Here is a 120,744-nt window from a genome sequence, read left to right as displayed (position 1 = left end):
TTTTATTGCTCACAAGAAAGAAAAGAAAGAAAGAAAGAAAGAAAGAAAGAAAGAAAGAAAGAAAGAAAGAAAGAAAGAGAAAGAAAGAAAAGAAAAGAAAAAAGCTGATTCACAGACATTCTAGATTCTGTGACATTCTTAAGAAAACTATTGGGGTTTTGATTGATTATTTTTTTTAAAGATTTACTTGTTTATTTGAGAGAGAGAGAGAGAGAATGAGCAGGAGGGGCAGAGAGGGGGGGAGAGGGAGAGAGAGTCTCCAGCAAACTCCACACTGAGCACAGAGTCTAACCCAGGGCTCCATCTCATGACCCTGAGATCAGGACCTGAGCTGAAACCAAGAGTCAGTCACTTAACTGACTATGCCACCCAGGCGCCCCAGGGGATTTTTATCTAGAAAAAAGCGAATTTTCTTGGACTCAAACCCTGCAGAGGACAGCAGCTTATATTTCTGTTCAATTCATTTAGACAATGGTTTGGCCAGCATTTGGCTCAGTTTGTGGGGTTCACCTCCTTAGCAATTCCCTTGATTATCAGTTTTCTGTTCTAAATTTCAAGCTGCTCTGCCAGCCCAACTTCCGTTCTATTCCATCTTGAACCCACAGGGCTTCAGCTTTTTCCTACCCAGGGTGCACATCTGGTGGGGAAAATATGCATCAAAGGGCAGCAAGCACGCCGCTCACCCAGTGCAGGTGTTTTTAAGGACTCTTGATTGTGATTTCAGCAGGCGCTGTGCAGGTAGTTTGGTGGTTAATCAGGGATCTGGGCAATGTTTACACTTAGATTTTGAATCTCATCCCCTCTGTGGGTCCCTGGTTTCAGGATGCTCCCCCAAATTTCCAGTTTCTCTTTCAACAATCCTGAACTTAGTTTGCTGCCACTTTGAGCCAGTATGACAGCGTTTCATTTCTTGACTTGAAGGGGTGAGGGACACTGTCAGGCAGAAAACCACAAACTCATAATTCTTACCAATGAAGTCTGAGTACATTCAGAATTCTGAGTCATTTTCCTGTGCTTTTCTGTCTGATTTTATTATCTTTCAGATCTTTTAAAGTTATTACTATACTTTGTCTACTCTTCTTAGTTTTTAACTGCAAGTAGGTTTACTTGACTACTTTATGGCTGTCCATTTCTAAATGTGTTCTTATCAATTACTTTAACATGCTAATTATAAGATTTTTCTAAGGTATGCTTTTTTTTCAAAAGATTTTATTTATTTATTTATCAGAGAGAGAAAGCACAAGCAGGGGGAGCAGCAGGCAGAGGGAGAAGCAGACTCCTTGCTCAGCAAGGAGCCCGATGTGGGCCTCAATCCCAGGACCCTGGGATCATGACCTGAGCTGAAGGCAGATGCTTAACCAACTGAGCCACCCACGCATCCGCTAAGGTATGCTTTTTAAATTATTATCTACTTTGTAGATCATCACTTACATAGAAATATATACATACAATATTTTATTAAATTATTTTTTTATACTTATAGATTCTTTAACAATGCCATCCACTGAAGAACTAAGAGGAAATAATTGTCCTGTAAAATGAATATTTATTACAGAGTGATGGAAAAAATGACAATTATTAGTTTATTCTTTTAACAAATATATACTTATCATCTATGTACCAAGCACTGTACTTAGCATTGAACTTTATCAAAGAGACACAGTTTGGATGTTCATAGAGCTTATAGTCTAGCAGGAGAAATAGGCTTTAAACAAGTAAACTCCAAATAATTAAATGATAAAAAATTTTGATAAGAGCTACAAAGGAAAGATATATATATATATATATATATATATATCTATATATCTATATCTATATCTATATCTATATATATCTATATCTATATCTATCTATCTATCTATATATATATATATTAGAGAGAGAGAGAGAGAGAATACAAAAGATACCTACTTGGGACCGTGTAGTCAGGAATGTCTTCACTAAGGAAGTGACATTTAATCTGAGATATGAAAGATAAGTGGTAGTTAGCCAATGGGGGTGGAACTTTCCAGGCAAAAAGTGGGCACAGTATGTGTGAAGTACTTCATGTGGAAAAGAGCTTGGTTTGTTGGAGGAACTAAAAGACCAATATGATTCGATCATAATAAGCAAAAAAGAAAGAGGCTGAAGACGATGAAGGCTTTTTCCATAGATGCTATTTTTATTGTAAGCACAGTTGTAAGCCACTGACAGTATTTTAAACAAGGGAGTGGCAATATTGTCAAAATTCAGTTCAGACATTAACTTTTACATCAGAAACTAATGGCTTTCCATGATACATTTTTCCTTTCTCCCTCTAATAAAAACCTTCTTTTGGAGAGGGAAAGGAAGAGAGAGAATGCCCAGCATGGAGTCCATCGTGGGGCTCTATCTCACTACCCTCTAAGATCACGACCCTAACTGAAAACAAGAGTCAGACACTCAACCAACTGAGCCACCAAGGCACTCCTAAAAACCATTTTTTAATTAGATGCATGGCCACCCAACTCAAAGACTGCCTTTCCCAGGCTCACCTGCAGGTGGTGGTGGTGGTGGGGGGCAGCTCATTAAGTTCTGACCAATGTGATGGAGTAGAAATTTGGAACAATGAGGTGGGGGGAAAAAAAAAAGTAAAGCAGGGATCAGGAGTGATAGTAAAGATAATAGCAGCACTTATCTTGCATTTACAACGTGCCAGGAAGCATTTTAAGTCCTTTACATATACTAGAAGCAGCAGGACCTGTTTGAGAAACTGCAAATGGTTTGGCATTCCAGCAGAAAAAAGTAGGTGTAGAAAAGGGAATAGAAGAGGCAGAAAATTTAGAGAATAATCAAAAGGCAGATTAAAAGAAGCCTTGCATTCCATCTTATGAAGTGAAAACTTCAGACCAAGGGCAATGGATTTAAAGTGGTGCATAACCGGATCAGATAGGTTTTGAGAACTGCACTTGGAGGACAGTGTGGACAATGGAAAGAGAAGATCTGTCACAGGACTACAGTAATTGTCCAGGTGAGGGATTCTTTCGTAAAGAAATATATGAATTGGGGCACCTGGGTGGCTCAGTCGGTTAAGCGTCTGCCTTCAGCTGGGGTTGCAGTCCCCAGGTCCTGGGATCAAGCCCCATGTTGTCAGGTTCTCTGCTCCCTGGGGAGCCTGCTTCTCCCTTTCCCTCTGCCTGAAGCTCCCCCTGCTCGCTCCCCCTGCTCATGTGTACTCTCTGTCAAATAAATAAATAAAATCTTAGAAAAAGGGAAATACATGAATTCACACATTCGCAATCTTTTTGACAGGTCACATAGGACTCTGTGATGAATTATTAAGTGAAATGTCTTTAGTGAGTTATTACCATAGACTTCCTATTGTTGGAAACATATTTTGAATGTATATTAAGAAACAAGTTCACCAAGACCTTAGCTCTATAATATATAAAAAGTGTTCTGGTATGGAATAAACTGGTACTCGAGTTGCGAGTTTAAGCGTTAAAGGCAAGGACTCCTGCAAGAACCTTCTATGGGCAGCTGTTCTAAAGTTTTTGGAGGTTCTCAAAATAGTACAATGTTATCTATATAAAAATTTTCCCCTTCTATTTCCAAGCCAACCTTTCAGACAGTCCTGTTAAGAATGAGGAACAGTAGAAAGGATATTTAATTCCTCAAAATGATTATTTGCCTTCTGTAGACTAGGCCTGAAAAATATAGGACATCTGCTGTAATAAATAACTTTCAGAGAACCCATTTCAGTTTATAGTGAATATACTTTATATTTCACATCTAACTTGTAATTCTCTAATAAAATTTGAAATTCTAGGCCCTGGAATTTGATTTAAAAGTATGTAAGATCAAGACAGGCAATTCCTAAGATTTGTTTAAAAAATAAAGTTACAATGATTCAAATAGCAAACACATATTGTATGCGGTTGGCATTATTCTATCCCTCTTACACGCATAAACTAAATTAGTCCTCATAATAATCCCATGATGTCTTTACTATTATCATTCCCATTTTAAAACTGAGGAAATCAAGGCAGAGGTTGAATTACTTGGCCCCAAATCACATGGCTAGTAAGTGATAGAGCTATGATTTGGACTTAGACAATTTGGCTGTAGAAACTGTGATTATAGCGTGACACTCGTCACTGATTTATTAACTTTAATAGATTAATGCATTTGCATATTCAAATTTCTCTGACCTGTAATTTCAATGTATCACAGTGGGAGATTAATTGTAATTGGGAGATTAATTACAGTGATGAATACAAATGTGAAGAGTACAGCAAGTTGAACTCACAATCATATAGAAAGTAAAGGGAAAAAGGTTGTCAGCCAGAAGGCACTGATGTTACTGTTATTTTCGAGTTCATTTTTTCCCTCTCTACAATGCCCACTAAGACTGCAAGCATCACTCGGGTGGGGTCCACCTTTTTTGTCCGTTTGTGTTTTACTGGTTTTTTTTCCCCATAATAATCTCTATGTCTAGCATGGTGCCTGGTATCTAGTGGGCACTCAAATATTTGACCTACTGCAGATCCACAGGTCTCAGGAAACGCTCTTCTAGAGACCTTTTACCTGCTTTGATTTTGTTATTTTTGGTCCTTTTTAAGATCACAGAAATAAGACTTTAATAAGATCTCATTGTTAAAGATTAAAAAAATACATAGAGACATAAAAAAACCCTTGAAAATCCACTTTTTAATTGCCATCACATACTCTTTCCCAGTTGACCACTGTTCTGTTTAGTGCGATTTCCCTTTCTATGCATTTACACGCCCATATGCACAAACACGTTTACATGAATATAAATGTAATCACAAATACACATTATTCTGCAACTACTTTGTCAGTTTCCCCGTCTCTACAGATGTATTCCATGATTAAAAACAGCTATCTAGTATTCATAATATGGGTGTATTAAACTTTACGTAATTATTCCCTATTGATGGACATTAAGATCATTTCCTGTTAGTATGCATTAAAACCATGCAGCAATGAACGCTACTGTGCAAATATCTGTATACACAGAGAATTACTGGGTAACACAGATCCCCACTCGCGGAAAAGCCAGTTAGCAGGTAGGAGCATTTTAGAACACATTTAAATAGCGCTTCTTCTTCTCTCCCTGACTTTTTTAAGAGGAGGGGGCGGAGGATCGGCGAGCGCAAGGTAAGCATAGTAGTAAAATTCCTCTCTAGGAAAAGTAACGTTCGTAAAGTAACTCCGCCTCTCACACACCGTTTTAGTCTCAAGAACAATCAACATAGGACTTGCAAGAGGAGAGACGCCTGAACTCCAATGATGGTGACAGGGAGGGTGTTTTCAACTCCTGCCTCTTCTAAGAAGCGCCTGGATAGCGACACACTCGAGGACCACGCCTTCCTGTGAAGCCACTACCCCGTCAATTTTACCCTTCTTAGGCAGACTGATGGAACAACTCCCCGGGTATTAAAAATGCCCTGGAGACAGCAGGGCGAAGTCAAAGGCATCGATGTGCCTTGAGATGAGCAGTGAACCGTGATGAGGCCCAAGTCGCCACGGGAGGATGCCGCGAGCGCCGCCGCAGAGGTAGCGGCCGCCTCCGGCCACCACGGCCGACTCGCTTTCCCAGCAATCCCCGCGGCCCGCTGGGGCCTTGAGCCCAGCCTGCCCTCGCGAGCGGGGGCGGGGCCGGGGCCGGAAGTCACGTGCCGTGACAGGCGCCGGGGTGAGGCGTCCGTGGTCGCCCAGGCTGGTTGGTACTGTGACGGGGGGAGGCGCCGGGGTGATGGCGGTGGAGACTCTGTCCCCGGACTGGGAGTTCGACCGCGTTGACGACGGTTCACAGAGTAAGGGAGCTGCAGGGCAAGGGCTGCGGGTGGATGCTCCCCGGCCCGCCTCAGCTCCGGCAGCGCTTCTGCGGGAGGGCTCTGCGTCGCGGTCGCTGCTCAGCCGTCCGGTTCGGGACACTTGCTGCCCCTTGGGGTGCGAGAGGCACGCGCTCTCGAACGTTACTTTCGGGGTTGGGGTCCCGGTGGCGGTGGGTCAGGCCAGCCGAGGCAGGGCTTGGCGTCTGGGGCGGCGGCTCTCCGTTGGAGCCCGCGGTGCCCGGAGCAGCGGCGTCCGCTGTCCGCAGCCCGGGGCGGGGCGGGGCGCGCCCGGGGAGGCCCAGCAGCCCGGGGGAGCCGAAGCCGGCCTGGCCTCTGGCCTCGCGGGGGCTTTCGCCACCTGTGCGGAGCGTTCCGTTCTAGAACGGGCAGAGGTCCGGGTTCCTGTTTTCGCTTTCCTGTTTTTCTACTTTGCCTCCAATCAACTTTTGGAAGTTTGAGTATTTTTTCTGCATATTCATACAACGTGCAGGATAGGAAAAAGCGCTCTTCACATGGTAAAAATAAACAAGCGAATGTCAACTTATCTCCTTCCATGCCTTTTATTTACTATAAGTGGTGTTTTTCAGGGATGTCATAGAGCTTCCATTGCACCTAGAAAGGTTTCAAAAATTAAGCAACTTTTACTTCATAAAATAGAATTGTTTCATATTGAACTTAGAAGTCAAAAAAAAATACCAGATTAAGTTCCATGCAGCAAAAGTTAGAGGCCAAGTATTTTAGTGAAACTATACTTAAGGTTAATGTAAATTGATAATCTGTTTCTTATCTCTAGTGATTCATCTATTTAAGTGACATAAGAGAGATTGGGACCTGCTGGTTGTGAATTTGTTTTTTTAATGCAGTTTTCCCAAAAGGTGAATGTAATTTTTAAAAATTACACGTGAATTTTGCTTAACTTTACAAAGAATCATGTGTAGAAACTTACATGTAATTAGGTTTTAGTAGCCTCTCAGAGAACCAGAGCTTGATTCATCATGATGGTTTGCAGTTTTTCATAAAACATTCCGTAAATTATAACATTCCGAATGCTCTTATGCAGCATTAAAAAAAAATCTTGGTGGTAATGACAAAGTCCTTTAACTTTTTTGTGGAGAGGATTCTGTATTTACTGTTATGAGATGAACTGCACCTTGTCATGTATGAAGTTTTATTGTCAGAGGTCCTCTACTCTAGTATCTTCAAAAAACTGTAATGAAAATATGTTGCTAGTTTTGAAAATGGTTCAGCTGAGAGTAGCATGATCTGATTCAGTCAACAGACCATACCAGGAACTGTACTAGGTATTAGGGATACGAAGGTAACGAAGAATGTAGAGATGAGCCTGTAAATCGGTTTTTGGAATTTTACTCTTGAGGAATCACCATGCATTTCTTATTTCAAATCTTTTTATTGTAACTTTTACAACTATTCATTATTTTATCAGCAAGGAACTTTAATGTTATTGCAGGTTTTCTCTTGCCTACTACTCTGTGACTTCCCAAACAGACTGAATGCCAGCATTCTTTTCTCGCATTGTCATTAAGAACTCATTTGCTGATTAAATGCTGCTTTGGTTATTTCCCATCTAATTAAAAATTAGGCATGTATTTGGGATTTCAAGAATCTTGCACAGTTTTTTAATTTAAGCTCTAGGGAAGAGAAGAATTCCCATCCGTTCTGTGTGCCTGGTTTTCATTAATTTTTGTGCTGTGAATCCTATCTAGACCATCTTCCAAAATTTCTTAGGTTAAGGCTATAACGAGATAGCAGCCTTAATGAACTGAATTGACCCACCCGATTCAGAGCATTAGTTGCAAAATAAGGGAGACTGGGGAGCCAGGTCTTTATCCTTAGAACATACTTTATCTTAGAATTGCTTTGCATTGCTGATTTGAGGAGAGAAAAATTTTAGTTTTTTTAGACAACAACGATTGAATAGTTATTCACATCAATAAAAGAAACTGAATTGGATTTGCTGCCTTTGGAATAGTGAATTCTTACGTGTATGGTAGAATATTTCCTTTCATTATTAACTTTGATGACTAGACGTACTTTTCTTGTCCAGTTTATTCCAATGACTCCTTACAGTTATCTATTTAATGTGTATATTTGTAAATATTAGCACACTATTCTTTTTTTTAATTTAAATTCAGTTAATTAACATACAGTGTATTATTTGTCAGGGGTACAGATGTGTGATTCATCAGTCTTACATAACACCCAGTGCACATTATAACACTACCCTCCCAATGTCCATCACACATTTACTTCATCCCTCTACCCCTCTCCCCTCTAGCAGCCCTCAGTTTGTTTCCTATGATTAAGAGTCTCTTGTGGTTTGTCTCCCTCTTTGGTTTCATCTTGTTTCATTTTTTCCTCTCTTCTATGATCCTCTGCCTTGTTTCTTAAATTCCACATATCAGTGAGATCATATGATAATTGTCTTTCTCTGATTGACTTATTTTGCTTAGCATGGTACCCTCTAGTTCTATCCATGTCGTTACCAGTGGCAAGATTTCAATTTTTTGATGGCTGCATAATATTCCACTGTATATTTATACCACATCTTCGTTATCCATTCATCTGTTGATGGACATCTGGGCTCTTTGCATAAGCACAGCATTCTGTACTCAGTGTTGTTTACTGGCTTTTCCAACTCTGTTATGATAGTTAAATAATTAAAATATCTTGGTAAATTTTGGGCATTACAGAAACAACATTCACTATGATAAAGCTGGTCTAAAACCGTTTTAAAAACAATATTTAGGTGTACTTTTAGACAGTTTACAGAGACTTAAGAATTATATTTTTAAATTTTGCTTCTATGACAACACAGATTTTTAGACTTGATTCAGGTCTCTTTTTTTTGGGCCAATAAAGTTATTTATGACTAAAACATAGAATCAAGATGTTGAGTTGTCTAAGGCATTATTCAGATTGTTTAAAAGCCCTAGCTTATGGGGTAGTTGGGATAGTAATTTTTTCATAGTACTTTAAAGTTATAGTTTAAATGTGATAATGTTGTATATGATTAACATCTATAGCTTTTAAAATTATTTTATTATTTGGAAAAGATTAAAAGCTGAATTATTGTTTAACTTTGAAACTTTATTTTCAAGAAGTCCAGACATTCCAAAGTAATACATCTAAAAATGCTTAGTAACTACTTTGAGTTTTGAGATTATTTAAAGTAAATGTCCTCTAATTTATTACTCCTTACATACTGTTTTAAAATTTAAATTTAGAAATTCATGCTGAAGTCCAACTTAAGAATTATGGGAAATTTCTTGAGGAGTATACATCTCAATTGAGAAGAATTGAGGATGCACTGGATGATTCAATTGGTGATGTTTGGGATTTCAATCTTGATCCAATAGCATTAAAGGTTTGATTTTGTTTTATTTTTAATTTATGTATGCATTTTAAGGACATACTGTATCTTGAAAATATAATTTTAAAAAGTGGAATATACATTTGGCCTTTGAATAATGTGAAGGTTAGGGAGTGCTGACTTCCCATGCAGTTGAAAATCTGCATAGAACTTTAGACTTCCCAAACTTAGCTAATAGCTTACGGTTGACCAGAGCATTGCTAATAATATAAACAGTTGATTAACATATTTTGTATATGTATTATATACTATATTCTTACAATAACCTAGAGAAAAGGAAATGATATAAGAAAATCACAAAGAAAATACATTTTTAGTACTGTACTGTATTTATAAAAAGATAAACCTGCATGTAAATGGACCCATGCCATTCAAACCTGTGTTGTTCAAAGGTCAACTGTATATTTTTATTATTTGGAATCTAGAGAACTAAAAGAAACTTGGAGAAAAATTGTTAATTTCCTTACCTTGAAGTCAGGCAGATGTATGTTTTTTTATTTTTTTTTAATGAATGACACAAACTTCTGAGGTAGCCTTTGTTTTTCATCAAGGAAATGAAGAGGGTTGGAATAGAATATTCAAGCTTTATTTGTTCCTTATTGAGATTATTTTACATACAGTGAAATGCATAGATTTACAATATACTGTTCAGTGAATTTTTGTCATACATATATATCCATGTCACTCATATTCTAATGAAGACATGGAAGATTTCCATCATTTCCCCTTATACCATTTAGGGTATCTTAATGTGGGAGTAATTTTTTTTTCATTTTTTTTTTTTTAAGTTTTTATTTAAGTTCCAGTTAACATGTAGTATAATATTAGTTTTAGTAGTAGAATTTTATCTGGGAGTAATTTTTTTTTAAGATTTTTATTTTATTTATCAGAGAGAGCGAGCGCACAAGCAGGGGCAACAGCAGGCAGAGGGAGAAGCAGGGTCCCTGCTGAGCAAGGAGCCCGATGCAGTACTTGATCCAGGACCCTGGGATCATGACCTGAGCTGAAGGCAGACACTTAACCTAATGAGCCACCCAGGTGTCCTGGGAGTAATTTTTTAATGTATAAAATAAGTCACTCCTGGGGTGCCTGGGTGGCTCAGTCAGGTAAGTGCCTGCCTTCGTTCGGCTCAGGTCATGGTCCCAGGGTCCTGGGATTGAGCCTTGTGTAGGGCTCCCTGCTCACAGGGGGCCTGCTTCTTCCTCTCTTCACCCACTTGTGCTCTCTCACTCTCTCTGTCTCAAATAAATGAATAAAATAAAAAAAAATAAGTCACTCCTGCTCTGTTTCATTTTGAAATCATTCTATCTTGTTTTATCTTTGAAACTATAGCCTCTTAACCACTTAAATAATAATTAACATTTACTGAACATTTATTATGTATTAGACACTGTCCTAAGTTACATATTGACTTTTTCAGTTACGGTTTTCTTGAAATTCACGTATCATATAATTCTTTGGGTTTGGGTGCATTCACATAATTGTGCGGCCATCACCAGACTCAAGAGCATTTTTACCACCCCCAAAAGAAATCCTATACCCATTAACAGTCAGTCCCCATCTGGTGCTAAGTACAGGGTCCAACACAAGTTTAAATAGAATAGAGCTAGACTCAATTTGTATATTTAAAATTTCAATGATTTTCTTCAAATTAAAAAGATTCTTTCCCTTTGTTTCTATAGCTTTTGCCTTATGAACAGTCTTCCCTTTTGGAACTCATAAAGACTGAAAACAAGGTACAGATTTCTAAACCTAAAAATCTATTTTTTAAATGCTTAACTTATCTGCTATAACTTATCTTTTTATTTTATGTTTTTACTCATGAAACTAGGTCTTGAACAAAGTCATCACTGTTTATGCTGCACTTTGTTGTGAAATCAAGAAATTAAAGTATGAGGTAATTGTACTCTTGAGTTATTAAAAACATGATTTAAAAGCAAATATGGTGGGGCGCCTGGGTGGCACAGCGGTTGAGCATCTGCCTTCGGCTCAGGGTGTGATCCTGGCATTGTGGGATTGAGCCCCACGTCGGGCTCTTCCGCTGTGAGCCTGCTTCTTCCTCTCCCACTCCCCCTGCTTGTGTTCCCTCTCTCGCTGGCTGTCTCGATCTCTGTCGAATAAATAAATAAAATCTTTAAAAAAAATAAAAATAAAAAAATAAAAGCAAATATGGGCTTATATGTATAGTGTACATAAAGATTTATTGCATGTTGAATGAATTGTTTAATACTAATAATAGCGATTACCATTCACTGAATGTACTTACTGTGTGCCAGACACCATACTAACCCTGTTCATACTTAGAATGAGAGGCAGATAACGTGAGGAATAGATGAGGAAACAGGCTTAAAGAGTTACTTGCCTAACATTTTACTGGTAGTAACTGTTAGAGTCTGGGTCTCTATACTTTCAGAGTCTGTGTTATCTGCCATATATACTGGCTTTCTAGATATAATTGATTTTTTACCTTTTTTTTTTTTTTTTAAGTAGGCTCCACACCCAACATGGGGGTTGAACTCACGATCAAGAGTCACATGCTCTTCCAACCGAGCCAGCCAGGTGTCCCTAGATAGAATAAATATAACTGATTTTTTTTTAAAAAGCTTTGAATTTTTAATATGCTTTGCATTTTCTTAGCCATGGGTCATTAAAACTCTGGTAGAAGTTGGTAAACTTCCTCTTTTTTTTCTGTACCTTTTTGATGCTATGTGGTTGCTTTCTATCTCCCATGAACTAGTGGGAGGATATAGGACAATTAGAGTGGTCAGAAAAGACAAAGGCAGGGGTAAAGAAATTAAATAACTTTGAGTATCAGTGATATCTTTGGTACTTTAAAGATAAATTGAATTTACCTGTTTTGTAAGCAGTTTTTGAATTTAAATGATTTGTATATGAGATATAGTCCTCAGATTATTATTAAATATGGATAACTAAGAGAGCCTAGGAATTTAAAAACAGGACAGCAACCTTTAAAATCATTTTAATTTTTTTTAAACAGGCTGAAACTAAATTTTATAATGGTCTCTTGTTTTATGGAGAAGGAGGTAAGTTTTAAAATTTTACATTGTAGTGTCATGATGCCTTTTTTGAGATTGAAATGAATGAAAAGTTGACAGTTCTAGGACTACCGTGATTATATAATGTATTACTGTGAGGAAATAAGCATTCAAATTTTTTGTTGGTTTACTTGTTTGATAAGCAGGGGAATAAACTTGAGTGATGGAGCAGCAGCCAATTCTCTAAAATCTATTTGTGATATTTTTATACGTTAGCACTGTGGTTAGATAAGGATTTTCCTTGAATTCATTGAATAGTGAAAAAGATGGTTACTTTTAATTGAATGATTAATGATTGTCTCATGTTTCTTTTCAGTGTAAAAATTCTGTTTTCAATACATGCAGATTAGGAGATATACTAAAAAATAAAAATTATATTTATTTTTCTTTTTGGGTCTTGACTAAGTTTAAATTAAAAAATTGAAATCGATTCTTCATGTTGCCTTTTAAAGCTACAGATTCCAGCATGGTGGAAGGTGATTGCCAAATTCAAATGGGAAGATTTATTTCATTCTTACAGGTAACTGTTTTTTACTTTTTACTTATTTTTTTAAAGTTTGGGTTACATGAAATTCAGAAATTAAAGATTTCTGAAACCTTCAAATGCTAAAAATATGTACTTTGAAGGGTAGGACACTTAGTTGGCATTGGATTATAGTTAAATAGGTCATAATTCCTGAAAGGTTTTCATAGCATTTTACAGAAATAAGATCTCAAAATAAGTTTGTTTTTTTGATAATTTCATTTGTGGACATTTTATCACCATGCCTTTTAAAATAATTTAAATTTTGTACCAGGTAGGAAAAGATAATTTATGTCAGTAAAAGTTGTTAGTGCAGATGATTAAGCTAGTACATGAGCAGTGATAAGGTTTAAAAGTAGCACTTGATGCAGATGTTTCAATCAGCTCAAACCAGATGTTTTCATTACTGCAGTTTTAGTTATTCTAGGTCTTTGGTTTAGTTTTACCAAAACTAAAAAAAATGAAAGAACTTCCTATGTCTTCTCTTTCCGTTATAAAAGCAATGCTAGTACCGTATGACAAAAGCAAAAATTGGAGATAAGGAAAAAAATACTCCTAATTCCACCTACTTCCTGATTGTTAGGTTCAAGATTTGATGTATTTCATTGAGTCAAGCATACTAATATATTGTTCAGTTCATTTATATCTTTACTAGTGGTTTTGGTCTCCTTGTTGTAATTGAAAGCATTTTGTTGAGTTTGACCTCCGTTATGGTATGTGTCAGGATCCAGTCCAGAAAACAAATCACAGTATTTTTAAAGAGGAGATTTGATATAAAGGGTTGGTTATATAAGAGTTGTAGGGCTGAAAGAAAAGAAGATAGTGCGGTCATCCAGAGGAAGCAGATAAAAAAGGGGAAAGCGTTGGAATTGCCAGAATCTGGGAGCTTGGAGCAGGAGCCTTGTGCATTACTGCTCATACCTATGAAGGAGGCAGTGCTGCCTGGCTGGCTGGTACCTCTGAGAGGGCAATGCGAGGTTGGTTCTGGAGTCCTGAAAGAAGCTGGAGGTGGAGCAAACTGCCATTGCTGGGGTGAACTGCTCTTATTATGTTGATAAAAACACAAAGTAGTAGAAAGGATGTCCTTTTCCTGCCTTTAGTGTCCTTTTAGTGCCACCTGTTGGCAGAACCTAACAGGAGGCCTACTGGCAGGAGTCTAAGAAATGTAATTTGCAGGTCCCAGTGAATGTGTCAGTTTCTCCCTCTAGTTTTATCAAGTTTCGCATTTTGTATTTTCAGGATATTCTGTTCGGTGCATACAGGTTTAGAATTGTTAATCATTATTAACTGAATATTTTATTATGTGGTGATGCTGTTAAACTATAATTATGTATATAATGTCCAGTTACACAAATGTATATCATATGTAATAGCTATGATAATGCTAACAAATTATTTTGTCTGATATTCTCACTGCCCCAGCTCTGTTTTAGTTAACATTTTCTTGATTTATCTTTTTATATGGTTTCAGCCTTTTAGTATCATCTTTTAGTTGTCCTTTTTAAAACCACATGTGTCTGGGCTTTGCTTTATTCAGTCTGAAAATCTGAAAACCTCTGTATTTTAATTGGCTTATTCATTCTATTTCTATCTTATGTAAATAGTCTGTTATATATCTGGACTTGTTTCTGCCTCTTTTACTTTGTGCTTTCTGTTTGTCTGCATTTTCTGTTCTTTGCTTTTATTGAACCTGTGGAAGTTTAATAAAGGTAAAACTAGAGTTATTTGAGTAAAATTGAAATGCATTGTTTTCATTTTAAAACATTTTAAATTGTTTTTGGATCTCATTGACAGCTGCATAGAATTCCATTTTTAAGCTGTCAACAAATGTTTTATAAGCCTAGCATATGTTAGGAACTGTTCTTCGTGCTGGGGATACAGCAGTGCACAAAACCAACAGAAATTCCTGCCCCCGTAGAACTTAAAATTTAGAATAGCCACAGGTTTAATCAGGTTTTGAATACTTTAGGATACAAACTGTTTTTTTAGTTTTAAACATTGAGAGCTTCTGAAAAGAAACTTTCGGAAGGTGTGGGACATGGTAGATGCGAATTAATTATTTAATGACATACATATTCCTGCAATAATTAATATTTCCCTTTCTTTGTGCCAGGCTTGTTTATAGATGAAGTTAAAGGTAATAAACATTTGAAGTTATTTCGGAGTGACTTCTGGAGAGCCTTTTTTCCTCATTATCCTACTTTCTAAATTGGCAGCTTTTGAGCTTTTTCATTCAGATGTTCATTTATTTATTCATTTAATAGGACAGAAATGTATTGAGAAGCAGTTGAGGGCTAGCCATCATGCTGGGCAGTGGATATTTAAAGAAGGAATAAGATGGTCTCTGTTATTTAAGAATTACATGAGTAACTAAAATATAAGATTTAAAATAGAAGTATGAACGAAATGCCGTGGGGACAAAGCAGTAGAAATGACCTTGGGATGCAGGAGAGGAGTTAAGAATTGATTGCTTGAAGGATGCTTGAAGTTGTCTGGCTGCAGGTTAATTGGAAACTGTTTTGCTTGTGTTTAATATTGTTACCATAAAATTGAGAAATGGCGACATTTAAAAAGCAACTACGTTAACATATACTCAACTTGTCATTTCAGGAACTGTCTTGTTTTGTTACGAGGTGCTATGAAGTGGTCATGAATGTAGTCCACCAGTTGGCTGCCCTCTATATCAGTAACAAGTAATGGATTTTATAAGTATTTTTGCATTTATAATAGAGATGCAAGGAATGTTTTCTAAAACTAGCCAATTACCTGAAATAGTTTTTTTGTTGGTTTGCTCATTTGTTTACTCATTCTTTCATTTTTTTCACCATCCTTTGAACACTCATGATGTTTCAAACACTACTTGTTGTGTAATACATAGGTTAAGACAGTTTCTGCCATGGTGAGTGATTTATTTGTCTGAATAAGAATGTTGACAGAATATAGTAAAATTTGATTTATAGGAAAAAGCTAATATGGAATTAGAACAGGTACCAAATTCTCTCTCCTTATTTCTCCTTTACTGTGACTGTTCCCTGGCTTATTAGAATCACATGAGACTTTTAAACTACGGAATCTGGGGGAGTGGGACCAGGTAACCTACATTAAAAAAAATTTTGGGGGCGCCTGGGTAGTGCAGTCGTTAAGCGTCTGCCTTCGGCTCGGGGTGTGATCCTGGCGTTCCAGGATCAAGTCCCACATCGGGCTCCTCGGCTGGGAGCCTGCTTCTTCCTCTCCCTCTCCCCTGCTGTGTTCCCTCTCTCGCTGGCTGTCTCTCTGTCACATAAATAAATAAAATCTTTAAAAAAAAAAAAAAGTTTTTGGTTTTGTTCAAATGATCTTCCAAATTTGGGAACCACTGTTCTTAATCAGGAAAAATGATCAAATTTTGATAGCCCTTACTGTTCTTATGACCGCAAAGTAATATCTCACATTTGATTAATACTTTATACTTAAAATTTTTCCCATTTACTATTTATAATCTTACAGTAACTTTGTTTAGGTATATGACAATGGGTTCTCAATTATGAGAAGAAGTAATTGAGGCCCAGAGGAATTGTATAAGATTCCATAACAATTTAGATGCTGTTCTTTGATCACCAGTCCATTCATTGTTGTTCTTACTATACCAGGCTGCATTTTAACTCTCTTTATAAACTGGAATACTGTGTTAACTGCTTCTCATTCTCATGTTTTTCTCCTCAGTCAGGTGTTTATTTTGTGTTCTGTTCTTTCACTGAAGCTGTTCTCATGGCAGGAGGGAATGAGAGCATAGTTCCCCTAACCCCTGCAGTACCTGATGTGTAATCAAAGAGGGTTCCCCACCACCACACCCTGCCCAAGAAAGATGCAATTTATTTGTATTTTGTATTTTTTAAAATATTCTATCTTGTGGAATATCTATATGTGCTTTGATATACAAGTGCTGTTTTAAATTATTTAGTGTTGAGTAGAAGATGTCTAGGAAGTAAAATTGAATTATCCGGGCTTTTGACTTTAGTACAATGTTGGTTATATACACTGTTTTTCAGTAGGAATAGGAACTCAGAAATAAACCTGACTAGTTTCCAAATGCCAGTTTGGGTAGGATAACAAAGATTCTGGTTGGAAACTGAGAAATTCTCTCTGTTTAGAAAGAAATGCATATCAGTATTTTTCCACCTCCATCCCAAACTCAGTCCTTTAGATTTAAATGACTAGGGTTATTCATGGGTCACATATTGTCATTTCCTTACCCATTGAGTTAGATGTAGGCAAGGATAGCCCTGACTCTGTATATACAAGTTAGTTCTCTTCTTAGGAAAGTGGAGTAAGGTCTCATAAATTCTAGTGAGGTTGGCCTAAATAAAGATACATAGGTGTTAAAATCCCAAGACCTGCTGCTGCTATATGTTTTCCTTAAAATAAAAATGAGCTGTGGTAAAAAAAAAAAAAAAGGAGTTTTTTAAATTGGATGTTATTTTATTACAGGATTGCACCCAAAATTATAGAGACAACTGGAGTTCACTTTCAGGTAAAAGTAATTTAAGTTGATCTGTAAAACTGTAATTTTTACGATAGTTTGCTGTGGAGTTTATATGATTGGGGAGTACAAGAATTATAGCAAAACTCTTAAAGGATTTTTTTCTTTTTTTTTTTTTTTTTTGGGCCTTTATTCTCTTTTATCTGTGAAGTTGATGAGGCATTACTGACCCACTGTCAGTATAACTCTTAATTTTTCCCAGTAGTGGCCTAGTGCACATTCTCTAAGTGGTCTCTTTGGAGAGTGAAACAATTCTGTAAAATCACAATTAAGGATGAAATAGTGGGCAAAGCGTTTCTCTACTTAAGGCTTGTTATTCCATCTGAGGATTAATAGTTTCATCTGTATGTTAATAAACTGATTTATCCATTGCTTTAATTCAGTAATTATTAGCCCAGTGTGTTTAACTTTAAAAATCCACAGGAAGCTTAACTTGTAACTAGTGATTAAATGATAATCATTAAAGGTTTTTTGACAGACTATGTATGAGCACTTGGCAGAGCTGCTAACAGTTTTGCTTACCCTGGATGAAATTATTGATAATCATGTCACATTGAAAGAGCACTGGACTATGTACAAAAGGTGAGCCAATTAAAATGGTTAAAATAGTCTCTTTGTATAGTTAATGCATTGGTAAAAAGGAAGTAAATGTAAATAGTGCAGATCTTTTAAAAGACCTGGAGATCTATATTTAGAAGGATCTCGTGTGAAATGTTCTTATGAATACAGTAACCATTTTTAAATTTCAGATGAGCTTGTTTGAGAGTATGGTATACTTGTACAAAGTCTCTTTAATTCTTTAAGTATGGTAGGATGTTAATTTGAGTACCTTAGAACTCAAATTTATTTTTTTCTAGGGTTCTATTCAAGTGACAGTTATTTTTCCTGAACTTGGTTTTCACTGTATATTCTTAAGACTTTCTTAAGTCAAGGCATCTTGTGTTGTTCATGGTATCTAGAGAGTACCAGATATCTGAATTTAGGATGATCTAAAAAGGTATGACTAGAAAATTAAATATATTAGCATCGTTTTTATACAGATTTTCAAATGTGTAAAACCAAACAAGAAATATAAATATAAAATTTTGATTTCTGGGAAATTTTCAATTGAAGAATTTATTAGGAAAATTGAAGGTCTTTCTCCTAATCTTCCATAAGGTTACTGAAATCTGTCCATCACAATCCTTCAAAATTTGGAATTCAGGAAGAAAAACTAAAGCCATTTGAAAAGTTCTTGCTGAAGCTAGAAGGGCAGTTACTTGACGGAGTGATATTTCAGGTATGAGAGCTGTATCGGGCTACACTAAATGGGCTCACCTTAGTTGATGCAGCTCAGAACTACCGTAGGACACTTTCATAGCATACTGTTGAAATATGTTTTTTTTAAAAGTGCTTTGGCTTAAAACATTGTTAGTGTACTAAAATATAAGTATTTTAGTACCTAGTGGCAAACAAAATTAATAGTACTAGTTGTATTTGGGTTGAAGGTTTCTTTTTTAAATTATGTAAAAGGATAAAACTATTCAAGGTTTAAGATCTAAGCAGTTGTGTTAATGTTTGTTGTTAACCTCTAGATTTGGGTTTGTTATACTGTAACCTTTTAAAAGTCCGTTTAATTCTTCCTATGCTCAAGGAATATAATTTGGGTTTGTGCAGTCCAGGTAGCTTCCTACCATTTAGTAGCTTTTTAAAAGCTTAAATTAATTAAAATGAAAGAAAATAAAATTCCACTTTCCCCACTTTCAAGTGCTTACTAGCTGTATCTAATCTACTCATTGCACCATATACCTCAAACTTATATATGTTATATATCAATCATATCTTAATAAAGCTGGGGAAAAAATAGCCACAGTTTGTGGCTGGCTATCATATCAGACAGCACAAATGTAGAACATTTCTATGATCACAGAAAGTTCTATTGGCTAGCCCTGCTTTGGGTAGTATTTGTCGGAAATTGCAATATATTTCTATTTAAAATCCTCTTCAGGGTTATTTTTAACATTTTTACATAATCACAGTTTTTTTTTTAGATTGATGTATAGTTGACACGTAGTGTTATGTTAGCTTCAGCTGTACAACATAGTGATTTGACAAGTCTATATATTATGCTCAGGATCACAATTTTTACAGATCGATCCAACTCTTATATCAATTTAATGGCTAGTGTATTAGATTCAGAAGGTCATTTTTTGTCATTGATTCTTTTTCCAGGAGACTTTTTTTTTAAAGATTTTATTTATTTATTATACTGCGAGAGCACGAGTCAGGAGGGGCAGAGGGAGAGGGACAAGCAGACTCCCCACTGAGTGTGCAGTCTGACATGGGGGCTCTATCCCAGGACCCTGAGATCATGACCTGAGCCCAAGTCAGATGCTTAACTGACTGAGCCACCCAGGTGCCCCTCCAGGAGACATTTCTTTTTTCTTTTTTTTTTTTTTTAAAGATTTTATTTATTTATTTGACAGAGATAGAGACAGCCAGCGAGAGAGGGAACACAAGCAGGGGGAGTGGGAGAGGAAGAAGCAGGCTCATAGCGGAGGAGCCTGATGTGGGGCTCGATCCCATAACGCTGGGATCACGCCCTGAGCCGAAGGCAGACGCTTAACCCACCCAGGCGCCCCAGGAGACATTTCTATACATGCTGTAATAAAGTGCTAGGAAAGTAATTGTAATCAGAAAAAATTTGCCCTTAAAAGTGCAAAGTAAAATAATAAAACATGTTTTCCACTGCTTCATTGGATATGTCTTACATTGTTGAATATCCCTGTCTGTATCTCTTCATGTAGAATTATGGATTTGTGGGGTGCCTGGGTGACTCAGATAGTTAAGCCGCTTGCCTTTGGCTCAGGTCATGGTCTCCGGGTCCTGGGATTGAGTCCCGAGTCGGGCTCTCTGCTCAACAGAGAGTCTGCTTCTCCCTCTCCCCCCACCCCACCCTGCTCATGTGCTCTCTCTCTCTCTCAAATGAATAAATAAATACAATCTTTAAAAAAAAAGAATTATGGATTTGTGGTTCAGTTTTCTTGCACTGACTGGTACTTAAATACGTATGTACATACATATTTTCCATTCAAAAGGATTTAGATATTAGATGACATTAAGGTAAAAACTTGAGCCTCATTGTTAGTAAAATTAAAATGATGAATGTAGAAGTTTATCACACACACTATATTTAAATCTGTTTAATGGTTTATTATTCAGAGTCTAAATTTCTCTTTAAATGTTTCCTGTTTAGGCCTGTATAGAACAGCAGTTTGATTCTCTCAATGGAGGAGTATCTGTGTCAAAAAATAGCACTTTTGCAGAAGAATTTGCACATAGTATTCGCTCAATTTTTGCAAACGTAGAAGCCAAACTTGGTAACGTAAAATGCATTTTTAAATTTTGTTGCTGAAGTTTGCATTTCCTTGAACATAGAACTTAAGTGTATTTGTTCCAATTTTCTCTCATGTTATTGTTTTATAAGGAGAACCTTCTGAAATTGACCAGAGAGACAAGTATGTTGGAATTTGTGGACTTTTTGTACTGCATTTTCAAATTTTTCGAACTATTGATAAAAAGTTTTATAAGTCTTTATTGGACATTTGTAAGAAGGTAAGAACTTGGAACTTTTTATTTTTTTCATTTGAATAGATGAAAAAGATTTTGGATAAAATTGGATATTCTAAAATGTGTTTCATTCCTGCTTACAAAAGTAGTAATTTTTTAATATTTTGTAGTGATTATAAAAGTAATATCGTAGTATTCATTTTTAAAAACCAAGCATTCAGGGGCGCCTGGGTGGCACAGTCGTTAAGCGTCTGCCTTCGGCTCAGGGCGTGATCCCAGCGTTCTGGGATCAAGCCCCACATCAGGCTCCTCCGCTAGGAGCCTGCTTCTTCCTCTCCCACTCCCCCTGCTTGTGTTCCCTCTCTCGCTGGCTGTCTCTGTCAAATAAATAAATAAAATCTTAAAAAAATTAAATTAAAAAAAATAAAAACAAAAATTAAAAACCAGGCATTCCAGAAATAAGTGATATAGGAAATGGAAGTACTGCATAATTCCATATCATATAAATACCTGTTTGTGGAGGTTTTTCCAGATTTTTTCCTGTAAATTAACTTCCTCTTATTGTTACTACTTTTTTCTGTTCTTTTTCTTCTGTTCTCCTCTTCTTGCCATTCCTTCTCATTATTGAAGTAGAAAAAAATTGAAATTGATTTTACATCTTTGCTATTTCCGTGATGTGACCTCTGATTTCAAAATTGAAAGTTTAGTTTGTGTGTAGAAGCAAGTGATACGTGACTGTGAGTACCCAGCTCTCTTGGGTCTTTTATTTTTTCACTAATGTAGAATAAAAGTAAAAGTCCTGAAGATTCAAGTTTCTGCTTGCTTTTTGCATATTTTTATCTGAAAATCTGTAAGAGTATGTGTGTGTGTATTTAATATTTAGGCAGAATAAAATTATTCTCATGCTTCACATCGGATATTGGAATGCCTTCATTGTGCCACAGTAATATAATTTGTTTCATAATCTGATTATAAGTTGTCTTCCATTGCATATTGTAGAACTATTAAATAGCTTATTGTTTAGGTTGCGTTTATTAATTTCCCTTCCTTACGTTTACTATTTCAGGTACCAGCCATCACTCTAACTGCTAATATTATTTGGTTTCCTGATAATTTTTTGATCCAGAAAATACCAGCAGCTGCCAAACTTCTAGACAAAAAAAGTCTTCAAGCCATTAAAATACACAGAGATACTTTCCTACAGCAGAAAGCTCAATCACTTACCAAGTAGGTTTTATAAGTACTCATAATGAAAATACTTAATTTATATTCTTGGATCTTATATTGACTCCAAATATGTGGAGGACATTTGATTATAAGAACAAACATATTTATTACCAGAAAAAAAGTTGGACAGTCTCTAGGAGACTTATTTTTTAGGAGTTGTTTTGTTTTGTTTTACATGATTTAGGTTTAAAATCTGTTAAAGATGTAGGAAAATTATACTTTATGGATATGTATGTGTGTGTACATATGTACCCGTATATACATGTATTTGCACACATATGTGCATACACACATAACTTTTTATTAGATACATTAAATATTTTTTGTGTAAAGTGAAGTTCCTGCAGTAGATGTCATTTGATGACATTAAAAATATTGTGTGTCCAAGATTCAGTGATGGTTTTTAGAGGAGTTGATTTTAATTTGATGCACTCCTTTTTTTTAAATTTTTATTTTTATAAAAATAATATATGTACATATTTAAAAAGTACTAAAGTTTAAAGGGAAAAATAATTGTCCCCAGCCCGCTTTCCCCCTGTACCTGAGTCCTGTTCCCTAAAAGAACACTTTTAACTTTAGTTTCTTCTGATATTTACATCCTTATATTTTAAGTCTTACTATGCAAACTTTCAAATATACACAAAATAGAGAAAATAGTATAATGGCCCCCCATGTTCTCATCACCTAGATTCAACATTTAAATTTACTGCACATTCTTGAGTATACCACCAAAATCACATGTTGAGCTGGATGAAGATTTTAGGTGAAGTGACACAGGACTGTGCCACTGGCCCTGTGCCGGACACAGTTTTTATCTGTGATGTGGTTAAAAGATAATAGGGGAATTTATCCACTTCCTTTTGATCTTGACCATCAAGGGGAAATTGGGCCACTACTGCAGAGTAGGGGAAGAAGGAGTATGTCTGGAATAGAGGAGGTCCCCTGAAACATCTTTTAGTACTCCCAAGTCCTGTGATTAAATCAGTGAAAGATGACAGTTACGCAGTTCAGGCAGGATTAGTCACAGCAGAGATTTCAGAGCTCTCTCATACATTTAAAAACAGAACTGAGAAGGGAAAAAGACATAGTTTGGATTTAAGGAAATTCAATAAGGTGGAGAGACAGGGATCAGGTTTAGTACCAGTAATTAAAAGATGGATATTTTGATGATCAGAAGCTTAATATTCTTTAACAGCGTGATGTAGTTGCTAAAAATGCCAATACAGACTTGGATTACATTAATAACTATACCTGGGTTATGGAAATTGGTAGTTATAGTATCTACACCATGTGAGTTGGTGGTTTTGTTGAATTTTTATTGGTCAGATCATAGTCGGTATTTGGTGGTGTCACATTTTAAGAGGGACACAAAGTGCAGCAGCTGATCAGGATATGTCAGAAGACCTGACAACCATGCCCTTTGAAGAATCTCTGTATAGTTTGGCCTTTAAAAGAGAAATCTGAGGAATGATATGGTGAGCTCCTTAAATATTTGAGGGGCATTCAGGTAGGAGAGGGAACAGATTTGATCTCTTGGCTCCAGAAGATTGATCTAGAACCAAAAGATGAAAATAAGAGATAATAATAATCACCAACATTACTGAGCTCTTTGTAGCAGGCATTATGCTAAAGGCTTTAAACACTTTATCTTACACAAAGCCTGTAACAGTCTTCTCATGTGGAAAATAATAAAGGTCACAACTAATATTAACCTGGTCCTTTCTGTAAGCCAATAACTAAACTATTCCGGAAACTTCACATGTATCATCTCTATTAATCATCAGAGAATCCTATGAGGTAGATGCTGTTGTTATGGCCATTTTATAGGTGAGAAAAGTGAAGTAGATTAAACTTGCCCAAATTTAAGCAACTAGTAGGTGGCAGAGCTGGATGGTCCTAACTCTAGAGCATGAGCTGTTAACCGCTACTCTGTAGTACTATTTTTATCCCATTTTTAGATAAGGAAAGTGAGGCTTAGAGAAATGTACTTTGCCAGGTCACACAGTTAAGCCTGTGTCAGAGAAGACATGCAGACCTGTCCCCGTCCTACTGTGGAGCACCTGCAGCAGGGGCCTGTAGGCTGCTCTGAGAGCTAATGTGCTCTTTCCCCAGAGCTGTGTAGGTAGACTGCAGATGACTAGTAGTCCAGGATGCTGTAGGAAGGGAGGCTTATCAGGTGGAAGACTGAATAAGTCGACTTTCAATTCCTCCCCCCCACGATAACATTTTATGTTCCTAAATTATTTGATTGCAGAGATACATAGTCACCATAGAGCCCCAAGGTGCTGAAAGTGTCCTTTTCATTCTCCTTGCAGTTCTCCCAAAGAAACCTAAAATTCACTCTACTGAAATGAAACCCAGAAGAGGGGAAACAGTGTGATCAGCATGAGTTTTGTCTAATTATTTTAGGAAAAGTTGAGGAAGTTACTAATAGCTGTCCTAGTCAGGTTCCAGAGTTCATTATATAAGTAAGAAGGAAGCACTGGGGGACAGTTTCTCTGCCCCCACACTAGGCACTAGACTCTAGCTGGCCAAGTGCCCCAGCTGTGTTCTTGACTGGGGTCCAAGGTTTGTAGGTTGCTTCATTTTGCTTTTCATTCACAACCTTTTCAACACTGGGAATACTGACTTTAGAGGATAGAGGTATGAACCTTCATTTCAAACCTCTGTTGTCATACAAGTTTTGACCCTGTTTCGTGTTTTATGTTGGGACAGGATATTTTTTCTCATTAGTGTTTTTCCTGTTTGTACTTTGAAATAAATCTGACCATATGACAGATCTTTGGCTATTTTGGACTCCCTTTGTCAATTAACTTGCTTTTTAAGGCTTGAAGCAGTTTCATTTTTACATACTTGCAAGACATGAAGATCATCTGGTGTCTGGATGTAGGAGTGATGGGTGGAGTAACAGGCAAGCCTCTGGCATAGTCTGATCTAAAACTGAGTGACTGCCTTTGACTGTGTTATTAGCCTTCTTCATAATGTTATTGATTACTGTCACGGAGCACTCCATAATCTAGGCCTCTTCCTTCTGTCCTTGCTTATGACTTTTCTCTTCCCTCCTGTATATTTTATCCCTGCTGAATACTGATCACAGCCTTCTCAAAAGTGAAGGCATTGCCCTCTGACCTTACTCTTTATCTGTGTTCCACACTTTTAAGTTGAATAATCCACAAGTCAAATAATGTTAGCACCATTCGAGGCAACACCAAAAAGTACAACTGTTGGTGTTATTTGTTGAATGGAATTCTGGCTCAGCAGAAATTTTTCTGAGATTTGATGCTAGGGTTTCACTTCTTTATAACACAGTCATTAAAAATTTTGGTGTAATCCCTCTTCAGGCTGAGTTCTTGAGATTGTCAGACTGCTTGGCAGTAAGTCTGGCAGTACCTCAGTGTGGGATTCTGATCTCAATCAAATGAGTCTCTTCAGTCCCTTGCCCTGAGAGCTATTCTCTGGCTCATTCTGACTGGCAATAATGGGATGTTTCTCTGACTGAAGGAGGTTTTTTGTTTGTTTGTTTAAGATTTATTTAGAGAGAGAGAGTGAGCTTGAGGGGTGGGTAGGGGCAGGGGGAGCGGGAGAGAGAATCCTTAAGACTCCCCACTGAGTATGGAGCCCGATGCAGGGCTCCATCCCAGGACTCTGAGATCATGACCTGAGCTGAAATCGAGAGTCGGTGACTTAGCCAGCTAAGCCACCCAGGCGCCCCTAAAGTAGGTTTTTAGAAAGAGCTGGTAATGTCAGATCCCACGAAGGGGAATTGTTCCATTTTTTTCACACTAAATCTTTAAAATAAAAAAGTATATATTGAACAGCTTCTGGGCTAAAAGTTACCATCTTGAGCAATTTCAGATGCATTGGTAGAGTGATTCAGTGTTTGTAATTGGCCTGCATAGGAAAATTATGTTACCGATTTAGCCTTTCCTGGATGGGAAAGCTTTCTAGGTTTGGGCTTATATCTTGGCTCAGCTGTGTACTAGTTGTATGATCGTGGGCATGTTGTTTAACTTCTCTGTGTATCAGTTTCCTCTTCTGTAAAATGGAGATCATAATACCTACCTCATAAGGTTAATATAAGGATTGAATGAGTTACTTTGTGTAAAGTTCTTAGAACAGTGGCTGGCATATAGTAAGCTTTCAGTAAATGCAGCTTTTATATCCAGATTCTGACCACTTCCAGTCTCCCATTCTGGTTCAAGTTTTTTTGTTTTTTTTTTTAAAGATTTTATTTTATTTATTTGACAGAGACAGCCAGCGAGAGAGGGAACACAAGCAGGGGGAGTGGGAGAGGAAAAAGCAGGCTCCTAGCGGAGGAGCCTGATGTGGGGCTCGATCCCAGAACGCCGGGATCACGCCCTGAGCCGAAGGCAGACGCTTAACGACTGCGCCACCCAGGCGCCCCCTGGTTCAAGTTTTTATCCCCTTTCTTCTGCATTATCACAGTAGCTCCCTAAGTGGTTTTCCTGCTATTACCTTGTCCCCTTCATAGTTTATTTTCAACATATCCGCCAAGATGATATTGATCCTCTTCAAGTTAGATCAAGTCACTCTGCTCAAATCCTTTGGTGGCTTTCCATTGAAATCCTCCTATAAGGTCTTACACAAATCCTGTTCTACTCCCCACGTTTCCCACACTGCACCCCCCCCAACCCCTTTACTTCTCTGATTTCCTTTTGTTTTCTCATCCCTGCTCTCTGACCTCCAGCCGAACTGACTTCTTTATTACTTGAACATGCCAGACATGCTTTCTGTTTTAGAGCGTTTGCATTTGTTATTTACTTTCCTAGAATTCTCTTCTCCCATATTTACATGGATTACTCATTCATCTTCAGATCTTGGCTCAAAGTCATCTTTTTCAATGAGCCTGCTTTGATCACTGTATTTAAAATCTTATCTGCCACTCAAGTCCCTGGCTCTTTTCCCTGCTGCATTTTTTCCATAGCACATATCATCTAACATCTTACAGATTTTAATTACTGATTTCTTTATTATGCACCTCTCCTTTGTAGAATGTAAGCTTCATTGTGGCAGGGATTTTTATCCATTTTGTTTACTGCTAATTTTTGTTTTTAGTACTGAGAGACAGTGCCTAGCCTGTATGGGCATTCTGTGAACATTTGTTGAATGAGTAAATTATATATGTATGTAGGATGTCTACAGTTTGAAAACCAGAAAGGTTGCTGCTGCAGGGAAATATTTTATCCCAACCAGTTCAAAGAAATGGAAGTAAATTTTCTTTCCTGTGCTGAGTAACTGCAATATTTTCCTTTGTTAGAGATGTACAGTCTTACTACGTCTTTGTGAGCTCATGGATGATGAAAATGGAATCTATTTTATCTAAAGAGCAGAGAATGGATAAATTTGCTGAAGACCTCACCAATAGATGTAATGTTTTTATACAGGTAGTTGCATCTTCTTACTTAGAATATTTTGGGGGTCATTTCTTTGTTAATCCAATGTATAGAAGTTACACTTTGAAAAAACTGGAAAGGATAGGATATGTTTTTGTTTTTAAAAACTGAAATTGATTTGATTGTTTGGATCTGTGTGATTTATTAATTTAGATATTCTAATATATGAAATTATATTCCCTTCAAGGCATGACTTTTTTTGTTGTATCCATAAGTTTTGACATGTTGCATTTCCATTATCCTTTAGTTCAAATTATTTAAGAAATTTTATTGTGATTTCTTTTTCAGTCTGTGGGTTATTTTGAAAGATTTTTTTAATTTCTAAAGATATGAGGATTTACTAGTTATTTTTTTTATTATTGCTATCTAGAAATACTAAGATAATTTTGGTATTTTGAAATTTGTTGAGATTGGCATTATGGCCCAGCCTACGGTCAACTTTGGTAAACATTTTATGTACACTTGAAAAGAATATGTAATTTGCATTTGTTGGTTGTAGTGTTCTGTATATGTCAAGTAGGTCATGTTTGTTAATGATTTTCTCTGCATGTTGTATCAGTCACTGAGGGAATTGGGTTAGAATCCACTGGCATTGTGGATTTGTATGTCAGTTGGGTTTTTTTTTTTTTTTAATATATTTTGAGACCAAATGAGTGCATAACATTCAGAATTGTTGTATCTTCCTGGTGAATTGAACCTTTTATCATTATGAAATGTCCCTCTTATCTCTAGTAATGCTCTTTGTCATAGGTCTTGTGTGTGTGATAGTAACATAACTATATATCAGTTTTCTTTTAGTTAAGGTCTGCATGGTATGTCTTTTTTGATCCTTTTACTTGCAGCCTGTTTGGCTCCTTATATTTAATGTCTGTCTCCTGAAGCAGCATAAATTTTTTCTCCAGTCTGACAATCTTTGTTTTTTTCATTACTTCTTAAGATTTTATGTATTTATTTAGAAATAGCGTGCATGAGTAGGGGGAGGAGCAGAGGGAGAGGAACAAGCAGGCTGTGCTGACTGCGGAGCCCAGTGTGGGGCTCAGCCTCATAACCCTGAGATCATGACCTGAGCTGAAGCCGAGGGAGTTGGAACTTTAACCAACAGAGTCACCCAGGCACCCCTTTTCATTATTTTTTCTATCATTGCTGATGTATTTGGATTTAAAGTAGCACCTGACTAATTGCTTTCTGTTTGTCTCACTTTTTCTATGTCCCTTTTCTTTTCCTTTCTTCCTCTCTTTTGAGTTAGTTTCATTTTATTTCTGTCACTCTTAGATTTTTAATTCTATATTCTTTCATTTTTTTAATAGTTACTTTAGAGATTTTAAGATGCATCATTTAACCTTCAACTCCAGAATAAATGAGTAGTTTTATCTCTTTCTAGACAGTGTAAGGATCTTAAGCCACTTAATTCTATTTATCCCCTTCTTAGCTCTGCTGCTATTGTTTATTTTTATTCTATAAAATGTCACAAGGTGGTATTACTGCTGTTGTTTTAATAGTCAGTGTCCCTTTAGATTTACCCACATTTTATCTGTTCTGTCCTTCCTGCATCTCTCCATCCTTCTATTTGTGGAATACCTGTTAGTATTCCATTTAAAATGTCTTTCTGATGAATTATCACCATTTTATTTGTCTGAATATGTCTTATTTCAACTTCATTTTTGAAGGCAGTTTTGCTACATGTAGAATTCTGGGTTGGCAGGATCCCTTACCTTCCTCCCCCCTTTATTGTCCTCTGGCTTCTTTTATTTTTGTTGCGAAGTCAGCTGTCAGTTTTGTTGCTTTCTCAATGTGAGTCTTTCTCTAATTGCTTGTAAGATTTACTTTTTGGTTTTTAGCAATATCACTTTGAGGGGTGTAGGTGTAGTTTTCTTTGTGTCAGTGCTGCTTGGGATTTGTAGAGCTTCTGGAATTCGTGGAAAATTCTCAGCCATTAACTCTGCAAGTGCTGTTTGTTTTATTATCTCTGTCTCTAATTTTCTTTTTAGCTATGTCTAATCTGTTAAACGTATCTACTGAATTCTTAATTTTTCTTTTTAGCTTTTTTTAAAAATAGTTTCCAGTTCTTCTTCTGAATAAATCTGTTTCATTTCCTTCAACATATTCAGCATCATTATTTTGAAACCCTTGTCTAATAATTTCATTATCTGGATATTTCTGTTATCGTTTTTCTGGTTTTTGGGTATGTCTTATTGCTTTGTATGCCTGGTCATTTTTTATAATGTATGGCAGATTGTATATGAAAAACTGTGGATATAATGGAAAGATATGGATATTGTTTTTTTCCTCCAGAGAGGATTTAATAATCTTTGTTTCTGATGTACAGCTAGTCTAGGACAACTAGCAACCTAGATCACCTCAACTCAGTCATGGATGGAGATAATTTGAAGTGGGACCTAATCCTATGATGGCTGTTTTTTTGAGTTCACCGTTACTTTTTAGGTAGTTTTTCAGGATCCCAATCCAGAGCCTACGTTTACAGGACCTCCATCCCTCTTTGATGGGCCATGAATTCCTATTTTTATCCCCCTTTCCTTTCTGTGAGATGTTGAAAGATAATGTTTGGCTTCTGTCTTTATTTGCTTTTAGAATGGGCAGTTGCCTCTTAAGGGAAAGCAGCCACATATGCCAGGCTCACTTCTCTGGGTTTCCGTCTTCTAGATTTTGGTCTTATGTTTCCTTACATTTGTGGTAGTTCTTTGATGCCTTCTAAGAGATTTTAAAAAATGTTTTGCCCAGATTTGCTAGTGGTTTTTGTAGGAAGACTGGTCCAAATTATTTATTCTGCCATTAACAGAAACAGACCCTAGACTTCTCCCCTCGCCATTTAGGTTTTTAAAAGACATCCTTCATATATATCTTTCACAAATTAATGACCATCTGGGAATGGTGTGGTATCAACCCATGAGTTCTTTCTCCTCTATTACCTCTCCAAAAAGAATCTCCCTTTTTCTCCCTGCCTTAGAGTTACACTTTTGCTGTTCCTTGTTTCTGCTTTTTAACTTTTTGAAGTGCTGTGCTAGGGCAGAGTCTGGTGTAATAGTCCTGTAGCTGACAAGGTAAGACTTGGGGCTCTTTGCTGTGTGTATGCCCCAAGCTTTAGTCTTATTGTCTGTCACCTTTCTTAGGATGCTACCTTCTCTCTCATTTCTTATTCTTTAATTTAGCACATCTGTTTATCCCAGAGCTATAATGTTGGTTCAGAGAAACTCCTCCTTCCCACCCACATTGACTGTCATTCCTTTACTGAATTACTGTTACACTAATGGGAGAGTACTTTGTCTCTCACATATGGTAGAGGAAAAGAAAGAAAGTTGAGAATCACTGCCTTACGGTTTCTGCCCAGCTCCTCGGATATAGCCACAAGAGTGTAGTTCAGGTTCATCTCTAAGCTATACGTGTATCTTTTTTTGGTCCTTTATAAACTCAAGGAATCTTTATTATTATGTGTCTGTGTGGTTTTTTAGATCTAAATGAGAATATATCTGAGAGATAAGATCCTTTTTCCTGTTTTCTTATTCCATCCCATTTTCCTGGGTTTGCTAGCGCTCAAAATATTTTTTAAACCTCACAAGACCTGTGTTCCTCCTTTGCTAATAGAAGGGTAGAGAAATCTATTCTTATTGGGCCAGAAGGAGAAAAAGTCTGATTAGCATCAACATAGGCAGGGGACATGGTAGCAGATGGGTAGTGGTGATTGGCCTTGGTGAAAAGGAAAGGGGGTATTGGCTTGGAAGTAAGAAATACCTTTCGATATGTGTATTTGCCAGAGAGTAGCTTTCCTTCTCCTTCTCATTTTTCAATTCCTAGTTCCTTGGAGTCCTTAGCTTTTGTCTGCAACAGATAGGAGTCTTTATACTCTTGTCTGGCAGGTAAGATAGGATGAATAGATATCTTCCTGACATTCAGATCATTTCTCTGAAGGGTTTGATTTTTTAATGGGAAGATTCTTTAACTGTGATTATATACCATAGTTTCAACAGTACTAAACTTATGGTATGTAATAGGTTAAATACACTTTTAAGGTTTGCTTTGAAACTTCACCATCATGTGTATATTGTATGAGGAAAAGTATTTAAAAATCTCAAGAGCTGACTGTAAAATGAAGTTTACAAACAATAGTTATTGGGAAGTTGAGTAATAATTGTTACATAGAGAATGAAATGTTGAAGAAATGAAACTTTTTCTTGTGATTATAATCAATGTTTTATTTTTTTATAGGGCTTCTTATATGCATACAGTATTAGTACCATTATAAAAACCACAATGAATCTCTACATGTCGATGCAAAAGCCAATGACCAAAACCTCAGTTAAGGCATTATGCAGGCTTGTTGAACTTCTCAAGGTAGGTTTAAAATTATTTTACTTGCCATTATAATTGAGAATTGACCTGTGCTTAAATTAAGGTGGTCTTGTAATATTTGACTTCTTGGTTATGAGAATAAAAAATTGTGGGGAAGTGTACTTGTTTCTCTTTTGGCCAAAGAAACTAGCCATTGAAAGAAATTTCTGAGTAACTTTATGAATGGCCCATATATTTAAACTTTATTAATAATTAGCATGTAGTGAGAGAGAGAATAAGGAAAATGAAAAGGTTAGCTTAAGTATTAGTAAAGTTTTACTCGTGGAAGTTTTAAGCATGTTGTCTGAATTATAAAAGAGTATGACCTGGCACAAAAATTGACACATAGATCAGTGGAACCAAATGGGGACTCCAGAAATAAACCCCCAATTATATGGTCAGTTATGATGAAAGAGGCAAGAATATACAGTGGGGAAACAGTCTCTTTAATAAATGGTGCTGGGAAAACTGGACAGCTACATGTAAAGAATGAAACTGGACCACTTTCTGATGCCATACACAAAAATAAAGTCAAACTGGATTAAAGACCTAAATATGAGACCTGAAACCATAAAAATCCTAGAAGAGAGCACAGACAGTAATTTCTCTGACATTAGCCATAACATTTTTCTAGATATGTCTCCCATATTTATGAATTATAAATACAGAAATGTGTATATATATGTATTTATGCATATATATTTAATACACATAATTTTAAAAAATCATAGACACTTAAAAACACACCATCCCGTTTAAGAGATATCAGTATTTTCTCAAACCCCCTGTGCTATCCCATTCTGATTACATTTCATCCCTCTCCCTTAGAGGAAACCATTGTCTTGAATTTTATTCTTACCATTTCCTCGTTTTCTTTTTAGTTTACCAGATATGGATGAATCTATAAACCATTCATTGTTTAGTTATATATGTTCTTGAAGTTTACATTAATGAAGTAATACTTCATATATTTTGACTTGCTTTTTTTTTAAACTCAGAATTTTGTATTTGAACATGTTGGGATGAGTAGCTGTCCTTCATTCATTTTCATTGCTGTGTAGCTTTCCTGTGTAGTTTTCCTTAGACCTTTGGGTGGTTTTCCAGTTGTTGCTATTATAAATAAAGTTGCCGTTCTTGCATATGTTTCTTGGTGTAGTTGCGCAAGAGTTTTTCTGAGACATGACGTGTCTACTGGTGGATTGCTGGGTTGTGTGTTGTGTACGTGTTCAGCTTTTCAAGAGGATGCCAGATTATTTCCTATAGTTGTTCTGTCAGTCAGTTTACATACCTCCCCGATGGACTAGACTTCCCGTGGTTCCCTAACTGGCCAACATTGATATTATCTGGCTTTTTTTCTTTTGGTGGGAGGCAAATTTTTGGTAGGAGGTGAATGATTTTATTCGTAGTGTTTATTTCCCTGATTATTGACGATGGGGTCTTTTTCAAGTGTTTTAACTGTTTTCTTTTGTGAAAAATCAGTTCTTTTGTTCAGTTTTCTATTAAATTATTTGCCATTAAAAATATTCCATTCAGTCATTTATTCTGAGGACTAAACCCTTGTGTGTGGCAAGTATTTTCTCATACTTTGGCTTGCCTTTTTATTTTTTTAATAGTGGCTTTCGATGAACAGAAATTCTTAAATTTTAATGTAGTTGAATTTGCCAATCTTACTCTATATCACAGTGCTTTTGGATCTCATTTACAAATTCCTTACCTAACCCAAGGTCTTCAAGATATTCTATAATTTGCCTAAAAGTTTTAAGTTGATTTTCACAACATTACTTGTGGTTCTTTTTAGGCAATAGAGCATATGTTCTACAGAAGAAGCATGGTTGTGGCTGATTCGGTCTCACATATAACACAGCACCTTCAACATCAGGCTCTTAATTCTATTTCTGTGGCCAAGGTATGAAGTTTATTATGTATTCAGAATCATTTTTATCTTTTTAGTTTGCTCTTCTGTTGTTTTATATGTGTTTTTTTTGTTTAGTCTGTTTACTCCATACCTTCAAACATAATAATTCTTGGCCCTTTTTCTCCATGGTATTTTATGATTGTTACTTAAAGCGATCAGGGTTGTCTTAACTCTGAACTTGCAGCATGGACTACATTAACAGTCCTCTATTAAAAAATGAGATTGTGGGGGCACCTGGGTGGCTCAGTCTGTTAAGTGTCTGCCTTTGGCTCAGTCATGATCCTAGGGTCCTGGGACTGAGCCCTGCATCAGGCTTCAGTGGGGAGTCTGCTTCTCCCTCTCCCTCTGCTACTCACCCTGTTTGTGTTCTCTTATTCTCTCTCTCAAACAAATAAATAAAATCTTTTTTAAAAAATGACAGTGTGTGTAGTTTTAAAATACGCCTCTTCTTTAAAGAAATAATTTCCTTATTAAATTAATATAGAAATTTTAGAATGTGTGCTCCGCTGTTATCTTGAACTGCCTCTCAAAAAGCCTAATATGGAAATTTAAGAAGATGCTTAAAACGTTTGCTGTCCCTGACAACATTAAATGGTAATGTTCTAGAAGTAAAGCACATAACATCAGAAAAAGCTGAACAGGGAAAGCATTTGTCTAAGCTCTCTTCAACTGAATCACGGCAAAGATTACCCTGAAGTTTTTCTTCTGGTCTTTTGTTATTGATTCAAAAATAAAGCTGTTATTTCTTGTTCTCTCCTTTTATCTTTTAGAAAAGAGTAATTTCTGACAAAAAATACAGCGAACAGCGTCTTGATGTGCTCTCTGCCTTAGTTTTGGCTGAAAACACTCTAAATGGACCAAGCACAAGGCAACGACGACTTATTGTTTCTTTGGCGCTAAGTGTCGGCACACAAATGGTAAGTGTATTGCTATTAAGTACGGAGGGAAAATGAGATCAGAAATTTCACAGTTCCCTTGTGATTGACCTAAGAAATCTGTCCTTATTTTGCAACTTCTCTGTCATTCTTTCCCCTTTCTGAAAGAAAACATTTAAAGATGAAGAACTCTTTCCACTGCAAGTAGTCATGAAGAAGCTGGATCTTATCAGTGAGCTTAGAGAAAGGTAAGTAGGGATATGTAATGCTACTCAAAAGATAAGGCTAATAGAAACATTGGTTTTTTATTTAGCATAGCAAGGGAAGAAATATAACCTAGATAGACCATTAGTTCCTCCTTGTCACTCCTTTAGCCTGACCAAAATGAGACTGTGACTAGGGATCGTATTTCTTTAGTTTTGCAGTAAGGAAGTGGCTTCTGGAAGAACGCCCATGAGAACATGTCCTGCTACCCCTAGAGCATCTGCTAGACCCTGATACATATTGTGATTTCTGTGATTGTCCACTAGCCTAGTGGACTTTTAAAATTGCTGCTTTATAACAAGGTTTCATCTGTTTGTGAGAGACTTAGAGATTCATGTCACGTGTCACATTCTGTAATTTTATTTTGATACGTGAGTTGGAATTCACTCAAATGAATTAGTTTTTGGAAGCCCCTCATGACTTTATTATTTTCTTTTTATTGAGGAAGCAATACGTTTTTTGAAGGGAAAATGGGTCTTCTGAATTTTGATTCCCAGGTGAATTAAGGTTACAGCACAGTTTTTGTTTAATGCGTAATGTTTGAAACTTAATGTTTTATTTTTTTTAAGATTTTATTTATTTATTTGACAGAGAGACAGCCAGCGAGAGAGGGAACACAAGCAGGGGGAGTGGGAGAGGAAGAAGCAGGCTCATAGCGGAGGAGCCTGATGTGGGGCTCGATCCCAGAACGCCGGGATCACGCCCTGAGCCGAAGGCAGACACTTAACCGCTGTGCCACCCAGGCGCCCCTGAAACTTAATGTTTTAACTCATTTAAAACTTATTGTTTTTGTTCTGAGAAGCTGAGACTTTTGTAGTTCGTAGCATTTAGCTTTCTATCTTTGGAAGAAATAGCCTTCTTCACTATAAGATAATCATTTTATTGCTACAGAATGGTGTGAAATAGTCACTTGGCCGAGATTATAGACAGGTTAAGTGTAACTGGGTTTTTGGTTTTGTTTTGGGGTTTTGTGTGTGTGTGTGTGTGTTGTTTGTTTTTTTTTTTTGGTCACAATTTTTAAAAAGGTTCTGCTTTTCAACTTTGAGTCCGGTAAAATGGTGCATATGGTACAAATACTGTAAGTTCACTCATACCAAATAATATTGAAAATTGTAACTATTTAAAAGTTATATATATCGTTTTTCAAGTATGTTTTAGAACTAAAGCATATAATTCTGACATAATTGGAGTGTTTTGTTATCCTTGTTCAATCTGAAAAATATTTATTTTGTGGCTTTTCTGTACTAATTTTGGGTGATGTGATATAGGGAATAAAAAATGGGTAAGACTGAACTCTTACCATTATGGTATAGAATGTTGTTCTTTTCGTTATTTTTGGGGTGGGGGGGTACTTCAGTTTTGCTACCACTAACTACTACTTTACATTGTAGAGTCCAAACACAATGTGACTGTTGTTTTTTATACTGGCATCGAGCTGTCTTCCCAATTTATTTAGATGATGTATATGAAAATGCCGTTGATGCAGCCAGATTACACGTAAGTGAAGAATAATGTAAAAAATAATCCATCATTTTTAGTTGCCATACAAACCATTCTAATTAGTTTTATATACATTCATTTGACTTAATAAATCATTTAAAAATTGCTAATGTTTTTACAATGCTGTGCATATTTAATAAGCATTTAGTCTAGTTAAATTTGATATTAATGTTAATGAATTAACTTTTTTACTCATACTCCTGATCATTCTCATTTCACTTGCTTTTAGTTTATGTCACAATAGTCTGACATTTACTCTTCAGCAAGGTATATGTTATTCAGATCTGTTTCCCTATGGAAATAAGTATTTGAATGCTCAAGACAAGAAAGCATAAGTGAATGTGAATTTTTTTTTGATTTAAAGTATTTGCTTTAGAGAATAAAATCTGGCTCTTATTTAGGAAAGTAAGACAGACGTGTAAAAAAACCCTTCAGATTGAGATTTTGTCTTTAAAGATAGATAATTAACCTTTGTGATACTCCTTTTTTTTTTTTTTTTTCCCTTTGTGATATTTCTTAATTATAACTCTGGTTTTTCTAAATTCATGAACATTCTAATTTTCTTCTTAGTACATGTTCAGTGCTTTACGGGACTGTGTACCTGCCATGATGCATGCAAGGCATTTAGAGTCTTATGAGATACTTCTGGATTGCTATGACAAAGAAGTTATGGAAATTTTGAATGAGGTAACATCATATTCGAGATTGCATTCCAAATACATGTTTTAAGTTTTTCAATGTTTGGAAAAACTTTATGGATTGAAGCAGGCTTTCATTTATATTATATATTCATTTTATATATAAGTCATGACATAAATTATTATTTATGGATCACTGTCTAGAACAAAGGATTTCTTTTTAGTTATAGTATCACTATTTTGCTAAATTGGCCTTTTAATTCCTAATTTTTAAAAAAGGATTTTTTATGTATTTATTTGAGAGAGAGAGCACAAGCAGGGGGATGGAGAGGGACAAGCAGACTCTGCGCTGAGTGCAGAGCCCAAGGCGGGGTTCAATCTCAAGACCCTGAGATCGCCACCAGAGCCAAAATCAAGAGTCGATACTCACCTGACCGAGCCACCTAGGCACCCCTAATTCCCAATTTTTATGTAGAAATTCAGACTAGAAATTTGGAAAATTTTTTCACTTTAGTAAACAGATTCGAATTTAAAGTTCTGTTTATTAGAAGAATGCAAATGCAAAATTGGTTTGAAAATTGAGTGCTGCTAATGCAGTTATTGCAACTTAACTACTTATATTTTACTGAATTATTTGGAGCATCACTGACTAAAATTTTGTTTATTTAAATTTTCTAAATTTAAAAAATTTGTGTAACAATTCAAATGCAGTGTAGTATATACCTTCTGTTTTAATGGAATGCATATTATAAACAGTGATATCTTTAAATTTTCATGTTATATGGAGGGAGAGATTACAAATGATAAGCTTCACAATATAAATGATATTCAGGTTTGATAAAATTGTGAAAAATTTTATATAATTTCTTTTATTAACTATTTTTACTTAAAAATAACGTACGTGTCTGACCAGTATTTAGAACTTTATGGTAGACCAGAAAAAATGATAAATTTCATTAGCTTTAGTGCTGTGAATTTTGTGATTTTTTAAAAAAATGGTTATTGTAATAAGGAGGCTTTTTTTTTTTTTTAAAGATTTTATTTATTTATTAGAGAATGAGGCGGGAGGGGCAGATGGAAAGTGAGAGAAAGGATCCCAGGCAGACTCCCTGCTGAGCATGGAGCCCAACATGGCACTTGATCCCACAACCCCAAGATCACGACCCAAGCCAAAATCAAGAGTCAGATGCCCAACTGACTGAGTCACTCAGGCACCCCTATAAGGAGGCCTTTAAAAAATTTCTTCTCTTTCTAATTCTCAGGACCTTTCCTTCTTAGTTACTGGTCTCCATAAATGTTATACTTTATATTATATATTCATGTTCCTTATAAGGAAGTGATCAGACATTAGCTTTTGAAGTTCTTTTCAAGGGTTTTAAGTATTAATGAAAATAAAAACTTAGAATTTATCTAACTGCTCCCTGGTCAAAAAATCATCTTGTTTTTTTTTAATTTATTTTTTTAAAAGATTTTTTTTCATTTGTCAGAGAGAGAGAGCACAAGCAGGGGGAGCTGTAGGCGGATAGAGAAGCAGACTCCCCACTGAGCAAGGAACCTGATGTAGGACTTCATCCCAGGACCCAGGGATCATGACAGCCAAAAGCAGACGCTTTCGACTAAGCCATCCAGGAGTCCTAAAAAAATCATTGGTTTAAAATGGGGAGCAGGAGTGCCTGCCTGGCTCAGTCCGTGGAGTGTGTGAAGCTTGATCTCGGGGTTGTGGGTTCAAGCCCCACATTTGGAGTAGAGATTACTTAAAAATAAAAATCTTAAGAAAAAATAAAACGGAAAACAAAGTAATTTTCACTTTGCCAGTAAAAATAATATTTTACCATAGCTTATTTAGACTTTTAAACCAGTTTGACAAATTTCTTCATCATTGCACTGATTATAAAACTCTTAATGGTCAGAACATAGGCGCCTTAGAGGAACAATGCAATTGGAATATCATTTTGAAAAATTAAGATATCAATTATTTTGTGAATAGCATTTACTGGACAAATTATGCAAGGAAATAGAGAAGGATCTGCGACTTTCTGTGCACACTCATTTAAAGCTGGATGACCGAAACCCTTTCAAAGTTGGCATGAAAGACCTGGCCCTTTTTTTCTCTTTGAATCCAATTCGATTTTTCAATCGTTTCATTGACATTCGAGGTGAGTGTTTTGCTTTCCTTCTTAAAGTCATATTTATATCTGTTGGCCCTTAACTATTAAAGAATAACAAAAACAATACTTTGAGGGTATTTTTGTGTTATCCATTTATTCTTATTCTTTAATTCCTTTTTGTCTCTTCATTTTGATTTTCCTAGTTACTTTATTTTAAAGGAAGGGATTTAATGTTCAAAGACAAGTTTCCCAAAGTTTCATTTCTCTTTTCTACTTTTCATGAATCAAAAAGTTTTTTATTTGTTTTTTGTTTTTTTGGCAGCTTATGTAACTCACTACCTAGACAAGACCTTCTACAATCTAACAACAGTAGCTCTTCATGACTGGGCCACTTACAGCGAAATGAGAAATTTAGCTACCCAGCGTTATGGATTGGTTATGACAGAGGCTCATCTTCCTAGTCAGACTTTGGAACAGGTATAGTGTTAAGTGTTTTTAGCATAGTGTGTTTGTAGCATGACAGTTAGTGTTTCTCTAAGCAGTCTTTTTTTTTTCTTTTTACTTTATTTAGCATGTGTTGTTTTTTTTTTTTATTTTTTACTATGTTATGTTAGACACCATACAGTACATCCTTAGTTTTTGATGTGTTCCATGTTAGCATGTGTTTATATCTCAAGAAAATATTTGCTATAAAAACTATACTTGACAAGAATAAAAAATTAGATGGTGCTAATTTGCTTTATGAATAATTTACGACAGGCTTCCTGTTTACACTCTGCCTTTTGTTGAACATCTGAAATCTGAATAGATTTAGATACAGTGTTTCAGAAACATTGGGATTGTGAGGTGACTTGTGCAGAATTGTAAAAAGTTTAGTCAAGATCATAGCTAAGGATTTTAAACCTAGATATAACATATAAGCTTTAATGTCTTAGGAAAAAATGGTGAAATGTATGTGATTATAAATATATTCTTAAAATGATGGTGCCTAGAAGCATTTAGCTTTTCTAATTCAGTGAGCTAATTTACAATATGCTATTATCTCATGAGTACGAAAGTTTATTTTTTCTGTTAATTTGCATGTATTTTTTCTAAGAAAAACCAGAAATAATATTTATCCAAAAACATTTATTCAGTTCTAAAATTTGAGGATCATCATTTTTCCTCCATCCTACTGCATTTCCAGAATCAATTTGTATATCCTTTCATTCATTTATACATCTAGTTTTTACTGAAAAGATATTAGGCACTGAACTATGTGTTGGGATATAAAAATAAATAGAAAAAATTTCAGCTCATGTACTTATATCATAGTAGGAGAAAAAGTGAGTAAACAGATTTTTAGGTTGAAATGTGAGAAAAACGATAATAAAAACGTTAATGGGTATTGTGATGGTCCTTTGAGCCCCAGTTAGAAAAACTATGGGACAATTTATATGATACCATTAGGCATTAGAGTAATAACTGAAAAATGAGGGATTCTTCATAGGTAACTTATATGTTAAAGGTGGTCTAGTATAATTAAAAGAAGCATAAGGATTTGGAATTAGATTTTCTAAAAATTCCTGGGGTCTGCCTCTTCCTAGCTGTTTGACCTTGGAGAACTCCTTTAGCTTCATTTTCCTCAGTTGTGAAATTTAGAAGACTAATACCTCATTTTTTTTTTTGAGACTTACATATAAAGAACCTTGCACAGTGCCTGAAAAATATATGTATTTTATATATATCACCACATATCCTGACTACCTTTTAGAATCTGGCCATTAGTTTATTTAGCAAAACATATACAGAAGATCTTTAGGAAGACAAACAGAAATATTCTCAAGAATGGTGGGGAAATGATTGAGTCATGAAATTTTAAACATAACTGTTCTTGTCTTTACGAAAGGGATACGATAACAAACAGCCAGGTTTCCCCAAGGAGATAGTCCTAATTGTAGCAGTTAGAAGGCTCCTTAGCCTTTGGTCATTCCTTTTGTATAGTTGTTTTTTAAAGTAATTTAAAAACTTCGGTAGTAAGTCACTATATTGATACAATTCTGTTTTCAATAATAATAGAACTGTGTGGATTGTTTTGTAGGGCTTGGATGTTTTGGAAATTATGAGAAATATTCATATATTTGTGTCTCGATACCTCTATAATCTCAACAATCAGGTGAGTAGGTTTTAGAATTCTTTTTAAATGTGGGTGGATGTATAGTAGGAGGGCTGAGGGGCAAAGAATTGATTCTCATTTGTGAAAACTAGTGAAGTAAAGCAGAAGATAGTTGTTTAGAGATCATCTTTTCATTCCTTTGATTTGATTATATTATCTCTTGAATGACTTTCCAATTAAATTATCTCTAATGAAATAGATTGTAAAATTTTCTTTGTATAACTGACCAGTGTTTGCTATGGATTGTGTTGTTACTTAGCATAAGTTTGTTTCTTTGCAGATTTTTATTGAACGAACAAGCAATAACAAACATTTGAACACTATTAACATTCGACATATTGCTAATTCGATTAGAACACATGGCACGGGAATCATGAATACAACAGTAAGAACCTTTTTTGGGGTTTGGGTTGATAATAGACTCCTGTTTAATTTGGTAGTTTGGCAGATAGTTTTCTCATAGAATATTCTGGTAAACATACACTACTGCTTGTTTGTATTATACCTGAATTTCCATTCTTCTGGTTGCTGTAATTAAAATGTCTGGGGGGCACCTGGCTGGATTAGTTGGTGGAGCATGCGACTCTTGATCTTGGGCTTGTGAGTTTGAGCCCCATGTTGGCTAGAGATTACTTAAAAATAACTTAAAAAAAAATGTCTGGCACTAAAACTGTGTTGGATGTGATGGAAGCCCTGTGATACAAAAAGGCATTTTTGAATATCTTACCATCTCAGGATCATCGTTATAAACAGCATTGGAGATTTGAGCACATTTGTATAAATATATGTATCTGTGTGGATTGTCTGATATTCTTTGAAAGTTGCTTTTGCAAGCAAATCATCGATAGCATTGTATTTAACATCAGTCGTGCTCTTTTTTTGGGGGGACCTAGTAATTATTTGATATCCATAAAAGAAATTTACCAAAAATATTTTGAATCTTAGAAGTGGGCATTCCATCACTTGACGGAATCACTTGAATTTGTATGCTATTTTTTCTTCTGTGGACAAGAGCAGTCTTTGAATTTACATGGTTTTCAGGGTACACTTAATTTCTCCTTAATGAAGAATATGAATGCTTAAATAGTAAAATATTATTAAGCATGTTTGAAAGTGAGGGAATAGGGAGGAGTTATGTAATTGGAAATCAAATAGGGATCATTTTACTATTTGGTGAAGGAGCCAGTAAAGTATTTGACCTGATGGGAGATGTGATTGGAGTTCTGTTTTAGTGGTACCAATGTAGAAATGAGACAGAGTGTATAATTTAAAATGAGTCATCCAGGTAGAGGTCATGTCTGAACTTTTCAGGATAAATAAACTCTTCTTTGACCTCATCTGTCAGATACTCATTCATGTAGTAGATAAAATTATGTGTGTATTTTACCTGTCTGATGCACTGTGCTGGGCACTATGGTGAGAAAAACAGTTCCTGCTCTCGATTAGACTCTAGCACGGAATATAGTCATTAATCAGTTGATCACACTAGTGAATGTACATTCTTGATGTCTGGTGATGACTGAGTGAATATAGAAGAGACAAGATCAGAGGCTGGCAGTTACCGGTTATTAAGAGTGGGAGGGATATAAGTCAAGCAGAGAAAGACAACTATCATATGATTTCTCTCATCTATGGAACATAAGAACTAGGATGATCAGTAGGGGAAGAAAGGGATAAAGAAAGGGGGGGTAATCAGAAGGGGGAATGAAACATGAGAGACTATGGACTATGAGAAACAAACTGAGGACTTCAGAGGGGAGGGGGGCGGGGGAATGGGATAGACCGGTGATGGGTAGTAAAGAGGGCACGTATTGCATGGTGCACTGGGTGTTATACAGAACTAATGAATCATTGAGCCTTACATCGGAAACCGGGGATGTACTGTACTGTGACTAACATAATATAATAAAAAATCATTAAAAAAAAAAAAAAAAAGAGTGGGAGGGATAAAGAAGAGACTGTTTCTACTGACACGACTACTAGTACGGAGATCAAGAAAAAGCAGTGTTTGAGGATCATAGGGGAAGGGAGGGAAAAATGAAACAAGATGAATTCAGAGAGGGAGACAAGCCATAAGAGACTCTTAATCACAGGAAATAAACAGGGCTGCTGGAGGGGAGGAAGGTAGGGGGATGGGGTAACTGGGTGACGGACATTAAGAAGGGCACGTGATGTAATGAGCACTGGGTGTTATATAAGACTGATGAATCACGGAACTCTACCTCTAAAACTAATATACGCTAATGTTAATTGAATTTAAATAAAAAATAAAACTAAATAAAAAGAGCAGTGTTTAAGCCACAGGAAAAGTTACAAGAAAGCACCCATTTCTAAAACTGGGTAAAGAAGACTGTTAAAAATGGCATATATTTGCCAAAACAGTGGTTTTTGAAGGTGGGGGAGATGAAAATTAGGGCAGGGCTTCCATCTCTAGGTCAGAAGTAATCTTACATTATTATGGGTTTAATCTCAGCTCACATTCAACTTTTTCAGGGTTTTCTGAGTCTAGGTCAGGGCCTTTTATTATTCTCAAAGCACTGGCACTTCTCATTGTATGAATTATAGCAGTTGAGATTTAATAATTTATTTAACATATACTTGTTTAAAATGTCTGTCACTCCTGCTAGAATATAGACTTCATGATGACAACCACCAGGTCTAACATGAGAGCAGGTAGACCATGCCTTGCACATAAGAGGTGCTCAGAATATTCCTGGGTAAATAATTGAATGTCTTCCTTCAGGAAAGTTCAAAGGGCACCACGTTTCTTATATCCTGCCATATACAGAACTATTTTAATTACCCTTAAGCATTACCTAATAGTAGTAGTAGATTAGTAATAAGTAGTTCTTGCAAATGGAGGAACAGAAACTTCTGATTGTGGTTTATGACTTAAAAACTAGAGTGTTGAGTCTGGTTTTTTGGATTCTCACTACAGCTCTTCTATTAGAATATTTTTCTTTTTTTTGTTTCCCTTTTGTGTAGTTAAAATATTTAAGGGGAGCTTATAGAAAGTTCTGTAAACTTGGGCAATAAAAAAACTTCATTTATTATTTCCAGTGTGAATTAGACTTTGTAAATATTAGACTTTATGGAAACTCATATTAGAGTTTGTAGATAACTGTTATTCAGTCACATGGATTGGAGATTAATTTTTATATTAACTTTGCCCAATTTTTTGTATTTTAATTTTATAGGTTAATTTCACCTACCAATTTTTGAAAAAGAAGTTCTATATATTCAGCCAATTTATGTATGATGAACATATCAAATCTCGATTGATTAAAGATATTCGGTTTTTCAGGGAAGTCAAAGACCAAAATGATCATAAGGTATTTTCACGTATTCTTTTTAAAGTAGTTTGATTCAGCCATTGAGCGTATAGCAGATGTTTATGCTAAAGTTCATTATGAGACTCTGTAGTGGGTTTTTCATTTTTTTCATTATTTTTCACAATAATGTCTCCTAGATCTGGCCTCCAAGTTTCTTCTATTTCCCCTTATAATTTCTTACTCTTTGCATTCTCTGTAGGCTCTGTAGTATAAGGATCAGTGTAGCCAGGTGTTACTTTTTCTTTATTTATTTTAAATAACGCAGAAACAAATCATGCTTACTTTGAAACGTTTAAACAATATAGAGTGCATAAACGAAACGATTTCCCTTACTTCTCTTCCTCCCAGTTCCATTCTTTGGAGGCAGTTGCTGTTAACATTTCAATGTGATGCTTCTGGGTGTCTGTGTGATAAACATACCTATTTACACCTACATATACTGCTTTTTTTCCTAACAAAAATGGGGTAATACTACACAGGTTATTTTACAGTATGCTTATCACAGCTCTCTACATATAGGTCTGCCTCATTCTTGTCACAGTTGATAGTAGAGATGTACACCATAACTTATATCTCATACATTTAGGTTTTTCTGATTTTTTGGTGTTATCAACAGTGCTGCAGGTAACATTCTTACATATTTATCTCTGTGTATTTGGAGACCATTAAAATTCTGAAAAGTGAATTGCTGGAAGAGAAATTTCTAGGGCACATAATATGAATATTTAAAATTGTGATACATGTTGCTACACACTCTAAAAACACTGCACCAATTGATGTTTCCATCCATAATTTATAAGAATGCTGTTTCCTTCACCCTCTGGGCCGAGTTTTCCAATAATAAAGAGAAATCTAAGTGGTACTAGTATAGAGGCTTGTAGCCATGCAGATAGAGAACCAACATGCTTATTAGATGGGTTTTATATTTGATTTGCCACATACGGAACTATTTTAATTACCCTTAAGCATTACCTAATTGCAACCCTCTAGTAAACTAGTTGGTAGTTCTCATCAGTGTCACAGCAGTAAAATATTACATTCTAGTAAAATAACTAATAAAATTACAGATTATAGTTATCAGTAGAGAATTTATCTCTTTTTTATTAGAACAAATTACTAGTATTCAGAGAAATTATCATTGTTTATAAGAATTGTGTTCATTTGTTATTAATATAAAATGAGTAATTTCCTAATTCTTTTAATCAGCTAAGACTTGAAAAGTCATTTTGTATTGGTGATGGCAACTAGAAATTTTAGCCCAGCTCATGTGTGTTGTTTGGGAAGAAGTGTGTTTATATATGTAATACCTGTTCCACCCACAAGAGCGTGGTCGGACGTCTCTGGAGAAATGTCTGTAGAACGGATTGGTTTCTTTGTCTGTCTAATAGAGTAGTTGGATGTTGGGAGACTAATAATGGTGGTAGGAAACTTAAATTTGATGACTTTAATAATTATTTTCCTTAGCTAGTGGCAAAAAGAAATTTATATTAACTGTGAACATTGGTAGTTTTTGTGCTATACATTTTTTGTCGTTAGATTTGAGTGATTTTTTTTTAAGCACAATGGAAATACAAAATTAGAAAGGCAAGTGGTATTAGCATGGTTGATTTTATAGGCATTTTATAGGCATTAGGGATCTTTTAATAAAGGTAATCTTTAAATTATCTCTTTAGTATCCTTTTGAAAGAGCAGAAAAATTCAATCGAGGCATCAGAAAACTTGGAATTACCCCAGAGGGACAAAGCTACCTTGATCAGTTCAGGCAACTCATCAGCCAGATTGGTAAGTTATTATAAAAGAGTTGGGAAATAAAATACAAATTCCAAGAATCTTTTTCCTTAAATATCTCATACAAATAAATAACTTAATATGTGAGTGTCTGAGATCAATTTTATTCCACTAGAGTAATGTTCTTACCAGAAGTTTTTCAAGTATGATTAGACTGTTGGTACAGAAATAATTGTTAGACTGTGGACCAATATATACCGAATAAAACTTCTTCAATTAAATTAAAAATATATTTAACTCATCTCAAATATCATGCTCATAGTAGTGAGCTGGTAACTATTTATTAGGTACTTACCCTATTCATGGCATTGCTTTGGGCTTTAAAAACTAGTTCCCTGGGGCTCCTTGGTGGCTCAGGTAGTTAAGCGTCTCCCTTCAGCTCAGGTCATGATCCCAGGGTCCTGGGATTGAGCCCTGAATGGGGCTCCTTGCTCAGCGGGGAGCCTGCTTCTCCCTGTCCCTCTGCATGCTGCTCCCCCTGCTTGTGTTCTCTCTCTCTCTCTCCTGTCAAATAAATAAAATCTTAAAAAAAAAAAAAGCGGTTCCCTGAAGTTACAGTCTAAGTGCGTGCAAAGGTATAAAATAATTTATGTGAAAAGTTAATTAATATAAGTAAATAAGTTACATCACTTACAAATAAGTTTAACTAAAGATGAAATATTGACTATTATAAGTTTCTGTGATATATCCTTTCATATTTGTATATAATTTCTTGAGTTGTCCTGCCTCACAGGTAGAACTTGTCTTCTGAAACGTGTTACATTATATTTAAAAGTAAGAACTACATTTAATAATCAGAGATTAACAAAACTATACTTATTTGAGCTTTACACACACATTATCTCTGGTAATGTCCTCACAAAAACCCTGTGTAAGAGACATGTAATCATCATCTTAAAGATGAAAAAAGAGAGAGAAATAATGGTGCTTGGACTGAAATTGGGCTTTTTATCTTAAGTCCAAAGGTGTTTTATATTCTTCACAGTTGTCGACTCCAAGCAGTTAGTAAATTCTTACTGACTACAGTTTGGTAAAATTATGCTTCCTGAGATTCATTCATTTATCAAACATTTACCAGGAATCTGTTATACCAGATACTCTCCTAGATGCTGAGAATAGAGATACCCTTCATTCTCAAGGGGCTTTAAATTTATTAGTGGGGAAGACATTGGAAAGATTTAGTTCTGGAATGAAGTCACTGAACACTAGCTTAAGTTTTATAAATTAGTTGGTTTACATATTAGACATTTCTATTATGTATTAGTACAAGAACTTTGAGAATTTTACATTTATAGTTTTTTTATTTTAAAAAATTTAATAATGAGGTATTGTCCCAGAAGTACAGTTTTCTTCATAGAGACATTTGCTATCATAATAGATTGTAAACTTCTAGAGCAATAGATCTTAATTAACCCTTTTTGAGAATCGGATAAAAACTCTGGATTGGTTTCCCCCAGAACCATATACTACACGTAGTTTTCCATGTTGTTATACCAGAGTTCAGGTGCTTCAAGTTAGAGTCCGTGGACCTCAGATGAAGAGCTGTTTTTCTAAAGCATTGTTACTTAAAACTTCATTTATTTACATACTGATGTCAGAGGTTTTTTTCCACATGTGAGTACTGCTTACACTGTTACTTATTTAATGTTTTTATACTTTTTAAGGTATAATTTTGTCTTATGAAATAATCCTTAAATTATGAGCTTGTTGTGCTAGTCATTTTCCCCAGGATACATCAAAAGACACATACATAATGTATGTGTAATACATAAAAATAATGTTACCTCAGTTGCCACCAGGATGCATTCAACATTTGGTGAATATTATCCTTTTCACTTCGTTCCAGGATTTTATTCTTTATTCTCTTCTTAGAAAATATAAATTCTCTATCTCCTTGTAAAGCATAGTAATGTGTTTTTGAGTCTTTTAAATATATTGAGAAAAAGAGTAAGAAATCTCAGAGTTGGGAGCAAAAGAAAGAGTCCTTTTGTCTAATAACCTGCCTGCTGACATAATCACCACCACCACTAACATTGATTGAGCATTTACTATGTGCCAAGGCTGTTCTGAGTGCTTTATATGTTCTAACGTGTATAAAACTGCCATGTAATGCCATGAGCATTACTACTCATTCATTGTACAAGTATTTATTGAGGACAACAAACGTTTCTAGGTGCTGGTGATATATATGGCACTAAACAAAATCTCTGCCTTGTAGAGCTTAATTAAACAGATGAAGAGCCTGAGATACAAAGTTTATAACCTGACCTAGATCTTCTTGCTAAAATGTGGCAGAGTCCATTGAATCCAAGAAGTCTGGCTTCAGAGGGTTCCTCTTAACTGTGCTTCTCACTACCACATTTCGATCTGCCAGATATTGGCCTGCCAGTTGTAGGAAAGCAATGAAACCAGATATTTTATTTTTCTAAGATGCATATTAGGGAAACATTTTAACATCATCTCTCATATTGGGATAAGCCTAAAATAGATACAGTAGTACTTTGAGAGTTGTTAAAAACAGTAGGTGAGATAGTGTATCTAAAGCATGTATTACTGTAATGATTGTGAAATATTAACTGCTTCTTGCTTTTTTGTCTGTTCTTTCTCTCAACTAATTTCACTTCATTTGAGCTGTACAGTTGACTCTTGAACAACATGTGTTTGAATTGTGCAAGTCCATTTATATGCAGATTTTTTGGGATGAATACAGTACAGTACTGTAAATGTGTTTTCTCTTATGATTTTCTTAATAACATTTTCTTTTCTCTGGCTTTGTGGTAAGAGCACAGTATATAATACACATAGCATACAAAAATGTTAATTGACTATGTCATTAATTAAAGCTTCCAGTTAATAGTAGGCTATTAGTAGTTAAGTTTTGGGGGAATCAAAAGTTATATGCAGATTTTCAACTATGTGGGTATTGGGGACTTCAGCGCCCCTAACTCGTATATTGTTCAAGGGTCAACTGTATTATTGAATTCCTACTACGTGCCAGCATATGTTGGCTCTAGGGATGGAGCAATGAGAATAGAAGCTGTGTCATGGGTTTTGCGTGCCAGTTAGGGGAGAGACAAAAAGATACAGAATACGTCAGTGTTAGGTGCTGAGTAAGATGTAATGGTTCTGGGCAGTGCTGTTCGGTGATGTTCAGGGAAAGCTCTAAGGAGGTGACATTTGAACAGGGACCTAAATAACATCAGGGAATAAGCCGTGTGCGTATTCAGGGAAAGAGCGTATCAGAGAGAGGCGACAGTAAGTGCCAAAGTCCAGAGTCTGTTTAGCATTTTTGGGAAATAGTGGCCGGAATGGAGGAGTTAGTAAAGTCCTGAGTATCAGAATATCAGAAGAGCAGCAAGGGACAAGATCACACAGGGCTTTGTTGACCATATAAGAGATTTGGATTTTACTGAGATGGAAAGCCACTGTAGAGATTTCAGAAGAGGAAGGATATGTCCCAACTTAGTTTGAAAAGAACCACCAGCACTGCTGCTATGTAGATAAAAGATTGGGAAGCAGGATGCTGAAGGTGGAAGGAGGGAGATCAGGAGGTCTTTGCATATCGCAGAGGTGTGGGCTAGCGATGTGGTGGTTGGACTAAGGTCATAGCTGTGAATGTGAAAAGTGGTGGGATTCTGGCTACATTCTGAAGGTAGAGCCATTATAATTTACCCATTGATTAGATACGCAGTATGAAAGAAAGAAAGGAGTCAGAGATGACCTCAAGACATTTTGCCTGAGCAGTTGAAAGGATGGACATGTCTGTTTCTGAGATAGGAAATATAGTCATGTAGGCATATGCATTGGATTAAAACACCTGGAGGAGTAGTCCAGGCTGGAGATATAACTTGGAGGTGTCAAGTAAAGATTTCTTGATATCATTTCCAGTTGCGTGTATGGGGGTGGTGAGGGGAGGAAAGAGAGAGGGAGGCACTCAGTGTGATAAGAAATTACTGACACAGTAATTTTAAAATGTTTGTTTTTTAAAAATGTAGTCCGCATTTAATGAATTCATTTCTCAAATGTCAGTCACATTTATTTTTTGATATAGCTGTGTATAATATATTTATATTTTAGGCACACAAATATGTAAGTTTTACTTTTATGGAGCAAGAACTAAAGTAAAACAGAAAAGAATCCTTTGGTGCTTAAGAGTGGTGAAATTTGTAATTTGCTATATATGACCATATTCCTGATTGTTAGAGTTTAGAATTATTTGTATAAATATCTGATTTGTGTGTGTGCCTGTGTGTCATTTTTAAGGTAATGCTATGGGCTATATACGGATGATAAGATCTGGTGGACTTCACTGTAGCAGCAATGCCATTAGGTATGAATGCAAACATCATTTTTACCTTGCTTATGCCATTTAAAAATTTATGTCATTTAAATTTATCTTTATCGTACATGATATTGTAGAGAAGTTTTTTCTTATTGATATATTTTGAGATAAAATATGGAAGAAAACCATTAATTCTGGTTTGGTTTTTTTTTCTTGACTTTTAAGACCTACAGCAGATCTTTGAAAATCTGTATTTCTCTTAACGTTGTAGTTAACTTATCAGTACAGTTTGTGAATGGTTCTAAAGATTACATGACTTTAAGTATTAAAATTTGATTATTCATATCTAAAAGTCAATTTTGGAATTAAATTGGTTATATTAATAATATAACTGAAATGCAAAGTTATTTCCAAATATATAGTTGAAAAATTTAGAGTCTTGCAATATCACTTTCATATCTATGTCAGTTGTGCTTATTTAACTTAATAAAATTATTTCCCAAATTCTTAGATTTGTGCCTGATCTTGAAGATATTGTAAATTTTGAAGAACTAGTAAAAGAAGAAGGTCTTGCAGAAGAAACATTAAAGGCAGCAAGGTAATCTAATTTTGGAGATTTAAAAAGTGTATGTTTCTAAGAAAAACATTTTAAAGGGAAGATTAGGGGCGCCTGAGTGGCTCAGTCATTAAGCGTCTGCCTTCGGCTCAGGGCGTGATCCCGGCGTTCTGGGATCGAGCCCCATATCAGGCTCCTCCGCTAGGAGCCTGCTTCTTCCTCTCCCGCTCCCCCTGCTTGTGTTCCCTCTCTCGCTGGCTGTCTCTCTCTCTGTCAAAATAAATAAATAAAATCTTTAAAAATAAATAAATAAAGGGAAGACTAGAAGGTAATGTTTACACTTACGTTTTTATGTTTTTATTATACAAGTTACAATCTCAGTTTATGAGCTATAATTTTTTTAAGACTACAGTATTCTGAGATTTTTTCCAACTTCACTAAAAAGGAACTTCTGGAACATGCTAATGTAGTATTCCCTAGCCACTGTGGCTGTTGAGCACCTGAAATGTGACTAGTCCACACTGAAATGTGCTAAAGCATAAAGTATATAACTAATTTTGAGGATTTAGTATAAAAAGAATGCCAAATATGTCATTAATAAAATTCATTTCACCTGTTTAACTTTTTTATATTTGTTTGCCAACACAGTTCTAGAATACCAGTCCTTCATTTCATGTAATCTAGAGTCACATTGTCCGGTCCAGTAGCCACGGCCACATACAACTGTTGAACACTTGAAGTAGGGCTAATGGGATGAGGGAACTGAGTTTAAAATTTTATTTCATTTAAATTTAAATAACTGATGGCTATCTTATTGGACAGTGTACACCTACAGACTAAGTGGCGAATTTGGAACACAATTTAAAACTTGAGAGAGGCATGTAGAATTGTTAAATTATTTAGAAAACTGTACATTTTGTTATTAATAATTGTAACAGTTTTTTGACTCAGGCATGAAGGGGTACCTCTGGGCAAAGTGGAGACAATTTGAATCTCAAAAAGAATAATGGTAGGGGTGCCTGGGTGGCTTAGTCAGTTGAGTGTCTCACTCTTGATTTTGGCTCAGGTTATGATCTTAGGGTTGTGGGATCAAGCCCCGTGTCAGGCTCCGAGCTCAGTGGGGAGCCTGCTCAAGATTCTCTCTCCTCCTTTCCCCCTCCCCCACTTGTGTGCTTGCATGCTCTCTCGCTCTCAAAAAATAAATTAATTAATAAAAAGAATGGTAGAAATTGATTATAATACATCGAATAAAAAAAAAAATCATGAGCCCTAGTGATGATAAGAAAGGTGAGGGCAGAGGGAAAGTTCCAGAAGAATGCCAGCTAATAGATACAGAGGAGATGAGAAGATCTACGGAGAAATCACTGTTTTGCAACCACCACTATAATGCTTGAAACCAGGCAGAAATCATCAATAAAACAGTTTTGGAGAACAGAGCATTCACTCACTATCAGAAGATTATCCCACAGATTGCTTAATAATCACAAAAGGGAAAACTATCTTTAGAGAGATTGATGTATTCTGCCAAGTTATCAAACATAGCATCACCAGTTGACACACTGATATTACGGGGCCTCCTGATGCAATGTAATGGCAAGTACCCATGTTGTGTTCTTGCCAGAAAGGTGTACTCTGAATTTATTATGAGGAAACCATCTGAGACATTCAGAGTTCTATGAAACAGCTGGCCTAGACTCAAAAAGTGTCACATGTCATAAAAGATAAAAAAGGCAAAGAGACTCTTCTAGATTAGGAAACTAAAGAGACCTGACAACCAAATGCAGTGGGTAATCCTTAATCATATCTTAGATAAGGGGAAAAAAGAACATTTGGGGGATAATGGGGGAAATGGAGTTTATATATATCAGATAATACTGTATTTTATCTTGGGGTGTAATGATATATTGTAGCTTTGTAAGAAGATGTTTTGGTTCGGTTTTTTTTTTTCTTTTTAAAGATTTTATTTATTTATTTGACAGAGAGAGGGACAGCCAGTGAGAGAGGGAACAGAGGCAGGGGGAGTGGGAGAGGAAGAAGCAGGCTCCAAGCGGAGGAGCCTGATGTGGGGCTCAATCCCAGAACACCGGGTTCACGCCCTGAGCTGAAGGCAGACGCTTAACAACTAAGCCACCCAGGCGCCCCTAGATGTCTTGGTTCTTAACAGATGCATATTAAAGCATTTGTGGGCTTAGTGACATGAGATCTGCCAACTTGAAATGTTTTGGGAAAAAGAAAAGAAACGTGGCAGATGTTAAATGGTGAATCTAGGTGAGGGGTAAACAGGTGTCCAGTATACTATATTTTAACTTTTCAGTAGGCCTAAAATTTTTTTTAAACGAAAAAGAAATGGAAAATGTGTGTGCATATTTATGAGAATAAGGCCCCAACACAAGATTTGCTTTCAGTAGTCTTTTAGATAGCTTAGTTGTTGCCAAATTAAAGAAGCCACCTACAGTTAATAATATATTTAAAGTCCTGTGCCCTGCAGTGATTAGTTTGTGGCTTGTATGTCAAAGGAGAAAATCAGACTGTTACCTCTTATTAAATGATGTCATTCATTTAAAAATTGATGACTTTTTCTTTTTTAAGATTTTATTTGTGAGAGAGAGAGAGCATGCACAGCTGGGGGAGAGGAAGAGGGGGAAAAGCAGACTCCCCACTGAGCAAGGAGCCCATTGTGGGGCTCGATACCAGGACCCTGAGGTCATGACCTAAGCCGAAGGCAACCGCTTAACCAACTAAGCCACCCAGGCACCCCAATTGATGACCTTTTAAAAATATCTTTGAAGCAGTTCCAGGAGGTCAGGGAGGTGGAATATTATTGTCTTTTAAGAGCTGTAGGGTAGAGTTGTGTGCTAATAGCAAGGTCCAGATTCAGAAAGGAGTGGATGACTGACATCAAGTGAAGGAAAATTCATGGCGGGTGAAGTAAAAAAGTTGTGGGATTATGATAATCGATTATCTAAATGGGCAATGAAGTCTTCCAGAATGATGGAGAACGAAAATACATATCGTAGTCTGAAATAAATAAACGTGGGGCAGTGGTTTAAAAGGTTAGTAGATGCCTGCTTTCAGGAAGGAGTAGTTAGGTAGTGAATATAGTGGGATCACATGAGTCTCAAAGGAGAGATTCCTGCCTTTTTTAGTGGTGGGGGAATAATAATTTGAGAGTGGTGGTAGGTATAAATGATGTGTGAAGGAGAAATAGCAGCTAATGTTTCTGAACACTAAGTGGGAAGCTAAGTTCTTGAAAAGGAGCCAGGTTGCAGCTGAGGTAGGGAGGTACAGGAGAAGCATTAGTGAAGACAGTTAAAACGAAGAGGAATTTATTTACAGTGAAATGGAATTCTATAGGACTTACTGTGGGAAGAAGAAATACAAAACTATTTAAGTTCTAAGATGCCTGGCATATTTTATTTTAGGCACTAAGTTAATTAAGCAATAGTGATCAGCTGTTTTTTTCATACGAAAAGGAGTTCATTCTGAACTCCAAGGAAATTGACTTAGAAATGTCTTATAATGGGGGCGCCTGGGTGGCACAGCGGTTAAGCGTCTGCCTTCGGCTCAGGGCATGATCCCGGCATTATGGGATTGAGCCCCACATCAGGCTCCTCCACTATGAGCCTGCTTCTTCCTCTCCCACTCCCCCTGCTTGTGTTCCCTCTCTCGCTGGCTGTCTCTATCTCTGTCGAATAAATAAATAAAATCTTAAAAAAAAAAAGTCTTATAATGTTTTATACTTTTGAGTACTCTCATCTAAGGTGATAAAAGATTTAAAAAGCCATACCTCCTTGGGGTGCCTGGGTCACTCAGTTAAATGTCTCTCTCTCTCTCTTTTTTTTTAAGATTTATTTATTTGAGAGAGAAAGAGAAAGCGTGCACACGCATGTGCGTGCGCGTAGGCGGGGGAAGAGCAGAGGGAGAGGAAGAGAATCTCAAGCAGACTCCCTGCTGAGCATGGAGCCTGAGGTGGTGGCTCAGTCTCACAGCCCTGAGATATCATGACCTGAGCCGAAATCAAGAATCAGGAGGCTTCGGGCGTCTGGGTGGCACAGTTGGTCTGACTCTTGATTTCGGCTCAGGTCATGATCTCAGGGTTATGAGATCGAGCCGTACGTCAAGCTCCATGCTGGGCTTGGAGCCTGCTTAAGATTCTCTCTATCCCTCTGTCCCACTTCCCACCTCCCCACCCTCACACACATGTGCACGTGCTCTCTCTTTGTCTCTCTCAAATAGAGAGACAGATAGATAGGTAGACAGTCAGCCGTACCTTCTTTTGAGAAAAGAACCGGGTAAATAATGTTTTTTATTTTAGGCATTTGGATTCAGTCCTCAGTGATCACACACGAAATTCTGCTGAAGGCACAGAGTATTTCAAAATGCTTGTAGATGTTTTTGCTCCAGAATTTCGAAGGCCAAAGAATATACATCTTCGAAATTTTTATATCATTGTTCCCCCTCTGGTGAGTATTTTTAGTACCCAAAGTGAATGTTTTTAAAAAAGTAAATAGATCCAGTTTCTTTGTAGCAGGAAGTGCACATAGACTATATTACTTTCTGGTTGTAGATAAAAAAGCTAAATGTGATCTCAGTGAATGTGGCCTAGGAGTTTTACTTACCTAGCAATGCAGAATGAAACTTACTTTACAGTTGAGATGGATTTTTATTTGTTAGTAACTGCTAGAAGAATCTAGTGTTATGTAAATGGAGTGTACTCCATTATATATATATGCCATGTAATCTTTGGGCTGATTATACCATATAATCATTTTAAGTGATTAATGTAGACTAACTTCTAACTTAAAATATGAAGTTATTTCTCACACCATATCTCTTTAAAGTATTACTGTTAAAGGACAAGTTCTCTCTGTACAGTAATAAATACTAACATCTAGATTTAATTTTAAGTGCTCCCTCGTGGTATCATAGTGTGTACTGCTCTAATTCTATATAGTTGCCATCAAAATATAGCTCGAGTTACTCAAAATCACATCATACAACAGTTGTTGCAGTGGGGAAAATGGAGTTTAGAGTTCAGAACGGCATACTAGCAGTAAGAGTTATGTTTCCCTAAAGATTTCTATAATAAAACTTTTTTTAAAAATTTGTGAATGGGTAGCTCTAAAGTCTAAATATCACTAGACAAATGGAGCTTTTGATTACGTCTAACTTCGGTCAAGAGTAATAAATTTTCATATTGCTGCCTGACTTAACGTATCTTCTTACACATTATTACCATTATTATCCTTTGAAAGTAGTGGATGGTCTATGGACAGCTTTTTTCTTTGTATATGTTCTTTTCTACTGTTTTTAAATATGTGTATTGTTAATGCTCTATCATAATTGTTAATGCTTTATCATTACTATATGTTGTAACTGTGATGTAGGAAACATTTTTTCATCCCAAAATAGTGTCAAACTGGAGGCAAAGCTGCCTTAGTTATACTTGGATAACAGTGTAGTTAACTTAGGGTGACGTCTCATCATATTTCTTAAATTTGAAGGACAGTATACTGAAGCCATAGTAAACAGCAAATTATGAGTTTACAGAAGAGTAGAGTTCTGCGGGGCAGCTGTCCGAATTCAGTTAGTGATGGGTGGATGGATAGCACTACAGGGAAGTACAGGACACTGTTCTTGTGCTTGAGTTTATCATCTAATTCCAGAAAAAAAGACAAACATAAATAAGCTATCTAAAAAAAAGATTTAAATAATAGTTGGTAGAGATTTCACAAATCTGTGATCAATTGCCCAGTGAGTTTTACAGGCAAAAAAGTGAAACTCGGTATTTTGTTTCCAGCATAGGATATTATAGTACCTTTCACAGTGTATCACTATTATTCTTAAACATGTCTCTCCTTACCCCTCTAGAGCTGTGCTAGCCCTATATAGCCATAAGTGGCTACTTAAATTTAAATTAATTCAAATTTTATAAAATAAATCTAGTTCCGCCGTTTTGCTAGCCACATTTCTAGTGCTCAGTGGCCGTATATGGCTGGTGGCTTACTGTATTGGACAGTGCGGATACACAGTATTTCTGTCATTGCTGGGAGTGCGGCTCTAGAGTGTGGACTGTATTCCTTTTTTTTTTTTTTTTATCATAATTAATGCCTGGTATAAGGTAATCTTTAGTAAATCTTTGTCGAATAAATGATAAGGTATTTTATAGGAGTTGAATTTTTAGGGAAGCATTTTTTGGGGGAATTCACTTATCCAAATGACTACTAATTCTTTTTAACCATAAAGAATGATAAGAATAGTATTTTAGAGTAAAGTAGCTGGGCAGAAGCAAGGACTACCACACATAAGAGCACTTACGCTTTGAAGTAAATAAAGCAGACCTACTTTTCTGACTCGAGCTTTCACTTAGAGTATGACTTTGGGCAAGTTACTCAGCTTCTCAAGCCTCAGTGTCGTCATCTGTAAAATGTACATAATATTTTAGAAGGAACCATATATGAGGCGCTGTGCTTGGGGTAAGTGGTGATCGGCGATCAAGGGAGTGCTCACTGTTAAAGGACTCTGAAGGAAGAGCCATTAAAAGATACTGGTACAGCTTGTGATCTCACCAGGAGGCTATTAATATGAGGAAGATGTCTCAAATCAAAAGGACAGGAGTCTAGAAGAGATCCTGTTTATAATTTTTGAAATGTCTGTTTTAGGAACTAAATTCTGAAGATATTTTAGCACAGTTGTTTCTCTAATATGTTATATCTTTTTAGACCCTCAACTTTGTAGAGCATTCCATTAGCTGCAAGGAGAAATTGAATAAAAAAAATAAAATTGGAGCTGCTTTTACTGATGATGGCTTTGCCATGGGTAAGCTTAATGGTACTGTTTTTCCATTAATTTTACGTTCACCTATTATAATGGATTTTTAGAAACATTTGCTTAATAGGTCTGTGTGCTCTTTGTTGATTTGTTTTTCCTGAGCAGTGTTGACTCTTTATTTTTTAACTGGGTCATCTGATTAGTAGTACTTGTTTCCATCATTTTATAACATTCATGCCGCCTCGGTATTGCTGATCGCTTCGTCTCGTTGGACCTACTATTTAGACTTTGTTGTGACGGTTTTAGAGTTTTAGCATCTTGTGTTGAGTTTCCCTGTAGCTTCCTCAGTTGCTGGCTGTTTAGCAGTGGAAGTTTTTCCCCAACCTTCCATCCGTGTTGTTCTCTCTAAGTGATTTTCATAGCCTTGTCGTTTCTTTTCTTGATTGGCTTATTTTTAATTCTTCACACTTTCATATCTTTTTTTTTTTTTTAAAGGAATAGAATATAACTTCTGTACTGTTTGTAATTTAGCTTTGGTTTTGCTAATGACTGCAGGTGTGGCTTACATTTTGAAGCTTTTGGATCAGTACCAGGAATTTGACTCACTTCACTGGTTCCAGTCTGTTAGAGAGAAGTACCTGAAGGAGATAAGAGCAGTTGCTAAGCAACAGAATGTGCAGTCAGCTAGTCAAGATGAAAAGCTACTGCAAACCATGAATCTCACTCAGAAGCGCCTGGATGTCTGTCTACAGGTAGAGGAGAGTAATAGTCAAACCTGCTTGACATCTGAAAAAACAAATCCTATGGAAACGCCCTTTTAAACAAGCGAGATGAATAGTGGTATTAAGTGTGTTTTAAAAAGAATGGCATTTGGAAGCCATTTGATTCCATATTAAAAATGGATGAGATTACTTAGTTCAGTTTCTTTTTTCGTTTTTTAAAAAATTTTATTTATTTGAGAGAGAGCACAGGCAGAGGGAGGGGTGGAGGGAGAAGCAGAAACATACTTCCCGCTGAGCAAGGAGCCCAACCCAGGGCTCCATCCCAGACCTGGAGACCATGACCCAAGCTGAACACAGTTACTTAACCGACCGAGTTACCCAGGTGCCCCTAGTTCAGTTTCTGTTTTATGATTTACACTAGAGCTTTTTAGAAATTAGAGATCTATAATAATTTTAATATTTTGCTATAATATTTTCAACTTTTATTTTACTTTTTTTTTACTTAGGAATTTGAATTGCTCTATTTCTCACTGAGCAGTGCAAGAATTTTCTTCAGAGCAGACAAGACTGCAGCTGAAGAAAACCAAGAGAAGAAAGAGAAAGGTCAGTGAGTGGCTTAAATTTGGAAAGACTAATAAATCTTTAATAGTGGCCACTAATACCCTATTTTATCTAGTCAGAATTCCAGCTTCCTTTTCCTTTTGGGAAATAATTTAGAACTAGAAATGCCTTTAAAAAAAAAAAAAGTACAGCCTACATAGATCATTTGTGAAACCAAAAAGGAATTTACATAATTTTTACATTTCATTCTGGGGAAACTTTTTATTCAGTTTCATCTTACTTTAAATAAAATTTAACAAGTTTAGTTTTTCTTACACCTTCAACTTGTGTCTGACAAGAAGGAACAGATTAGGAGGAATACTAAATGTTTTCTGAAGGCAGAGCTGCTGATAACTAGACACAGACTGAATGAGATGGGTCAGGTGGCTGAAGTGGTAGTAGAACAGTAGGGGCTGCATGTAGTGTCGTGGTAAACGGCCTCCTGCCCTCCACCATAGCTAGTGTCAGAGCGCAGTGTAGCCCGGATAACTGATCGTCGTATCGTGAACTTGAGTCATTATGGGAAGGATTCTGTCCATTGTATTCTTTGTAGGATGGTGTAAACTGCTTATTTCATACTTGACTCACATGATACATTTCTCTCAGATTTAAAGTTTAGGAACAGTTGTCTTCCCTGAAGAATGGATGTTTCCTCTTTTCTGTTATAGAAATTATGTAACTTAGGTTTTCCTCTTTGCTTGGAAGCTCAAAACTAGGTACAGCAACTGAGTTGAGTTTTCATGTTTGCCCTTTTTCCTGTTTTCCTACTTGTATTTCACAAATCAAGGTATAAAACTTATATTTCATAAAATGATTTTTATTAATCTTGTTAGTTAAATTTTAAAATATATGTATTTTTACATTGAATAGAGGTGATTCTTTTGGGTAGACCACTTATGTCAAGTACCTATTCCCTGATAATGTTGCATAAATTAAATATTATGTTAATAACTAGGATATGCAGGCATTATTGGAATCTAGACTAAGTATTATGTGCTTGAAAGTATTTCAGGCTGTTACTTGGAAGATGTCCGGTATTTATTACATGAAAATATGTATATATTCTGTTTGGGTCCTTTTCCAATGCTAAGGTAAATTGGAAGAATTTGAGTGAGGTTCGTCTAAATTATGAGGAAATTCAGTTACTGTTTAGGTTCTGCTCAGGCGTTTCCTGCCAGAAGCTTATCTGCAGCGGAGCTTACTGGGAAGACTCTGGGTGGTTAGATATTTACTTTAAGGCCTAAAGCATTCAGGCAAAACAGAGACCTTCCCGTCTCGGTGGCACTCCTTGCTTTGGACTGTTCTTCATGAACTCTGGGATTCTGGTTGGTGCGTAGCACCCACATGCCCAGGTTCCTCTGTTTGAGGACTCTGTCGTAGCTAAAGGTTCTCAAGTGTGTAGTCAGAGTTGGAGGAGACATGAGATAGTTTTCCTCTGTTAATCAAATAGGTGCAAGTGACATTTTGCACGAAAAAACAGGAGTTCATTTATCACAATTATAATAAAAAGCTGCTTTAAAAAAATAAACACAAATGGAAAGTTATCGATTCTGGACAGTTTTATATGTGACTTTGCAGCAGCGTCTCTGTCGTAACGGCAGTGCGCTGTAATAGGGATTTGTTGGCCTGGCTGGGGGAACGAGCCGAGAGGCAGCGCGCCTTCAAACGTGCGTGAGACTCCAGCCCAGACGCAGGTCTGATTTCTCACAGTTCTGTGCCCCTAGTAAGTACCAGTCGGAACATTGCATTTGCAATATTTAGCTTGGATTTCTAAAAAGTAAGGCAAACACACTTGATATACTTCAGGGACCTACTAGGAGGGAAGTATGGGGTAGGTGCACATTTTCTTCATTTGAAATTTAGCAATGTAGTCCTTCTCCGTTTTTACTTAATTCATTTTTAAAAAGTGAACATAAATCCGTCCGTTGTTATTTTCATTGGTGCTGCCAGAAGAGGCAAAAACAAGCAATGGAGACCTGTCGGATGGCACCGTGTCTGCGGATCCGGTTGTCAAATGATGCTGATGGTATGTGTTGCCCCTCTGAGATCGTCAGGATTGTGTCAGTACTGTCGCCAGTGAACTGATGTTAATGAGCTAAGGAGGTGTTTCCTGGGCCACGTCTCTGGTAATCGTGGATGCTGCAGCTCTAAAGCAGTGCCCTAGACTGAAGTCTGTTCTTCTTCCAAAGGCTCTACTTTTCAGAGATTGAGAATGAGGTTTTAAATTGGATTTCTGCCTGGACTTTAGGCTAGCGGATGTGCCTGCAGAGAGTTATCTGAAGTGACGCTGTCGAAGGGCCACTCCAGATTCCTAAACTGCCGCCTCAGAGCTCTTCTCATCTGCGTGAGGGTTTGTAATTTGTATTTGCAAAGGTCTTGGATCCATTTTTGTCTGTCATTGGAAATTCAGTGCATATACTATGTACAGCCAGCAAATACATGTTTAAACAAAATGAATGAAGCCTGAAATTTATGAAGCATACATATCAATATTCTTATAACAGGAATATTTAAAGATGGTTTTGATAGTAGAGGTGAGGCACAAACATGTTATGTACCTTTAATGTACAGTGTAAAACTGATTCATTGTTAATTTCATGTGACTCACAAGAGCTGTTAATGTCTTTGATAAGACATTTTATAACTAGTTTACATTGCTTTGAGAACATGTAACCTCCAACGACTGCTTTAAATTTAAGATTTACTTAATACTCAAGACGAAAGAAAATTCAGAGAAAGCCATAGGGTCCTGCTTGAAGCTTCACTTTGGGTTGAAGGCACTACGTATGATATCAGAGAAAATTATATGGATTTTTATTTCTACATCCAAACTCAGGTTTCTTCTACATTAGTTTGAATTGAAATCTTGGTAATGGTTTAGGCAGACTTTTTCTTTAAACCAAGTATAATCTAAGATACCAGATTAAGCACTGTGCAGGCTTTTTAAAAATTACCACTGTGACAATAAAGTTCTAATAAATTAAATCATTTACTGATTTTAAAAAGTACAGTAAGATTTTGAGTAAATTTAGTTCCTGGCAGGCTACTAGCTTTATTTTTGTAAAGATTATATCAGTTAATAATAAATAAATGGTTAATCATGGCCTATAATCTTTTAATATGATACAGTGATACTTTTACAATGAAAACAAAGTTTAAAACTATACACGTAATACTAACATCATTTGGGAAATAATTGATTTTTCCATCGCACTTGCCTAATTAAGCATTTCTTTGGGTATATCCTGCAAGGAATTCTAACGTTTGATTTCCAGCCTTTGGAACAGGTGTACAGTGCTCTATCTGTATTCATTGGTTACTGGCAGGGTAACTTTCCCAGCCCAAGATAAACACTTTCACTGTTCAGAGTCAGAAGAAACAGAATAGGTAGGAAATCATTTTTGTTTATTATGTAAACATGACTTACAGAGTTCTGTACAATGGATGGATTAAAGGCATTTAATATTTGTAATTCATACTAACTGTAGAAATGGCCCTAAAGCATGCTGCATAAATAGTAATTTATATTCTCATTATTATAAATGTTTATATTAATGATCTTGCTTTGATTGCATCAAATTCGTCACCATTTCATAGCAACAATATTGTTCTTTCTGGTTTTTTTTCTGACTTCCCTAAAATAGCCTCCTTTAATACGGATAGAAATTGTAATTGGAAGAGAATCCAGTGTCTCTGTTCATTATCCCCACATACCAATTATTGTCCATTTTATGAATACTATTTAGAGTTCATATGCCAACTCCATGGGTACGTATAATTGAGAAGAAAGTGATAGATTACTATTTTGCCATTAGTTCAAAATAATGTCACTGCAGTCTGGATAAGTTACACATATTTGAAATAAAATCTCTGAAAAGATAAAGCATACTTAAATGCTATTAAAGTGCAGGGCAATAGGGCTTGAGTATTTCACACCTAAGTTAATACACACATTTAGATGATGGTTTTCTTTGCTAACATATTGTTAAAGATTGTTTTCAGACATACTGTAATTTAAAAGTAGAGCATTTGTTGTAAATTCACAAAAAAATTCAATAATGTTCAAATTCTCAGGAATCAGGACTAACCATAACTTTGTCAGGTCTAATTAAGTTTTGTAAAGGATGGCAAGTTGTTACCTCACTTGAGTGGGGCCTTCCCCTCCCCTAATTCTAAGAAAATATATGTATAATAAAACATTAATAAATATAATTTCAAAAATTTACTTCCCCTGGATGTTTATGTTCAAAATTGAATGTCTTAAACCAGGACTTCTTAACATTAACCTTTTTGGAGTTCCCTTTAATAAAATATAGGGGATCTATCCTTAAAAAAAAATCCTTGCAATCAATAGGCAGAAATTTCAAGTATAGGGGCGCCTGGGTGGCACAGCGGTTGAGCGTCTGCCTTCGGCTCAGGGCGTGATCCCGGCGTTCTGGGATCGAGCCCCACATCAGGCTCCTCCGCTATGAGCCTGCTTCTTCCTCTCCCACTCCCCCTGCTTGTGTTCCCTCTCTCGCTGGCTGTCTCTCTCTCTGTCGAATAAATAAATAAAATCTTTAAAAAAAAAAAAAAATTTCAAGTATAAAATTGGTATTGGTTCCTCTCTGTGTATCCCAGGTGAAGAACTCATACTTTCCTTGGTACATTCTTGATCTTTCTATTGCTTGCTATTTTCAAATAAAAACCCACATGAATGTTTAATTTTAAATCCTAATCCCGGGAAGGGATCCTTGGTTTACAGTGTTTAATGTTAGAAATAACTAGTGCCATTTGCAAACATGAGTTGAACTGAAATGGTAATAATAAATGAGAGCCTGTTAAATATGACACTGGGGATAGGAGACACAAGCCTTTTAAATACAGATGACCCTTGAACAGTCTGGATTTAAACTGTGTGGGTCCACTTACATGCAGTTTTCAAAAATAAATACAATATAGTACGATAAATGTGTATTCCCTTACTTATGATTTTAATAGCATTTTCTCTAGCTTATATTATTACAAGAACATAGTATATATAATACAAGTAACATATACAATAGGTGTTCACTGTAGGGCTTCGGTCAACAGTAGGCCCTTAGTTAAGTTTTTGGGGAGTCAGAAGTTACATGCGGGTATTTGATTGCATGAGGGACTGGTGCCCCTCACCTCCGTGTTGTTCAAGGATCAGCTGTAGTACACTGGGGAAACTGTTCTCAGTAAAGTCTGATGGCTGCTCCTTTGCTCTTCTGAGGCAATTTGTTAAGATTAGGGGAAAGATGGGGTACCATCACATACGTCCTCATGTTACTCTTTGATGGCTAAATGTAAAAAGATTTTAACTAATTTTAATAATTTTTTTTTTTCCAACTAAAGTTTGACGTTTCATACTGATGGTATTCCTTTCAAGAAAGTTTTAACACTACAATTGCAAGTTTTTAGACGTTAGGAAGACTTTAACAGGTTATTAGGGATTTCAGATTTAAAACAAGGGAATCTGGAATAAGTGGGCATCTTTAGAGATTAAATGAACGTCATGCAGTGAACTCAAGACGGTGGTGGCGGTATCAGTGCTTAGTTTATACAAAACGTTCTTAGGTGTAGTGTATACGAAGTCAGTTTGGGCAAATATATGGATACTCTGTTGCCTCTCTTCCTGTAAAACCCGGTTTACCTGACAGTCCAGTTGTGCCCATTAGTGGAGTCATACTCAGCAAAGGAGTTGAAATTTGTCTTCTGATCAGTGTAGATCTGATGTCATAATTCTGGGTCGTCTTTAAAGGCTCTACATTCGCTAATGTATGTAAGGTCTTTGTGTAGTGAAACATTCTTTGGTAATGCCTCAGTATCATTAAAGTGAGGGGGGAAGTTAACACTTTTATATCCAGAAACACCGATCTATATTAACTTTATAGTATTTCATCATTTCAGAATCAGCACAAAAGGTTAACAAAGCATTAAAGACGCTATCTTTAAGTTGATGTAATTATTGAATATCAGAATAATCTTCAAAGGTTTATGTACTTGATGAGAAAAGCATTTGCTAATTGCTGTCTCTGGTTTGTGCTGTATATGCCACAGAGCATTTTAGAAGCATAGACTTTGGAGCCAGACTGATTCGAATCCTGATTTGGTGCCTACCGGTAGGTTTCTTATGCCTTTCATTTTCTCAGGCATAAAATGGCCTAATAGTATAGAGCTCATTGATTGAGGATTGAATTCATTTGTATAAAGTGCTTTATAGGTTGGGAAACAGTAACTACTATAAATAACTCGCTATTACGATGACTCAGAAATGCACTCGGCAGATAGTTCTTAGCTTTACTATTATTGCTCTTTTAGGTGGACAAGTTTGAAGATAAACAGTATGTGACTCTGAGTGGGTCTCATAACAACTATTCCCTTTTAAATGGCCCGGCTAAGTGTGGACAATGGAAGGGAAGTCTTGCACTTCTTAAAAAAAGGTAGTCTGACCGGTGGCCGGCCAACCAGAGGCGATGCTGGGAAATGAAAATGGGTGTGAGTAGCTGGCTGAGCGAAAGCTCCGTTTTTCCACCCTCCCACCTTTCGTTTACGTGACACGTGTTCATTTTTCATAGTGCTTTCATCGTCAATTTAAATTTATCTAAAGAAAGGGCAAGTTATCTACTGTTTCTAAGTTTTAAAATTTGAAAAATATATATAACGTGCAACAGTAATACGTTTGTACTATATGGAAGATAACACCACTTCGGGAGCCACCACGTGGGTTCAAGGCCTGTTGCTCCCACCTCAGATGCTCCCATTGTGCCTCCTCAGATCTCGGCTCCCTTTTCCACTCCAGCGGAAACCACAGCACAGAATTTTGGTGGTAACTCTTTTGTATTTTTCTAGACACCGTGGTGGTTTGGCTGTTTTTTACAGTTACTATAAATGGATTCTTACTGTGTGCTTATAGGACTTTTCTGTATCGTTTCTGAAATCCATCCGTGTTGATGCATTATAGCTGTAGTGTGCTTAGTTTTATTTCTCTAGTGTTCGGTTGATGACATATGGGTCATTTACAAATTTGGGATACTGTGAACAGGGCTACTGTAACTGTTACTGTACATGTCTCTGGGTGTATGTGTTGAGTTTCTCCAGGGTTATACCCACAAGTGAATCTGCTAGGTAGCAGGGCCAAGTACAAGTGCAATGGATACAAGGCCAGGCTTCTCCCGTCCCAGCAGTGGAAGAGATTCCCCATCACTCCATCCCCACCAACAGCCACATTCCTTCCGTCTGGTGAATATATAATATCGCAGTGGTTTTAATTTGCATTTCCTTGATTATTATAGGAAATTGAACATAGTTCCGCTTCAGAACTCTTTTATATTTTATTCTATGAAATGCCTTTCTTACTTTTTTGTTTTTAATGTATTTTATATATTCTGGGTACTAATTTTTTGTTGGTCATCTGTGCCTGCTATTAATATGCTGAGTTAATTTTGTGTTTTCATTCTCTGGTGTTCCCTCCCCCATGGTTTTTTGATAAGTTTTTTTTTCACCTTATGATTTGCATGCTTTGTGGCTTAACTAAGCCACAAATTTTTTAAAAGTTTTATTAGTGAAAACAATTTAGTTTCTAACTATTGTTCACGACTAGATTCTTCCCTCCCAACCTGAACAGTGCTAAGCAAGAAAAAAATTCAGGGGACTTTGGCTCTTGCCGCCTATCGCGCAACTTACTGATTTTATGTGGTTATGATATACACATTTTTGTAAGGCATTAGTTAACACTGAACTAATAATTTCATGGTATATCTCCCTGCTGGCTTAGATCAGTTCACTTTGTCTCTAACGGTATACACATTATAGAAGTGGATTCCTGATGACCCTGTAACAATTTCGGATTACAAAAATTCTGTTAACCCACCATTTTTTAAAAGCAATACCTTGTAACAACTTGGCACTGAGATCACATTATTCTATCCATGTTGAATAGAAGTATTTGATGGTACATCCCTCTCTGCTGTGATTTCATTATGCCCTAAGTTTTTGGAAATTAACATTGAAGATACAGAACTGACTTTAGTTTTCATTCAAGGATGTTCTAGAAAATAACCATAAAAAGCAAAAGAAAGAAACAATGATAGTTTTTATTTGCTAGCATTTATTGCTAGGTTAATTTATTACAAAGACAACAATATTGTTGAACTTGGTTATAATTAAACACACTGTGCCAATTCAAGATCATCATTCTTATTTCATAGGTAGGGGTGGAAATAGGAACTTTGTACCAAGCCCCACAACCAGCCATGCTTCAAGTGAGTTTGAAAATTAATTTGTCCCTTCCTTGAGGAGGGTCTGGCTCAGAAGAATCAGGAACTGGTAGAGCTTCACTCTGTCCATGGCGATCCACCACTAAAAATATCTAAAGGACCGTAAACTTCTGAATGCTGGTTCATTAAGGTTCCAATGTAAAATTGAACATCTTCTGTGGTACTCGTCTGCTAGTCTTTTTATTGCATATCTGAAAAAATTATCAAAACTAGACCTGCATTTGTGCTAGTGCTCAGGCCTCAAAGCAGGGCTTGTCACCTAACTGCACAAATTAATGCTATTACGTCCGACTGTGAGACAAGCTTGATTATAAATACACAATTTTCCGAGTGACAGGCACTTAAAGCTCATTAAGTAAAATACAAAAATAGATTATATTAATAGGAAATATTTAGTGTTTATCAAATTATAAATCTAGGCTTTTACCTTTTTTAAAAAAGGGTACTGGAAACTGAAGAGATGACATTTGAATAAAGTGAACAATGCATATTTTCATTAACTTTCATTCTGAGCGCTGAACAATACAATCTAAGAAAAAGACTTACCACAAAGCACCTAACATAACATTTGTAGATGGGTAGGAATGTTGTCAACCATTTCTTACTGTTTCCCTCCCATCTCTCAGTATCAAGGCATCCAGAGGACATTCCACAGGCGATTGTCAGCATTCTGAAACCAGGTCATGGGCCTGTGTATCAGAGAAGTTGAAAACCCTTAAGGAGGAAGCTCTCCTTCCTGGGTGCTGTTCCCCCAAAGGCCCAAGGGAGTTATGCTTCAGATTCTGCGCCTCTATTTTCACTTGGACTTCCATCACTGTCATCTGCTTGCTCGTTTAACAGTACATACTTCCCATCATTGGTTAGTGGTATGGACAGCATTAACTGAGCCAGTGCTTCTGGGTCCTGAAGTTAGGGGAGTTTGAGAAGGAGAAAAGAAAACGCTTAAAATGCACTTAAGAACCCCTCTGGGCTTGGCTTTCATGACGTTCTGTAAGCTAGCCTCATTCCTTCTGTTAGCTGTGTGTGCCTTCAGGTGAGTCTCCTTGCCTCTCCAAAAAAACTCAACTGCATTACTTCTAGAATCTTGAGCAAGGTTTTGGTCTCAGCCAAAATATTGTTCACACAAATCATAATTGTCTTCCCAGAAAGAGTCCAGAGAGGAACTTCCTTTACAAAACCTTTGTCTTCTAGGTCTTTAACTCCTTTCTCTCTTTCATGCTATACCAAGAGTTGGCAAACCATGGCCATCTGGGTTCACTGCTTGTTTTTATAAGTAAAGTTTTACTGGAACACAGCCATTCATTTACATACTATATGTGGCTGCTTTTGTGTTACAATCACTGAGTAGAGTAGTTGCAACAGATGTAAGCTTAAAAGGCTTATTATCTTGCTCCTTTCAGAATGTTTGTCAACCCCTGATCTATACCATAAAATACTCACTTGTGCTGCTTGCTACTATTTCATGTATATTGGTCTTAGTCCTTGGCCTTCCTACCCTCACCCAACAGACTGGAACTCTCATATGGTACTCACTAGCTGCATGTTCTGCTTATTTACAAATCCAGCTCCTCAGTCACATTAGCTACATTCGATCTGTATATTCAACAGTGCAGAATAGGTCACTGCCGTCCCTGCAGTTCTACTGGACGATGCTGAACTAGAAGCCTCCTGGGGCAGGAACAGGTCTGTCTTGCTCACTGCTGTAATTCCAGGGTTTTATTGTCCAAACTTGGCTCTCGAAAATTTGCTGGGTGAATGAAAGACTAAGTTGCTGACCGGGAGGTGTGGGAATCTTCGTGTCTAGTACATTTCCAGGTGAGGTCTGTCTGTGACCGCTCTGAGGAGCAAGGCCTTTGAGCACACGGTAGATATACTTAAAGTTTCTACCACCTTAATTTGAAAGAAAGAATATCTAGACAACAAGAGCAAGCAAGAAATTAATATAAAGCAGGACTGTAGCAGTGATATTAAGAACTCCACATGTGTTCCCAGTGATCGTGGACCTAGTGAGTCTGGTGGTTAGAATGCTTAAAAGGAAATCTCAAATTTGGCCACACCGCCTGGTGAACATCCTTGCTCTTTCTGAGAGAAATCTTAGTATGTATAGAGGTTTGGAGCAGTTAAAACCAGCACTAAAATGCACCTTACCTTCTGAACCTCAATGATTTCTTTTCCCAAACTAATAGCGTAACATATCTGCAAGACAAAAAAAGTAGTATTTGGCAAAGGTAGAAAAGGACAAAGAACCTTCGGGGGAAAGTGTGACTATGGAAGTACAGTGAGGTCACTCTCTGCTCGTGTCAGTGTGGGGACAGCAGACCTGGCCGTAGGAGATCGATCACACGGGCCTCTGAACATTAGCGCCCACCTCCCCTGGTCTCCTGTTGCCACTCTGTGCCTAACAAAAATGTCCAGGTTCACTGGCAACTGAAGTTACTCCAGTGCTTCAAATCACACTCAGCTACCCCATGTTCACGCACACAGTGGCAAACAGGTGTTTGCTGGAAGAGTTGATTAATTTTGGTTAATTCTAAGCAGCAAATACAGTCACAAAATTTTTCATACTAAACAAGAAGAGTTTCCTGAAGTCTGCTTCCTTGATTTGCCCTGAGACTAGATTTTCTCCATTGTAACTTTTGCTTCAATTTTTTACAGAACAACAAACTTGAAGGTAATTGCTTTTAACATTTCCTAGTATCTTTTCTGAACAGCTGTATCCCACCATTAACATTCTTCACACTCTGTTTAGGAGGACATGCATTTTCCACAGGGAAATTGTATTCCAGTCGGTTTTCTTTCATGGGGCCTTCCTAGAGCTGTTCTCTAAACTCCTCAATGGGCAAAGACTAGTCAACTATCCAGGGGATAGCGCAAAACCCCTTTCAGTGTCTGCTTGGACAGAGATATTATGGAATCTGAAGATGAAAAAAATAAGACCTTTTCGCCTTCTGAGTTGCTTTCAAAAACATATGTGCTCAGAGCCTCTCCACCTGTGGATTCAGGCATGCGGACCACGAAGCCAACCAGTCTCTTGTTCTCCTGATGAGCAGCGAACTGCGTGATGCTGGTGAGTTCAAACTGGAAAGAACAGGAACAGACTATCACACGACTGTTATTCAAAATGAGACAAGTCATTCTCCATGGAAAACATCATGGGAAAAGTGCACTATGAGAAGACAGGCATTAAATTTGGCAAAATCCATGAAGTGCCTACTTTGAATTAAGGAAGAACTACTGAAGTCAGCGTGCATGCAGGTACTTACGTTGGCCCTTGTCACTTGAGTCTGAGGATCTATCAACCTGAAATTTTAAGAGATTCATTATATCACACATGCTGGATAGACTTATATTCTTAGAAGCATCTGTACACGTTCAGCATGAAGTCACAAATACACTTCAAATATGAAAACAGAAGGCCTGGCTGAGGGCAAGGTGACATGGCTCCGTGTGACTCTCCAAGGGGAGCACGTGCCACTGTTCCCGCCTCTGTTGACCCTCGGGCTGTATCTTCACGGAAGAAGATAACAAATAGAGAATTTCACATTTTTTTTAATGATCTTATTTATCAGAAAGCAAGTGAGCACAAGCAGGGGGAGCGGCAGGCAGAGGCAGAGGGAGAAGGAGGCTCCCCACTGAGCAGGGAACCTGATGCGGGACTCGGTCCCAGGACCCTGGGATCAGGACCTGAGTCGAAGGCAGACGCCTCACCGAAGGAGCCACGCAGGCGCCCCGAGAATGTCACATTTCCGTGCTTCCCCAGAGAGGCAGCGTGCGTTCTCCGTAGTGCCGACACAGAACGTGCGTGCGTCAGATTCTGGACAGCCTGCTTCTCAACACACGCGGACTCAACGCGGGTTTTCCTTGGAAGTGTTTGATACGCATTTTTTAAAAATATGGGGTGGGGTGAGAGAATAATGAACAGATTTTAACAAAGCTATTCTGTGGCAGTTTGGGTGTGGGGAAGGACTATTTATGGAGGTGTTCTAGATGTATCTTGAAGGGCACTTGGAGTACTCAGGTTGACATATCTGGGAAAATACACTGCATTACAGAATCTATTGCTATCATATACACATATAAATATCTACTTTCTACACATAGTATTTATTGCTGATCTATAAATTCTGTGGCTAAAAGCAAACAATGTGTTCTCTTGTTAAGAAAACAAAAGGTTATGATTCCATTTATATGAAATGTTCCGAACAGGTCAATCTACATAGAAGCTTAGTGGCTAATGGCTGCCTAAGCCTGGCGGGCTTCAAGGTAAAGGGAACAAGTGCTAATGGGTATGGGTTTTCTTTGGGGACGATGAAGATGTTCAAAAACTGTGGTGATGGCTGCCCAGTTCTGGATATACTCAAAACACTCTGAATGGGCGCACCGCATGGTGGGTAAGCCCCATCTCCGTAAGCGGTTATCTCCCCCACTGGCTACGGTCTGAACTCACGCAGTTACACTATGAAAGCATGCGGTTTACGATCAGAGGGCTCTGAGCTGGCTGCTAACCGCGACCTTGTACAGGCCACCCTGACTTCTCGCAACTGCTTCATCTGTAAAATGGGGATAAGAACCCCCACTTCAAAGAGGTGGTAAAGACAAGGAGAAAATGTGTGTGGAATTTTTAGTAATCTACGAAGCTAAATAAATGTTATTTTTTATTTATGTCCCTATTAATGAATATGAATTTAAAGAGTTTAAAAAGTATACATCATAATTTTCCTAAAGTTGGGTTAAGTTCCCTTACTTAGGTATTTTGTAAAATTTTTTTCATAAATAGAAATAGAACATATTTTGTGAGTAACTTAAGAGACTATCTAAATCAGGTAACGTGGATTTGCCTCGTAAGATCCAATTTTCTGTGGGGCTTCTAAGTGGTCTCAAAACACGAGTGTGTTTACTGCGGTAAAACATACCCGACGTAAAGCCGACCGCTGTCGACATTTTGTACATTTACCACATCGTACGACCATCGCTGCTGTCGGGCTCCTAAAGCATCTTCACCCCCTCGTGAGGAAGCTCCACACCTGCTCAGCCGGCCCTCTCCATTCCTTCTCCTTTTAGCTTCTGGCAACCACTAACCTGCTTTCTCTCCCTGCGGATTTGCCGACCCCGGACCTTTCATGCAAATGCTCTACAAAGTGTCCCTGCCGCCTTTCACTTAGCAGAATGTTTTCAGGGTTCAACAAGGTTCCACCATGTGTCACGACTTCATTCCACTTTTTGGCTATTGTGAATTACGAACATGTGTGTAAACATTTTTATCTGAACACTTGTTTTCAGTTCTTTTGGGTGTCTACCAGGAGTGGAATTCTAGGTTAATTCGTGGAGGAACTGCCAGACTATTTCCCACAGTGGCTGTAACTGGCTTAACAATTCCCACCAGCAGCGGATTCCAATTTTTTCACATCCTTACTAACACCTGTTATTTTCCTTTCCCCCCCCCTCAATTACAGCATCCTAGCGAGTATGAAGCGATATCTCATGGTGGACCCGATGTGTATTTCCCTCACAACTAATGACACTGAGCATCTTTTTATGTGCTTGTTGGCCATTTGTGTATTTCCTCTGGAGAAATTTCCAGTCAGGTCCTTTGTCCAGTTTCTGTTTCTTGGTCTTTTTGTTGATTCTTTTAAGAGTTCTTTATATATTCTGAACATATACCTCTACTAAATACATGATTTGCAAATATCTTCTCCCATCTGTGAACTGTCCTTGTACTATGATAGTATTCTTGGATGTACTATCATTTTTCACAGTGCTTTTACATGTATTTACTCTGATCTTTTTGGTGGAGATTATAAGAACAGTGAGCCGACGCTCAGAAAAGGTGCAGGACCTACTTGGAGAAAAGCTTTAAATAAATATAAGGTTTTATTTGTAATAAACTTATTCTCAGTATAAGGTTTATAATAAATGAAAAGGACTGATTTTAATGAATGGAAGAAACTCTATTCTGATTTTTAACAGAGTCCCACTGACCTTTTTTGAAGCTACTATGTACTGAGCACTTTCCACAATGTCAGTTCTGGGTATAAATATTTTATGTGCATTAACTCATTTATTCCTCATGACAACACTGTGAGGTATGGATCTGGTTATTTTCATCTTCTAGCTGAAGAAACATGCCCGGAGGTTAAACCTTGCCCAGGTCATACAGCTGACAAACACCCAAGCCAGGAATAAACCTGGACATTCTGGCTCTAAAGCAGTGCCGTCGTTCCAGAGAAATAAAATGTAAGCTTCCAACAGAATTTAAAATTTTCTAGCAGCCACATCAAAGAGTGAACCAGGTGAAATAATAGACTTTATTTACTCTAAAAGATCTAAAATATTACCAGCTAGACCTGTTATTAATATAAAAGTTAATGAGATTTTTGCATTCTTTGGGGGGGGTTAGTATGAGGTCCTAGAAATTTGTTGTTTTTTACATTTAAAACCTTTCAATTCAGACTTCAGTTCTGTTTCGAGGGCTGCACGTGGCCACAGCCCCGCAGGTGCCGCTCTCACCGAAGCCGGTGGGAACCATGGCGTGACCGTCCTCTGCCATCGCTCCCACCGATCTTACTACCTGAAACCCCGAGTCCTGTCGGTAACCTCCTTGGCTTCTTTATTTTCGCCCCAACAAACAGTAATCCGATTTTACCCGGGGTGGTCTAGTCATCTCAGGTTCTTGTTCTGTTTTCACTGTTATTTATAAACGGTACATTCCGAAACGAGAACACCCTTTGTTTTTCGAGCCCTGAGTGACGCGGAGCAACTCCCGCGCGATGGCATTTTTACGAACAGTAGGACTCAGCGCTACATTTCTGAAGGCATCAGTCGCTTAGGGGAGCCCCTTCTGCCCAACGTATCTTATAAAATCAAAATGTAAAAAGGAATAGGGCGGAAAGGAGAGTAGGTCTTCACCTGGCTCAAACATGCTAGTGTGAACATTCCAGACGGGTAAATGGGCCTTAAATGGGCAACGCGCTCGAGCTGCCGGAAGGTCTGAAATGAACCCGCGTACCTCAGAGTCCGGCTGGTGACCATCAGGTGGGACTCCGTCGTGCGGAAGATGTTGTGAATCGCCCGGGCGGCCAGCACCTGTCTCATGGCTTCGTAAATCACTTCGCGGCTGGTGTCTGTCCTGACCGCCATGGACCCCAGAAACCGCACCACGAACATCTGCTGCAGGAGCGAGTCTGCAAGACAGCGTTGCTGCTCAGGCTCACGCTCGCGTCCCGCCTGCGGCCGGTCCGCCTCCGCGCGGCTGCCACCCAGGGTCGCAACGCTGTGCCTGAACAAACCCACACGGCCAAAGCCCCGAATCGCCTACTGTCTACACGGCGTGTCTTTGGAGCTGCCGCGTTAGACCGCAGACGGCAGCACCGGAGCGACGTCCTCCCCGCGCCAGTGCTCCGGGCGACTGACGCGGGGCCCCGGGGGCACCTCTCCTCCGAGTCCGAGGTTCCCCGTCTACACAACAGGAATCCAGTACTCTGGCCCGCTGACGAAGTCTCCGACGGGAAAAGGTCGCTGAAGCACAGAAGCCCTGACGTGGGGACTCGGTTCGGTTCCCGCACATCGCGTGTTACCGGCGGGCTGTGAGGACAACCCGAAGCTAACGCACACGCCAGACTACTTGCTTTACCCGATTCCAGCGAGCTAATGCCACGGAGCCCGACCAAACTGAGTAACAGCCACCCTAACAGAGGTCACGAAGGTTTAAAGGGTTTTTTTTCCTATAAGAAAATTCACTTACTTATCTACCATTTTGAACGAAGATGACTTTTCCCTCTATTAGTGTCTTTGCCCCTAAAAATAACTTAAGTAACAGAAGATTAGGAAACTATAACTGATATAAAATTAAAAGTAATTACTCCCATATGAAGATAGTTTTGTAAGTGTGCAAGTTTTTTGGTAGACTTTCCGGGCTGGATTGGACGGAAGGGCAGCCCGAGCTAAGTGGGCAGACCTGAGGCCGAGCCTGTTCGCTTCCTTCCTCCCTTCCCTGCCCCACCCCGTCTAACTCGGAGCGCCCACCCGCAGGCGCTACTGCGCATTCACGGAAGCGGCACGTGATTCTAGGGACGTTCTCAGACTCCAGCCGTGAAGCGGCGTCCAAACGAGGTCTCGCCAGCGCGCGCGGCTCCGAACTGCCGCGGCTGCGAGCCGAGCGCTGCTCTCGGGCGCTAGGTTACCGTCAGCTCTGCCGCAGGAACGTACGTCACGCATCAAAATCTGAACTGAACAAATTAAATACCATTTACCCATGTCCTCTGCAAATTCGCGAACGAGTCGGGATGAGTGTCTGTGGCTAAAATGTAACAGCGTATTTCTGACTCACCCCGATGGCATTTTGTGGTGGCCATCTCATCCTCTCGATCTGTTTTGTAGTGACCTGCCACCTGACTTAGGCTCGGCAGCTTCCTACGCAGGAGCTACCGGAAGGGTGTGGGTGAAGCCAACAGTGCAACGCTTGTAGGAAATCCGTCTGCTTCCCTTCCTTAACCGCACGTGCCCTGATGAGTTTCCACAGAACCACCAATCTGGGGGTCCTAATTTTGCTTCACAGTCCAAGTCCTAGCTCTCTGGAACGTGACTTCAGGTCTCATTTCAATGACTCGCGTCACTCCGTGAGGGGAAAGAGTGAGCACACCAAGCCAGCCACTCACCTTCTGCTTCTGGAAACGTCTCGTCCTCAGTCTCACCAAAAGGGTTGGTGCGCCTAGGGGAATGGCCAGAGTCCAACAATCAATAACTTTTCGGCTACAAGGGTACAAACTCTTGAACGATCAGTCAGAACAGCAAGTCTTGGCAGATGGGTCCCACACAAGAGACCCCGAATGTACTTCCGTTTCCCCGGAGACAGCCTCCCCTGGCCCGTACCTGCTCCCTCTGTTCTGGTCCAGGAATTCTGTGGCAGGAAGGACGATATCGAATTGGATAGGTGTTCCAGGTGCGATGAGCTCGTCGGCGTCAGGGACATGGACTGCTGCTTTGGGAGCAATCTTGTCATTCTCCAGTTCTAAATTTCTCAGGTTCTGGCTGAAGTATAAAGGAGGGAGGGAAAAATCAAATCCCGTTTAACCTTATACCTTTACAATCAAATGAACACGTGTTGAATGCTGAAGTGACTTAAAATGGACAAGGGCGAAGATTTCAGTCAATCCTTCAACTCGTTCTACAAATAAATCCTCACAAAACGTCATTCGTGTCCTTGGTTAAACTCCTTCAGGACCCCCCCGGCCCCCACAGTTAGCTCTGCCGCACAGCATTCTGCATTATGTTCTATTACTCAGCACGTTATCTACGGTCTAGGTCTTTCTTCCGGTGGGACAGGTTTTTGAGAGCAGGGGCTATGGCTAAATCACATTTATTACTTGGTACACAGAAGGCACTCAGAAATGTTAACCGCATGAATGACTACATCTTGGCCTAGCATTCACAACCTGGCTTTAATTTCTCCCAAGAACCCCCCTGCCCCCGTAATGCACCCTCCCTTGGAGCTACCCCTACACCCCCCACTCTTTTTTTTTTTTTTTAAAGATTTTATTTATTTATTCGACAGGATAGAGACAGCCAGCGAGAGAGGGAACACAAGCAGGGGGAGTAGGAGAGGAAGAAGCAGGCTCCCAGCGGAGGAGCCTGATGTGGGGCTCGATCCCACAACGCCGGGATCACGCCCTGAGCCGAAGGCAGACGCTTAACCGCTGTGCCCCCAGGCGCCCCCACACCCCCCACTCTTTTCCTTGCTTCCTTCTCCATCCCAATCCCCTTTTCCAAAACACCAGCTCAAATTCTTGCTCCTCCACGAAGCCTTCCAAGCCAGCCCTGACCCTCTGTGCGCTCCCAGGGACAGTGTTGCACGCCCGTGTGCCCCTGAGCTTGGCACTGTGTGCGCACACGCTGCTAACGCGTCTGACAGAAGAGGACCGTCAGTATGGTGATTAGTCACATGTCACCATGTTTCCTCTCTTCCAGCGTCAGGATGCTGTCATTTAACTTTTCACGTCTTTATGATCTTTTCTTCCCTGCTCGAGGGTAAGCCCCTTTGAGGGAATGTCAACAAAGAATGTCAAAGTATTTTGATTTCTTACGTTATCTGGAGCCTAAGAAGGCTCTTGATATCTCTGTTCCTTTTTCTCGAGTACGTCAATACTAAATACACTGTATGAAACGGCTCTGAGCAGCCACCCGACAGGTGGGCACGCTGAGCGGGAAGCGGACAGAAATACAGCACGGGTGTGCAGACAGCCACTGCATGGACAGACCGCTGCTTCCCCGCCATCGTTTCCAGAAAAGGAAGGTGCGGTCTCTAGAGAAACGGAGTAATTCTGAGAGCTCTCGGTGACCAGGCGGGTGAGCCCAAGAGCGGAGGTGTCGCTGCCAGCTCAGTGCTGTCCCCGACGCCACGCTGCCTCAGTCCACGAGCGCAGAATCCCTGTGCTGCTTCATCCGGGCTCTGAGGGGCGCACGAGTCTACGCGGTGAGCACTGGAGGAAGGTGCGAGCAGAAGCTTAAAGGGAGAAAAGCGAGTCCAAGATTTTGGCCCCGCAGAGAGTCTACGGGGAGGGAACACAGTGACAACAGGACGCGGCCAGGCGTGGAGGGCGGTGACCCCGTGAGGTGAGGTCCGCACTTGAGTCTACAGCATCGGGAGCCACGGAGGGCTGAACACGGGAGTGACATGATGCAGCGTCACCGTGGCCTGCACGTCACCTACTCTGATGGACACACGCTTGGCGAGCGTTGTCCTACTTCAAACACCGCACGTCAGAGCAGCTCACATAGTTGAGTTCTCCTCCTTAAAACTCTTGGTGCCTGCTGACACCGCTTTCCTGCGTGTTTCTTGGTGGCTTTCGTAGGTTCCTTCCCTTCTATGACAATGCTGGTGTGCGTCGGGATTCCGTCCGAGGCTCCTGTCTTCTCCCTCCGCACTCGCTCCCTCGACGATGTCCCGATTCACTTCCTCAGCCCCGAGGTTTCCTCTGTGCTCCAGACCAGTATCATCCGTTGACCACCTGACGCGTCCTGGGGTGTGTCACGGGCCCCTCCATCTTACGTCCGAAGGGAACACTACCAACCCCTTTCCATCTCTGAATAGGCTACCTTCCGCCCAGGTACGCAACCCGGACAGGGGTCATCATTTGATTTGTCCCTTCCTTCCATCCACATCTCACTATACCCCAAGTCCGAGAGCCATCTACTCTTCGTCTCCTCTGCCACCATCCTGGTTTAAGGCGCCATCATCGTCACCTGGACGGCTGCCATAGGCCCGACTCGATACCTACTGGCGCAGCTGTGTTCGTGTCCTCGACTGTAGCCAGAGCTGCCCGTAGACAACGCAAAGTGGATCATCTCTCTCCCCCTGACACGTGCACGTCTCCCTCTCTGCACCCTTCGACCACGCCCCGGGATCCTGACCATGGCTTCCTTCGTGATCTGTTCCTGCCTCCCTCCCCCGCCAACCTCACCCCTGCAACCTCACCCTGCTCCGCGATCCCCCTGGGCCCACACTGTAGTTCTGTGGCCTCTCTTCAGTTCTTCAAACACACTAAGCTCTCGGCTGCCTTCTAGCCTCCGGAACTGCCGGCAGGAGCGCACGACTCTGGCTCTTTGCAAGAGTGGCTACTTCTCATCGTTCACTCCTCAGTCTCACTGTCTCCACGGACAGGCCTCTCCATGACAGCACCGTGGTCTTTAACACCAGAGCACTTTTCCCCATTTAGCTAAGTATTTATTTACCTTCTGCCAGTCCTTACCGACCAGACTCAGCTTTCCCACCTCGTCCAGTGCCGGGGGCACAGAGCACAGACCCCGCGAGCAAACCGGTACTTGAGCAGCCGGACAAGTGAATGAGCATCAGAGGTGCACAGACTGCAGAACGAGGGGAGGCCACACGCGGTATTTGCTTAGCAGTGAGTGGCAGCTGGTTCCCAAGAACAAGTTTCTCTGCTTCTCCCCCCGCACCCCCTCCCCAGTCAACAAAACCTTTCTTTATTCTTAAGGAGCTGACCCCGAGAGAGACGGGAGCCCTCCCCCAGCCTCCGCAGCCCTGGGCCGTCTCTGGCCACACCCGCCACCCTTCCAGTCTCCGTGTTGATTCAGCTGGCTGGCTAGAGGTCTTGCTGGTTTCAGGATTCTGTATGATTTACTTATTCTACAACAGGGAGAAAAAATCAGCTATTGAATAATTCAGTCTGAGCTACAAATTGTTTTTTAGAAAGCCAGTCACAGCTTCAATTACTAACACTAGTTCAACACCCCATCGGCACCTAGACAGTGTTAGAACTGCAAAGGGACCGGGGCGGTCGCCTACTTTCACGTCTTCTTGCGTCACAAAGTCAAGGAGACAGAGGCCCAGAGAGCAGAGCCACGCCGGGCCATCTAGCTGTGTTGAATCATAGCCGTCGGAAGGTCTCGGAACTCCAAGGCCAGCGTTCTCCGGCATGCCCAGCTCCCACGGCCGCAGCTTGAGAGAGAGCAGGCCGGCGCGCTCACCCAGGAGGCTTGTGGCCCGGCCCGCTGGCCCGATCTGTATTCCCATGTCCACTCGGAGCGCCCTTCTTAGAGCTGCCCTTCATGAACGTGCTGCCTTGTAAACTATGAAACCCAGCACTCAAGTGTCACCTGTTGCCTCTTGCCCATTTTTATTACCTTGGCTCAGCTTCTCCTGTTCTGTCTTAGCTACTCCAGCAGCAGCCTGGGGCATCCCTACCCTGTCCATCTCCCCACCACGCCGCAGGACAGCCTTTCCACACGGCTGTGACGGGCCACCTCCCTCAGCCTGCACTGCTGCTCCACGGCCCAGAGCGCCTAAGCAGGGCCCCCCGTCCATTCACCATCAGACTCACGGCTACTTCCCAGCCTTCTCTTTCTACTGCTCCTTCCTGCGCACCCAGGGCTCTGCGTGTGCACGCTGGCGCCCCGCCGCACAGCACCGACACCCGGGGAACTGAACCCTTAGCTCTCCGATGACTTCTGTCCGGACTCACAATATCTGCGAAACATTTATTTAATGGGGCTCTTTCTGCCATGCCACTGAAAAATGGACACCGCACACCGTCTTAATTGTAACTCACCTTTGGCGTGGAAACTCCTCTTAGACAAAAGCTGAGATTCCTGGAATAAACCCTAAAGCCATATTCAAAGCAAGAGCGAGGCTAGATGCATGAAAATGTTCACCACACATGATAACAGCAAAGAAAGGAAAGGGAAGCCATCTAAATATTCAACAGCTAATGATAATAAATCACAGAAGAGTGTATATAGTTACTAAAAGGAACAATTATGAGAAGTGTAAAAATATGAAAAATATACGTGAGAAGGAAAAATTAACGCACATGTGAAAGTATCCATATGCACGGAGATCAGGCCTGGGCGGTAACACAGACACGGAAAAGGTGATTTTGTTCCTTAGTTTAAAAAAGTTTTGTTTTGGTTCCAGAACTTTGTTGATGCTGACAGAAAATGTGAGAAGCCCTGACCAGCACACCCTCGACGCCAGTCCTGTTTGCTCGGGCTGCGGCTGCGAGGTCCAGGGGAGGATGGAGCCAGGGTCTGTCCCCTCACCGGCGCTGTGACCCTGGGCCAATACCCGCCTCTCCTGGCAGCCTGAACTCCACCCCCAGGTGGTGTGTGAGGATGAAATAACTCCTGTCAAATTCCTGACTCACAAATACACACAAGCCACTTTCCCACTGTCCTTTGTTACCTGGGGCACGAGCTTTCTTGCTTTTTTCCGAAACTCGTAATGGGAGTCACTGCCTGGAGAGCCGTCTGGTTCAACTTGATGGCGACCGCCTACGAATGCGCGGGAGGACAGGCTCAGTCCCAGGAGGGGCGCTCACCCTTCAGACTGAGCAAGGGCCGGGGATGCGGGGAGGGCGGCGCGAGTTACCTCTGGGTTGTCAGTCAGGTAGATCTGTCTGGAGATGTTGTTTATGGCACATATCCACTGTGGAGAGAGGACATTAAAAAATCTGCTGGAGCCCAGTCACTAGGACGCTAGTCGCTAGACCAGGACAGAAGTGAAAGAACAAAACCTTTACCTCTTCATTTTCCTTTCTGCTTTCTGCCTGGAGGATTATTCCCCTGAAATAAAGTGCATCCAAGTCAGTGCTTCCCGGACCGCTGACGGGCTTAGTCCCCATGCACTGAACTCAGCTGGTCCCAAAGGGAAGTGCCAGGAAGGCGGGATGGCGGGAAGGAGAGAAATTGGGGCTCTGGCTCGCTGCTCATTCACTGTGTGATCCTGGACCGATGCGTCCTTCCCCTGCGCCTGCGCTCTCTCATCTGTAAAGTGAGCAGCTGGGCTCAGATCTACTAGCTCGAGCTGGGGGTCCACAAGCACGGACATCCTGTTGGCCTCTTAGATGATCGGGGCCGCCAGGCGTCCAGCCCAGAGGAGTCAGCAGACACCCCACACTTCCCACGGAGGGGAGAGGGGAATTGGATGCAAATGACACTGCCCTACTTCTGGGGAGGGTGTCCCCCTTTCCACGGACCCCACAGTGGTGGTGGGGGGGAGCGTGGCTCTTATCCTGTTTTACATCTGGGATGACAGAGGAGTTACGTCACCAGGACTGGGATACCAGTCCACTTCTGTCACCCAGGAGGAAGGACGAGGTCTGACACCGCTCTGCCAACCCAGCAGATGGTCCACACTGGACCGACTTGCCCAAGCACGCTCCTGTTGACACGGGAGCTCCGCTCAGAACCCCACACGGAAGCAAATGCAAGCAGAGCAGCCCCAACTGAAGGGCGGGCGGTCCCTGCGAAGGACTCCAAGTGCACGCTTCTGGGCCCCTGCAGCACACAGCGGTGCGAGGTGGGGGGGTTGGGGGGGTGGGGGCGTGGGGGTGGGTGTAGGCACAGCACGGGCTGAGGGCGCTGTCCCGTCTCGGGTTTCAGCTGGGGCAGCGGGCTCGCCCAGGCAGGTCTGGGGGCTCTCCTGCTCCCCCCACCCAGCACAGACAGAGCTTCTGCGGAGCAGGCAGGAGCAGCCACAGCCTTCTCTTGACAAACCGCTCCTCCCACGGCTGCCTCCCACACGGAGGCCACGTCTCCTCCAAAGCCATGGACAAATCTGCACTGGGGCTCCTTAAATAAGGCAGAGCGGATCCCACAAGGGTCCTGTGTGCATGCTTAGGGAGCACATAAAAACGGCCTCCCCAAAGGTCAGCAGTACCCGGAGCGGGGCCTCTCCCACGGAGGGCCAACACGGAGGGATGAGCTAGGAGGCCCTTGGCGGGGTGGAGTCACTAGACCGGCTCTCCTCCCAAAGAGACCCCGTATGGCCTACGATTTTCCGTTGGGCGTGGTGATCTGGAAGCAGTATCGACGGTCTTCACAATCCACCGCCATCACCGAGCAGTTGTCCAGGTCCTGGATCAGGCCTCCGGCCACGGCGCCCCGAGGCTGACACATGAGGTTCCCGCCTTGCGTGAAGAAGTAAAGCCTCTCCCAGGTGGTGGTGACCAGCCCTGTTTTACTGTAAGAATCGTGGCTTTAGAACGCCCGCTGGTCCTAGGAAGCCCACGCGGCACCTCAAGATCTGGCTGCCTCTCAACGAGCATCGGTGGCATTTTAGAAATAATGTTTCTTTACATTAAAGCAAAACTGCTTTGGAAATACCCCAAATACAGCGGAGAAGAGGCACAATTTAGCTTGAGTGACCTGGAAGTCAGGGGCTCTGTTCACGCGGGGGGTGGCAGCCCAGGGCCATCTCTGGTGTGCGGGCAGCATGCACCCCCCACCCCCCAACAGCAGAGACACTGGCTTCTCCCGAGATCCGGAAACAGAACTAGTCCATCCCCATTTGGACCTGAAAACCTAGATGGTCATTCCTCTAAGACATGGAGCTGAACTGCTCTGAGTCTAGTGAGAGTCTCCGGGGTCCCCTCGGCTCACGGCACCTGCAATCCTGGGGGCATTTATGACATTGAGTTTTGCTCCAACTGGATGTTTTGTGGGCTGCTTACAAGAGGAATATCCAGTAACTGGCAAATAACACCAACCCTGTAGGGTTTTCTATCCATACAAACTGCAGGAAACATTTAACTTATGATTGCAATGAGCTGAGCTCCCCTTGGTAAGAAAACAGCTGGCGAGTCCTCTCTGTGGATCCTCCATTTGAGAAATACCAGGTACATTTACCTGAGTCAGTGTTTATCGAGTAGCAACTATGTGCAAGGCGCTAGGCTTCCTGCCTCAATAATTACAGTTATTTCCAAAAACTGCTACTAGCTAACATGTGGGTGCTTACTACCTACTAGAAATGACCTCACTCCGTCCCTGCAACAACTTTACTTAGTAGGTGTGATTATCAGCTCCGTTTCATGCCTGACGCGACTGAGGCCCAGCCGGGGGCTGTGACTGAACCAAAGTCAGAGTCTGCTCTTGGACACAAGGAAGCCCGATCATCCTCCCTTCAATTCAGTGGCCCCGAGGGTGACCGTGTGCTTCTGTGTGGGAGAACCTGGATGGCCCTGGACTCCGGCCTCAGCGGCAGGCCTCGAGCGCTCGGCTCTCACCCGTTGGGGGCCTGGGCCAGGGGCGGGGTGGGACAGAAGCTCCCTACGGTCCAGGACGACGACGCCAGTTAAGAGCAGGCTATCTGCGTATGGCCACGGTGACCAGGGACAGGCGTGGCCCAGCGCTCGGAGTCCACGCACCGGGTTCTTGCGAGACTGGTTCAAGCCCGCCCCTCAGGGACTTGGGCCAGAGCCCCAGAGGCTTCCGTGTGGCGCCCCTGGCGGGCGTTCTTCCCCAACCTCCCCTGAACAGATGCTCTGTCGCCACCTGAGGGCAAACAGATCTCAGAAACAGGCAGGCAACGCATCCTCACCTTCTCAGATTAAGGTAGCCAGCCTTCTGGATGAGGTTCCTGTTGATCTGTGGCGCGGCCACTTCGGAGTCCGGGGCGTAAACAGACTCATCAACAGACAGCAGGTCCTGCTGGGACACCCGCATCTTCTCCGCCTCGGCTTCTAGTTCCACCTGAATGCTTAAGACAGAAGGGGTCGGGTCAGCCGCTCCTCACTGGCCGACCCAGCACCGCCGAGTAGCAGATGGCGGAGCTGTCCCCACGGCTTCGGGCTACACGAAGGGAAACAGGGCCCAGAAGCTGGAGATCGTGGGACTCGCGTCTGTGTTGCTCGAAGTGTTTATATATGACTATGACTGCTGCTTTAAAACAGAACACGAGGAAGAGCAGTGGGTGATGCCCGAGCCCAGCGAGACAATGCCTCCAATTTCTCTTCGGACAAAGCGGTATCCAGGCTTAGAACTGTTGATGCAATTTTTTTAAAAAGACTGACTCATCCATTTTAGAGAGGGAGGGAGGGGGAGAGAGAGAGAGAAGGCACACAAGGGAAGGGGGGTGTGGAGCCCGACCTCACAGGCCCTGAAATCACCACCCGAGCTAAAACCAAGAATTGAATCAGAGTCTTAACTGAGCCACCAAGGTGTCCCATGTTGATGCAAATTATAGGAGAAAAGCTTTGATGAGCTCATCCTCAGGGCTGCAGTGCAGGCTGCCTGCGAAAGAGCTGGAAAGGAAGGAAGGAAACATTCCTGCCCCCGCCCCCCACCGGCTCCCCTGAGGTGGAAAGGGTCACTGGAGATAGGAAAATGACCAGGAGGTGGGACGAAGGTGCAGTGACAAAGACAAAGGCAATGCTTTTCCTTTCATGGCAGCCCCACCACTGCCCGAGACTGCAGGGCCAGCCGGCCAAGGGCTGCCCACGCTACGCACTGAGGGTAAGAGGCCAGTGCCCAGACTCTGGCTCGTGTGTGCTGACGTGTGGAATGAGCTGTGGACAGAGGCTCCGAGATCTGCAGAGAGACACAGCATCACAAACACAAGCGTGAATGTCCCGCCATCCGTTAATAAAAAAAATCCAGCGCATGAAAAACCAAAAAGGGACAGATGGTTCTCCCAGGACACACGAAGCCAGGGGATTCTAGGAGCTAAAGCAGGGTAAGACAGAGGCAGTCAGAGGGGGCCGGGGGAGAGAGAAGGGGAAAAGTGACAGTAGGCACATGCCCTCCCCTCTCCTAACACCCCCAGCGGCTAACAGTCAGAATAAATGGCAGGAAACCGACTCGGATTTCGGAGTGCTTTCCAGCCTCATCACAGACCCAGCCCGCATGAGCGGCCGGGCGCAGGCCGCTCAGTGACCGCCAGGAAGGCGCAGGTGCCTCCGACGCTACAACCTTCCCGTGCGCTCCTTCATGTGCGCCTACGAATGCTCAGCTCTGGATTTTCTCGGGATTCGTTCAACAGAGTCCAGTGGTGGCCTCAAGGTATTTTGAAATGCTTGGGCTCCAGGGTGACGCAGTCAGTTAAGCATTTGACTCTGTTTCGGCTCAGGTCACGATCTCAGAGTCGTGAGATCGAGCTCTGTGTCAGGCTCCAGGCTCTGCGAAGAGACTGCTGCTGTCACTCTCTCCCTCTCCCTCTGCCCCTCCCTGCACTTGCTCACTCTAAAATAAATTCATCTTTTTTTTAAAGGTATTTTGAAATGCAACATCCTTAAGAAAAGGAGCAACCTTCCTCCATTTTTCCACACAAAAAAAATCCTATACTCCAATCCTTTTGTATTTCTGCTTATGAACCACTCTCTCTCGTCCGTACTCCAGAAATCATGGAGTACTCCAGGAACCACGTCTGCGGTGTGAATGAAACAAGCCTCCTTGGGGCTGTCTCGGACACTGGCAATGGAGGCAAAGGGTGTCCAAACAGCCACAGCATCAACTAAATGTGGCAGGACAGCCTGAAGAGAGGATGTTGTATTTTCAAAAAAATAAGCATTTGCAAGACCGAAGTACGATTTGTTGAACTGATTCAAAAAAGGCATAAAGCCTCATTATCTACATAAATTGACGTGATGGCCAGTTTCCTAAAGAGTCACAGCACTTCTGCCTGCAAACCCCTTGGCTCCAAAGGGGAAGTGAGGCCACTTCTAAATCCACAGCGAGCCTACCTGGGCTCACGGGCTGGGGCACGTAAAGGCTGGTTGTCAGCACACAGAAGGAGACCCTCCCTCAGCACAGGAACTGGGACTTGATGCGAAAGTCCCCCTGCAGACACTTTATCTTTTCTTTAAGCTACGTAATCCGTTGTTCACGTGGTGGGCACGCCTCTGGGCTCCCCACGGGGCGGGGTGGGGTGGGGAGGGACGGCAGAAGGCATTACTTTCCAACCTCAGTATCCTGAATACCGGCAGCTAAGAAGGGGGCCCACTGCTCAGAGTTCCCATGGTGGCGGTGGCAGGGCTCCAGGGGACCCTCCCACCTCCCAGAGGGATGGATTCAGCAGGAAAGGCAAGGGCCCGCAGGACCCAGAGTGGCGTGCTGCCTTACCTTTGGACCATGTCCGCAACTGAGGATAAAAAGCTGTTCATGTTTTGGGAAAACATCTCTGCTCCCTTCTTAAAAAAGTTAATCTGTAAGACAGAATGTGATGTTCTGAAGGTCATCTAGGAAAGGTGATCAGTGAGTGCATCCAGCGTGGGACTGGCCTTGCGGGGTGGCGACCCTGGCTGGCTGGCCCCACCACGTGCTCGTGCTCCGTGTGCCTCTGCTGAGCTCCTGCCCCCCCAGCAGCGGAGCTCCTCCCAAAGCCCCAGCGCGCTGCAGAACCGGGGGTGCTGGGACCGAGCTCTCTTAATGAAAGGCCAGAAACATCAGGGATAATGGGAGTTCACCGCTTGGCACATCCCAGACCAGGTGTGTTGGCAGTTACTCCTGACAATTATCTCCGATAGTCATCAGCTCTTTTGTTCTGTGAATTCTAGATAGAAAGCTTGTGGGGGGCAAGGAGTAGGTCTCCACCTTTGCATCTCCAGGGGCTCCCTAGGGTGTGACACCTGACATGCACAGCCCCGGCCAGAACTGGACGAGCATGGGGTGTAGGGCGCGGCGGGTGATCAGAGGAGCGTACTCCGAAGGGCGCCTGACTCCGGTCAACGAGCTGCGCCACTCAGAACACAGCCAGACAGAGGATACCTCTGGGACACTGCCGAGGGGAAACTGGGCTGAAGACCCTTAGCGGCTCTTCCAACCCTGACATCAACCCAGAGGGGCTGTGGGTGTGAAGAGGGAGCAGAGCTCTGGGCTCAAAGAGGGGCTCGACGCGGGTGAGCTCCCTTCTGGCCCCCAGCATCCTGGGATGCGGGCTCTCTCCACTCAGGGGAGTGTGGCCCAAGGAAGGCTCCATCTCCCGTGAAAATAAAACTTCAATTGCTGGCTTTTGGGGAACGGACAGAAGGAAGTCCTTACTTCCGGTGACTCTGGGGTATTCACTTCCCAGATAGTCTGGGTTGCCTCACAGGGGGAAAAGGGGCCACCCCTGTGCATTACTGACATCTGTAACCATCCGGCCCCTAAGCTCAAGTCTCCATTTCCTTCCGCGGCCAAGGCTTTAAAAAATCTGAATACTAGGCGTGACCTGCTCCATCTCACGTGCCTGATCACAGAGAGGTAAGAGCTGCAAGCCCGAGTCATGAAACAAGGGAGAAAACGCTCAGCTTTGGAGGTGGGTATTTTTGTCTTTCCCACCCTTCATGCCAGCTCATGGTCTGATCTGGAGCGGCCCCTGCCCCGGGTGGTGGGTACAGAACCCGACCGTGCACCCCAGTGAGGTGGCAGGTGCTGTCATGCTTACATCCTGGAGAAGTCTGTACCCCCACGCCCTTCCTTTTCACAGCATAAAAACAGCGGATGATCACAATTATCCTAACGCAAGGTAATCATGTGGGGAGCAGCTCTGGCCCCATGATCTTTTAATCATACAGAGATCAGAACAGTAAGTGCCATTCTGAGTCTCTGAAACCTCCAGTAGCAAAGTCTGTTCGAGGAGCCTTCTGCTTTCTAAGGACACAGCCTCACAGTGGGTTTCCTCTCTTGCCCCTCCCTGAACTCCTCAGAATTTAGACTCGGAATTCCCTGTCTTAGCTCCTGTGCTATTGTGTAAGCTCCCGGGGCGGGGCCGGGGGGGGGGGGGCCTGCAATCCTGCAGACAGTTTGATCTGAAGGAATGGAAGGGAGGGATGAGATCCTGGCTTCTCCAGCCACCTTGCATCGGAGCTCCCCTGTGAATACTACCCTGGACTTGGTTTCTCTGATCTCATAAACCTGTGCACAGCCTGCAAGACCTCAGTTGGTTTCAGGCATGACGAATGAGTCGTGATTTCAGGGCAGACCCGTTTAACAAGGACCAGGGAAGGCAAAACTGGAGTCAAAGAGTCTGCACTGCAGTGGGTGGGGCCAAGAAGCCTGACTCAGGGCCACATCATCCAAGGAGCCAGATTCTCGTGCCTTCCTGAGGCGCAGGAAGTACAGTGGTCAGACGGCCATCAGCTAACAACGGTGGACGCGTAGTCAACGCCGATTTAAAAGGGCTGATGAGGCAGATGGAGAACGAATGCTTTGGAATCATCCAAAAGATTCATGCGGTTAGACAACAACTGGTCTAAGTGAAGGAGCTACAGCTTTCGGCAGGATTTGAAGTCTGTAGGGGGAGGGAATATTTGGTCTTGTGTCTTGAAATCTGGGTACTTTGCACATGAAAACTGAAACATACCATCCTCAATCCTCAAAAATGCTGCTGTAGCCACCTAACAATGACGGTGTGCTGCTCTGCTCTGTGTCCCCAAGCCCGGGGTGGGGGTGGGGTGCTCCCGCAGTCGGGCCCCCTCTCCCCAGGCCCCCTCTCCCCACCTGGCAGTGGGCAGCGTTCGCTTAGAAAGCGCAGGCTGGGAGAAGCGGGTGTGGTCCTTAAGGAGGAACAGACGAAAGCCGCCAGGAACAAGTCCATCCCTTAGACCTCGTGAGGCCCCTACCTAACTAACCAGGCACCCCAACCACTGACTGCTCAGCCCGCAGCTGCTCCGCTTTCTGAGGCTCAGTCCAGGCCCCTCTCTGACCCTGGGCCTCTGACCCTGGAGCTGGGATTCCTGCTCCACAGGCCTGGACTGTCCATCCCGGGAGGACGGACATGACAGGAGGCGTCACTGAGAGAGAGCGAAGGCAGGACGGGTGTTCTCCAGCGCGGCCAGGCCCTCCGCCGGGCAGGGGTGCAATGACTAAGGAAGGAGGGACGCGGCACCGGCGCCCACCGCGAGGAGGCTGGACGCTGCCGGGGGACCGGAGCCCGCGCTGGACGGAGCTAGCTGTGGGGTCAACCCAGCTTTACGCAATGACACAAATTATAGCGCTGTATTTACACGGCACCTCCGAAGGCTAAGCCGACCTGAGTTACCTCGCCATTCGATGTCACAGCCACATTAAGACAGATCACAGAGCCTGAATGCCTAAGATCCTCTCTTGATCCCCTTTCCCATGAATGCTACTGATGCTGTGTTTTTTGAAATATATGTATTTTTTTTACATGTATTAAAAAAGAATAGATGCTCACACATGTGGAGTTTTAAAAAGTCGCTGACTTTTTTTTCTTCTCAACATTCTGCTTCCTGACGTCCCTTTCTGCTCCTAGATTGTCAACTGAGAGAAGATTCCCAGGTGTGTTTTCTGCATGCTGGGGTGAGGTGTTTAAGTCCACGAAAGTGGGGCTAGATCAGGGCAGGGATGGAGGGGAGGGGTGGTGCCATTTGCCTCATATGGACCCTCACTCCTATCCCTGCCAGGCGGGTGCCACTCGAGAATGTTGACAGACGAATGTTCAGGAGCCCACTAACTGGGGGAAGCAGCCGCATACATCCTGGACAGAGACTTCAGCCAGCAGCAGTAACGCTTCGCCATGCCCCACATGCCAAGGTGCCAGCAATGACCTCAGCAACGAGGACAGCCCAGCTGACGGTGACCCTCCACACAGAGCAGCAGGGGAATGTGCGGGGGTCCCTAAACTGTAGGCCCAGCTCCACCAACCCGAGCAGTCGGCTGCTTCTCAGAACATCAGACCAGGCCTGGCTCTCACTTGGCTCAGAGACCAAGGGCCATGCCAGCCCCTCCCCTTGGGAGACTTGGGATCGAGGCCATCACTGCCGGCACGCACAGCCTAATGAGTCCAGCCCACCTGGAAGCTCTCCATGTGCTGAATCTAAGGAAGGTTCCAGGGAGGTGGTGCGTTCGTGTTTCTTTCTCTGATGATGCTTCGGTTTCTCGCAAACACTAGCTCAGCAGGAACGCCAAGCTGTTCTCCCCAGCTGGCTCAGATCTCAGGCTTCAGGGGAAGGGCATGGCCTACCTGTCCATGGGCAAAGCCTATCATGGGCTCCATCATGGCCACGCGCTTCCTGTACTGCAGCGCGTTGAGGGCGCAGTAGTACTGAAGGGAAGAGAGGTGCTGCTTCCGCCGCGCGGCCGCCACCTCTTTCACGACATCCGTCTTCACCTGGGTGAGAGGTGGAAAGAAAAACATCAGGCTGTCTGACGGACGTGGCAATTCTGTAAGAGCATGAAGCTTCAACAGTGTGCATTGACTCATGAGACCCATTTCTGTGACCAATACAATAAAACATAGGTAAGGTTTCACCTTATGTTTTAAAAACTCCCAGTTAAAAATACCAAAGTAATAGCCTCTCCGCGCTTGTGGGGCTGCCCCGGGGTGAAGCCAATTACTCTCCGATCCTTTAGGAGAACAATATGGTGGCATGCACTGAAAGCCACAAACATTTTAGTTCAGTCATAAGATTGTATTCCAAGGATATAATTTAGCCCAAGGAAATCATGCAATAGAAGTAGGAATTTAGATGCATTAAAATGTTCAATATCATCTACAGTAGCAAAAAAGCACGAGTTAAAGAAGCAGAATCAACACCCAGGGCAAGAAATTCAAGTGACCTGAATACGTATGAGGCAGACAAGCACGAGGGACCAAGCTTGAGGTGAAATCACTGTGCAAGTGTAATTTTACGATGGTTCCAAGTTGGTGTTTAATAAACCAGTTTGAAAAGCTAGAATAGGGAGGTTAAAGACTACTTATGAGATTTAGAATAAGTAATTAAAAATTTATGTATATGAAAGAAGAGAAAGAATTCATCAGGGTACCCTCCGTGCCATGAATTCGCAGCAGGAACTTAGAAAAGGAGCTGAGGTAAACGAGGTGAAAAACAACATATCAGGTAGGTATTCTTACCTTCTCGTTCTCCTTTTTTTTGGGAAGCCTGCTATATTTTGCCATTGAGAGGTCATGCTCTAAAAATAAAGAGGCGTTTTAGCACCCAGGTGGGCTGAAAGGCGAGCACATTCATTCGGCATCTTCACCCACATGCATACTAAACCCACGCGCCAAAAACAGAGAGGATGCCTACCGTTACTGGCGAGTCCAAAAAGATCCTTTAAAGTGCTAACCTCTGAACAAGAGAAAAAAAAAAATCTTAGAGCGAAGAAAAATAAAATATGCCAACCCAGAGCTCTGTGCTTCCCCAAGAAAGTCTATGTGTGGAAGGAGGAAGGCTCTGGGAGCACCTCGTCAAGGCCTCTGCCCTCTCAGGGCTCTGGCCTCCTGGCTGGGAATCTGGATCTGATTGGAGCTTGTGGCTTCAGCTGCCTCCCAGACTTGGGACTCAGACTGCCCTTTGGGCCACTCCTCGTAGATAGCATTCGGGGGTCCGTGAAGCAGAGGGCACTTGGGGGATGTGGGCTGCAGTGTGTGGTGGCCAGGTACTCTTCATGGAGACCTGGAGTATACACCTAAACTCGGATTCTTTGGCCCCCCCAAAACAAGTGTTTTAATACCTCTTTCCTCACAATACCCAGACCATACCCAGAACCTAGGAGTGCCCTGTTGCTGGCTGTTTTAACACCTGCAAAGCCACCACTAATGAAGGAGTATGGGGTGCTTGTTTTGATGAAAAAGGCTGAAGCCATGGAGGATACGGTACCTGTGACAAGCCAACAAAACACTGCTCTCACCCCCGTGGGTGCCATACCCTTCACGCACGCATGAAGAAGCGTAACACAGTCCAAGACCGAAAAAACAAGGAGGTCAACGAGGGTGATGGCTGTCCAAGGTTAAAAACTTAAAAACACAGAGATATCTAAAAGAAAGCGATACTTTCTCCAACTCTACCACAATCCAGTTTTGCTTCACCAAACAAAGGAAAGCGTTTTCATACCTTTTATGTCTTTTTCAGTTTGCCTCAAAACTGCCTCCAGCTTTTCAACCTGTCTTCACGTTATTCTTACTCTTCCTGGTATCGGGCTGCTTTCTGCCTTTCCCTTTCCTCCCCCCTCTCCCTTTTACTTCCTATTGGAGCACTTTCAGGGTTTTTCACTTCCTGGGTCAAATAACTTCCTTAGTAGCTTTTGTTGTGTTCTCTTCATTCAGATATGTACTTGTATTGGTGCATAAATGAAAAAGGCAGCAAAAAGTCAGATAAAAACCATCACACGGAGGGGAGGCCAGATTCTAACCTGGTTCTCAGGCTGACTCAAGTACGACCCGGGCCAAACCCTTCAAACTTGTGTGTTTGGTGTCGTCAGAGAAGGTTACTTTGATTCACTGTTTCCATAGATACCTAAGATGCTTCTCTTTTTACTACTAACACATAGTTTTATTCTCTTAAAAAATCGCCATCTTGGGCAAATACTCCTAATCCACACATGAGCCCTTCAGGATTGACGAAGGCCCGGTGGTTACCGCTGCCGGCACCCTCTGCCCCCCGCTGCCTTCCAACACAACGCTGAAAGACACAGATCCGACAACGTAGGTCTGGGGGGGGGGTGATTATTTTCTGTCTAAAAGACTTAGAGTTTGTTTTTAAAATGATATTCCCACACATTTCTATGATTTTGTTTAGAAAAAATCTTTACGAGAAAATGCACTAAGACTCTGTTTGTACCGGACGGTCAGCACAGGACCGCGTGTGGGGTTGGGATTTACATGCAATTATAGATCGGTAACACTCAAAACCCCTAAGAATCCTGCTCAGGCAAGGTTCCTCCTGACATGAGCTGACATATTATTTATTGCTCTGTGTCAGGTTCCAGGGCTGTCAAACCGCCCTTGGCAAACGTTGATGCCAGGTCTACCCCTGCTCCCTAGAGCCTCAGGTGACGTGATCACAGGGAATTGCCAAGTAAGGAGGGAAAGGAACGTCATCTTTAAGATGTACTGCATCTTTTCTGCCTGAATAAATTTTACATTTTAAGGTGATATATATATATTTTAATATTTTATTTATTTGAGAGCAAGAGAGCGAAAGAACAAGCATGAGGGAGATGGGGGGTGGGAAGAGGCAGAGGAAGAAGCTGACTCCTTGCTGAGCAGGAAGCCTGGAGGAGGGACTCCATCGCAGGACCCAGGATCATGACCTGAGCGGAAGGCAGACACTTAACCGATTGAGCCACCCAGGGGAAGTACTATACTGAACAGGTCTCTTAAAGAGGAAGTACTGTACTGAACAGATCTCTTGGTACTCGGTTTAGACTTTCTGGCCAGCAATTTTTTACATCAGTGTTCTAGAAAATACAATTCTTTAATCTCCAGGCAATGAATATTTTCAATGACATAAAGAACAAAAAAGACTAGAAAGTTTGGGTTCCCTTCTGTAATATCAACTACTTTTTTTATCAAGATTTTTGGTTCTTTTTTATTCATTTTTTGACTACCTTGACTTGCAAGAGATATAAAATTACTCTAAAGTTGTGTTTTGGTTTCTCATTGAAGAACCAAAATTAATCCAAAAGGGCAACCAGGTTCTCTGAACCAGTCCCAGGTCTGCCCACCCACTAAAATGTGAGCTCCAGGAGAACAGGGAGTTCGTCTGCCTTGTTCGTGGCTGCAGGCCAGGGTCTAGCACAGGTAAAGCACAGTCCCCGCCCCTCCGTTCCTATCTAAGCCACCCACTTTACATTCCAAAGCATTCATGGCTCCCCCAAAGCAGCATGACTCCTACAAATGCTCCAACCAGTAATCTAAACCTTGCCATCTTTGACTCCTTGGTAAACACTTACTCATCTCTCAAAACCAGCACAAAGATCACCTTCTCCAGGAAGCTCTCCCTGGTACCCTAATGTCAAAACGGTAATCACACCTTTCTGTGTACTGTTTTTATTCTTTGTACCTCTCTGTCCTGCTGCCCTCATCACATGATGTTACGATTGTCTGTTTCCAAGTCAGTTTTCTCATTAGACTGTAACCTCCTTTAGACAAGCCAAGAACACAGTGGGGATTCAATGAAATTTAGCTAAACTGGAGTGCTCAGAAAAAGAAGGGCATTTCTCAATGATGCACATATTTAAAGAAATTAGTACAGTCAGGGCAATTATGAAATGAATTGATGTTTTGAAGGTAATTGGCACTGAACTCAATAACTTTACCTGTGAGATCCTTTTCTCGAAATTGTATAATAGGTAGAACCATTGTGTCTGCCAACTGTTTGGCCAGCTCTGTATGGAGAACATTAAGCTGGAAAAAAAAAGAGAAATCTTACTGAAAAAAATCATACGCATTATTACAGACACTGATTTCCCCACAGGATCACACTGAACACTTCCGTGTGGTTCGAGTTCTGTTACGCTTGCTTAGCAAACAACCCTTCAGAAAGCTGCAAACGATACAGGTCTAGAGGTACCAAAACTAAACGCGAGGTTCTGAGCTGGCCTCCATCGGGTTTGCTCGAGGAGTCTCCGAGCCCGCGGCTACGGTCCGTGTACCGTGCAAACCCTGCTTGTGTTCTCAGGCTGAGCCACACCAGCCAGAGGAGGATGCGCTCACGTGCTTGTGCGAACACAGCTCACCAGGAGCACTGACCTCGGGTCACACTTTGCCAGGTCTCCATGCGCTCACTCCCTCTCAGAATGGCCAAAGTCACACTTGAAAGACTGGCCTGCTGGGAGCCTCCTAACCCTAAAACCCCGGCAGCTGTGGGCCTGGAAACTACGCTGGAGAAAGAAGGCTCCGCACTGACACCTGAGATCCTAAGCCTATGTTCTTTCAAAGAACAAGACGATTGTATTCTGATGGAATCCTCCTCACCAGGTAATTTTAACGGCTCCTGAGTCTTTCTCTCCTTCCACCTTGTCAAGCCCTTTCTAAATCCTGTTGTAAATGGTGAAGAAATAAGCCGTCCCCCCTCAGCACTACCGCTTCTGAGTACTTTTTTGCGTGCCAGCGTTACGTGCTTTCTATAGCTTGGTTCTTACCCACTCTGACAGTCAGGCCTTATTTATTATACCCATGCAACAGGGAGGCAAACAACTCCAAATCCAGAAAGCAAGGAGGAGGAATGGCTGGGATTTTCATCCTGGGCTACTGGAACCTGAACCAGGCTATCCTCCTATCCCGTGCTGGATAGAGAATCTGCCTTTACGCTCACGAAGTTGCCCAAAGCTCAAACGTTTGGTAGTCTAGACATCAGCAACGAACACAGATATTGCTAAAGACGTTCTGGGATTCCTGCTTGGTGAACAAAGGGAAATCACCCAGCAATCTTTTTCGCAGTGTGCATTTGGCAAAGTTTTGCTTTCACGCCCATAGGTCGCCACACCAAGAGGCCTGTTTGAGAATCTCTGACGGGGCCCAGCTTCCGGGAGGCCATGATACACCTGTAAGATCACATTCCCAGCCTTCCATCCTTTGGGAATGATTCACTCCCCACCAAAACAATCGTCGGTCCTGCCCATGAAAGAAAGTAGGGTTGTAAGTAAGTATCTTAAACTGGAAATATCGGTTCTGGGGGTTTGAGGACTAACCACATTTCCTTAGCAACTGGCTCTGGTCAAGAAAAGACCTGACTTCAGTGGGTGCGACACGCTGTTTCTCCCCCCGGGCTGCTTATTCATGGTTAATCTGGAAACATTCGTCTCCTCACGTCCAAAAAAATTACTTTTTGCTCCTTTCTAATCACTTCTTTCCATTCACGCTCCTCCTCTTCCGGAAAAGCTATCCATCCATTTTAAACATACGTTTTGCAGAGAGTCAGAGTCACGGGGAAAGGAGGAAGCAGAAAAAGAACTGGATGGCGCGGTCTCGGTTCTATCCCCGGTGCCTAGGACAGCACGTACTACACAGGAGGTGCGCAACGCGCGTTTGTGAACGAACAGCAACTTGTTGGGTTGATTTGTTGAATGAATGACGATGCAATCGGTATATTTTATATGAATATTAGTTTTGCATTTTATTTTATTTTTTTTAAAAGATTTTATTTATTTGACAGAGAGACAGCCAGCGAGAGAGGGAACACAAGCAGGGGGAGTGGGAGAGGAAGAAGCAGGCTCCCAGCGGAGGAGCCTGATGTGGGGCTCGATCCCAGAACACCGGGATCACGCCCTGAGCCGAAGGCAGACGCTTAACGACTGCGCTACCCAGGCGCCCCTAGTTTCGCATTTTATAAACTGAAGGCAGTATCTCTTTTACGTCAGCGACCTAACAGTTAAATGGCACCTGCGTATTCTCTTTCGCTTCTTTATAATTTTCTACTCTAAGTACCGCAAGCTCCTTGAAAGGTGAACTACCGATTTCATACCGAGCCAGTTCTGCAGAGGGCTCTGCTCAGCACCAGTAGCCTCTGAGCTGGAGTGTCTACTCCAGCTCGGATTTAGGTACTTCTCTTATAACAATACCTGTTTTTCAAAATGTTCCAAACGTATTATACAATACAGCTACAAGAACAGTTGTATGCAACCGTTTGTGGTGGGGGGAATCGTGCCCTCCCTCATCCTCTCCCAAAGGAATGTCCATCCAGAACATGTATTTAGGAACAAGGTCTTTGCAGATGTAATGAAGGACCTGAAATGAGATCATCCTGGGTTATCCAGGCATGCCCTAATCCAATGACAAGTGTCCTTATGAGAAGAGAAGACACAGATGGAAGGGGTGAAGTGGATGGGGAGGAGGCCATGGGAAGGCAGAGGCAGGGACTGGAGGGATGCGGCCACATGCCAAGGGATGCCCAGGGCCACCAGAAGCCGGAAGGGGCCGAGAAGGATTCCTCCTCAGGCCTTTGGAGGGAGCCTGGCTTTGCCAACAACTTGATTTCATACTTCTGGCCTTCAGAACTGGGAGAGAATAAATGTCTATTGTTTTAAGCCACCTACTTGTAATTTATTACAAGCAGTCAGAGAAACCAATACACTCTCTCAGGAAACTGAATTCTCAGAAATCTTTCTCTTGGTCCATTGTTCATGTATAACAAAGGCTTTTTCCTCAAACCAGAAACATAATCGCATACAACCTTTCTTGTGACATGAGCTTTGGAAGAGCAACAAGTTGAGATATCTTCTTAGATATTTAAGTAGATATCTAAAACGGAAATTGGGCCAACACAAAGATGAAAGAAAGTTCAAGAAAGAACCAAATAAAATTTTGCCACGTTGCAATCTTACCTCATCTACCACTTTGGAAAAATAGTGGAGTGTAGAAATTACTTCTTCGTCGCCTTTGCCAAGAGCAAAATTCTAAGACCAGAGAATAAAAGACCCGGGTGTTAACGCTTGGGGAGTCAGTGCTGCCGCCTCGCCCACGTCCCACCGCCCTCCACGCCTGCTCCACTCTGCTCCTGAGCGCACATCACGCCACAGTGTCTACCTGCAGAAAACGAGTGCGCTCGCCTCGTCCTGCCTCAGCGGTGTGCTCCATCGCCCCTCCCTGACTATTCCTTTCTTGGCCGTCACCCTTCTGTCCGGACATAATGGCATCTTTGAGTTTATTTCCTGGAACTGGGTTATTTCCTGGAATTTGATCCATATGTAGCCCCTCAGACCATGAACCCTCAAGGCAGTGGGTGACTTCTGTAGGCTAATTAGAATACATCATAAAGACTCTGGGATAATCACCAGTTAGAATTTATCAGGGAAAGGGAAAAGGCAAGACAAAAACAAACAAACAACAACAAAAACCCAGGAGCGGACAAAAAAGAAAGAAGGAAATCAAAGCCTTTCAAGGATGCGCTTGGAGAACTCCTTAAAAGAACTCCACTTGCGAGAGTCCCGAGCACAGCATCACGCGTCACATAAATACCCAGTTACCTGTTTTTCATACGCCAGCAGCTGCTTAGAAAGCTGTTGAGTGGCCAGGCACATCTCATTCTGCAGGGAGAAGAGAAAAGCAGGTAAGGTGTGTCCAACACATGTATAGTCACCAAAAAAAAAGTCACTTCAGAGAATCCCATAAAAAAACGCATGTGTATGTCTATAAAATAACAGTTTGTTCAGGAATTATTTGGAAAACAAGACCAAAACAAATTAAAAAGGTTAAAGCTTGCTGACCGCCCCCCCCCCCACCATCTACAAATTACTGCTCCTTCTGGTCAGTTGGTACAAAAATGTAGTGAGTAGGGGCGCCTGGGTGGCGCAGTCGTTAAGCGTCTGCCTTCGGCTCAGGGCGTGATCCCAGCGTTCTGGGATCAAGCCCCACGTCAGGCTCCTCTGCTAGGAGCCTGCTTCTTCCTCTCTCACTCCTCCTGCTTGTGTTCCCTCTCTCACTGGCTGTCTCTGTCAAATAAATAAATTCTTTAAAAAAAAAAATGTAGTGAGCAATTATGCTGCGCCCAACATCCAACAAAGACGCAGTCCCCGTCCTCATGGGATTTACTGGGGAAGCAGACATCAAAAAATAGTTACAAGCATGATGAGAACCGCAAAGGAAATCATGGACCTTTCAGGAGGTTCTAACAGGAGGACCCAGGTGGTCTCTAAGAAGAGAGGTTCTAAGTGGACCCCTGAAGACAGACGAGGAGTTAGCCACGGGAACCAGCTTTCCAGAAGGAGGCACCAGCATGTGGAAGAGTAGCACAGCCTCTCTGAAGAGCGACAGAGCCGAGTGTAGCCGGAGCAAGGGGTGCAGGCGAGACAAGCCTGGCCGTGCAGGCAGAGTGAGGGCACGCGAGCCTCCACGGTCCACGTTTAGACTGTATTCTAAGTGCAACGGGAACTTCAGCTGCACTGGGACATAATCAGATCCAGCAAACCCAAGAAGGCTAGGTCTGTCCTGCTGGGTAGGGACACAGAGACACAGCTGCACTGTCCCGGGAGGCCCATTTCATGCCACTTTTCACTGGCCTGTATTGTTCCTCTTCCTCTTCTCTGACTTATCCCTCTCATCTCTGGCTGTGGGGCAGTGTTCCGCCAGTAGCCTCCCACAGTCGATGCCCTCCGCCTAGAACACGGGTCTTCCGTTTCTAGAGCTAGTGAAAGCCTCTCTTCAGATTCGGGACTCACTCCCAACAGAGCGGCAGAGCCCCAGGGTCTGACTGGAGAGAAGGAGGGGAGGGCACGGGTTGTCGGTGGCCTAGACTTACTTTCTAATTCTCCTGGGTTTGCTGTCCCTTTAGGGGCAAGGCCTGAACTCTGCAGAAGCTTGTTTTCTTGATTGTGGTTTTCCTTTGCAAGACCCATCAAAGTCCTAATCCTACTTTTTTCAGCCCTCTTTGCTGACAGCTAGCCAACCTGTTCCCTGACTTTCTTCATTGGCCTCAAGGAACGGGCATTAATTGATCCTGAAACATGGCTCTCTCCCTTTTCCCCCAGAATAAAACCCAGCATATAATAATAAGAGTTCCCGGCTGTGGCATCCTACCAGGGTGCCACTCCTTTCAAAACAAACCAGAGCTGACGGCCAAAGAGTCAAGAGGAAGGCAGGTGGACAGATGCACGAGCACTAGGCCCCGCACTGAGGGAGGGGGTGTGACAGCTCCCAGCACACAGCAGCCTCTCAACAAACATGTGATGGATGAATGCACAGACAAGGTTAGCAAACTCACCTAAATTCCCGGTTTAATACAGTACGTGGAATCAGAGGAAAATACTTCATACCCAAAGTAACATCACAATGGGGAGGGTACAATAAAATACCAAGAATGGACAGGCATGAAGCAATCAGCCGAGAAATACTGCCTGCCGATCATCTCCAGCAGTGCGGTCTGAAAGGTCAGAATGCACGGGAACAAGAGTCTTGGCCCACTCACTGGGCTGACAGCCTGTTGCATCAGAAAATCCCTTGCTCCCCTTCTCCAAGTTATCACGGACGGTTTAAGTTGGATTTGCTCAAGCTACTTCAGCATCTGCCTGGGGGCCGCACGACGTGGACTGGGATTTGCAGACCTCCAGAATCATCCTAACAACAGCAACTGACACGGAGAGCACTTAACCCATGGCAGACGCCACACCAAGTGTATTCCCTGCATCACCTCATTTCATTCTGACAACCCTATAAGGTAGGTTCTGATTATTAACTCCATTTTACAGATGAAGCAACTGCGGCACAGAAAGGTTTAGACACTTGCCCAAGGTCACACAGCTAACCAGCAGCAGGGTTGGGATGTGAGCCCAAGTCTGTCCCATTCTGAGATCCACACACTTAAACACTACTCTCCAAGATCCCAAGTCCTGCTAAGAGCTGAGGCAGCCTACGCTCTAGCCTAAATTGACAAACTTTTCCTCTGAGGGGCCAGATAGACATGACTTTGGGACGGGGTCTCTGACACAACTACTCACTCTGCTGTTGGAACATGAAAGCAGCCATAAACAAGAGAGAAATGAATAAGCGTGGCTTCCTTCATTTAAACATTTATAAAAACAGGAAGCCAGCCCAAGGGTGTAAACTGCTGACCCTGCTTTAGACACTGAATGTCTCTAGAGACCCACCCTCAGGAGGCTCTCCATTGAGCTACGATATTTCAAATTCAAGGAACATTTTCTACCTTTTTTAAAAAAGATTTTATTTATTTTGAGAGGCAGAGAGAGAAAGCACAAGCAGCAGGCAGAGGGAGAGGGAGAAGCAGGCTCCCCACAGAGCAGGGAGCCCGATACGGGGCTCAATCCCAGGACCCCGGGATCATGACCTGAGCCGAAGGCAGACGCTTAATCAACTGAGCCACCCAGGTGCCCCCATTTTCTACTCTCTTAAGTCATTCTTTATTTTAGCTAATCTAAAATATTACTGCCCCATATCTGCATCCTTTATTTTTTTTTTTTTAAAAGACTTTATTTATTTATTCGACAGAGATAGAGACAGCCAGTGAGAGAGGGAACACAAGCAGGGGGAGTGGGAGAGGAAGAAGCAGGCTCATAGCAGAAGAGCCTGATATGGGGCTCGATCTCATAACGCCAGGATCACGCCCTGAGCTGAAGGCAGGCGCTTAACCGCTGTGCCACCCAGGCGCCCCTATCTGCATCCTTTAGAGACTGGTCAACAGACATGATAACTGCCCTCCCTGCCTTCAAACTAAGCAAGAAGCACAGGCTACTTGAATTCGTCTCTACCACTTAGTGGTAAACACTCCAGATGGAATGGAAAAGGCTGCCAGGGCACTGCCAGCGTCACGCTGCACCCAGGCTACTGGGGGGGGGGGCGGTTCCGGTCCCCCGGCACAGAGCCACAAGGGGGCACAGCATTCATCTGCTGATTTCCACAGCTACTGCATACAGCTGGACTCCACCAAGTCTCTCCCAGAAATACCCCGTAAAAATGCTGTGTATTTTCAGATGTGTGTGATTTCAGGCTACAAGATTCTGCTCTGCCGGTATGATCGCACGGGGAACAAACGACAGGTCCAAAATGGCCTGTCACCGGCCCTGAAAAGAAGTGAACTTCTGTGCAGAACACAGGCCGTGAAAAATCTTTTGAACTAGACCAACTTTAATCTTACTCACACTTAATCTATGGTACACAGAGGTTTTATGAAATGCTTTGCCAACATTAGCCCATTAATCCACACCCTGTGAGGTCAGCCCACACAATTATCTCTGCAACAAGCCTTGCAGAACCGGAGCTTGGGTGCAGAGTAAATATTAGCAACAGCAGTAACGCAGACAGCTGCTAACCCTCAGCGAGGCTTTCCTAGGTACCTGACGGGGCTGTTAAGTGCTTTTCATATATTATCACATTTAATCCTTACGATGCACCTATCAGGTAAGGACTATACCATTCTCATTCTACAAGCGAGGAGACAAAGGCTCAGAAAGGATAATAACTTTCTAAAATCACAACTAATATCCGGCAAGGCAAAGACCCAAAGCAGATCTGCCGGACTTGAAATCTAAATACCACGTTTTTAACACTATGCTATTTCCAATCCAAAGTGCAAACCTGTCTCGCTGGGCCTCTGGATAGGAACATAAATCCCACGCTTGTCTAGCTGTGGTTCAGCAACAGAGGTGGCCTAAAATTTAGACTCTAAATGGAGTTCTACGAGTCAGATTTCTGTGACATTCTGGAACCGGTCTTTGGCTATTAACTATGCTATTTAATGCCTCCTAAGAATCCTTTAAAAAGATAACCTGCGGAAGTGTTTACTGACAGCATCTCCTATATTAGATGGAAACTTCACGGCTCCTGCCAAGGCAGAAATACCAGTGGTCAGCAAACCTAAAAGGAAAATCAACTTTTAGCAAAGGACTGTTTATCTTGGGGTGGCATGGAGCGCTCACGGAATTGTCACTGTCACCCCAAGCCACCCAAAAGGCCCCTGCTGGCGGCACATGTATGGTGAACGGCAATGGAGAGGCCGGGAGCAGGGGCAGAGGACATCCACTGGGGCCAAAGTCACCACGGAGGCCCTTGCTTCCATCCCAGCAATGTTGTCTCGAGCCCAGTTGTGGAAAGTCTCAGTCGCCACGTGCTTACCACAAAGCCAGGGTCCAGGAGCCCTCGAGCTGGGCCGCGCCCAGGAGTAGTGAGGAGCTCAAGGAATGAAGGCAGGACACTGTGCTGGGGGGCAGGCCGTGAGAGGTGCCCGCTGGGGGCGGGGAGGTTACCCTGGAGGCAACGGAACAGGCAGGAGAGTGACAAGATCCGACACAAGCAGAGGAAAACTCAAGCATGGCTGTCGTGGACGGGAGCACTGAAGGGCACGGAAGAGGGTCGGGAGACCACCTGAAGAGGTCGAGTGAGGGATGAGAACGGTCTGAGCCCGACGCAGAACGTGCAGAAGGGGTGGAGGCCTGAGAAGTATTTCTGAGGCCAAAACAGCATGCAGCGCGTGAGGAAGGAGGCAAAAGCAAAGGAAACCGGCCTCCAGTAGGATGACTGATGGACGACAGCACCCGGGGCTAGGACGCAGAGGACCTGCAGGGATTTGGGAGTGACGACAAAGCACACGGCTGGGCTGCGCTGGCGTTCATCTGCAGATGTCCCCAACTCAGTCCTTTACTCCACACCTATGACACCCACGGCTCCAACACTCAGAGGGGCCAGACCTGGTGCGGGCAGTGGAGACAGAGAGTCTGCGCTCTGGGATCTCATGGTCCGGAGGGATGCGGAAACCGCACTCGCTGCACCGGAAGTGCTCAGATCAACAAGTGTCAGGGGCAGCCGGGCGCACAGGCGAGCTTCGGCTGCTGCGAAGGGAGAGCAGGAAGAAAGGAAAGGTGCCAGAGACACCTCTGAGGTGAGGTCTTAAAGCCGGGAAGGCCGTTTGTCAGAGCGAGGGGCTGATAGGGATTGCCGGCAGCAGGAATGGCAGAGCCAAGTCTCAAGACATGTGGAGGGCCTGGCATATTCTGGAACAGCCAAGCACGAGGCTAGAGGAGTAGCCTGATACTCAGTTCGTGAAGAGTTTTGCGCACCTTGCTGAGGAGTTCAAACTCATCTGCACTGGGAGCCAGGGAAGGACATGAAGATAGGGAGGGAGGGAAGTTTGGCTGGAGGAGGGATGGGAAGGGGAAGACACGTCCCGAAGGCAGGAAGATGGATCAGGGGAGTGCTAGATCGGGTAAGATCTGAGTCCTCACTCCCCATAGAACCAGTAGGCAAATGTCTTGCATAAAGACCCAGAGACAAAGACTAGAAACAGATCCCAAAATGGCCAGGCTTGCTGAAGGGATCTTAGATCTAGAAGCAAATGGAGATGGAGCAAAGGAGGATTCCACTGCGATTCTGGAGAACCAAGACTTAAGGGGTAGGCAGCAACAGTGTGCCAAGAAAGGAGAAAGACCTAGAAGGACGGGCAGAGAACCAGGAGGGGACCAGAAGGGACCTTGTCACAGGAACCAAAGCAAAACTGCTTCAAGGGGGGTGTCATTAAAGGATCAGGTGTTTGCCCAGGGCCCAAGGGTGGAGAGGCTGCGATTTTGGCAATAAGCCCCCATCGTGGCAAGGGTAGGAGGGAGGCCAGACCGAGGGGGCTTGAGGAACCGGCAATCAAATATCCAGTGAGGAAGTGAAGAGAGCAAGTATAGACTGCTCTGTCAACAAAGTCAGGATCAGAGGACCAAGCTCCCATTGAACCCAAATAACAGTCCCAGTATAACGTGCTATCTTAACTATTGTTATTATAAGACTTAGGAGATGATTAACATCCAGAGCCCTTCGTGCCAGGAACTGATCTTAGCCCTTCACAGGTAAACTCTATTAACCTTCACAACAATCAATTAGGCGGCCATGATTACGGTCTCTGTTACCTGATAAGGAAATTCAGGCAAACAAGTGACCCTCCCAACATCACAGAACAGTGGCCAAGCCAGCACTGGAACTCAGATCTGATGAGTTCAAGGCCACACACTTAACCCCTGTACCTAAGTGAATGAGCCTCGCCCAGAATCATCTTTCATACTAATCTGAATGCCGTCAAAGCCATCATGAGGAAAAGCTGTAGATCCTGCATGCAAAACAAGTGCAGGAATCCCGGTCTCCGAAGCGGTTTCTAGAAACCACTCAGGCTCTCTGCTCCCTCACTTAAGCTACATACATATTTCTCCTCAGTCCCTGTCATATCAACCTCAATTTGACTGGTTTTCAGGGCTATTAAAATGCACTGACTAAAACAATTATGCATAAAAACTAATTCAACAAGGGAAGTCACTTCAAGATACAAAAAGGAATTGACCTCCACCTCTCACATACAGTGGGGCTCCGTTTCCCTGGGGGACACATTCCCAGGCCCCCAGTGAATGCCCGAAATCGTGGCTAGTGCTGAACCCTACATATGCTGTTTTTTCCTCCACATACATACCTATGATAAAGTTTAATTTATAAATTAGGCACAGTGAAAGATTCACAATGATAACAAAATGGAAGAATTACAACAATACAGTTGACCCCTGAACAACATGAGCTTGAACTGTTCCAGGTCAACTTACACGCAAATTTTTTTCAATAAATACATACAGTGCTATAAATGTATCTTCTCCTCCTTGTGATTTTCTTAATAATGCTTTCTTTTCTCTAGCTTACTTTAAGAGTACAGTATACACATATACAACATACAAAATACGTGTTAATCAACTATGTCACTGGAAGGCTTCTGGTCAATAGTAGGCCATTACTAGCTAAGCTTTGGGGGAGTTAAAAGTTGTATGAGGATTTTCAGCTGTGTTGGGGGTCAGCACCCCAACCCCTGCATTGTTCAAGGGCCAACTGTATACTGTAATAAAAGCTATGTGAACGTGGTCTCTCTCTCAAATATCTCATCGTGTTGTACTCATCCTCCGTCTTGTGATGATGTGAGATGATGATGCCTACGTGGTGAGATGGAATGAGGGCCATGACGTGGCACCAGGCTACTAGTGACCTTCTGACGGTATGTCCGGAGGAGCAGCACCTGCTTCCAGACTGCAGCTGACTGTGGGTAATGGGAACGTGGGAAAGTGAACCCACAGCGAAAGGGGAATTGCCGTGCTCCACAGCTGTGTGCCTGTCCTATAGTGACAAGAACCACCGTGGAAAGCTCCTACTTCCTCAGCCTCTGCTGCCACTTCTGGAGGTCAGTGTGTCAAAAGAGTAGAGCACAGTGGCTCAGGGTGAGAGTACAGATCTTCGAGTCAAAGACCTGAGTGCAAATTCTAGTTCTGTCACCGTGATATCACGCAAAATATATAACTTGAGTCTTGGTTTATTGATCTGCGAACACACGCTATAGTAACGCCTCTCCTTTCTTATGAAAGCTAAACGAGATCCTACAAAGGAGACACTGAGCCTAGCGTATGGTAGTTTCTGTGCCCAATAAACGGAGACTATTATTTCTATTATTAAAATACGCAGTTCTGACCCTATCTGCCTTCCAAATCCTTCCCTGGCGCTATAATAAGCTCACACTCCTGGAAGCCCACTCCTCCCATTTTGTTTCGCAGAAGGTGCTGCATTAGCTAGCTTAGCTTGAGATCTCTATACAGGGGCCCGTTGAACAAAGCAGGGGTTAGAGGGGCCTGCCCCAACTTGTACACCCAAAAATCTGCATCTAACTTTTAACTGCCCCAAAACTTAATAGCCTACGGCTGACCAGAAGCCTTACTGATAACATCAACAGTCAACACAAATTCTGTATGTTATATGCATTATATACTATATTCTTACAATAAAATAAGCTGGAGAAAAGAAAATGTTATTAAAAAAATCCCCCGGGTGGCTCAGTTGGCTAAGCACCCAACTCTTAGTCTTGGTTCAGGTCATGATCTCAGGGTCCTGCAATCAAGGCCCTTTGGGCTCCACGCTCAGCGGGGACTCCTCTCCCTCTGCCCCTTCCCTAACTTGTGTGTGAGCGCTCACTCTCTCTCGTGCTCTAAAATAAATCTTTACCAAAAAAAAGAAAGTCTTAAGAGAAAATACATTTACAGTACTGTATTTATTTTTTAAAAATCCATGTATAAATAGACCGGTGCCATTCAAACTCATGTTGTTCAAGCAACTGTTATCATCATTTCTAAAGAAATTTTTTTTCTTTATAATACCCAATTTGTGTGTATCTTCTCTTCAAAATATTTTACTCCTATCACCTCCTGTTACCTATTACCCCAATTTGAAAAGATACTATTCCCACCTCCAATTTGGGCTTTTTGTTTTTAGGATCTGTAGTTCTGTATTCCAGGTTTAAGAACAGTTGTAGAGACAGAACTATGTTTGAATAAGCCTGGTTTGCTGAAGGAAAATGAAAGGGCTTTAACCATGGTTCTCACTTCAAAAAAATCCACCCAAAATTTACTTAAAGAAAAAAAAAAAGAAGGAAAAAAATTCTATCCAGACTGAAGGCACTAACTACAGAGGTTCATTATCTGTTGGAGGAGACAGATTCCAAGAACTGCTGGGTTTCGCTAATGCTGCTGGGGACATTTCACCGCTGTTTTCTCACCACGATATTCGCAATGAGATTACCTAAGTAAATTTCACTGTAAGACCCTAATAAATCCATTCTTAAAAGATTTAAAAAATTTTAACCTCTCCAAAAAAAAAAAACCACAAACAAAATTACGGCAGATATTTTGATTATTTATGTGATTCTGTATAACAATTGTATGAAATACAAAATTTGAGATTTAACTGAATATGGACACAGATGCATCTATTCAAACACTAAGAGATTTTAAACTTATTTAGCCAATCATCTTCAAGACAGCAGATCTTTTTATGTAACCCATCTCTGCTATTAGTGTATGAGAAACATGTACTGCTTCTTTCGTTCAAATGACCCCTAACAAGGTACTCAGTTCCCTCGGCGTGCAAAGGCACATTTGACAGTCAAAAGACCAGACGTGACTTCACAGACCACTGTTAAAGGTGAAAAACAGCCATGGACTATAGGTTCATTCTAGCACATAAGTCAAATAAAATTTAAAATTCCCCCCCAAATCGGCTACAGTCAGCAAAACTGCTCACAGAACTTTCCCCTACTTTTCCTCACTCTTCCTCTTTCGAAAATTGAGGTCCAATGGCATTCGCCCTATCAGGATACAGAAATTTACCATGCGATCTGATTCAAAGTACCTCTTGTGAACATTTATCACTTATCAGAACCATGAACCTGGTTTTTTAAAATACAATAATGCAAAAACATCTTGCTAAGTGCCTCTGTTTTTAAGAATGAGATTATAAAACCCTATTAATTTAATTCAACAGGTCTAGGTGTAAAATATTTAGGAATAATGTTAAATAAACCAAGAAAACATAACTTAGGGGAAAAAAGTGGAGTGAAAACACTGATAAGTATTACTATACATACATATACACACACCCATACATACGTGTATATAAACAAATTCATCAAAGAGGAGTCAAAGAAGTTTTCTTTTTTTAATTACAAAGAAACAAAATAAGACACCTAAGCCTTCACAGAAACCTGAAAACCAACTGACCCTGACCCAGCCGGTCCGGGTGCCGTGGGCCACTGCTCGCATCTGTCGCTGCGTCTGGCAGCCCTAACCAGCCCTTCCCGCGAGCCTCTGCTGCAGGAAATGCCGAGGTCGGAGGAAGGGTTTCTGGCCAGTACAGAACCCATGTGATGATCATGTGGTGTGAATTAAAAGCCGGTTTACAGACTCTTGGAATGCACGACCCACTTAATTTTGGCAAAATGTAGTTTTCTGGCTCAAAAGAAAAAAACGCATAAGAAAGCATCTGGACGTCTCCAAGTAAATGATTCTGACAGACATGGAGAGGCAGAACAGAGAGACTCTTGGGAGTGACAGAGACACTGTCCCTTAAGTCGTGGGGCTCCTAAACCTTAAACGGGAGACAAATAATTTAATGACAATATTCAAATTACTGAATAGCAAGTAAGTTCAGGTCCAAGCCCAGTGGGAAAAAAATTTCTATTTTCTTAAATTTTGAATATATAGGGAATATAAAAACATATAATATAAATAGGGTTTTATAAAAATCAACCATGATACATCCCCAATTTCTGAATGTCTTACCAAAACAACAAGTAATATCACACATGAGCACATGATTTGTTTGGGTTTTAAAATCAGTCCCAATTAAGTTACACTTGTGTAATACAGTAGGGTTTGCAAATCTGTATCCCCAGCCTGAACTCTAGATCTGATGTCCACTTTGATATCCCATGGACACCTCAAAATCAGCCTTCAGGAAAGAATTACCATTGGCATCCCTGCCATTACACACACACACACACACACACACACACACACACACACACACCTCCGTCTCTTTCCGTGTGCTCCCGACTATCCACCCTGTTGTTCAAGTCAAAGACCTGGACATCACTTCGGACTCATCCTTCACACATCCGACCCCTTCACCTCCAATCAGTCACCAATTTGCCTCCAGAACACCTCTGAAATTCACCCACTTCTTTCCATTTCTGCTGCCACTCCCCTAGTTCAGGCTGCCCCAGGTTTCATAGCTGAGAGTTTGGGCTTCAGGTTCGGGCTGACTTGTTCTGCCATGTAGTAATGGGGTGGACTTGGACAAGTCATTTGTCATTGGAATCCTTAAGTCTCCTAACCCATAACATGAGGATGGTGACAATGCCCACCTCACAGGGTTCCTGAGGAATTTAAATGAAACAATCCATATGAAAGTCCTGAAATCAGGCCCAGAAGCTACAAAATACTCAATTGATCTCGACTGTCACAATCCTCCTCCCTTTGGGTGCTGAGCACAATTCCTCTGGGTTAGGCGACGTTCTCTCCCAGCGGTGCTAACACTCTTAGATACATGTTTTCTCTGTCTCCCCACCCAAACGAAAGCTCTCTAATGGCAAGGACTGAGTCTTCCTCCCATATACAATATGAATAAATGACTAATAAAACAATAATAATAAATGATCATATATGAAGGGTTATATAAGAAATGACTACACACAATTATTAGTATATATTATACACTGTGGTATCTCTTTAGAGATCATCAATGAGAAAAAGAAACACTGACACATACAGATTTAAGTCAGCAAGGAATCAATAATCAAAAGCATCGACTGCCATAATATTTTGACATGCAACATAATAAATTTTAAGTAATTTGTAAGTCTTCCCTTAGAACATAAGATACACAGGCATTTCTCGATCTTAAAAAGATTCACTTCTGCTACTCAGCAATTTATTTTCCATTGTTTTGCAAGTCGGAGGTATTTGTTCCTCAAAACAAAGAAGCCACCCGATAGTTTCAGAAGTGTGACTCAAGCCTTTTCAGAGGAAGCACGTGGAAAACCCTCTCTACCCGCCTGCCCCGACGTCTAAGACTCCCATTTACGAGAAAGGCAAAGAGCATGTCTCAGGATACTGACCCCGCTCATTCACAAGTAGGATGAGGAGATTCAAGTGTTCCCCTCTGGGGCTGAATTTTTTAAAAAATCAGAACCAGTGACGTGGTCTTTCTTTACTGGTTTTACTAGTTTCAGGAAAATTACCCACTTTCTTAAGCAGAGAAAACAGACTGTCCTCCGTTTTTTAACGTGAGCAGAAGTGAGGAGAACAATTCTGATTTTATTTCCAAATTTTCAGTGATATTGTTCTGACTCCTATTTCTCAGCCTCTTGAGAGAAGTTCAAGATGAGGGCAGGGGGCGCCCGCTCTACTCCTCCTGGGGGAGGGCACAGCAGGCTACCTGGGCTCCGTAGACACGCTGCATGGCCTGGAGCAGCTGGTTGGTGTAATCCGTGAGCGTGCCAGCATCTTCTTCAAACACACTCAGTAAAGAGCGAGTCTAGGAGAAAAGAAGAAAAGAAGTCGATTTTATTTCTAAGTGGAAAAGTTACAAAGGAGGTAGAAAACATACACGCACACATGCACGCACGCGCGTGCGCACCTCTGAAATGGGGAAGGAAGGTGCCAATTCTCCGGCTTTATTCTTTTACTGATAATACTAGGAAGAGCTGATTCCTGGAGCTTTGATTTAGAACTACTTTCCTAATCCTTCAGACTACAATGAGGGGGCAAACTGAATACAATTCGAATGTCAGGGCCAGAGAAGGAAAGCCAGTTTTTGAAGAGTAAGACTTGAGGGCTATTACCTGTTTCAACTTAGCCCCTACCTAAGCACAAGGAGAGTCCATCCAATTGGGAAAAAAAAAAAGAAAGTTAAAAAGGCAGCCTCCCTTTTCCAGCCCATAAACTGAACACAACGCCAGGCCTGTGTGTTTACCTGGGGTGTGGACGCCCAGCACGGCATCACCCCAACAGCTAACCATCTGTCTGGTTTTCTGCAAACTTGGACATCTCGCAGGAGTGCGTCATTCTTTCCTCTTAAGATACTACAGTCAATTTCCACATCTTTCGTCATCTTTTATTTAACTAATTTTAAACTTGTAGCCAGGAAATTCCGTATACCCTGGGTCCACCAGCAGCAGATCTGGGCACAAAACTGAAATCGCAACTTAGCAAGAATGCTAGCTCTGTTCCTTCGGGAAGGCTAACTACTCAGGGCCCCGGAGCAGCTGAGCAATGTCTTTAGATGGAAGGTATTTCCTATTGTTCTTGTGCACAGAGCCTGACACATTGAACACTGAAGAAATACTGACATAGGAGATGGTGTCTAAATAAGCACTGAGGTGTCACATAAGTGACCATATCTACTCAAGGGACTTTACTTAATGTGTCCAGCACAGTGGGCATTTAAAATATTATGTCAGTGATAATGGGATCGCTAAAAACAATCCATTAGGCACAGAATGGACAGTAAGTTACAGAAATGCTTATAATACGATAATATCAAAGCATTTTACAGAGAACAATCTATTAAGGCTCATTACCTCCCTGCGTATGCATTTCAATTCCTTCTTTCTTTTTCTAACTTCAGGTAAGATAGCAGTGACTGACTTCAAAGCACCCTCAATTAATTACCTGGGTGTTTGGATCATTCAGTCTCCCCTGGATTTTGTCCCCTAAACTCCAGCGTACTTCGCAGCAGGACACACTTGTCCTGGCTCTGCCTGACCCCTTCAAAGCTAAAAATACCTTCTCTGAGACCAAGGTACTCTCTTCAGTATCAATCCTTATCAACAGAGGGACCAGATGCAATGAGCATGGAAAATGTAAGACAGGTTTTTACAAAGCTCTCAACGACAGCAAAACATCAGAGTTCATAGGGTATATAAATTTGTGTGCCAGAGCAGAGGTCTTCAAGCCTTCTAAAATTAAAAAAATGGTATGAAACACGTTACCAAACAATGTTTATCATTAGTATGCATATACACTCCGATTTTTTTCTGTTCTATTCCGCTCTCTTCCATTTGTAAACAAAAATCATGACTGTGACCCACTGGCTCTCGTAATCGATGCATGGATGTCAACCAGTAGGTGGAAAACATCGGTTCCAAACTCTTCATTCTATCTTTTTAATATACTTTGCATTTTGGGGAGGGAAAAGATTGTATTCATTCACTGATGCATGCATCTCTGCCTTCATCCGGTTTCTGCTGAAACATCGTGCTGGGAACTGCGATTCAGAGGTCATTAGAACCGACTCTATGTTCTCCAGGAGCTTAGAGCCTGCTGCGCCTCTCAAAGCATCTGGGATCCCCTTGGGACCATGTCAGTCCTGGGTCCAAATCCAGGCTGCAACACTAATTTGTAGGGTTACTGAGATAACAAATATACATAAAGCGCCTAGCAGTGTGTGAGGTATAGTGCCAGCAGATGATACTGATTACGAAAATAATGAACTGTGATTGCTTATTATATGCTGGACACTAAGGGCTTTGCAGGTATGATTTCATTTTTTCTAAGTGAGAGCAGAATTTATTGAAGATATAGAGAGAGCAGATACAGACAGAGCGTCTGGGAGACTCTGAAAGGAAAGGGGCAAGAGTCTCTGCATGATTTCATTTGAACACCACAGTGACACTTCTCCACACGGTTGTCCATAAATGTTATCTAATAGTAAAGGACCTTTTTGTCTCCTTGCGTTCATGGTGTCAATGCTGGAGGAGCTCACTCTCGTTTATGATGGTTCTGGTATCTTTCTCTGCTCTAACTAACACGTCTAGGAAAATCAGAAGGAAAGAATGATACAAGTGACTGAGGATATTTCATTTTTCTAACTACGACTGATATCCATTTAGTTGAGTCCTACTTACTGTTTTTAAAACTCTCAGGAATAAAACCGAATGGAAAATGAGAAGATGAAAAGAGAAAGCTTATGTAAATGTCCTCCACGAAGAGAACAAAAACAAGCCCTCCCATTTACTCTGTACCTCCTGTGAGACACTGTGCTGAGCACTAAATATTTGTTACTTCATTTAATCCTTCCAACAACTTTATGAGGTAGAGACCATGGATACATAACCCTGTTTTACAGATAATAAAACTGAGGCTCATCAAGGTCAGGAAACTTGCTCAACCTCCCATGGCTGGGAAGCAGCAGGGCTGGGACGTCAATCCAGGGTTGACCGGCACCAACAGCCACACTTCCTCCCCTGCAGGAGGCTGCACCTGTCACCCAGCTGGCTGAGCTTTATCAGTGGGCATGCTCTGTGGTCCACAGCCCACGTCCTGCCTGGAGCCGGCTTCCCTTCGGTCATCCTGTCACACTCTCCCCTGTAATAACTGCCAAATCTATATCACAAGTGTTTTGTTTCCTTACACTCTGGACATGTTTACCATGACCACCCCCATTAGCCCTGGCAAGAAAAAGCCAGCCTTTCTAACTAGGCCATGATCACTGCTGAAAAAAAAAACCTGCCCAGCTATCTTAGGCACTGTTTTGATATCCACATTATCAGCTCCATATCTGCTTAAATTTGTATCTGGAACAACAGGAATGTTCTCTATCTGGAATGTAAGGAATGAGACCAAGGACCAGCCGAAGGTACACCAGACATCAAAGACCCTACTTAAAAGTTCGAAAGACCCTGATGCCGATCACTTATAAAGATAACAGCAGCAATCGTTTATGGAGTTACTAGGACATGCAGGCATGAAGACACTTTACACACATTATTCATTCTTCCTAAGAATCCCATTAAGTAACTAATTTTATTCTAATTTTACACATGTTGAAACACAAGCTCAGAGAGGTCGAGTAACTTGCCTAAGGTAGCAATGGCAGAATCAGGATTTCAATTCCATCCTTTTCCTACTACCCTACACTTTTAAGAGTATGCCTGGCCAAAAAACCAAACAGCCTAAGGATACCTACAGCCTCAGCTACATCATCCCTCCATCTTAAAGAAACTGGGTGGTACCTAATAAGATAGTCCTAGACATTTTTTATTCTCCAGAATAGCATCTGATCATATAATGGCACAATTTTAATAACTCTGATTATAAAACAGACACATTATTCTCCACAGTAAAGACATAACCACCAGGTTGTTTTGAGGCCTCTTGCTTCAGTAAAGAAAGCCTGGTTTGGTCAAGCAGGGCTGTTCCCAGTCGCACCACTCACTGTATAATCTCAGAACTAAGTCTTTAATTTCTCTGGGCCTCAGTTTTGCCAACTTCAAAGGAAACAAACACACAAAAATCAAGAGAACAGCAAGCAATACTGCTTTTGTCTTCACCTTATCTCAAAAGCGGACTACTTACACAAAAGCCAATAAGCCCCTGAAGAAGTCTGCGTGGCAGCTGCTCAAAGCTGCGTCTGTGTTCCTACCACAGCCCATTCACGTGGCCCTGGCACTGCTTTCCTTATCTGTCTCCCGGGACAGACTGTGCCCCGTGGAGGGCAGGCACTCCTACCCTGTCACTGTGTTCCCAGCATCTAGCGGCGCCTGGCAAGAACCAGAGGCTCACAAACAGCTACGGAGACGAGTAGGTTCGTCCCCAAAACGTTCTGCATCTCACATATCAGATGTAACCAGAAATGATATGCGTACACACAGACTAGTCTCCAATACACCGTGCAGAACTAAAAAGGACGAAATGAATAGATGTGTCTAAGGGCGGTCAACTGCTATTCAGCTCTCCTTGGGTCACTGAGTTCAATTACAAACGCTTTTGTGCTCACTTAATGAATCATGTGCAGGTTGCTGCAGCAACCCTCATAACTACTCTCCATAAAACTAGAAGAAACAAACAATAGATGGTTTCTTAGGATCTTTTCCTTTCAGCAAAACATTTTAGGTCACCGATGATAGAAACGCCAGGTGCCAGGTAGCAGGGCCAACTTGAACAATACAGGCTAGACTGCCTGGTTCCAATCCTGGCTCCCCCACTTGTATAGTGTATAATCTTGGACAAGTTATTCAACTTCTCTGCTCCTTGCTAATTTTCATAGGAGACTTATTTCAAAAGATTATTGGGACTATAAAGTGAATTAATACAGGTAAAGGATTTAGAATAATGCCTGGTGCATAAAATACACGTGTGATTTAGGTGTTTGCTATTGTTTTTACTCTTTACACATAAAAGGAATTAGATTAGCTTTTCTCCGGTTCCAAATCTATGGGTTTCCTCGGGAATAAGGCCACTTTAGGCACACGTCCTATATAAGACTGCTAAATAAATATATTCTGATGATTATCAGAGACCTTCTTGAATGTTAGCTTCCATCGAACAACCTCATGAAGAATCCTGGTAAGATGACACCTAAGTCCCCAAAGCAGTAACAATTCCCTACATTAAGAAGAACATCATATAGGAATGCCAATGCCACTAAGCCTCCTCTTCCACATATAAGCTCAAGGTTATGACCATGCAACATAATTTTAAGCTTCTAAAGCCCCTTAAAGATCAACTGCTCCACGTCCCTTATTCTGCAGATGAGAAAACTGAGTCAGCCACAGAGTGAGGGTAAGTGACTTGCCCCAATCACATGGTAAGTTAGTGGTAGAGCAAGAATTAGGATCCAGTTTTCCTGACTTGTTTGCCAGTTCTCTGCTACCTCCCAGCTGAGCAAACGCTGTAAACCACTCAGCAATGGTGCGTATTCGCGTATGTGAGAGTCAGAAATGCAGAACTTGACTTCTCAGTGAGAGCAGCATAGGAGAATCAGTGAGTGCAACCGCTCTGACCTGGCTCAGCCACCACCATGATCAGTTAGGAAAGCAATAAATCTTTGAACTTCCGGACTAGGAAGCAAACGGAAATCCCTGTTCAAAATGGTATCCGTAGAAATTCTACATTATTATCTTCATATCTCACATTATGTGTGAGGATGGACAAAATGACTTCTCCGAAGGGCTTCGGTCCCATTAAAATGCCACAAGTCTAGAGACTTCAAAGAGGTCTTTGAAAAGTCAATCAGACCAGCGGATGCCAGTTAAAAAAAAAAAAAAAAAAGTCACAGCTTGCTCAAGTTTCTTACTTCCTACCTAAGGAAGATCACAAAGAAATGGACACAAGGCAACTAAGCACACAGCCGTTTGACTGCTAATACTGAACCGACTAGATGCAGAGTGGGTGTAGGTTAGTCCATCAAAAGATCACCCCGGCAGTTCAATTTGCTAAGAAAAAAGGAAAGGGACCGAAAAGAGAAGGAAAACGTGTTAATCTCATTCGAATTTTTCAAGAGTTGAGACACCAGGGGATAAAAAGATGATTTAAATAAAGCCAGGGATACAGAACCAGGAGAGTAGATAAGAAGCTGGGGCAAGGCTAATGCGGAGCAAAAAAAGTTCCCTGAAGAAAAGGGCACCGAATTACGAACTCCTGTCATTCTGCACTCATCTGTTCGCTTTACACAGCAGCTTTCACCTGAAGAGCTCCAAGGGCTTTCTTCCATCTGGAGCGTGCTAATGAAGTCCCCCTGTGCGACAAATGGGGCAGGTGTAATTTTCTCTTGACAAAATGGGAAAACCGTGCCGAAGGGTACCGCTGGGAAAGAAAGCTGGGCTCTCTGCCTCCCATCTTGGCCCTAAATCCACCAGGACCCCTCGCATCAGTAGTAGTAGTAATAACCAAGACTGACTGCTTCTTCTGTAGCAGACTTTGCCCGCTAGCAACTTTACAGGCATTCCCTTATTTAATTCCGACAACTCTAAGAGGCGGGGACAATTATTATCCCTGTGTCACAGATGACAAAACTGCGGCACAAAAAGCTTATTTGTCCGAGGCACTCAGCGAAGCGATGGAGACCAAGTTTAGGCCGGGCAGCGTCAGTTTCAGCTGACTCTGGAAAAGGGGTCACGACACAAAGACTCCGGCCGCGGGGGGCTTTCTCGGGTTCTCCAGCCCCGTCCGCGGGGTGCCCCCTCCCGGCCCCAGCGTGCTCCCGGCCTCCACCCCCGGGGCTCGAGGGGCCTCCCCGGCCTCCAGTCCCCGGGTGAGGGGACCGGAGCGGCGGGAGGTACCTGGGGGCTGTCCTGCAACGCCTCCTCCAGCAGGAGCTTGTCCACAGCGGGCATGGTGGCGCGGGGCCGGGCAGAAGGACGGAGGGCGGGAGGCGCGGCCGCCGAGGGTGCTCCCGGCTGAAGCGACGAGGCGGACGCTCCGTGCCCGCCGCGGCCCCGCGCGCGCCCACTCCTGGCCAGTGGCCGCCTCCCCCGCAGCCGCCCTCCGTCCCGCCCAGCCGGCCCTCCTCCCAGACCAGCCCTCCGCGGAGCCGGATCAACAGGAAGTGTGGCGAACGCGCGCGGCCTGGCCACCGGAAGTGTGGCGGACCCGCTGCCGCCGCGCCGCTGCTCGCGGGAAGCCGCAGAGCCTCACGTGGGCCCCGCGGCTCAGTGCTCAGCCGAGGTGTCGAGGTGTGTGGTTAGCAAGCCGGATACTTATGCTGCTCAAGGACCCAAACGGGGAACGATAAGGTTTTATCTGCTTGCGCCTACCTAGAAGACTCTTGAATCGAAGGCGATAGGAGCGAACAGATTTTGCCTCTGTGACCCTCGCCACTTGCTTAACGAAGAGCCTACACTTGACACACCACGTTTTCTAGATAAATCCCAGTGCCCCCGTGACAGTTCCGAGCGCAGAGGTCACGTAATTCTAGAAACAATGGATAACTGAATCGTCTGTGTCATTCAGAAGTAGCCATTGTGGAAACCAGAGCTATAGGATTTGAGCAGTGGCATCAGACCTCGCCCACATGGTTTGTTGTGTTCCGTCATTTTGGAAAATTTCACGTGCGGTTTTAGAATTGGAAGGAATGTATAATCTAGTTCTGTTGCACTCGTTTATAGGTTAGAAAACGGGCCCCAGAGAATGAGTGAGTTGGTCAGGGTCAGACAACGGAAGGTGGAGGAAGAAGAGAAGGAAGGAGGGGAGCAAATGGCACACGACGTCTTCTTATACCAAACGCAAGGGTCTCAGAAGTTCCTTCTTCGGGAATCGGTAAGATTTGGCCAACAGAACATGTAACCAAAATCAACAGGCAGGTTATGATAAAATTATCCGGATGCTTTAGAAACACTGGGGTCTATTAAGGTACAATCTGAGTTATAAACACCTGAAATTCTGATGGCAGGCTGCCTGGTCACTTGGAGACTCCAAGGCCATCATTCCTAGTTGGCTGCAGCCAGCACCAACCTTTCCTGAGCCATTATATGGCCTCCATGGGAAATCACCGGCATCCTTTTTCCTGCCATGTTCTTTCTTCTTGGGTAGAATCATGTTCACACCATGTTTCTTCCTTTTCCTGCGTTTTCTATCATTTCTACCACGAGTACCATTCAGTTAATTTCACCTCATATACTCTGCCAAATCTCTCCTTACTGAAATCCTCTTCCAAAGTCCAGACTCAAGCTCTTCCTTACCTGTCCCTGGCCGCATATATCACCACCCACTACGGACAGCTATCTCCTTGATTGACATCCAGGGTGTCTTACCAGGTAGTGTTTTTTTTTTTTTGGTGTGTGTGTGTAGATCCGACTCCCTGTGTAAAAAGTAAGCCTCTAAGAGCATAGCACGTCATTTTCCTTTTACCCAAATACTGAGACATGTGGTAACAAAATACTTGTTTGCTGAGTATGGCATTCTTTTCTTACAACTTTTTTCCAATTAAGAGAAATTTCCCCCCAACTCTCCATCTTGCTTTGTTCCCATCCTTCCAGCCAATTGGAAACAAACAGTTACTAATTGCCTGGAAGACAAACAATAAAGATTCTGCTGATGATAAGAATAATGTAAGATTGTGCCAAGGGAAAAAAATGCATACATTTTAATATGAAAATAGATGTTAAAAAAGACACAATGCCCTCCATGATCCTTGAAAGGGCTCACAAGTCCCCTTGGAAAACTCTGCAACATTTTTTGTGTGCCACCTCATCTCCTAATTAAAGTCACTTTTCCTCAAACACCTGTATTCAAAATTGTTTAAGTGTTCTTACACAATGCCGTTACTTTTCCACATTTTATTGCTACATTATGAGTAAACGGCTTCAGTGGGATTTCTTGGCACTTAAGTATCTTCATAACATTGTTTCTGTGGGAGAATGCATCCCAAATTCAAAGCAACTGAGTTACAAAACCAACTCTGGGAATACAACACATCTGCAAATTGTTAATTCATTTCATTCATTAGTTCATCTAATCATTTAATTAAATATAGACTGCTCAATATTAAGCGCTGTGTCTCCCACATATTTTACTCTCTTTATTATGCCTCTCATTTAAATTCTGAAGCCAAATATCCTCCTCTTCAACAGATAATCTGTGAAAAATATGTAAGAGGAATTTTTATGCAAACATGAGAATAATTTTAAATGTTTCATGTAAAATTATCTGTCTCTATTAAACTATTGTGAGGGTGGATTTCAAACATCCACCCAACTGTGTCTGAAATCCCCGCAGCGCTGTGAGGTTGGTGACAGGAAGTTCAAAGATGGACAATTAAGAGTGGGGAGAGCAAGAATGAACTCTATGGAGCTGGAACATTTTACCCACTGAAGATCAATGGGGAAATAGATACAAGTTGTTTCCGTTGGCACCTATCTATGTCTCCTGTATTAACCAGAGGTTTTTCCATTGGAAATGACAGAAATCTAACTCCAATTAGCTGAAAGAAAACATAAAAGCCTGGGAGAACCGGGAAATAAGGAGACTATATTTCTTTGGTTATTTGTACGCTGAGGAGAATGTCCTGGAAGAGTGGGGGAAAACTGAAGATATGAAAAGTGATATGACAATTATAGGAGCATGGTCCTTGAGTGACAAAAAGAAGTGAAATCCAAATCACATGTGATGGGGATAGAAACAGGGACAGTGTGTTCAGATTGATACATGCGACAGTAGGTTGGTAGATTAAATGGAGGACGGTGAAGAAGCTCTTTTCTGATTGCTTTTATTTTCCCAGTAGAATAAGAAGCAAGTCCATCAGCTCAAAACAGTGATGGTGAGAGGGTGTTGGAAGTTTGAGGAGAGAGGAAAGGGTATGATAAAGTCGTCTTGGGACATGGGAAGATGAGGCATAAGTATCAATACCCCCATTTTACAGATGCTACAATTGAGGCTCAAATGACAGAGCTGAGGTTCTAAAGGTCAGGACTGTGCCCACTATACCCCCAAAAGAAGGAAGCCTGCTCGGCAGGAAGCCTAAGGATGACCCCTTCCCTCCCAGGTCCCTACATAATGTCCTGACGTACAACAAATGCTTTTCAAATCATTGTTGAATGAATGACTATTCCTGCTTTTTCCACCTAAGACTCCCATGACCTCAGCCTATATTTCACTCA

At 41.4% G+C, this 120,744-nt stretch overlaps 2 protein-coding genes across 3 annotated transcripts; one reads left to right on the top strand and one right to left on the bottom strand.

The window, feature by feature from the left end:
• Positions 1–5,654: 5,654 nt before the first annotated feature.
• Positions 5,655–63,573, top strand: WASHC4 (WASH complex subunit 4). Its single transcript, XM_045779971.2, has 33 exons — positions 5,655–5,798; positions 9,065–9,204; positions 10,893–10,946; positions 11,042–11,107; positions 12,209–12,254; positions 12,719–12,786; positions 15,400–15,482; positions 17,257–17,299; positions 17,787–17,890; positions 18,467–18,587; positions 20,544–20,667; positions 20,775–20,902; positions 21,924–22,084; positions 27,363–27,489; positions 31,720–31,845; positions 33,641–33,748; positions 34,528–34,674; positions 34,801–34,880; positions 36,288–36,393; positions 36,967–37,083; positions 39,022–39,190; positions 39,465–39,619; positions 41,223–41,297; positions 41,578–41,682; positions 44,495–44,629; positions 46,303–46,411; positions 50,681–50,747; positions 51,211–51,297; positions 55,571–55,718; positions 57,978–58,074; positions 58,582–58,778; positions 59,255–59,351; positions 61,299–63,573. Exons 1-33 carry the CDS (start codon positions 5,738–5,740, stop codon positions 61,364–61,366), a joined length of 3,519 nt encoding a protein of 1,172 aa, XP_045635927.2. The 5' UTR covers positions 5,655–5,737; the 3' UTR covers positions 61,367–63,573.
• Positions 63,574–67,427: 3,854 nt separating this feature from the next.
• APPL2 (adaptor protein, phosphotyrosine interacting with PH domain and leucine zipper 2) lies at positions 67,428–117,672 on the bottom strand. Of its 2 annotated transcripts, none has more exons than XM_045779973.2 (21): positions 117,430–117,672; positions 110,805–110,903; positions 98,552–98,611; positions 97,910–97,981; positions 94,904–94,991; positions 91,891–91,932; positions 91,716–91,774; positions 90,825–90,971; positions 86,981–87,063; positions 84,462–84,620; positions 82,917–83,105; positions 81,664–81,706; positions 81,513–81,569; positions 81,327–81,415; positions 76,499–76,657; positions 76,285–76,337; positions 74,637–74,811; positions 70,894–70,930; positions 70,568–70,708; positions 69,779–69,826; positions 67,428–68,533 (listed from the first exon to the last, which is right to left on the bottom strand). In XM_045779973.2, the coding sequence occupies exons 1-21, from the start codon at positions 117,481–117,483 to the stop codon at positions 68,399–68,401; spliced, it is 1,989 nt and encodes a 662-aa protein (XP_045635929.2). In that variant the 5' UTR covers positions 117,484–117,672; the 3' UTR covers positions 67,428–68,398. The 2 variants fall into 2 exon arrangements, with proteins under 2 accessions (XP_045635929.2, XP_045635930.2); XM_045779974.2 differs by having other exon boundaries at positions 67,428–68,319.
• Positions 117,673–120,744: the final 3,072 nt, after the last annotated feature.

The sequence above is a fragment of the Ursus americanus genome, chromosome 17 (genome assembly GCF_024610735.1).
Source record: "Ursus americanus isolate L20-20 chromosome 17, mUrsAme1.1.p, whole genome shotgun sequence".
NCBI lineage: Eukaryota > Metazoa > Chordata > Mammalia > Carnivora > Ursidae > Ursus > Ursus americanus.
Note: the sequence above shows the minus strand (reverse complement) of the source record. Positions and strands in the feature narration are given on the sequence as shown.

Coding starts and splice junctions, on each gene's coding strand:
- APPL2 (XM_045779973.2), bottom strand. CDS start 117,483: ATGCCCGCTGTGGACAAGCTCCTGCTGGAGGAGGCGTTGCAGGACAGC. Junction 94,992..97,909: donor TTTCCAAAGTGGTAGATGAG/GTAAGATTGCAA, acceptor TTTTTTTTCCAG/CTTAATGTTCTCCATACAGA. Junction 70,709..70,893: donor CTCAAGTGACAAGGGCCAAC/GTAAGTACCTGC, acceptor TGTTCTTTCCAG/TTTGAACTCACCAGCATCAC.
- WASHC4 (XM_045779971.2), top strand. CDS start 5,738: ATGGCGGTGGAGACTCTGTCCCCGGACTGGGAGTTCGACCGCGTTGAC. Junction 34,881..36,287: donor ATCAGTGAGCTTAGAGAAAG/GTAAGTAGGGAT, acceptor TTTACATTGTAG/AGTCCAAACACAATGTGACT. Junction 58,075..58,581: donor TGATGATGGCTTTGCCATGG/GTAAGCTTAATG, acceptor TAATGACTGCAG/GTGTGGCTTACATTTTGAAG.